We start from the raw sequence: 139,375 nt of genomic DNA, 5'->3' as shown, positions 1-139,375 counted from the left end.
ATAAGGCACCACTTAGGCCTCAGACAGGAGCTGGCTGAGGTTTCCATGTCATTTGCTACGGAATTTCCCTCAGGAAATTACACAAAAACACTCCTGTGAGATAAGAACAGGGTCTTCTCCCCACGCCAGAACTGCCTCGTTCCATTCAATAAAAGGAAAAGAGCAGACTAGGTAAGGACAAACCAGCAGCTGTCAGGTGTTCCTGAGGCCCTGGAATTATGAAAATACTGGTTTGTGTTTTGCAACAGCATTTTCCACGAGAGGGACACTTGCTCAGAGCTTTAAAACTTCACCATGTTACAAGAATTTGTGATCACGATGCACTCCGGGAGTCAGATGAATAAATAAGACACTCCATAACTTCTAAATCTTAAATATCTTTCTCTCTCCTCTCTTACAGCTACGAAACATTAGAGGGGGAGCATCATTACACACAGAAAAGCACCTACACAACGTAGCCATTTGTGCTCTGCCTCTTCCTTGTCATTTCTCTTTTGTGACATCCAGAGATGTGTGTTAGGCACAGAAAACACTTTCCATTACTAATGAAAAGAGTCAGGAAAAGCTTATTTCAGGCAGCTGATGGTCCATTTGTCCTCCTCCAAGCCTGCCAGGTTGCTGGCTGGTGCAGAGAAAGCTGAGAGCAGCCTAATGACACCTGATGTGCACCTCTAACTGTGCGTGCAAAGGGTTTGATGCTCCAAGGGAGAAAACTAAAATACTCCGTGCATCAGCAGCCTCAGCCTCCACCCAACCCAACATCCAGGGAATGCAAGCCCTCCCTGGATGGGGTAGGAACACACAAACCTTGGTCCAAGCAGAGACAATTTCCAGGCCTTGGTGCTCAGCAGGAAAAAGAGCCCCAAAGAGGCTGGGAAGACAACTGGAGCAGAGAGCTCCACCAGCAGCTTCACTTGGGGGCCAGAGAAGCCATAACTTCCACCAAACCCACCCAAGAGGCAGAAGAACCCAACTAGGAGAGAAGGGGAAGACCCTCAGCTCCTGCGAAGCAGGCAAGGCCAGAAAGGGAGAGCGAGGGCAGAAGAAATGGAGATCCTTGGACAAGGGCACACCTGCACAGCCAGGGCCTGATGGTCCATGAGAGGGTGGGATGCAAACAAAAGCAATCCTGGAGACCAGACCTGGGTGGTGCCAAGGGGAATGTGCCTGGAGAAGGGCAGGGAGGTGAGTTTGGGGTCAGCCCCAACTTCTGGCTGAGCACAGGCAGAGTTTTGGGTCTCCCCACGAGGGCTGCACCCGGCACAGAAGTGCCCACACAGAGGGTGGGGAGGCCCTGGCACAGGTTGCCCAGAGAAGCTGTGGCTGCCCCATCCCTGGAAGAGTCCAAGTCAGGTTGGATGGGGCTTGGAGCAACCTGGGCTAGTGGAAAGTGTCCCCTAGAACTGGAATGAGATGAATCTTTAAGGTCCCTTCCAACCCCAACCATTCCATGATGAGGTCACATCACAGGTGCTTCCCAGCCCCACGTCTGCTCCTCCAAAAGCAGATGCAAAACTGATGTGCCACAAAAAAAACCCATCATATCACAGAATTTGTCTCCTGTTGCTTGTGAGATGGTCCCCTAATGATTATGTTGCAAATCAAGAAGGGATGAAGGAGGGGAAAGAGGTACAAGTGAAAAGGACGACTGGAGTCTGAAAATATCTCCCAGAAAAAACATCCTGGTCATCACACTTCACACTCTACCTGGTTTTGGTGGGGTGACCTGACCAGAGGGTCAGCCTTGGTCCCTCCTCTATGGCAAAGGTGCTCCTTGGGACCAGCTGCTTGTCTTGACTGTGACTACACCCCTGGATAAAGTCCATGTGCAGCTTCTTCTCATCAGCTCTATATGTGACAAGAGGCAAAATGGCAAGATAATGAGAGTGACAGAATTAGGACTAATTAGCTGAGTGGGGAATCCATTCCCAGCCAATCAATGCTGAGAGGCAAGGACTGCACGATAACGAGTGAGACCTTATTTAGCTGTTCTCAGCTCCTCCTGGAAAAAAAAAGAAAGCAAAGAAACAAATTGTTTTCTCATTAAAAATAATCAGATGACAAGTGTCGTACCAGCCATGGGAATCTCAGAGGGGAATTGGACTCACAGTCCTCTGGACACCCCCAAAAATGCCCTGAAGTGGCTTTTTCCACTGGACAAGGAAGAGGTGACCAAGTAAGGAACAGGGTTTTGACCCTACTGTGTTGTAAAGCTGTCAAAAGATGGGCAGCCTGGTGGCAAAATACTCCTGTCAGTCACATCCCTAACCACCCAAGGGAAAAATCCCTGAAATACAGATATTTCTTTAGACCTTTTTTATAGGAGTTACATCAAACTGTGCAGAGACTCACACACCTCAGGGGTTTTGAGGCATCAGATCACCACAAACAGACCTGCAGGATCATCGTTTAAAGCACAAAGTGCTGCCTCAGAGAATTGCTTGACATTGGTGTCTTCATGATGTTCACCACCGCAACTGAAGGAGTAAACACCGTCGTCAAAACATCCCGGTGTCTCGCTGGATAATTCCCACGTGGAAAGAGAGACGGAATCCATCACAGAAATCGCCTCCAGGGGACAGTTTCCCCCCTCCCCGGAGCGCTGGGAGAAAAAAAAAAAAGCTGCTGGAAACAGAGAACAAAGTGTCAGCATCTCACTCGGAGAGGTGAAAGCAGAGCTGACAACGGGGTGATTTATGGAGAACCGAGGCCTATTTGGGGAGAGAGCAGTTTGCAGGAGCTGTGCCAGCCGGGGTGAAAACACAGGATTCAGCTCATCAGCCAACTGCAATATTTTACGAGTGTAAGAGATAGGCAATGACCTTCCCCTTCAGAGTCTGAAATTGTTTCTGGGTTGAGCCTTTCAAAAACAAAAAGGCATCTATTTGTCTATTTGTCTGAACACAACGGGCCTGAGATCTTATCTCCAGGCTCATAATTCACCAGGAGAAAAGGGGGGGAGGAGATTTAAGAGCACTGAGCCTGCATTTACAAACCCTCATTTGGGAGTTCAGGGTTCACCTTGACCTGGAATATACGACCAGGAGAAGGAGAGGTTAAACACAAGGCTGCTCCAAAGCATGTTCCCCCACCTTGGATGAGCCTGTTGAATAAAGAGATGTTGAATCATCCCACTTGAATGACGTATTCCTTAAAATTACAGCTGGTTCCCAAATTTACTACTATCTTCTCCAAGTTGTGGCTGTGACATCAACATGGTGCTGGTGAGGTCCAGCTGGAGAAATCAGACTGTTCTGGGGTAATCCTGGGGACAAAACTCCCATCAAGACATTGAAATAGCAATTACTTCATGATTTTTGTGCTGATTTATTGCATTAACCAGCCATTTCCTTTGGTTTATTCCCAGCTGGGGACACAGTGCCTTGACACAGCTGAGGTAAAACAAACCACATCAAGCAGTGATTTTAGCGTGACAGCACTTGGGGTGAAGAAATCACAAATCCCACCAAGAGGCTCCTTCCAGCTATGGAAGTTCAGAGATTCATCTTGGCCGGGGTGGTTTGGGACATGAGGAATGTTTATGGACTTCACTGGAGGAAGCTTATGATCCTGAGTACCTGTGTGGTTGGATTCCATCTGCACAGAACCACAGGCTGCAGTTCTGGCTGGCTCTCGGGAATTGTCCTTGTTGGAAGGAAGGAAAAGGGTTTTTAAACCAACTCCTCAGGGGTGGGACAAAAATATCCTGTGGCTGGCTCTGAATGTTTTGACACGGTTGGAGAACTCAGAGAACTATTTTAAAACCTGAGGTTTTAACAACAACCCACTTGCTGCAGTGGCAGGTTTTGTCCCAACCTCCCTCCTGTCCTGCCTGTCCTGTCCTCTGCAGCTTCAGTTCTTGAGCAAAGCAATCTGCCTGAAAACATCAGGGTAGAAAAGGTGTAAAGCTTGTTCTGGCTCTGCAGAGGGAATTTCTTAGGAATCAAGAGCTGTGTCAAGGTGGATGGCAAGATATCAATGCTGGAGGACTGTTTTGGTGGGAAGAGAGACAGAAGAATTCACAGTCACCTTAAGGGCAGGGCGGGTCAAAACTGTGGGAGAAACCCAAACACCCAGAGATCATGGGAAGTATCTACAAATCAAGGAATCAGAGAATGACCTGAGTTGAAGGGACCCACGAGGATCATCCAGTCCCACTCCTGGACCTGCCCAGGACACCCCAACAATCCCCCCCTGTCCTAAGAGCATTGTCCAAACCCTCCTGGAGCTCTGGCAGCCTTGGGGCCGTGCCCACTGCCCTGGGGAGCCTGGGCAGTGCCAACCACCCTCTGGGGGAAGAACCTTCTCTTGAGATCCAACCTGAACCTCTCCCTGACATAATATCATGGGTGCTCCTGATGGTAGGAGGTTCCCCTGGTGGCCTGTCCATGGGGGATTTTTGGGACATCCATCCACTTGGCAGAGAATTCTCCTTGTCCCGCCCAACACCCCAACACTCCTCCTTTTGACCTCCCCCTGAGGGGAGGATGGAAAATGTGACACCTCCATATTTACAAACCAGCCAGGGAAAAATTATGGCTGTTTCTGGTTCCTTAATCACTTAAGTGGTGACAAGAGTTAACGATCCCTGAAGCTTTTCCCAGCAAATGTTCCTTGACGTGCCATTTTCTGCACATCTCAGCGATGGGTAGGGAGGGAGAAGTCACTTTATGACAAGCCTTCTCAATTATTTAATAAGGCAGATTCTAATAACTTGTGGGAGTCCCCTGGAGAAATGAAAGAATAAATACACTTCCCCTTTCATTCCGTGAATAGCTGGAGATGGAAATGGATTGTCCCCTCTCCTGTTGCCTGTCAGGTTTGTTTCTGGGATGGGGATTTTCTGTGTTTTTATCTCCCTGTTCCTGGCTTTCTGAAGAGCAAATGAAAATAGAAAATTAAAAAGAGGTAGGGAGTATTTTATATAAATACAACCAAGAAATATTTTTGTATCAAAAGGAAGGTGGGCTTAGCAATTCTGATCGACTTTTCCTGGCTTTTGGTGCCTTTCCCTTCAGATTATAACTTTTTTTTTTAGGATCGGGGTCTGTAAGTCTCTGAGCACAGCAGGGCCTGGCAAGTGGCAGCTCTTCTGCTCATTGAATTATGCAGAACTCCAGGACTGGATTAGCACTGCAACACTCACTGCTCTTCCCATGTAAAACCACCAAGTCACGGCATTTAAAAGGGCCCCAGGGGGTTGATTTGCAAGAGCAGTACAGCCTGCTTTCTCCTTCCCATTAGACTGCACTAAAAAATCACACAGGATATGGTAGAAAAAATACTCAGGCACCTCTGTAAGTCCTACAGGTCTTTATGAAGCTACAGAACGAGAGAGCTGCTCATTTAGGATAGAATTGTAAAATGGTTTGGGTTGGAAGGGACATTAAAGATCATCTTGTTCCAACCCCCCTGCCACGGGAAGGCACATCCTCCACTAGCCCAGGTTGCTCCAAGCCCCGTCCAGCCTGACCTTGGACACTTCCAGGGATCCAGGGGCAGCCACAGCTTCTCTGGGCAACCTGTGCCAGGGCCTGCCCACCCTCCCAGCCAGGAATTCCTTCCCAATATCCAACCTAAACCTATTATCTCTCAGTTTGAAGCCATTCCCCTTGTCCTGTCACTACAAGCTGCTGTAAATAGCTTGGGAGTCGGGGGTCAGACTTGGGCCAGGGCAATTCCACTGCTGGGAAAGCACATTTTGGTTATCCTTGACTTCTCTTCTCCTTCACTTTGGAGCGGGATCCAATTTACAGCAGCAGCACGTGCACAGCAAAGTCACCACTTCTGCATTGCCAACACACAGAGGGGGAAAGTGGAGTGTGATATATGCTGGGCTCAGTCCAACATATCTGCAACATCCCTCTATATCTCTGGAAAGAAACACCGAGCCTGGCACGCCAAAAGCAGGGGGACATAAATCTGAATGTAACACAAAGTCACTTGCATTAAGCCAAGGACACCTTCAGCCTGTTCCTGCTGCCAGTCCAAAAAAAAAAAAACCAGTTGCTGCCCAGCCTTTCCCTGCCTGGAGCTGTGAAATGGTTAATCCAGACTGTTTGGGGAAGATACTGTCTCCACAAATGTTGTGCCATCTGGTGCTCCCTGAAAGCTGGAGGAGTGGGTGCTGTATTTTCATAACAATACGCCCTTCTCCTCTCATTGATTAATAACACGAAGCTGTTTTGTCTTTGTTCTTTTGTGGTTTGGGTTTTTTTAAATATTTGTATGAAGGCTTTTCAATGTGAAATCCGGTAATTATCTTAAGAGCTGAGTCAATAGGTTTTTTTTCAGGCAGAGAAATTACCCATTAAACTGAACAGTGAAAAGCCTAATGAAAAACATCTCTGCACCAGGCCCAAGATGACCAAAATCCTTATTATTATCCAGTACAATTATCCCCACGAGCCTTTTACCAGGTGCTGTTGAAAGCAGGAGGGCTGGATGCCAACACTGAGGAGCTGCTGCACGAAACGAGGTGTGTGACAGCTCGTGGCCCCCCAAAATCATGGAAGGTGGGCTCTGACCATCTTAATGTCCACTTGCACTGAGGGCAGGGACACAATGAGGCAGGACAGAATCATGGAATCAAATGCTTGGAAAACAAGGTTGGAAAAGACCTCCAAGATCATGGAGTGCCCCCTGTGCCTGACATCCACCTTGTCCCCCAGCCCAGAGCACTGAGGACACTCCAGTCATTCCTTGGACATCTCCAGGGGTGGGGACTCCATCATCTCCCTGGGCAGCCCCTCCCAATGTCCAATCACCCTTTCTGTGAAGAAATTTTTCCTCCTGGTGTCCCACCTGAGCCTCCCCTGGCACAGCTGGAGGCCGTTCCCTCTCCTCCTGTCCCTTGTTCCCTGGGAGCAGAGCCCGACCCCCTCCCAGCTCCCCCCTCCTGTCAGGGGGTTGCAGAGCCAGAAGGTCCCCCCTGAGCCTCCTTTTCTCCAGGCTAAAGGCAGAGATGTTGCCCTCACACACAATACCTTGAACCTGCTCCAGGAGGGACAGGAGAGACATTACTCCACTTCATCCCAAAAACACCCCCGTTCCCACTCCACCATCTTCCCACAGCAGCTGGAGGAGCTGCTGCAAAGCCACAGGGCAGGGAGGGAGCTGAGAACACCCACCTTCCAACCTTCTCCTTGGGCTGGTGGCTGCAGAATTGCTCTCCCATGAAAATGATATCTTGGGAATGCCAGGGAAGGAAAAGCTGCAGAGGGAACAAGGCACAGATCCCACACCAGGAGATGTGGGTGCTCCACCAATTTCCAGTAGTCCTCAGCTAACAAGGGAATGAAAACTTCTGGATTCAGTCCTGGTGCATAAAAAGCAGAGGGAAAAATGGTTATTCCTAAACTGAGATTAAACCTCAGTAATGCCACGTGTTCCAAGTGTGTCAACACCAACCCCCCCTTTAGCTGTCATGGAATGGTTTGGGTCGGAAGGGACCTTAAAGCTCATCTCGTTCCACCCCCTGCCATGGGCAGGGACACCTTCCACTAGCCCAGGATGCTCCAAGCCCATCCAACCTGGGTTTAAACACTCCCAGGGATCCAGGGGCAGCCACAGCTTCTCTGGGCAACCTGTGCCAGGGCCTCCCCACCCTCACAGGGAGGAATTTCTTCCCAATATTCCATCTAAACCCACCCTCTTTCAGTTTGAAGCCATTCCTCCTTCTCTTATCCATAAGTGTAATGTGAGAGACAGAGATTTAAATGTAACCACAGATATTTCAGTGTCAAAGGTTAAATCCTTCTTTAATTTAACATCTAGAAGACTCAGCTCATCGAGGCAGAGCCTTTTTATTTCCGGAGGATGAACAGGGAGCACAGCTAAAAATGTGCAACTGGAAGATGATTTAAGTAGTGCAGTTTATAGTGGTTACAATTAATAGGCAATTTCTCATAAAGTTCTCCAGAAAACGTAGTTATTTTTCATTGTAGGAAGCTTTAATTCACCAAGTGGTTCCAGTTCCATGCAGGAAAAACGGGAGAAATGCTTTCACCCTTCCAAACTTTTTGAGCAGCCGTAGAAGTTTAATTTCCCCCAGAGCAGAGTTTGCCCCACAGCTGCCCCAGCAGAGCCTGGGAGGAGAAACATCAAATACTGGGGAATCTGTGACCAAATTAAGAGCCACTCCCCATCAGCAGAGTAGGATCATCACTAGAGAGTCAGTCGTGAGGAGCAGCTGAGGGAGCTGGGGGGGCTCAGCCTGGAGAAAAGGAGGCTCAGGGGGGACCTTCTGGCTCTGCAACCCCCTGACAGGAGGGGGGAGCCGGGGGGGGTCGGGCTCTGCTGCCAGGGAACAAGGGACAGGAGGAGAGGGAACAGCCTCCAGCTGTGCCAGGGGAGGCTCAGGTGGGACAGGAGGAGGAATTTCCTCATGGAAAGGGTGGTCAGGCCCTGGAAGGGGCTGCCCAGGGAGGTTTGGAGTGCTCAGCCCTGGAGGTGACCAAGGAATGACTGGAGTGTCCTCAGTGCTCTGGGCTGGGGGACAAGGTGGGCATCGGGCACAGGGGGCACTGGATGGTCCCTAAAGTCTTTCCCAATCTCAATAATTCCAGGATCAGCATAACTCCAAACATGTTTCACCCCTTCACACACGACACCCACCGAACCAGAGGGAGGAATTCGTGGCAGAGCAGCTCCTCCAGAGCAGCTCATCCAGCGTCAGATTTGATGGACACTTTGGGTTCCTGTAACTCCCACCTGCCAATTCCTGGGCAGAACATCCCCTTTTCCCCAGAGCTCCCTCTCCCTCTGCTCCCTAGTCCAGGGTGACCCTTACCAAGCACTAAAACAAACAAATCCCCCAGCAGCCCTTTCCCACCTGGATGCTCCGCCGGCTTTCCCGTTTATCCACAAAACCTTCATCCCCAAACTTGGCAATCAGGTAATTAGAGCCCAGGGCTTATTAAAACCAGGCTCCATCACCACGACGTTGAGGGATGTTGGATAGAGCTGGAACCTGACAGCCAAGTGGGATGAGCAAGTGCATCAGGGTGCTAACGACGTTAGGTTGCAAATGCTGTTTATTTTCCGTCAGCTCCAAACCAGGCAGTAAATAACACATTATAAAAAAAAAATAATAAAAAAAAAAAAGAGTGAGAGAGAGAGAGAGAGATCCAGAAATAACATTAGGTTAAAATAGAACCATCAATTATCCCCCTTTCTTCAGCTTTGGGATGATTTCTCGCTCTTTTTTGTTCATTTTTCTTGGGTGGTTGGTTTTTTTTTTTTTTAAATATTTTTTTTCTTTATTCATTAATTGCTTTTTTTTTCCCTGACTCCTCCGTTCTGCTTCGGTGCCCATAAATCAATGTAAGAAAGATAAAATGCTGCTATTATGGAATGAGTGTAAAACTGTTTTTAAATAAATTCCCTTTTGCACACGTTTTCTCCCATCTCAGCTCCAAAAACATCCACTCACGATGAGGTCGAGGCCAGTTTGTCTTCCCAAAGCAAACCTGGCCTATCCCCTTTTCCAAAGCCTTCCCAGAGCACAGTGCCATAAATAATTGTCCCATAAATTATTTTCTCCAGCACCAATTCCCTCCAAAAATCAAATATTTGGTGCGTGGTGACGCCCCACAGCACTTGCACCTGCAGGCAGAGACAGCCCTAAATATTCCTACCCAAAAAATTCCTTATTTCCAATTCCTTTTTCCTAAATATTCCTACCAAAAAAACTCATTATTTCCAATTCCCCTTTCCTAAGTGTTCTTACCAAAAAAATCAACTATTTCCAATTCGTTTTTCCTAAATATTCCTAAAAAAATAAAATTCATTGTTTCCAATTCCCCTTTCCTAAACATTCCTACCAAAAAATCCATTATTTCCAATTCCTCTTTTCTAAATATTCCTACAAAAAAAATTAATTATTTCCAATTCCCCTTTCCTAAAGATTCCCACCAAAAAAAATCCATTATTTCCAATTCCTTTTCCTGAAATATCGCTACCAAAAAAATTCCTTATTTCCAATTCCTTTTTCCTAAATATTCCTACCAAAAAAAATTTCATAATTTCCAATTCCTCTGTCCTAAACGTTCGTACCAAAAAATTCATTATTTCCAATTCTCCTTTCCTAAATATTCCTACCAAAAAATCCATTATTTCCAATTCCTTTTTCTGAAATATCACTACTGAAAAAATTCCTTATTTCCAATTCCTTTTACCTAAATATTCCTACCAAAAAAAAAAATCAATTATTTCCAATTCTTCTTTTCTAAATATTCCTACCAAAAAAAAATTCATTATTTCCAATTCCTCTTTCCTAAATGTTCGTACCAAAAAAATCAATTATTTCCAATTCCTCCTTCCTAAACAATCCTACAAAAAAAAATGCTCATTATTTCCAATTCCATTTTCCTAAATATTTCTATTTAAAAAATTCATTGTTTCCAATTCCCCTTTTCTAAACATTCCTACCAAAAAATCCATTATTTCCAATTCCTTTTACCTAAATATTCCACCAAAAAAAAAATTCATTATTTCCAATTCATTTCCTAGAAGAACATTTGTTGCTGGAAAGTTTTGTGGGATTTTAAATTCAAGGGTTGGGGGTTTTTTTCCACTTACCCCCGTGGGAGGTGCTGGGGCAGGAGCAGAGAGAACTGAGAAATGTTTCCTCTCCCCAAACATAAAAAGAAAGAGAAAACACAAATTAATTTTAGCTTAAAGAGGGTGGGGGTAGAATTTAGTATTTCTTTGTTCTCAGAGTTTCATAAGAAAAAAAGAATAAATTTGCAAATTAAATTGGAGGGGTGGAGGTGTCACCTTTTTTTGGACAGCAGGACAGAAGTTGCTTTTGGTGAAACGAGACAGAAAGTTTGGATTTTGCAGGATGAGGTGCTTAAAGAAGGAGATTTAAGCCCAAGTGTGACAGATTTTCCAGCTTTGAGAGACATCTGTGGTTTTTGGAGGAAGGAAAAGGGCATTTTCACGGGGCTGTGGCTCTCCAGGACAGGAACCATCCCGGTGCCTGGTGGAGCAGAAAAGGTCTCCTGCTGAGCAGACACACAGAGAGAACTTTTTAAACTAAAAGAGGGAAGATTTAGATGAGAAATTGGGAAGGAATTCCTGGCTGGGAGGGTGGGGAGGCCCTGGAATAGAATTCCCAGAGAAGCTGTGGCTGCCCCCGGATCCCTGGGAGTGTCCAAGGCCAGGTTGGAGCAACCTGGGCCAGTGGAAGGTGTCCCTGCCCAAACCATTCCAGGATTCCATGATTTTAATGCAGACTGAAGCACTTCAGATGCTCCCCTCGACAGCAATGAAAGGGCTGAGACACAAAAACAAATCAGGAAAAAAATGCACTTGTCACTCAAATTATCTCTGCCTGGAAATTTTTCAAAGAGCTGGTGTCGAACAGGGAGCGTTTTCATCCGAGTCTGAACGTTCTCAAGACCTCACTTAATGTCAGTAAGATTTTATTTAGGCAAAAGCACTTCAATAACTTTGATGTGCCCCATTCAGCCATTTCTGAGATGATCTGATTTGTCCCACAAACCATTTTGTTAAAAGCTGAATGCCTTCCCGAGGAAAATAAAAATCGAGTTTGAAATAAAGTGGTTTGGTCCTCCCAAAGCAAAGGGGTTCATGGAGTTTAGAATACTCAGAAAATTATGCTTTCACTCCCTTTTGTTTCAGAAAGGAAATATTTGGAGCAAAACTCCTTGGAAATCAAATTCTCTAATTGCCACATGTCCTTATTATGTCTGATCTCTTCCCTGTGAAGGTTCCTGTTCACAGCTCCATCAGGATTCCCTTCCTGAGTGCAGGAGAGGTCAGGAAGGAAAGTTTTCCTGCTTTCAGAGCTGAATAAAATTCCAGCTTTGATAAGGAAAAGATGAAAACCTTCTTCCCTTGCTAAGTGACCTCCCGGGAATTTACCTTTTTTGGGAGCAAGACCTGCAGAGATTTTGGGGGGCTTGGCCCAGCCCTGGGAGCTTCCCCATCCAGGTTTGCAGGTCCAGGGAATGTCTCTCCTCCTGAAAAGGGGAAAAAAAAACGTGATTAAAAATATATCTCCCCTCGCAGGTGTCAGGAGCACCATCCTTTGCACATCCATGATGGGAAGATTCCAACCCCAGTGGGCTTTTTCCCTGGGAACCCACAGGGCACAGCTCCCCTCTCCTCCAATAGCCAAGTGCAGAAGGCCAAAGATCCGAAATATTCCTCACAAATCGTGTTTGTTTGCACAGAAAATACAGCCCAGAGTGTTCCCAACATCACCTGGCACCTTTCTCTGGAGTTAAATGAGCAGGGAGGAACTTCTTTGCCCTTAATAATAGGGAGCAGAAAGGTCAAAAAAAACCAAATCCAGCTGCAAATTACCCACAAAAAAGATCTTCCCGTCCCTGTTCCTACAAACAGTTCCTCACCCTGCCTCTTGGTTATTTAAGTCATTTAAGAAGGATCCAGGAGGAGTTTAAGTCGAGCTCTCTGACCCTGTGGGGCAGAAGATGGGGAATAGTTAGGCTGGGGTTTGACAAGCAGTCAGCACTAATCAGAATAAATCACCTCCTCTCACCTGAAGGGGCTTTTCTGCAGCTTCCAAGGGTCAGCTGCTATTTTAACTTGGCTTATTCTGCCATAAATTGGGGTGAGAGATGGGCCATTTTACATCTCCAAACTCAGAGGGCTCAACAGCCACCAGGTTTGGTCCCAAGAAGCCTAAAATGGTTTTTCTTGAGCTTCTCTTTTTGGGAAAAAAAAAAATGTTGTTTCTCAGTAGATTTTCAACTTTCAAGAACGCTTCCTGCAACAGAGATTTTGAAGGTGCATTTTCCTGCATTTTGGAAAGGTTTCCAAGCGGTAACTGATGGAAGAAGTTATTTTTTAAATCAATTTTTATCCCATAAAAGTAAATCAAATTAAGACTCGGCAAACAAACACAGCTGCTCCTAAAATGTCGCTGTATTGATTCATAAAATCATGGAATATCCTGAGCTGGAAGGGACCCACAGGGACCACTGAGTCCAACTGCTGGCCCTGCACAGGACACTCCAAGAATCCCACCATGTGCCATTTCCAACATGAAACACTTCAGTACAAAACAGGGAAGATATTCCAGAAGAAATGTTTGTTTTTCCAATGCATCCCAGCCAGGATGCCTGGCTCGAGTTTTCTTTATTCTTAATCATCATTCCCTTTTTCTTCTTTGTAATTTCCTTTTTTCCCCTCTTTTCTTTTTTTTTTCTTTCCTTTTTTCCCCTCTTTTCTTTTTTTTTTTTTCTTCTTTTTTTTTTCCATTTGATTTTGTTGGTTTTTTTGGTTGGTTGATTTTGGGGTTTTTTTGATCTCTCCCAGGCAAAGCTTCATTGGCTCTGGAATCACCATCCCCACACCCTGAGCTGAGATTCATCCCATCATCTCTCCATCCGTTTTACGAGGAGTTGCTTTGACATTTTGCTCATCTTTTCGGGGAGAAATGATGAAGCACCGAGCAATAAAAGCAGCGTGTGAGATTGTGTGATCCATTTTTCACCTTCAGAGACATTTAACTTCCCTGAATTCTTAACCAAGAGCTCACCCTTCATTCATCAAACTCAGCCATCATTTCGGTTGTTGCAAAATACCTTACACAGGCATATTTCCTTCTTTTCTGTGGTTGAATTATTTTTTAAAAAACTCTTTGGAGTGCCTCCTGATGCCTCTCTTTTAAGCCAGAAAATCCCAACACCTGTAAGAAAATTCTCCTTCATGAATTAAATGACACTGTGGGCTGTTTATGGACTTGTGCTGATAAAGGGGGCAGATCCACACTGATGATTACAGAGAGAGATCCTGAGATTTCACCTCCAAAGAGTCTCCAAACACCTGGAACACCCTTTTCCCCAATCCTATTACACACCCTTTAAAAGCTGTTAGGATAACTTCCCATCCTGGGACAAAAAACAAAATCTGTGTGAGCTCTTCTGCAAACAGTTTGTGTCCCCTCCAGACCATTAGTTTCTGTATATTTAACTTGAAAAGCAGCCCCATCATTTGGATCTCGTTCAGTTCATTAAAATCTCGTTTTACCTTCAAAACTGCCAAAAACTTCTCGCAGAGGAGACCTGAGAGTCTCCTCCTGCATCCTCCCCATCACTGAGCAGAACAGCAGAAGGGCTGAAAACCCTCATTTTATTAAAGTTGTAAAGGAGTATTTCAGTATTTTTGCCTGACTTGCATTTAAAAATATGGAAGCAATCGAGAATACTTCCAAATATTTAAAGCAGGGGTTTGAAAACAATATTCATAGATCATCACTCTATTCTGCCATGCAGCTACTTTAGCTCTGTCTGGGGAATATTCTTGATCTATCACATTTTTGATCATGAGCTTTTCTATATAACGATGGCTGCTTGCATTTATTCATCAAAAGAATAGATAAAGAGTTCAGAAAAAGTTTATATTTTCTCCCTGTTGGCTCTGGCCTTAAAGGATCCATTTGAAATTCCTGCATCTGCAGGCCATAACAACACATATTCCACTGCCCCCATCACCTGTCTGCCCCGTGAGGTGATTAGCTCTGTGATCACTCTAAAAATGTTTTATTTAGCGGATAATTGTAAGTACTGGTATCCACCATTTCCAAATCTCTTGCTTTATTATCCTTGTTCAAGAAGGTCTTAATATTTCAGTGATTTAGTGATCACTTAAAATGCCAGCCCGGCCATTAGGAGATGCATTTCACCAGGCATTGCCTAATTTTATAGGACATTATTTCTTTATAAACAGACACATTACTCTGGAGCATTAATTAAACCTCTTTGCCCATTATGAACTCCATTTGGAAGACAACAACATAACCGACCGCTGGCCCCTGATGGATGAGTCTGCAACTCCACTCCAAAGAGCTTCCCAAAGAGTGGGGCTTCCAGGAGCCGGGAACATTATGCCACGGAGAGCAGTGATTTGTTGGAAAGAAAGCGGCTCATGAATAAAACATGGAATTTGCACTTCAGCAACCCAGTTTGCTAAACTGTTTTGCATCAATAACCCGGCACTAAAAAAGCTCTGTTTATTACGGGGAGCCCCTAAGGCTTTTTTGGAATTAGAATCACACCTCAGCCCCCGTTTGTAACGCTCGGGGTTGGAACAAACTGCAGCTGTTACATCACCGGGGCGAGTCCTCACCCAGAAACTTCTCCTGCACACGTGGCTGCAGAGACTTCGGGGCTTTTCACATTTCCACCACAAAGACACGACGTTTGGAGCAGTCACAGGACGTTTAAAGCGATCACAGGATGGTCCATCCCCCACCTCTCCACCCCTCCACTTCCAGGACTGGAAGACCTCAGGGCACAACCACTGGAGATCCAGGCAGATTGCCCCAAAAATGCCCTCAGGAAGCAGAGTTTGTCCTCTCAGCGGGAGATTAATTCAGCCTTCCCAGCCCCTCCCTGCACCAGCACACCATGAATTAGTAAAGGCTGGGATTTCACAGAATCCCACAATCCAAGAATGGTTTGGGTTGGGAGGGACCTTAAGGCCCATCTCGTTCCACTCCCTGCCATGGGCAGGGACACCTTCCACTAGCCCAGGTTGCTCCAAGCCCTTTGCAATTATCCCACAGTCCCTGCACCAGAATCCAACATTTACAGACTCCCAAGGCTGGAGGAATCCCAAGCCTCTGTCCCTGTCTACTCCCAGTGAATGCTCTGGAGCATCCCCCCTTTCACCCCGAGAGAGCCACTTTTACAAAACCTTCTGCAGAGAAATAAAACCCCCAGTTCTCATTACTGGCTTGGCTATTTGAGCCTTTCCATGTTTTGTCCTCAGGTGTGCACAGCCTGAGTTACTGTCCCAGCCAGCTCCCTCCTGCATCGTTTCAGAGGCTGCGACAGCGACTCCACAACCCGAGCATTCAGGGCAGCACCGAGCCCTGCTGTGTCCCAACATGCCCATTAAAAAGTCAATATTTATCAACAGAGCCCTCCAGACGTACACACAGATGTTCCCTATATTTAGGACAGGAAATAACCGTGGTTTCTCAGGTACTGCTGCGTGGAGCCGACTGGAAAATGATTTAGTGGTGCCTGTTACAGCTGAAAAAGCCAAAAAGCTGTTAAAGGCTGCAGGAGAAGGGCTGCCACAGCTGGAGGACTCTTGGCTGAGCTGAAGCAAAGGCCACCTCGTGGGGGTTGGATTTATGAGGAGCACAAAGTGTGCCAGGAAGAGCAGCATTCCCAGCCAGCAAGGAGACAAAGCAAATCTGGATTTCCACTCCTTGGGAACTCCACAGTCACACAGGGCACCCTCATCCCGTGGCCACAGAAAGCAGCCCGGGTGGTTCCCAGTTATCAGAGCTGTGCCACGTCCCAGTGACACCCAGAGCTCCACCCAGGCCTGGAATAAACACAAAAATGCATTAAAAGAGAAAGGCAAGGCACGAGGGCTGCAGCTGATGTGGCTTCCCAGTTATCTGCAGGCACTGGGAGGATGGAGCTGACAGGGAAGGACGTGCTGGATGAAAACCTTAAAGGAGGAAGCTGAACTTTTCCCTCTCACAGGCATCAAAACGTGTCCATGGAGCACACAAAGGCCATCCCACTGCCTTCCTCTCCATCCTTGTTCCCTCAGGTCCAAGTACAAGATCTCTGGCTGAAGGGAATCCACAAAGGAACCCTCCCAGCACAACAATCTCCCCAGACCCAAGGGAGCTCGTTTGGAATCAGCAGGAAAGCTGCAAAAACAGCTGTGGAAAGTGATAGTTCAGGAGGGGCTTGGAGGCTTGGAATAGAGATAATGCCATGGGGACATCCATCTTCAGGCAGAGGGAGGAGAGACACTGCAGAGGTGGATGGAGCTGCTCCAGTGCTCCCAGTCCCTCCTCTGCTCCCCCCAAGTGCTCAGACCCAAACCTTCAACTGATAATCCTACCACCATCCCAAACCTTCAGCTGATAATCCTCCCTGCTTCCCAAATCTTCCTCCAAGCCCCTTATGCACACAATCCACCACACCAAAACAACCAAGGCCAGCTTGGATGGGGCTTGGAGCAACCTGGGCTGGTGGAAGGTGTCCTTGCCCATGGCAGGGGGTGGGAATTGAATAATCTTTAAGGTCCCTTCCAACCCAAACCGTTGAGCAATTCTACAATTCAATGAATTTAAGTGGAATAAAACTACACTTCTTGTCTGGGGAGTTTTTGGAGCTCTGTGCTTACAGTGCAAAAAGCCTCCGAAGCAAAAACCGCAGTCCTGTTTCATCAGTTACATAATTACTCTGCTCCCACTAATTAGCAGCTGCCTGTAAACAGAACTTTCATCCCAGAAGACATTCCCTGTTCGGAGCAGGGCTGAAAATGCAAGTCAGGCACTGCTCTGCTGCTCCATCCAATGTCCTTAATAATCCTCAGCACTCGTCCTCCTGTGCTCAGAACCATCTACAGTGGCAAGCTAAGAAAAACCCTGAGCACTGTTCAGTTTGAAATTAGGAGGAAAAGCAAATGTTTAGGGAAAATATGCTCAGATTGGGGGGGGGAAAAAGATGCTTATCTGGGCCAAATAGTGACAAATTGCTCCCGCTGCTGTCAGACTCAGAGAGACCTTTTTAGCAGAGGAAGGCACAGAAGAAATGGGGTGTTTTACTCAGCAGAAAGAGCTGAGACTGATGCAATTAAATCCCTGAGGGTCTAAGGGTAAATGCAGCCTCAGTAATGAAAGCAAAGAGGGGGATCTGCCTCCGGATAATTCAGTGTTCATTTTGATGCCAACGGGATCAGAGTCCAAACGTGGAAACCTGGATCCTGCAAGCAGAGAGGTGAGGGAGGGACACAAGGCAAGGGTGGGGACAGACTTACTCCCAGTCCTCATCCATGAGGCCCCACGTGGAATAGAGGATGGGATCAGGGAAGGTCTGCAGGGATCCCACACCACGGAGCGAGGCTGGAGCGGCAGCGACGGAGATCTCACAAAACCCAGGAGGTTCCATCCCTCCAGCCAACACCTTTAGAAGAGCTAAACTCTCTAAAACACCACAGTGTTTGACAAGGAGAGGTTATTTCATCCCGAGACAGATGTGAAGTGCCCTCATCAAGGCAAGGCAGCGACCCTACAATCCAGGCTTGTGGCAATGCAGCTTAAAAATGTAACTTAGCAGAGCTGAGGGACAGGACTGCCCTTCTAACCAGCTATTTCATACGTGCATAAGCCCAAAATTTCCTGCTGGAACATTCCCTGTGAAGTTCAACATGACTGCAAAGGGTCCATCTCTTTTGCTGCACGGAAATGAAAATTATATGGTTTTTTAGCACCACTCTCAAGGAAAAAGCAGCACAATTACAGTCCTGGTGGCTGGATGGTGGCATTGCCTGAAGACCCTGAATTCACCATTTCCTCAGGCACAGTCAGGGAAATTACTTGAGCACCTATAAAAAACATAAAGTTAAACTTCTTCAGTAACTTGCTGAACAGCAGCTGCTGTAACTTGAGTCTAAAAACAAGCTCCAGAGCAGAGAAAATCATTTCCATCTCCATCAAAAACTGGGAGGCTTCTTCACTGTGCAAAATACACAGTCTAGGAACAAACTATAATTCAATTTAAGTAAAGAACAGGTTAATCAGCTTGCTGGATTCAGCACAAGATTCCAGAAGGAGTTTCCCAGCCCTTGATACCAACTCATCTCCAAATGGAAAGGTCAACCAGGTTTTAAGGACTGCAGTAACCTGCCTGCTTCTCCCAGAGAGTCCTTGTCCTGGGACTTCACCTCCAAAGTTCATTTCTAGGCTAAATTTCAGGAAGATTTAAAGTAATGCCAATAAAAATTAAGACACTAATAAGAGAGGATTGGCTCCACTGCCAGAGGGCATTTCCATGGAACTAATGAAAGCCAGAGGGAAAATCCTTCCTCTACCTGAGTCCGAGTTTGGAGCCAAACTGCAGGTGGACTGTAAGGAAAGTCACTGAGGATTAGACATGAGTGACCACTCCAAGGAAAGCAGATCACCCCCAGATAATTCAGTCCTGACATTTTGTCATTATTCCATTATTGCATTATTCCATTATCTCCCCAGATAATGCAGTCCTGGGCTCATGGGGTCTTCCATCCTGTCCTGATGGGAACGTGGGGTCAAGGAGCTGAATGTGGCAGGTCTGAACCCCCTGAGAAGACCCCCACCAACCCCAGCCCAGACCTGCCCCTCATCAGGCTCCTCTGAGGGGGCTGCAAACCTGGATTTGCAATTTTTAACAGAGTTTGCTCCCACCCAAAACACCTTCCTGCATCTGGGAGCAGATCCCACATTAGGATTCTCCACCATTCCCTGAGCACGGGGCTCCTGAAGCCACAGCTCCAAGGACAGTCAGGGCCATCAGACGGTGCTTTAAACATCAAAGGACACAGCCCAGAGGGGGTGGACACCTCCAGCTACAGCACTGATCCTGATCTGAGGGTTTTTTTTCTTTTTTTACACAAATTGTGCTGGAGGTGATTAATGAAACAACTCGGGGCCGCCACAGCCTCCTGTCACAAGGTCAGTGAGCACAAGGCAGAGGTCAAAAGCAAACCCTCCTGGAACACCAGTGAAAAGCAGTTTTCTTTCCCCTTCAAGGACTCGACATGCAGAATTCTGCACAGCAAAGGGTTGCCCGTAGCGAGGCTCGCAGGCTAAACTTGGACTAATTATTTGCATCTTCGCCGCTTTGCAAACCTACAGAGGGATCCAAGCTCGCCATTCCTCTCCATCTGAGCCTTTATTTTATTAATGAAAGCGCTAGCAGAAGAATGACAAGTCTATTTTAATGATTCCATTCCCCTAATTTATCCAGCACAGGCGCCGTGTGGATCAGCAGATCAGCAAATGAAGCTTGTTAGTGCGTGTGTGTGTGTGGATGCAACTCGTGCACACAGGCACTAACAAGCTTGATTTGCTGATCAGCCAACTTGTAAGCTTATTTAAATGATCCTACAGCTCTAATTTGCTTTTTTTTTTTTTTTAAAAAAAAAGGAATTAATTTTCCCATCAGCATTTTTACACAACCCCCTCGCTCCCTCACGGAAACAGGTAACTCAATAGAATTAAAACTCTGCCAAGAGGGAGCCGTGGGATAAAGGTTTCAAATTTCAGGGAGGGAGTAATCCCTGAACCACCTGCAGTCAGGCAGAAGCATCACCAGGAAAACAAATCCCCTGCCCTCAGCTCAGCTCCACCATCTGCCAACTTCTGCAGGAGGATCCAGGCCCTCCTTTCAGAGACCTCCCAGCTCATCCACAGCCTTCTATCCTCCTCAATTCCTTGAGCACTGCTCAAACCTCTTCACAGGCTCGTTCTCCTCCATCAAACCTCTAAATTTAGGTGTTTTGAGCGTGCAGCTCCCTTCAAATACACAACTCCAGGGGGGTAATTGAGCCCTCAACTGTTTCCCAGGGGTGTATCAAGTGTTTATCACTTATATTATGTGAGCAATGTCAGGGGGGAGACCCAGAGCCCTGCAGAGAAGAACGTGATGAAAAGGATATAAAAAGCTCCATGAGGGAAAGCTCCAACTTCCCAGAAAAGGCAGACAGCAACTCTGTGAGGAGAGAAGTGGTGCCACTCACAGCACCTGTCAGGAAGGGGCTTTTTCTTCCCCCCAACAAACCAAGCAAACAAACAAAAAAAAGAAATCCAAATTCAGACACCAAAGATAACAGGAACAAATGGGAAGATGTTTTCATGAAACTGTGGTTTAATTTTCTTCTGCTGTGATTTGTGTCACTCATCTCTCCCAGTTTTGTTCCCTCCCTCACAGAAAAAAAGGTCAAAAGTTTTTTTTTATCAAGCAAAAGGTGTTTCTCCCATCCAAAGCTTTCCTCAGAAAACTTGGCTTTTCAGCCAACATGAACTAAAAATAGCAAAGTGATCTCATTCTCTTTTACATCTTCACGTGCTCAGCACAGCAGCACCTTCCAAGGGCTCGTCCCATCAGAGTTCTCCTTGGAAATTCAGTGTTTCAGGTCAAACTGAGGCTATTTTGCTCATTCCACAACCAGGAGCTCACGGGGACTTTTCCAGGAGACTCTGCCCAATGGTCATTCCCACAGGATCCAGCATCTTCCTCTACTTCCAACAGCCACAGTTTCCCCTGGCACAGCTCAGCCTCTGCCTCCATCCCAATAAAAGCTGAGAGCTCTGGTCAGTGCAATTCCCACCTGGATCCCACCCTGAGAGCACCAGTTTGGAAGGACACCATCCCCACATTCTCAGGGCTGGCTCCCAGGCTCACCTGCCCCTTCCAGGCTCCCTCTACCTGTCTGATATTCAATCTCCCCAGGATCATCGTGTCCTCCTGCCTGGGGTAGGGTCAGGTCTCACACTCATGTTGGACACTTCTTCAGGCTCCTCCAGAGCCCTCAGAGAAAGTGAAGCCAATCTCTGACCCTCCCTCCAGCCACTCCCAGCCTGGATCCTCCAAACCCACTCCAGGTGCTCAGCCCCCTCCTTCCCTCCCTCCCTCCCTCCAGCTGAAGCCCATCCCATAGTTTCCCCGCTGTCATCCTCCTCCTCACATCTCCTGCTGCCAGCTGATCTCCACTGGGAAGGACACATCCACTTGTCCCAGTCCAGCTGGGATTTGCAGTTCCTGACCTGTACCCACCCCTGGGCTTCAGCTGTCACCTCCAAACCATCACTCACAGACACAGGTCATGGCTGGGTCTCCCACCGTGGGACTCCCCTCCCTTGTTCCTCAGCCTGGCTCTGAATTTCAGGAGCAGCTCATTTTTTTCCCAGCCTCGAGCATCTCCTGCTGGTTTTTCCTTTGTCACTCCAGAGGAAGCTTCACCTGCTGCTGCACAAGAGAAAGGTGAATTTTGGGCATTCCCAGGAATAACAAACCTGACCTGTGGTCACCAGGGAGGGAGGGAGGGAGGCAGGGCATAGATGGGCATTTGGCCCATCTGAAGGCACTGAAACAACTGCCCAAAATCTTGTATATTTGTGCCAACATGACATGAACCTGGTGCTCAGGTGTAACCCAAGGGTTTGGTGGGTCTCCATGTGCTTTTCCATGGGATCTGGAGCACGTGTGACTAAGCCAGTCAAAGTCATCTGCTTGCAGGGTGTAGCTCTTTATGCAAAGGTGTGTTTTACTGGTATTTTTCCATCTGGTTTTCCATGAGTTGGAAATCAAACCTTGGCCAAACGTTGCCCCTCCGGTGGGGCTCTGCTCCCATGGGAATGGGGGCTTTTCTGCCTCCACATGGTGCTTTGTTTATAGGGCAGATTCCAGTGCTGAGGAGTCCATCCCACAACCATCTTTTCTGGTTGTGGGTTTTCCGGTTTTCTGCATCTCTTCCATCCCATCCCACCTCTCTGGGATCTCTCAGCTCCATGAGTTCAACCCAGTCAGCTTCTGTGGCTGCTGCTCATCCTCATCTTCCACGTGGCCACTTCCCAAATCCATCAGTGCTGGGCACGTGCCTGCCCTCCCTCCCTGCAAATTTAAGGCTGCAGAGTCTCTCCCTTCCCTTTAATTTAGTTTAAAAACCAATTGAATTTATTGGATGACAGCAGTTATCCTCACAGACATTCCCTCTGCAAACCTCACCCAAACAGATGAAAAACTAGGATGGGAAACTATTTGCAGCTCCAAAGAAGGAAAAGAATTCCCAGAGTTGGAAAGGAGCCACAGGGATAACCCAGTCCCACTACTGGTCCTGCACAGACACTCCAACAATCCCACCCCGTCCCTGAGAGCGTTGTCCAAACCCTCCTGGAGCTCTGGTAGCCTTGGGGCCATGCCCACTGCCTTGGAGAGCCTGTTCAGTGCCCAATTACCCTCTAGGGGAAGAAAAATAGGAAGTTTTCCAGGTCCCAGACAAATCAGGGAGAACATTCAGGCACTAAAAACACGCAAAGTGTTCTGCTGACTGCTGAGGGATTCAGCAGCACAGGACACGATGGATCAGCACAGACAGTGATATGGGCACTGCCCAGAGACTCATCTCACAGCTCCCTCTGCCCTCTCTGATTCACTAAAAAAGGGAGCAGGTACCTCACAGAAATTAATTTCTACACTGGATTTAAAAAGAAAAAGGAAAATACTCCCAGGAAGTGACAGAGCAGGAGACTGCCTGTCCAGCCATGGACACTGCAGCAAGAGGGTCACTTGGTTTGCTCAGCCTGGAGAAGAAGATGCCGAGGGGAGACCTCGTGGTGGTCTCCATCTCCCTCAGGAGGGGCAGTGGAGGGCCAGGGGCTCATCTCTGCTCTCTGTCACCAGTGAGAGGACCTGAGAGAACAGCTGGAGCTGTGTCAGGGGAGCGTTAGGTTGGATATTAGGAAAAGCTTCTTCCTCCATGGGGTGGTCAGGCACTGGAACAGTCTCCCCAGGGAAAAGGATCCCCAGGCTTTAGGTCGGACCCAAACCACCTTTGGGCTTAATTTTAAACCCGCGAGTGAGCTGGAAGAACGGAGCTGGCTGTGCCTCACTGATGGGAAAAAACACATTAAGCCATTAGATTTAATAAATGATTCAATCACAGTTCCACATATTGAACACGACCGGCCCGTGTACGGCAAAGCACCGGGAGCGTGTTCCGGGGGAGCTGCTCCGTCCGCTCGGGACGAGCGAACCAGACGCGGCCACAGATGCACCCGAGCTCGGGTGTCCGTCTCCATTAGCTCAGCCCGGGCTTTGATTTCCACCTCCCTGCCAGGAAATGGGATCCCTGCAAGAGGAGGCACAGAGCAGGCTGGCAGACACCATCCTTCCTCCAGACGAGGCACGGGCGCTAATGATGAGCGTGGGAAGTCTCCTGGCATCCCTCCAGCAGCGCTTCACTCAGGGCTTTGTAGGCACTGACATGCAAGAGGTGCCACTTGGGGATGGAGAAATGAAAAGGAAAGGAACTGAAGACACATCCTGCCTTTTCCCCCCCCCGCCCCCCCAAATATCACAGCAGATATGAGCAACTGCAAGCTTTTTTCAAGCGTCTTCGACTTTGCAGGGGCGTTCAGACGGATGTACAGCACAAATCCCGGGAATTCGTGCACCAGCTTCCTGCAGAATAAAAAGAGAGAGAGAGAAAACTTTAGAAATACAGTTATAGTAGTCTTTTTGCTCTGTTTGTGCTGCTGTTGGGTGAGGGAATCTTAGAATGGTTTGGGTTGGAAGGGAACTTGAAGCTCATCTTGTTCTACCCCCCTGTCATGGGCAGGGACACCTCCCACTAGCCCAGGTTGATCCAACCTGGCCTTGGACAATTCCAGGGATCCAGGAGCAGCCACAGCTTCTCTGGGCAACCTGTGCCAGGGCCTTCCCACCCTCACAGCCAAGAATTCCTTCCTAATATCCCATCTAACTCTGCTCTCTGGCAGTGGGAAGCCATTCCCTGTGTCCTGTCCCTCCATCCCTTGTCCCAAGTCCCTCTCCAGCTCTCCTGTAGGCTCCCTGTGTCTGTGTTAACCCAGGAGGGGTTAAATCCCATACAAATTCTTGGGATGCTCATCCCAGCCCCCAGACAGTCCATCCTCTGCTAAAGCTGCACAATTCTTTGCAGACAAGTGCTCTCTGGCACAGCCAGGAGCTGCTCTCAGAACGTGCCCCCTCCTCCTTGTGACCGAGACAACTGCACAGTTCCTCCTAAATTTGCTTTGAAAAACGTTTCTAAGGGTTCATATTCAGCCAAATCAATGACTGATTTTAGCAGAGAAACAAAGTGATGAGTGCTGACTGATCCAGGCATTTTCCTCCTCGGTGGTCCTTGATGAGAACGGATTTTCTTGGCAGTTTCATTGGTTTCAGCCTCACCAACAGATCCTTTTCCTCCATCAGGTCATGACAGTCCAGCCAGGGGTTTCCCAGGACTCTGAGGGCTCTTCAAAACCTCCTTTCAGCATAAAAATGCATATCCCAAATAGCACAACTGTCTCCAAACAAGCCCCTGGCACCATGAGAAGAAAAACACCAGACAAGAGTTTCTCATTTCTTGTGATTTCCTGTGGAAAAGGGTCAGAAACCTGAATGGATTCACTCAGCTGTAGCTGCTCCAATGAATTTTTTTGTCCTTTTCTTCTACTCTGGTGGGACTATTCCTTTTCCTTGATCCAATAATGTCAACATTTCTGACACAGAGGTCTAATAAATGAGGAAATCCCAAATTTCCCCTCTTCCTACAGCACAGGGTACCCCTACTGCAGCCTTCCCTACATCGGTGCATATGGAGACCTCTCCCAAAATCCAGGCAAATAAACTCTTCACGAGCCCATTTGCAAAGTGCAAATGAAACGAGGCAGCTGCTTTCCACCATTTCTGTCCCCCAAAAAGGCCACACAGCATGGATTTGTGGTGGGACAGAGTCAGCCTGAAGCACTGGGCTTCCCACAGATCACCTGCCCTCCTGTTTCTGCCACACAGGGATCTAAACCCAGAAACTCTCCAGAAATCCGTCCTCAGACACTCAGACCTACTCCCACGAGTCCAGGGTAAAATCAAGTGTCAAGATTTAGGTGGGATATTGGGAAAGAATTCTTGGCTGGGAGGGTGGTGAGGCCCTGGCCCAGGTTGCCCAGAGAAGCTGTGGCTGCCCCTGGATCCCTGGAAGTGTCCAAGGCCAGGGTGGATGACACTTGGAGCAACCTGGGATGGTGGAAGGTGTCCCTGCCCATGGCAGGGGGTGGAATGAGCTGAGCTTTATGATCCCTTCCAACCCAAGCCATTCCATGATTCCATGATTCTGTGAGTCGCCATAAGGCTCCAGTGGCACATTTCTGAGCAGCCTGAGCAATAAAGAGCAGCGAAATGCCAGCAGCTTTTGTTGTCCTGTTTGTTCAGGGTTTTGTTCTGCCTCGTGCTCCATCTGTGCCTCTTCCCTCCCGAGCGGCAGCACGGCAGCGTGTTCTATTTGGGGGGAGGGGGGGAAGGGGAAATGAGCAGCCTCTCTGGAATTCTTTCATTTGCCATTTCATCCCCATCAAGAGCACCTCCCTCCAGATGGAAATGCAGATTGGCACGAACGGCGAGCCTCCGCCGCTACCTTCTGTTCGCTCCCGCTTTGCCAGGAAAGATTATGTCCCCAGACAAGCTGGAAGTCCGTGCCAGTGGCACACAGTCCCATTGAATTAGTCCTTCCCGGGTTCATTTTAGCAATTTGCATGAAGATTTGCTGCTTGCTTCCCCAGCCCCTGGTCCAGGGCTGTCAGATCCGTGTAAATCCCGAGTTAGGACACTGTAAGACCATTATTCATATTTTTAATGGTGAAACAGGGTATTAAAGTTCATTTTAAACAAGTGCCTTGATGAAAATACCACCAAACTTATTTTCTGCAAGAGGTTTCATGCCCCTAAATTGGGGGCATGGAACGAGAACGTTCTGCAAAGCAAAGTTTAGTTGAACTCAACTAAACCCATCCCGATTTCAGCCCGAAAGCCCAAATCCCAGTAATTACTGCTGCATATTTCACCGTCCTCCAGCACATTGCACAAATTGAAAGCTACATTTCCATCTCCCGAGCTCAAAGTGCCCTCGCCACGAGCCAACAGGGAAAATAATCATCACAGCAAGGCAGCAAAACCAACCTCAGCGCTGTGGGCAAACGAGCGGAGAGTCCAACTCAATCTTCGAGTGACCGGACTGAGGGACTCCAATCCAAAAAAAAAAAAAAAAAAAGGTAAAATAGACAGGGAAGTACTGCCAGTTGCCATGGAGACAGCGAGACATGAAAGCAAGAACTGATGGAACCTTTACCGTTATTTAAATGCTTATTATAACATTATGCAAAGCGGCGGAGGGAAGAAAGCGGCGAGGTTAACGCGCTCCCGAGGAAAACAGTCGTTGTGGGACGAGCAAGGTAACAATTTGTAAGTCAGAAATAAGGCTTGTTTGAACGGAGCCGTTCGAAATAATGGTATAATTATGCCCTCTTAAATTAACGAGGGAAATTTGTTTGGAAGAGCGGGGGAAGGAGGAGGCTGTGGCTGGGCCCCAGCGTCGGCTGCGAAGTCGTTTCTCGCCGAGAGCATCTCGTCTGCAGCCCACTCAGCCCCAGCTATTCCCAGGCTCCAGGGAAATGGCTCAGGGGTGAGACCTGGTCCATACCAGAGTCTCACTGTGGTCCTTTGGCTTTGCACCGTTGCCCCATTTGGATCCTCCCTTTTCCTCTCAGCAGCTGCGGGATGACATGGGATGAACACATCACAACACAGAGCAGGGATTTGGAGCCAGGGGCTCCTCTGGAATTCAAATTTGGTGCAGAAACTAGATATTAACACCCGGGGATGAAAGCAAATCAAGGCTCATCAGGGAGCAAGTTCAGTAGCCACGAACACCTACCACGTCACCCTGTCCCGAAACGCTCACCCACATCCCTGTTTGGATCCTCCCATTTCTCCCAGTAGCAGCTCTGAGCAGTGGGATGGGATGAACACATCACACGCGAAGGCAAAGCAGGGATCTGGAGCCAGGAGCTCCTCTGAAACCCAAATTCGGTGCAGAAACCAGATATTAACACCCATGGATGAAAGCAAATCGAGGCTCATCAGAGAGCAAGTTCAGCACCCACAAAGACCTTCCACGTCCCAAAACGCTCTCCCACCTCCTGCACAACATGGTGCTCTCTTTCCACCTCTCTTGTAGGGCCACTAGGATTTATTATTCTTCTTCCTGTGAAAAAAAAAAGTGAAAATAATTGAGACTTGCCCTGTAATTCACCCCAAACCTGGAGCAGGGCTGCCTGGCGTGGTCTCTTCTCCGGAGAGTCTTGACGGGAGTCAAGCAGAGTAAATCCCATTACAGTCGTGCTCAGGCCTTTGGGCTCAGCTCCTTCCCATAGTCATTTGTCAAGTGCTTTTCATCTGAAACATGATTCTGGGATTCAATTACTTTACAAAGTCAATATTTTAGGTCACAGCTTATGCATCAACAAAGACATCTCCTGGGATTAGAGTTTAGCCTGGTGGAGCTCTAAGTAATGTTCCCTGCGCTGCTCCAGCCAGAAAAGTCGATAAGATCCGTTTGTTTGCCCCGCATTTCACTCTCAGAGGCTGCAAAATTATTGTTCACTTCTGTAAGTTTAAGCCATTGAGAAGGAGAAAATGTTTCTGGCTTCATTATTTCCAGAGAGGTAAAAACGGGATTGCTCCTCTCTTTGTTCTCGGCAATACTTTGCTCCTGCTGAGCTGACAAACAGGCACAGGTCGAGGAATTCTCTCAGGATGGGGTTTGACCACGGAAAGGGTCATCATGAGGGCTGGAGCATCATTTAACCCCCTTGCAGAGGTGGATTTTTGGGATCTGAGACAAGATTTTGGTGCTGGAGAAGCCTCCAGTCCCTTTTCATTTTCCAAAGCTCCCAACCAGGCAATGTTCAACCTGTGTTGTTGGTACAGGCAATGTACTCCCAAACCAGTGAGAACAAATCCTGAATCCAGTGTCTAAACCCTCTGCAGTTGGATACACCACAGAAAACAGCTCATTTTGGGGGAGATCCTGCAGGTGGCTGAAAGTCTCCCAGGTCCCTCCCAGAGAGGCCAAGGACAATCCAAGGTCAGAGACCATGAAAACCCAAAGAATTTGGCTCAGGGGGGGTTAAAGGAGTCATCCTAAAGACCAAACCTTACAAAACGAACCAGGACACAAGTGGGAGGCAGCTCAGGTTAAAGGTAAATGTTTTCAGAGCTGGAATGGGAGGGAGAATTCCAGCAGCCTTATAAAAAGCCCTGCCCTGGAATGTTGTGCAATCCAGACCACTCATCCAAAACATCCTGGAGCACAAAGGAAGGAGGAGAAACCTCAGAGTTTGGTCCCTTTATCCTTGCAAAGGGCAACCAGCAAAGGAAGAGGGGGGAAAACAACTATTTGGGGTCAAAGACAAGGTTAACCAGGGGAAAATCTCAGGATAAACTGGTCACAAACACATCCAGGCTGCAAACTCAGAGAGTTTCTAATGATCAAAAGGGAAAAGTTTAGAAGAGCTTTCTAGGGAAGAATAGGAGAGAGGGAAAATGTCTGCCTGGTTTTTTTGGAATAGCAGATACCTGGAGCTGGAGCCTCCCACCCTCTGCTCCAATATCTCAGGTTTTTCACTAAGCAGTACAAATATAATTCTTCCGGGTTTTAATTAAAACCTTCAGGCAATCTAAGAGGGGAAAAAAAAAAAAGGTTCATCCCTCATTTGAGATGGGGGGGTTTCTCTCCCTCCTGATCAGGAAACGTGGCTCAATACTAAATTAAATCTTTCAAATTCTGTTTTTTCCCTCGAAATCATCCAAACAGCAAATTTAGTCTTTCTTTAACAGGCTGTCTATTGATCTCTGCCAAGGCCACAGCACTTCATAAATCTCTGCTGAAGACAGAAAAGCATAAAAAAAAAAAAAACAACCCCAAAACAAACAAACAAACAAACAAAAAGAGGATTAAAAGTTTATACAACTCTGATCTCTTCCCATGGAAAAACTTCCAAACCCAGAAATGTGTTTTCAGCGAAGAGAGAGCCTGCAGAAGTCAGTTCTCTCAGCAGGACCACCACGGCTCTCAGGGTGGTCCAGGAGCATCCACTGCAAATCCAGCTGCAAATCCAGGGCTGTCCCACGGAATTGCAGGAGCACTGCAAGCGCTGCAACACCTCTGGCATCAAAACCAGCAGCTCAAACCCCTGCAACACCCACCATGAAAGATCTTTCCAAGCAAACAGAGCCTCGGGACTTGTTTTGAGACCTGATCCCAGGGGACTGAGATCAACCTGCCCCAAGAGCTGCTTTCATCCCATCAAACAGAATCAGGGTCACTAAGGTTGGAAAAGCCCTCTAAGAAGGAGTCCAACCATCCCCCAGCACTGCCAGTTCCACCACTGCCCCATGTCCCCAAGTGCCACATCCACAGGGCTTTGAAATCCCTCCGGGGATGGGGACTCCACCCTGTGCCAGGGCTGGACAGCCCTTTCCATGAGGATATTTTCCCTAATATCCAACTTAAACCTCCCCTGGAGCAACCTGAGGCCGTTCCTGGGAGATGAGACCACCCCTCATCTGTCTACAACCTCCTGCCAGGGAGTTGCAGAGCCAGAAAATCCCCCCCGAGCCTCCTTTTCTTCAGGCTGAGCCTCCTTTTCTTCAGGCTGAGCCCCCCCAGCTCCCTCAGCCGCTCCAGACCCTTCCCCACGTCTACTGGGCCAGCATTCCTGGATTTTGGCTTCCACCAGCAGCCCAGCGAGGAGGAAGAGGAGGGATGAAGGTTCCTTTATGCCTTCAACAACAGGAGGAGAAGCTACACCGGGAGAACCCACCACGTGTGTTGAATTTGGGCTCCTCGGGAAGGGAAAACAAGCCTGGCCGTTTAGCAGCTCCTCGGGATAACCTGGCATTTCCTGGGATTGCCACAGCTAAACCACCTCCTGGAGCTGGGAACAGCATCGCAGACCTATCCAGGCCACCCACCCAAAATCACCCCGGCCCAAAACCAGCCCCCCCTCCAGAAGAGCTGGAAAGGCTGAGCCCCTGCAGGGAGCCTTTGTGTGGGTTTTCAGAGCGGCTTTAGCAGCTCGTTATCACCAAACACTCAGGGAAGACTCTTCAATTAGCACAAGTTTCTAAAATTAAGGGATTTAACAGCAGCAGCAGCAAGGTTTAGCACCAGATAGCAGAAAACACCCCGCTTTGACACTCTTTACCCATTGATAAGGGTTGATAAAGCTCTGAGCTTCACAGGCATTTTCCGGCAAATGAGCCATAAAATAGGATAGTTTTAGTATTATCCCTAAATGGTGAAAACCTTCCAATTATGCTCGAAGAAAAATTAGTATATCCTGCTAATTATAGCATCCGTGTCTTGGATTTGTTTGAGGAGAAGCTCACTTCAGCTAAAATAAATACCAACTTGGAAGGCACGGCAGGGGGTGGAAAAAAAAAGAAAAACGAAGAAGGAAAATGAGAAATATTTGGAAGATCTGGAGCACACGGAGTGACTGAGCAGCCCAGGTGTTGTGGGAAGCTGTGGGAGCCCCATATCTCCAGCAGTTCCTTCCAGCCAGGACCAGCCTGGTCCCAAATTACCTCCAGTGTGCACCCACATCACATCCCAGCTCCATCTGCATCCCAAAACTGGAGCCTTTCTCCAAGCTGGGATGTGCAGCCACCTCCATAGGATGCCCTGCACGTGTCAGGATCTGTCCCAATCCAAGTGACTCTTCTCCTGCTGCCGTGGGAAAGATGAGAAGCCCGGGTGGGAAGCAGAAGGAGGAGCTGGGAGTCCACAGACAGTAAATGGCTCTTGGCAGCACTGCAGGTTTAGGGGCTCCCCAGGACAAGGATGGGCTCGCTCATAAATCATGGAATATACTCATAGAATTCCCTGAGTTGGAAGGGACCCACAAGGATCATCCAGTCCAACCCCTGGACCTGCCCAGGACACCCCAACAATCCCCCCCTGTGCCCCAGAGGATCATCCAAACCCTCCTGGAGCTCTGGCAGCCTTGGGGCCGTGCCCACTGCCCTGGGCAGCCTGGGCAGTGCCAACCACCCTCTGGGGGAAGAACCTTGTCCTGAGATCCAACCTAAACCTCTCCCTGACTCAGTGAGGTGATAAAGGCCTCAGGATTAAATAATAGGGTTAATTCTTATTAAAAGAAGAAACCATTTAATAATAAAATTGTTTTTTCTAAAATGTTCAATTCTGCCTTCAGGAGTTGCTCAGGAGGGAGACCCCACAGCACAGTCAGTGACCAGGACCCAGAACAGAGCCAGGCTCAAAATAGGTGATAAATACCCTCAGTCATCACAGAATGTGTGTTAAAGGCCATTTCCTCCCTGACAGATCAAGGAGAGGTTTGGGAGCCACTGTCAGTTCTATTTGCAGCAATCTGGAATTAACCTCAGGACCTTCTGTGCTCTCCAGGAGGGATCACTGTGTCCAGACAATGGATCAAAACAAGCCCTGAACCAAAATCATGGAATCACAGAATGGTTTGCGTTGAAAGGGACCTTAAAACCCATCTTGTTCCAACCCCCTGCCATGGGAAGAGGCACTTTCCACTATCCCAAGTGTCCAGATACAAGGGAATTGTCCCAACAACACGTTTAGAGTATGGATACAACCTTCAGGCAGCATCTGGACTAATAGGGCCAAAGGCTCAGTATCCACAGCAAATAGTCCCCTACTACGTCAAGGACATTTCCAGGAGCACTGGAATCCCCACTCACCCATCCCCATCCCCATCTCCAGTGGTAACTCTCAGAGCAAATTCCTGGGAATTTTTATGTTGGCTGTGAAAACGACCCCCCTCCCCCCCAAAAAAATCATTTCCTACAAGAATTCTGCAGAGGGCTCTGTTTTGACTGACAACCCCGTCCCCAAATTTAGCTGCCCGAACCCAAAAGGAGCGAGGTGTGTAAGTGGAAGCAGAGAAACTGTTCCAGGGTGGAAAGGGATGAATATTCATGGCAGTGTTTGGGTTGCATCTGATCTATCTTTGTAACAGACGTTTTGCTCCCGCTCGACAGGGCTGGAGCTCTAAAGAGCGACAGCAAGGAGGAGTGTAATTAACATAAATGCCGGTAATTAAGGATGCAAATGCAGTAGGTGTCACTTGGGAATTTCAGCAGGAGGGTGGGAGAGCACGGAGGATCCCCGGGGAGCAGGGAACGTGCCCCCCTCACCCAATTACACGTAAAGATGTAGTAAGTGTTCCACTCCACACAAAGAGAAACGCAGCCCAGGCAACAACATTCCCGGAGATTTCATCCCACAGGGGAGGAGGGAAGCTGCATTTTGTGCTTCCTCTAAATTTCTGTGTCCCAGTGATGAGCAAGAGCAGCACAAACAAAGCCCTGCAAAGGTTCGTGAGACCTCTCCCAGCTCCTTTTCTGCAGAAGCAGCTGCCTGGCTCCAGCCAAAAGTGAGGGTATCCAAGTCCAGGAAAGGGGCTACAGGAGGAAAAAAGCAGGGAATGAACAGCACAGGTCAACAGACTTTGTAAAACAGAAGGCAAAAAACCCAACACAGACTAAAATTCCAAGTGGAATTCCAGGACACTGTAAAACCAGGAGGAACGTGGGAATGGGTTGGGGTTATTGGCTCTTGCAGCAAAAGAGGGAAAAGAGGGAAAGCAGGAGGAAATCACCTCTTTGGAAGGATGTGTTCTGCAGCACATATTAATATCCACGGGAATATCCACGGGAATATCCACAAGAATATCCACAGATCTATCCCAAACACATCCAGGCTAAAACAGTGCCAACGTTCCTAAACTCATTGGGATCTTCCCATGGGGCAAATTATTGGCTGAATAGGACAGGGGAGGTAAATTCTGCTAAAAAAAAAAAAAAGGCTTTAAGATTTTCAGAATGTTTTGGGTTGGAAGGGACCTTTAAAGTCCATTTATTCCAAGCTCCTGCCATGGGCAGGGACACCTTCCACTAGATGAGGTTGTTTTCCTTCTCTTGTGTTTGTTATTAATTTAGGGGCAAAACTTAGACTGTAAGAAACCTTAAAAAAACATTCGTGGCATTGAATCACAGAACACCAGGCTGGAGTTTGACCTTGAGGATCAGTGACAGCCCCCCAGAGTAAATATTTGAGTAAAAATTCAAAAGGCTGAGGTAAATAAACAGGTACAGAACTTGCAAAAGCTGGAGAACTGTGATATTTAACCAAAATATCTCAGTTTCTCCTAAATACACGAAAACTGTGGGACCAAAGGGTTTAATTTTCACCCAATCCTCCCCTATAAATGCTTTTCCCTTGTTGTTAAAGAGCTCCTGCTCTCCCCCAGGATTTTGGGAAGCCTTTTGCAGCACATCCATCGCACTGAGAGTGCCTTGTTTGAAAGCACCAAAGGTGCAGACCACTGACTTTTAATGTGCCTCACGTTTTATGGCTCAGCTCCCAGGTTAATGTGCAGTGTCAAGGATTTCAATGGGACTGTATTTATAGGCGCCATTAATTCCTGTGGGGTTCATAATGATCCCACAATATGGAATTAGCAGCGTTCTGCAAGGTGCTGTTAAGATATAGATCATGCAGATGGGGGAGGCAGCACCACAAAGCAAAAATACAAAGGCAAAACAACTTCAGTGCTGTGCTGTTATTAGATCCTGAGCAGTTAGAGATGAAGAAAAGCTTGTGGAACAGGGGTGGAAGATGAATTTTATGTGTTCTCCTGGAAGCCCACTGCTGCAAGAGGAGGAATAAAAAATCAGCTTCTAAAGTCACAGAATCCCAGAATGGTTTGGGTGGGAAGGGAACTTAAAGATCGTAGAGTCCATCCCCCCCTTCCATGGGCAGGGACACCTTCCACTAGCCCAGGTTGCTCCAACCTGGCCTTGGACACTTCCAGGGATTCAGGGACACCCACAGCTTCTCTGGGCAACCTGTGCCAGGGCCTCCCCAGCCTCCCAGCCAGGAATTCCTTCCCAATATCCCATCTATCCCTGCCCTCTGGCAGTGGGAAGCCATTCCTCCTCGTCCTCCAGGCCGTTGTCCAAAGTCTCTCTCCATCTTTTCTGTCAGCTCCTTCAGGTCCTGGAAGGCCACAATTCAGTCATCCTGGAGCCTTTTCTTTCCCAGGCTGAACAATCCCAGTTCCCAGCCTTTCCTCCCAGCAGAGCTGCTCCTTCCCTCTGATCCTCTTGGTGCCTCCTCTGGACTCGCTCCAACAGCTCCATGTCCTTCCTGTGCTGAGCCCCCAGAGCTGGAGGCAGGAAAATCCAACAGGGAGTCTCCACAGGGAGCCCTTCCATGGGAAGCTCCAACCCCTCTTCTATCAACACCAAACCCTGGTGTTCCTCACCATCCAGCTGCAGCTCCAAACAAGCAACAGGAGGCCTCAGCATCTCCCTAAAAAGTTTGTTCAACCCTGGAAAACAGTTTCCAGCCCTGCTTGGGATCACATTAGTTATGCAACATTATTCAACTGGGAGCAAAAACCCCTCCAGTCTGCATTATTTCTTAACTGCCATTCCACACTCCAAGAGGGAAGCGTTCAGCAGGAATTAGGGGGGGGTAAAAAAAGCAGATAAATGAGCAGGGAATTTAGGACTGGGCTCATGGGACTGGGAAGGGGGAAAGAAAAACAACAGTGTTCATCCTAAAACCTGCCTTTCAGGCTGGAAATGGCAGCAATCAGCTTTGCTTCCCCAGCTCCGTGAAAGGGGTTTCCTTGGAGCATTTTGTGGTTGTTCAGTTCGGGAAAAACCAATGAAAGGCCACTGGGGTCCTACTGACGTGTGGATGTGGCACTTGGGGACATTAGTGGTGGCCTTGGCAGTGCTGGGTTAATGGCTGGACTCGATCTTAGAGGGCTTTTCCAACCTGAGTGATTGATCCAACGATTCCAGGATGCTGCAGAGCATCTCCGAGCTGTTCATCTCCCGGGGCCGTTCCCTGGGTGGATAATTCCCTAAATCAGACATAACTGCTGAGTTGGAGAGCAAATTTACCTCCAGCTTTGCCATAAATTAGCAGCAGGCAGATCAAATCCCTTGCTCCTGCCACCCAGCTTTCAAGAAACAGGATGGAAAAGCCAGCTTTTCCATGGATCAGTGAGCTCAGGGACAGTTTTTCCAAAGCCCTGTGCCACACACTCGCTGTCCCCTCACTCTCCCTGCTGAGCTCCCGAGCCATCTCAGGTACCCACACAACTCTCCCCTCCTAAAAACTTCCTCACCACCTCGATTTTTGCTTTTTTTGTTGGGTTTTCGTGGTTTTTTTTACCTCCAACATGTTGCTACAGCAACCCCAGCATTTCATCAGAGCTCTGAGGAAAACTCATCTCCAATTCAGCTGCTCCATGGAAACCCATCTCCCAGCCCCTCTCCCCACCCCTGCCCAGAGCTGGACCATGGGGTTCTCACCACGTGGGTAAGGACAGGGGGGTTGGAAGTGCTGTGGAGGGACCTTCTTGTGTCCAAAAAACCTTCTGCAATCCCCAGCCCTGCAGTCAAAGCCTCTGCAGTGCAGCTGCGATGCCAAAAATGCTGAGTGTGCAGGAAAGGGGGTTCCACGTTGGCAACCAGTGCCCATTGCAGGAGAGATCCCATCGGGAACAATTCCCTGGTTTGCTGAAGTCTTAACACTTGATCCATAACCTGCTGAGGGCAGCAGGACACTTACAACTGGTTTATGGCAAAACTGTGTCTTCCAACATCTCCCAAAACTTTTGTCCTCCACGTTGCTGCACATCTGCCAGGCATTCCACAGAAATCCCAGACTGGTTTGGGTTGGAAGGGACCTTAAAGATCATCCAATTCCAACCCCTGCCATGGGCAGGGACACCTTCCACTAGCCCAGGTTGCTCCAAGACCCATCCAACCTGGCCTTGGACACTTCCAGGGATGGGGCAGCCACAGCTCCTCTGGGAACTTGTTCCTGTATTTAGAGCAATTCCTTTGGGGTCCAGTCCATCCACAGGGCCATTGGAATGACACAGCCAGCAGGACACGGGCAAAATGGCAAAAATTGCCTTTTCCAAGAAAATAATTGGATCCTTTAGTGGGTATTTTGCAGCACCCAAATCTTTCCGCTGTCACCACGGTCATGATGCTTCCCAGCAAAAGCAAACCCTGTGGCTCCAAAGGGTTCTCCAGAGCTTTGGCTGGGAAAGATAATCCCAAAATAACCCAAAGAAGTGTCTAAACTGGGAAAATCTTTTCTCAAGGTGTTGTTGCCCTTTCTGATGGCAGGACAGGCATGAGGCTGGATCCCACCCCACCAGCACATCCCACCGGAGAACCCTCCACCCCTGACCCACCACAGAGTGAATCAGCCCGAGGATGAAGTGTGAATTAATCATGTAATATAAAATTAATATGCAATTAACTAATACAAAGTTATTAAACCAAAATCTCCTTCTTCAGGCACCAAAAGCCACCTGGCAGCATCCCACAGAGGTCTCTCCGTGGAAGTGCCACTCCCAGCAGTCTCAGGGTCATCCTAAGGATCTGCAGTTTCCATGGCATTTTTTTTTATATATTTAAATTCAGGACACTCTGAAGAGTTCCTTGGCCAGGGCCAAAGTTCATTAATATTCCAAGCAAAACACCAAAGCACTTAAAAATGAGCAGGAATGAAGTGCTGTGCTGGCCTGCAGGTAATAAATATCACACAAAAAGTAAAAGCAGAGTTCTGCCTCTTGGTTTTGCTCATTTTTTTTCTTTGTTTCATCTGAATTTTCCCTCTCAGTTTCTCAGCTTTCTGCTTTTTTTCAAAGAAGAAATTCATTCTCTCCACAGGACCTCAGAGGAGGCAGGAGGACAGGAGAGGTACATCCTTCCCACCACCAAAACATGTTTCCCACTGTTGTTTCCCCATTATCTCTCTCATATCACAACAGCTCTTCTCTGTGTTTACCAATAAATTGCCAATGGATTTTCAGCCTGCTGGAATTTAAGATAAAATGTGTGTTAAGGTGTTTGCATTAAAAATTATTACTTTCAGCAGTTCATGGCTCATTTCTTTAAGATTAAAATGAGTGTTGTGGCAACTGGGGATAATTTCCCTGCAGGGAGGAGAGCACAGACCCGGGGGATGTGAGGAATAAGGCTCTGCTCCCAATGGTTGTGTCCAAACTTGGGGAGTCTCATGTCTGTACAACTGAGGATAACCTTGAATGGGGTCCCCCAACCAGCTGGAGATGAAGCAGAGGTGGGGATGCCCCTCTTGGCTTTTCCTGGTTGTCCATGTTGAGTTCCCATCGGAGCGAGGTGCTGGGAGAGTGTCCTGGTCTGAACTGGTACCACTGGTGTCACATCTTCACTCTCTGCCCTTGGAGCCAAGCAGATCTCTCTCTTTTGCCACTTAAACCTCACCATCCCGTTGGACTCCAGACATGGATTTGACCTCAGAGTTGCACTGGAACACTGGAAAAGTGAGATCCAGAAATTATCTGGATCTTTTCTGGCAGAAAAGGTTATAAAGCACAGGACTGGACACAGCACATGTGTGGAGCATCTCCCACCTCCTGCGCCCATCTCAGGTGTCCCAATGGGGAATCACAGAATAATTAAGGCTGGAAAAGACCTCCAAGATCATCAAGTCCAACCTTGGAATCCCACCACGCCAACCAAACCATGTTGTCTACTTTGAACACTTCCAGGGCTGTGGCTCCACCACTTCCCTGGGCAGCCTGTTCCAATGTTTAGCCACTCTTTCAGCGAAGAAACTTTTCCCAATATCCCACCTGAACGTTCCCTAATATCCAGGGGAAGGTCTTGCTTTTTGTCACCCCCTAACCTTCACCGCAGAGGCGAATAATCTGCTTTCCTGGGAGATTTTTCGGGGAAACGCAGCCCTCACCCTGCGCTCCGACAGCTCCGTGTAACAACGAAACGCGCGCAGGACACGGATCCTTCCCGAGAGCCAGAAATCCCGGCGCGCTGTAAATCACTGGGAAACGTTAATAAACAGCTCCATCTACTGACATCCTCGCCTCCGAAATCCAAACCCCCCGCGGAAACCGGGAAGCAGCACCCGGAGCTGTCCGTGCTGAAGAGCGGGCACCGCTTTTTATCCCAGTCCCACGGGATGGGGGAGAGAGAATCGGGAGGCGGAAAAAGTGGGAGAGCTCGTGGGTTGAGATAAAGACGGCTTAATAGGGAAAGCAAAAGCCAAACAGGGAATTCACTCCCACTTCCCAGGGCAGGAAGGGGCTCAGCCACCCCCAGGACAGCCGGGATCCAGCCCTTGTGGGTGACTTGGGAAGACAAACCCCATCGCTCCAAACATCTCCCAATTCCTCCTTTTTCCCCAGCTCCGTGTACTGAGGATGATGCCACGTGCTCTGGGACATCCCTTGGATCAGCTGGGATCAGCTCTCCTGGATGTGTCCCCCTCCCAGTTCCTTGATCTCCCCCAGCCCCTCTCTGGTGGGATGAGGAGCAGAACAGCCTCTGGCTCTGTGACAGTCCCTGAATTATCAATCCTATTCCCAGCACAAATCCAAGGCACAGCCCCAGACCAGCTACTGGGAAGAAAATTAGCTCTATTCCCAGTCCAAACCTCACATTCTCCACCCCTCATTCCACATTATTTATGTCATGCTTAGATCCCAAACTATCCAACACATCCTCATGAACTCCCACCCCCCTTTCCCATCCTTTGATGTAACACAGACATCATCCCCTTAGTCTATGAACCCTATAAATGTCTTTTAAATGTCCACAAAAATCCACAGAATGCCTTTTCCTGACCCAGCTCTATTGGAATTCCCTTGCAATCTCAATTAATTGACAGTAATTAAATCTGTTTTCATCCCATCAAGTGAAATGGAATATATCTTTAATATTGTATTTCAGCCAAGGAGGTGAATAGACTTGTGATTAAAAAAGTTAACAGGCAATGGAACTGTAGAATCATGGAATGGTTTGGGTTGGAAGGGACTTCAAAGATCATCCAGTTCCACCCCCTGCCATGGGCAGGGACACCTTCCACTACCCCAGGTTGCTCCAAGCCCCATCCAGCTTGGCCTGGAACACTTCCAGGATGTTCTTTTTCAAAATCCCACTAAACTGGGATTCTGAGGCTGTATCAAAGCCATCCAGGTTCCAATCCAGAGGTTCCTATCCAGAGTTTAATCCCACTTTCCCACACATCAGTGACATGCAGTGGGAGCTGTGGGTTCACGTCCCACCAAGGACCACCAGGACACCCTCACTCCAGATGGATTCTCCACCAAAGGGAGATCACAGCAAACACAGAGCAAGAAAATGTTCCTTATGCAATTTTAACTCCATTTCCTAAACTTCCTTTCATTCACTTGTTAAAGTTTAATACATTCCTGGGAGATGGAGGGGGAGGGAACTGTCAGCGCTGCTTTAACTCTCCCCATGGCTCAGCTTTTTTTATTTGTGCTTCCACTCTGCGCAGATAAATCTGCTTTTATCTCCCTCCTAGTTATCCAACAGCCTAAAAAATGCAAAAGCAGAAGGAAGGGGACTGACACGGGGTAGGAAACTCAGTGATGGCACATTTACTGCAAGGAGACAGAAAATCATGGAATCACAGGCTGGTTTGGGTTGGAAGGGATGTTAATGATCATTTCATTCCAACCCCTACCATGGGCAGGGACACCTTCCACTAGCCCAGGATGCTCCAAGCCCCGTCCAACCTGGCCTTGGACACCTCCAGGGATCCAGGGGCAGCCACAGCTCCTCTGGGCAACCTGTGCCAGGGCCTCACCACCCTCACAGTCAGGAATTCCTTCCCCATATCCCATCTATCCCTGCCCTCTGGCACTTTAAAGCCATTAATCCCAGCAGGTGACTTTGCATCTTCCTTAATGATCATTAAAAATATTAATTAAAGGGAACTGAAGTTTAACATTGGGAAACCCTGGAGGGATTTGATCCCTTGTAACACTCCAACCTCAGTTTAGGCCACAGAAAGCTCCCAGCTCCCAGGGTGGCCAGGCAGGAGCTGGGCTCCACCAGCACAGCCCATGCCATAAAATGCAGAAAAACAGGGAAAAGATGTGCAGGGAAGTGGCAATGGATCTTTTCAGCGAGGGCTGTCATGGCCACCTGAAATTCCCTTTGCCATTTCTCTCAATAAATGTCATCCTCAGGTGGATACTTTGCTATAAAGAGATGATTTTTTTTTCCTTCTGTGTTGAGTGGCTGTTTGCTTCAATGTATAAATAGTCCCAGCTTCTTTTAAGGCTCCCAAGGTGGCTCAGCTGCCAAATTCTGCTCCCTCGTGGGTGTTGTGCCCTGATTTTTCTCTGCCACTCGTCCCTTCCCGTCCTCCACATCCTTTTCCTGCCCCAACACAACAAGTTTTGCTGGAAAAGTTTATCTTTCATCAGCAGTTGTTGCTTTTTTGGATCCAAAAAGGGATTTTTAGGGCACCAATCCTCTCCATCAGTGCTTGGCGTGGCCCAGGCTGGGAAAGGCTCAGGATTCAACACCCAGGGTTGGGGATTTTCAGCAGGGAGGATTTGGGAAGCGAGGCCATAAACATCTCCCTAATGGGCACAGGAGACACAACCAGAGGCATTTTCCCTTCCCTGGAGTTTATCCCTTTAGGAGGAGCCCCCTCAGCCCTTAATGAGTGGAGGAGCCACTTGCTACAATCAGATTTTCCCAGGTGAAAATCTCTGCCATCCCTATCCCATTCCATGATCCTATCCCGGTGTACACACACACATCTCCCTCTGCCAGCACCCGGGCAACAGGAATTATTTATCCTCATTAAATCAGCTTGCTTAGCACCAGCTCCATCCCTTGTCCCCTTGGGATGTGGGATGCTGTTTCCTTATCCCCCATCAACATTCCTGCTTGCAGGAATCCCCTTTACCAGGGCAGATTTGGTGACTTTCTCCACACCCCATTTCTGACAGAGCTGTAGGAGCTCCCTGGCAACCCACACTTAGGTTTTCTCCCCCCAAAAAAACCTGCAGGCTGGGCCAGGCAGTTTCCACCTGTCTGTGGGAAGGTGGAGCTGATGGAGTATCAATTTTTTTGATCCTTCCTCTCCAAGCCGCTCTCGGGAAGAAATAAATCGGGATCGCAGCCGCAAAGCCGGTGTTTTATGGATGTCACAGCTTTAATATTCCCTTCAAAACAGGCTGTGGACATAAAAGGCTGGTTTGTCAATCCGTGGATTGCCCGGGGCTAAGCTGATAACGTTGCTGGTTGGTTGTGGTTTGCAGGGAACAGGTTGATTTTCCAAGCTCAAAAAAATATTCCACATCAGAACGGGATGCAGCTGCAGCCCCGCCCGATGCCAGCAAACCTCTCCTTTCCCTGGGAGTGGGAGAAAAGAGGGACAAACTCGAGGATTAATATCCTTAAATACCCTCATTTTCCTTCTTTTTTCTGGAGTTTGTAGTCCCCTTTGCTGGTATCAGGTCACCCCATGTGCCGTTAAAATAATCAGACGTGACCAAACCCTTTCTGCCAAAATCCAGCATAAAATCATCATCAAATCCCAGACTGGTTTGGGTTGGAAGGGACCTTAAACCTCATCCAGTTCCACTCCCTGCCATGGGCAGGGACACCTTCCACTAGCCCAGGTTGCTCCAACCTGGCCTTGGACACTTCCAGGGATCCAGGGGCAGCCACAGCTTCTCTGGGTGACCCATGCCAGGGCCTCCCCACCCTCCCAGGGAGGAATTTCTTCCTCATATCTGACCTAACATACAGAAATCACCATTTTTCTTTCAGATTCCAGTTCTGCTCCTTCTGCCCCGAGGCTGCCTCCAGCAGGATGCTCCTGAGGTGCTCCATTGCCTCACCCTGCTCTCCCACCCTCGTACTTCCCACGAGTTGCTATCCCAGAATAACCATTTCAGGGTGCTCTAAAAACCATCTTTACATTAATTACCTGAAATAGCTGCCCAGACTCCCTTTCAGCAAATTGTGGGCTCCTTCTGGAACCATAACCAGCATTTGTGGGTAAGTCCATGTCTGGGGGAGAGAGGAAATTTAAAAGGAAAGAGAGAAATAAAGAAAGAAACTCTTTCTCTGCTGTGGTGGTTGAGTTAAATCCCTTTCAGTGCTGCCAAAACATGGAAACCAGCACTGAATAACCACAACAATCACAGGGTTGGGTGTTCACCAGGGGGCTGGGGTTGGAATGAGGGGGTTTTTAAGGTCCCTTCCAGCACAGACCATTCCATGGTTCTGTGGAAACTCAGTATCCCAGGCTCTTCTATAATGGACAGCAGGAGATCCGACCAGGGCTTTGCACACACTTCACCCCTTGCTGCAGAGGGATGTTCCTAAAAGGCCTCTGTCCTGTGCTCAGCCAGCTGTCCTCCAAAAATGTGGGAATTTAACACCTGTGCTGAGCTCTGCTCTTCTGTCAAATAGGGTGAGAACTCAGGAAAAACTCAGCAGTTGCATTTGTTTCATTTTCTGAGGAATCCAAGGCAAAAACCACAGTTCAACCCATCAAAAGAGAGAGCAAATGCCTGTTTTCACAGTCAGCTCCTGGGCCTGGAGAACAGGGAGACCCAAGAGGATCGTGAACCTCTGTGTGTGTGTGTGTTTTGAGCTTGAATTTTCATGTCAATAATCCATTTTTATGGAAATCACTGGTCTTCCACAACCAGCATTAAACCCACATGGCTTTAATCCACCAGCCAAAGCTCTGGCATCCACACTTTGACACCACTGGCACTAGAAAATCAAATTATCCCTGTCCTAAACCACAGAAAAGCCAGTTGTGACCACTGGCAAAGCCCCTCCTGGTCTCTGATGGTTGACAGCACAAGCCAAAAGCAAAATCCACATGAAATACACCCCCAAATTCTTAATTGTGAGGGTTCAGACCCAAAGCCAACCCCAAACCACGACGAGTGTAACTCCAGCTCACAACCACGCTTGGAAACGGCCCCGACACGTCAGCTGGGAAGGAAAGGTGTGATGGTGGGGGTTTTTTTCCCCCCTCTGCCAAAAAAACTTTGAACAGAAATAGAGGCAAATGAGTCCTCGGTGAGCACTGCAAACAGCTTTGCTTCCAGAAGCATCCAGCTCGCAGATGGAGCACCTTAAAAAAAAAGAGCAGCACCGCCGAGGCGGGATGAAAAACGGCGCCGTTCCGTTCGGAATATCGTGATCCACATCTCCCTGCTGTTCCTGCCGGAGCTGGAGCGTGGCTGTGCAGGTACAGCTGTATCTGCAGCATCTCCCAACTGCTGCCTCCAGGCCAGCACTTAATCTGCTTCCCCTCTGTCGATAACATTTCTCGCTGCAGGTTCTCTCTGCTCCGACGCGATTTGCGCTCCCCGGAGCGGAGATCGGGCTGCCCGACAAGGAGAAGCCTCTTGCTGACACGCTGATGTGCTTTTCCCATCTCCCAGCCCTGCCAGAACCATCTATTAGGTCTCTAAACACGATAAATTAGATTTCTAGACACGGGCAAGTCTCGCTGCTCGTTAGGACGACTGACACCAGGCGTTGGCAGAGCGATGGAATAATTGGAATAAAAAGCTCAGCATCTTTAGGACGCCTCAACGTGAGGCTTTAAAGTGTTGTTGGGGAATGGACTGAGTGCAGGGATGGGGATTTCAGCCTTGGGAACAGTGTTGTGCTGTAAAGGTTGAAAAGTAAATTAGAGAGATCCCCAGGGCTGAAGGTGATTGAGGAATTACAGAGCTCATCCCCTTCCCCAGCTACAAACAAATTCACTGTGTCATTCCCAGGAGATCCTTGTCTGACATCTTAAAAACTTCCATGATGAAGAGACCATGGAATCCCTGGCCATCTACCCCTGGTGCTTACTCCTTCCTTCCTTCCTCCCTTCCTTCCTTCCTTCCTTCCTTCCTTCCTTCCTTCCTTCCTTCCTTCCTTCCTTCCTTCCTTCCTCCTTTCCTTCCTTCCTTCCTTCCTTCCTTCCTTCCTTCCTTCCTTCTCTCTGCTTCCCTCTTTCCTTCCCTCTTTCCCTCCCTCTCTCCCCTCCTTTTCCTCTCCTTCTTTCTTCCCTCTCTTTCTTCTCCTTCCTCTCCTTCTTCTCCTTTACTCTTCCTTCCTTACTCCCTCTCTCCCTTCCTTCCTTTCCCCCTTCCTCCCTCCCTTCCTTTCTTCCTCCCTCCCTCCTTCCCTCTCTTCCGCCCTCTCTTCCTCCCTCTCTTCTTTCTTCCCTCCTTCCCTCTCTTCTTTCTTCCCTCCTTCCCTCTCTTCTTTCTTCCCTCCTTCCCTCCCTTCTTCCCTCCCTTCCTCTCCTTCTTCTCCCTCACTCTTCCTTCCTTCCTTCCTTTCTCCCTTCCTTCCTTTCTCCCTGGAAGGGTCATTGCATCTTGTGGCCACGAGCTCTTGTTTTGGGATTCTCAGGAGCTGAGTGTCCACCTCAGACCTGCCTGTGCCTCTCACAGCACGGGGTAGAAACACTTGACATCCCTTTTCCAAGAGCTCGTCACCTCAGGGGATGGGAAAAGGAAAAACCAGCCAGCTCAAGGTCCACCAAAATAACCAGCTGGAGAGACAACTAAGTGGGTAAATTTAAGATGTATAAATTATCATCACTTGCCTCAGTATAGTTAAGAAAAAATCAATCTTTATAGTTGGAAAATGACAGTGGCTGATTTAATTTAGGACAAAGGCAAAGAGAAGAGGAGAGCAGAGCTGAGGATTAACTCAGTGCTCTCCTGTAATGTAATGAAATAAGTTAAGAGCAAAGTGAATTAGTGCTACAGACTGACCTCATCCCTCTGATCCTGAGGAGCAATAAGAAATGGAATGTTGCACTTGCCAGCTTGGATTTCAAGGTCAGTGAGGACCAAAGTGGCCGGTCTCCTCTGCCTGTGATTTCAGCATTAGCTGAGCTGTGATCCTCATCACTTATTCCAGCAGGGAGAATTACTCCAGTGCCTTTGGCGTGTGGGGAACTCCTTTGGGAGCGGGGAGAGCACGACAATGAGGGGCTGCAGGTTCCAAGCAGCTCCCATGCCAGGGGGAGCAGCATCTCTGGGGGTTTGGAGCTCTGGTGGCTCACTCGGCACGTCCCGACTGTGCCGCTCTCCAGCTGATCCCGAGGTGCTCCCCATCCATCCCACTCTCTGCTCCTAAACCATTCCTTATCTGCCTCTTGTGCCTCTGCTCAGAAAAGTTATGGATGCTTTTAAATGAGTTTTGTTTCCCAGCTCTATTTCTCCTGCCCTGACAGGAACTTCCCCCTGAGCAAACTGCCCATAAAGTTTTGATGGCGGCTTTTAGTCACCGGCTGAGTTGGATGTTCCTGCAGGGAACATCACTCTCCTCGGGGAGAGAAGGCTCCAGACCCTGGAAAGAGACCCTGAAGTGCTTTATGGATTTATGTACTCTGGCTGCAGCTCCAGCTCTGACTGAATTTCAGGATGTGCAGACAGACACTGATCCACCACCCCCTGTGGGACAAGCAGGTGCTGGTTGGACCTGGAGCTGCTCCTCCCCCAAACAGCATCGTGGGATCATCCCATAACCCAGAGATGGAGGCAGACAGAGAGTGGGAACTGGCAGGAGGGTTTGCTCAGGGAAAGGTGCTGCTGGAGCACAGCTGGTCTCCTGCATTACCCAAGACAGAAGGAGCACGAGGATGGGCACTGCGGTCCTTCGGGAAGCGATGAATCGACTGGATCAGGCTGATGGAGCTTCTGACAGGAAAAGGCTGAACTCTGCAGTGTCTCTGGAATGATGGACACCAGGGCTGGATGCTGAGCTGCAGGAATTCCAGCCAGTGCAGCATTTCTCTGGGTGATGCTCACACAGAGGATCCATCCTTCCCTCATTTCCATCGCCGTCACTATTGATCCCATCGAGCTGGGCCCGAGCTGTGATTGAAGAGGAAAAGGGGGAGATGGTTTCAAAGTCAGTGAGAACACTGCAAAACACCAGACCCAAGGAAGAGAGGCATAGGATGGGCAACAGGATGAGGAACAAAATAGGAAAAAGCAGGATAAGTCATGGACAGACATTGTCCTGTTCACAGCTGACTGGATGACTCCAGGCGATGCTGTGGGAGGGATAAAACCATCCCAAGCAACCAGGGAAGCTGCAAAAGTACCTGCAGGAGCTCAATGCCTGCAAAGCAGGGAATTTTGTCAAGCTGGTGGTTATCCCAGAATCCCAGAATGGTTTGGGTTGGAAGGAACGTTAAAGATCACCCAGTCCCACCCTCTGCCATGGACGGAGACACCTTCCACCAGCCCAGGTTGCTTCAAGTCCCATCCAACCTGGCCTTGGACACTTCCAGGGATCCAGGGGCAGCCACAGCTTCTCTGGGCAACCTGTGCCAGGGCCTCACCACCCTGCCAGCCAGGAATTCCTTCCCACTATCCCATCTATCCCTGCCCTCTGGCAGTGGGAAGCCATTCCCTGTGTCCTGTCACTCCAGGACCTTATAAACAGTCTCTCCATGTTTCTTGCAGGCTCCCTTCCAGCCACAGTTAGGTCACCCCAAACAGGGTCACACCCTTTCCAATGCCTGACAGCCCTTTCCATGAAGAAATTCCTCCTGATCTCCAACCTGAGCCTCCCCTGGCACAGCCTGAGGCCGTTCCCTCTCCTCCTGTCCCTTGTTCCCTGGGAGCAGAGCCCGACCCCCCCCTGGCTCCCCCCTCCTGTCAGGGGGTTGCAGAGCCAGAAGGTCCCCCCTGAGCCTCCTTTTCTCCAGGCTGAGCCCCCCCAGCTCCCTCAGCTGTTCCTCGTGTGAGCTCCTCATGTTTCCCAGCTTAAGGCTGGAAACTTTGGCTTCTGTACGAAAAGATGTGGAGATTTGCAATAAAACCTCCCAGAATTTTTGCACCGCTGCGGGAGTCCAGGCCGTGGAAGGAGGTTGATTTGGCATCACTGCCTTGTGTGTGCACCATCCTGAGCACAGGGAGACATCCAGAGATGAAGACCAAGGGCAATCCAATGTCAAACCCCACCGGGCAAAGCAGGGCGTGTGTCCCAGCTGGAGGAAAGGCAGGGAAGTGCAGGTGCAATTTTCCCCTGAAAGAAAAGGTTTTAAGCTTGGTCTTCACCCTCCAACACAACCACCTTGTGAAGACAAGCAGGAAGCAGGCTCTGGAAAACTCCTGAAGGAACAGGCTGCCCAGGGAGGTGGTGGAGTCTCCATCCCTGGAGGAGTCCAAGGAACGTGGCACTCGGTGCTCTGGTGAGCATCAGGTACAGAGGGGGACTCCACGACCCTGGAGTGTTTTTCCAACCTCAGTGACCCTGTGACCATCATCCAGGTGGGAGGCAGCCCCATCAACACCACCCCACACGGCCATTTTAAGGCATTTTCCGTCAGAATGACAACTAACTCAGGAATTAAGGTGAGGAGGCAGCACCACGCACTCAGCCCCGGTCAGGCTGATCCAGAGGCACAGGGCCAGCCTTGTGCCCCAAAAACATCATTTCCCAGGGCTGGTGTTCACCACCCGAGCACATCTGACCTTTGGCAGCGTGGGATTTGAGGCTGCAGCTCCACAAATGTCACTGCTGCTTCTCATTTCTGTGTTCCTATTAATCATTCCCTCCCTCCACACGCAGCCTAATCAATGGGGACAAGTGCACAGGCCCTGGAACTGATTCCTATTATTCCTCATTACGCCCTTTGTTCCAACCCTCTGCTTCCCCATCTGGCATTAAACTCCAAGACCTTCCATCCAGGCTGTCCTTTGCCTGTCTCCAAAGGGCCAACTCTGCTTTAGTTGTGTAATCAATTAGCCAGGAACCGGATCAGTGGCTTGGATACCATCTTAGAGCGGCCTTAATTTTGATTAATATCTCTTCAGGACTTTAAAACCATATAGGCACGATTCCCTACCCAGCCATGCTTGGTAAAATCATAAATCAATCCATTCCATTCCCTCCAGACACGCTGAGACCTTTCCAGTTGCAGCCATCCAGTTACAGCTGCCTCAGAACTTTATTTACTGGGTTTGCTTCGTCCCTCTGCAGAGAAGAAATCCACTCACTGAAGGAAAAAAAAAAACAAAAAACAAAAAAAAAAAGCGCCAGGATTATGTATTTGGTTTAAAGTAATTAATTAAAGTAATTAATTAAAGTAATTAATTAAAATTCCCTCCCAAAGACAGGATACTTTGAGCAGCTCTTTAAGAGGTTGGGAGCAAACACTTTGGGGTTCACACAGAAGGTCATCCCAGCCACTCTCACCCCGAAACTTTGCCCATCATCACATCCTTGGAACCTGCCTGGGAGGGGAGGGGGAAGAAAAATACACCCATGTGCCTGTGCTCATGTATCTATATTTTAAAAAGATGTCTCAGCTTTAGGCACTGACCAGTTTAGGTCCTCCAAAGCCACATGTCCCATTGCAGGGCCCCAAACCTACCCCTTTTATGCCTTCTTGATGCTCAAAGCCCTTCCCATCCCAAATCTCAGCCTTCTGGGAGAAAAAAAAACACCAAAAAAATAATGGTTCCTTTTCCCTTTTTGGTCTTTTATCCTCTTTTCTCTCACCCAAGGCACAGCTCTGGGGTCTGGTCCTCTCAGTGCAACCCAGGACAACTCTCACTGTTAAAGGGGGAAGGTAAATGGAGAAGTTAAATGGGGAATTTGGCCACACTACAAGTGCCCTGAGAAGTTTTGGACCTGCAGTCCCTGCAGAAGGGGAGAGAACACCCTTTTAAGGCAGAAAACTGCAAGTGGGAGAGTCACACCATCTCTTTGATATACATTTTGAAGCACGGCACTGGCAGGAATAAGATAAAACTGCTGCTCTGCAATAAAAGATTCAAAGGTTATTTGTCAGTTCTTTATTCCTTACCCCAGAAATGGAGTTTTCAGCCAACACTTTGATCAGTTCTCGAGCCAGAAAAGGTGATTTTTTTTTTGTGTGTATGTGTTGCAGCAGGATGGATGTTCACAGCCTAAACCAGCCCCCCAAAACCTGGCCTGGAGCAATTCCAGGGATGGGGCAGCCACAGCTTCTCTGGGCAACCTGTGCCAGGGCCTCCCCACCCATCCCAGCCAACAACTCCTTCCCAATATCCCATCTAAGCCTACTCTCTTTTCAGATTAAATCCATTTCCCCTTGTACTGTCTATCCATGGGTGGATGGGGGACCTCAGCTGAAGACTGAGACGGGCCCTAAAATATCCCAAGGGGGCTGGAGGACAGAGCAAGGTGCTAATTCCAGTTTTTAAGCCCCTATTCACCCAGAAATTTGATTTATAGCCCAGCTGGCAGCAGCTGTGTCTGTGGAAATGCACAGTGTCCCAGAGGGGCCTGAGGGCAAACTGAGACAGGAGGTTTGCCTGGAGCACCTGGACCATGATGCTGGAGCATCCAAAGCATCAGCAAACCCACTGCAGCTTCCAGTTGTCCTCCAGGGAGGGAAAGTCCCTCCAGCACAGGGACAGCAAAAGGCACAGCCAGAGGGAAAGTCTGCTGAGGCTCCTCCAGGCAGGAATATGTTGGTGGAGGAAAGGAGGAACACTGTAAATCCACTTGACAGCCAGATTCCAGTCTGACTTTGGAGAAATCCAAGGGATTCAACCATTATTTGAGGACAAAGCCTGAACCTCTCACCAGGGAGACACGGCACAGCAGAACGTGGCTGATGGTTCCTGTGAGAAACGGTCCAGTTTGCACCATAAACTGGTTTGGGTTGGGAGGAACCTTAAAACCCATCTCATTCCACCCCCTGCCATGGGCAGGGACACCTTCCACTAGCCCAGGTTGCTCCAATCCCCATCCAACCTGGCCTGGAACACTTCCAGGGATCCAGGGGAAGCCACAGCTTCTCTGGGCAACCTGTGCCAGGGCCTCCCCATTCCAACCATTCAAATCCAAGCCAAACAGCCCCCAAAAATATGGAGATGTCTCATATCCCTACAAAATTCCTCGTGAGCTCTGTGAGTGATGCACAGTCAGACCTGAAAAGATTTGCCTGAGAATACCCAGACTGGTGGGATTCACTTTATCCCACAAAGTCTTTAGAAGGATGATCCACAGGAGCCCAAATCCCCTGAGCCCAGGAGAGCCCTGAGCCCTCAGCCACAGTTCCAGGGCTGGGAGAACAGAGCTGGGCATCGATTTTGTGTCACCAGCTGCTGTGACACCTTTTATCAAACACTGGGAAGGAGCAAGGGAAACATAACCAGGTTTTATGGCCCTCGTGAACACATCAGTGCTCCAGACAAGGTGCCATAAACTCGGGGCATAACTCCTGAGGAATTTCTGCTCCTCAAAGCCCACACAGCATTTCCTGGCCAGGGGTTGTGCAGTGCTTACCACTGTCAGTGGTGATGAACAAGCCTGCACACACACACAAAAAAATGGATATATCTGTGTTCCCAGTGCTCCAAGAAAAGCAGCAAATCCTGAGCAAAGCTCAGCCCCCAGGCAGGGCTGGTTCCTGGCTTTCACCTCCTGCATTTCCCCATCTTGCAGGGGAGTTAATGGAGTAGCAAAGAGGAATTAAGCCATCAGAAGGCACTGCAGGCGAGTGAGGATCCCAGGTGTTTGGTTGGGAGGGGATTTCTGCAGCATGAGTGAGATCCTGGATAAAATCCTCAGGTTTTCTGTACAAATCTCAGTCTGCAGAGCTACTGCAGGCACGGGAGGAGGAGGGGGGAGAGGAACAAGGAGACTGTGCTGAGTGAGCAAAGGCCCCTCTGCAAAGCACAAAGCTTTAACCAGAGGCAGGATCCCAGCTATGCTGTTTATGGGATCACATCCAAGAAATCCCTGGCTTTGGCATGGATTTCCCCTTGCAGAGCTCACCTCTGAGCTCCCCCTGTGCTGAAAGCTGGGGGAAGCATCACACCAGTGGGTTTGGAGTTGGTTTATTCACTGTCAGGGCAGCAAAAAGGGCCCCTCACTCCCCAGTGCCTTTGCCCTGATGAAATATTAACTTTAAGGCTCCATCTCCACCCGAAAAGCCTCTTCTGATCTCATGCCAGAAGAAGATGACAAAAATCCACGGCTGTGGGATAAAGCTGGACAGCTGGAGCTGCACAGAGGGAGAGGAGGGGCAGCTTCAGCTTCTCAAGTGATGCAAAATCACAGCAAGATTGTCCTCTCTCCAACTCCCTGACAGGAGGGGGGAGCCAGGTGGGGATCAGACTCTGATCCCAAGGAACAAGTGACAGGACAAGAGGAAACGGCCTCAGGTCGCACCATGGGAGGTTTAGGTTGGATATTGGGAGAATTTCTCCATGGAAAGGGTTGTCCAGCCCTGGCACAGCTGCCCCATCACTGGATGGGGACTGGATGCCCTGGATGGACACCCCCAAGACCATGGAGTGCAACCATCCCCCAGCACTGCCAAGGCCACCACTGCCCCATGTCCCCAAGTGCCACATCCACAGGGCTTGGAAATCCCTGCAGGGATGGGGATTCCTGGGCAGCCTGTTTATCACAGAATGCTTTGGGTTGGAAGGGACCTTAATACCCATCCCATTCCAGCCCCTGCCATGGGCAGGGACATTTTCCACTCTCCCGGCTTGCTCCAACCTGGCCTTGGACACTTCCAGGGATGAGGCAGCCACAGTTTCTCTGGGCAGTCAGAGCCATCAGAAGGTATAAATATCCAGAGGCTATTTGAGCTGGAATGATGATACAACATCATCCATTGCTCAGCAAGCTGATGCCTGGAACACCACAGAAACCCCGCTAATGGGGAAGGCATCAATTTGATTTTTAAGTTTGTTTAAAGCAGTTTGAACACTAAACAAGTAAACATTTATAACTGAATAAATAGTTTTCAGTTTAGTCAAGGAGCATTCAGTGGCTGTTGTGCATAAATATTCAGTTATGGAAATTATTTGATTGAAATAGATTTTTACATGCCATAAATAAACATTGTCTGCGAGGAACACACCCTCCCAACAAGCGACACGAATTAGAGCCACTGATGCCTAATGCCAGCCTTTGGGAATGTTTTATTTAGAAGCACTTCTGCTCACCACACAGCCAGATCCCATCTGCACGGGGTTTCCTGGGTGTTCAGCTCGTTATTGAACACTCGGAGCAGAATCCCAGAATTACTGAGGAAAAGGCCTCCGAGTCCAAAGCTGTGCCCAATCCCCACCTTGTCACCCAGCCCAGAGCACTGAGTGCCACATCCAGCCTTTCCTTGGACACTTCCAAGGATGGGAACTCCAGGCCCTTCCAACGCCTGACCACCCTTCCCATAAAAAAACTTTTCCTGGAAAATTCCCCTGCGTGGTGGGCTCTGCACCTTTTGCTTTTTGGGCTCATCCTGGCACTGGGATGGGGAAGGTTTGGCAAAGGTGTGTTAAGGGAGTAAATAAAATTATAAAGTAGGAGCTCGGGATACCTGAGCACTGGTGCAGTTACAGCCTGCTTGGTGCAGAAATCGGGGGGGGGGGGAGAAATCTGTAGGATTTATCCAAATCCACTGTGGTTTCACGCACACAAAGTGCTGGATCCAGTTCCTGGATGCAGGAGCAACGATTCCCTCAAACAGGGAGCATCATCCTGGTGCTCAGCACAGCTTTTGGCCAAGTGGAGTGACACACAGATGTGAGTTAGGCTCTCCTAAAATATATTTACAAAGAAAAGCCCTCAGTTCAGGAGTGTTTGTGGTGCTGGCACAGGTGGGGAGAGCTCGGCACAGGCTTGGGAAGAAGCAGAGGAGTGAAGCATGGAGAAAGTCAGGGATAACCTGAGCAGGGATGAACAGCTTGGTTTGGGTGTGTTTTTAAGCTTCCTCCCCAAAATTACAGCGTGTGCAGGACCAGAGCACAAGGGAAAGGAAAGGAAAGGAAAGAGGAAAGGAAAGAGGAAAGGAAAGGGAAGGGAAAGGGAAAGGAATTTCACTTCCCACGTCACCCAGGACTGAGGCAGGAGCGAGAGGGGCAGAGCCGTGGGCTGTGTCCCAATCCTGCCATCCTGCAGCAAGGATACAACACCCAGGGATTTCTCCAAAGAAAGCAAGGACAGAGCCCCCACAGGACAAACTCCTGCCCACTCCGGCTCAGGGAGAGGAGCCGTGGATTGCTGGAATGCCGATGGAACTGTAGGCAGAGTGTGCCATCTAGCTCCTGCTCTGGGATGCTGTACTGGGCTCATTTGCCTCCCCCTGCCAGTTTGAAGCCATTCCCTGTGTGCTGTCCCTCCATGCCTTGTCCCCAGTCCCTCTCCAGCTCTCCTGGAGCCCCTTTAGGCCCTGCCAGGGGCTCTCAGGTCTCCCTGGAGCCTTCTCTTCTCCAGGTGAACCCCCCCAGCTCTCCCAGCCTGGCTCCAGAGTAGAGGGGCTCCAGCCCTCTCCTGTTTCCTTCAGGAGAAGGCCCATATTTTCCCTGGTCTTCCTTTTACCACCAAGGCACTTTAAAAAGCCTTTTTTGTTGCCCTTGATGGCCCTGGCCAGATTTAATTCTACCAGGGTTTTAGCCTCCCTTACCTAATTCCTGCCTGCTTGGACAAATTCCCTGTATCCTCTCAGGCTGCCTGTCCCTGCTCCCACCCTCTGGAGGATCCTTTTCCCTTTCCCTCAGCTTGGCACTGGAATGATGAGCAGCTCTGAGTTCAGTTTACTCTGCTCCAAGCAGTGCCTGCAGCTGACACATGTCAGAGCAGCCTCAGGTGGAGTTTGCTCCTTGCAGGAATTCAGGGATGCCAATTCTGGAAATATCCACGTCCCTGGACAAGCTGCTTCAACCCACTTCATGGTGCAGGAAGTGTTATCCTGGTCTCACAGCTGGGGAAGTGAGACCAGATCCTGATCCAGGTGATTGGGATCCACCTGGAACTCACCTTGAAGTGCTGGAAGAAGGAAAAACCTGAGGATCATCCCTGGTCATAAATCCCATCTCAGGGAGTCCAAGGTCTCCTCTGCACCAGGAGGGTCATCACAAGATATTCCCAACACCGGCGCTGTCCCAAATTTCCTGCAGGAATTACCCTGCTTTCCTACCTGAGCACATCAGAGAGGCTCATTTTCCAGCCTAAGGAGAAGTTTAGAAGCCAGTGTTTTACCCAAAGCCTTGCAAATTCCTCCTGGAGCCTCTGGCAACCGTAGATTTCATCTGGTGCATAATCTAATGCACTTCAGTGGGTTTTTTTCAGGGATCCAAATCCCCCATAAACTCAATTTCAGCCACTGGAGGCTCATCCCTCCGAAAGCCAAGGCATCTCTACCTTTTCCTTGTGGGCAACATTATTTCCCTGCAGGAAAACCTGTATTAGTTGTTCACCATTAATGCAAAGTCCTTGAAGAGTATTTTGATTTTAGCTGCTCTTTAGGGGAACCAGCAGCTCTTTATAAATCATTTTGCATCCAAATTGAGTTCAGGCTTCACGTCTGTGAACCTTCAGAGGCTGCAACTGCCAGCTTTAGGGGGAAACAAAATGCAATTTTCATGATGAGCTCAGAAAATTCAAGGTTTTGGCACCTCTTCTTCACTGTATATTAAGCAATAAATATCTGGTTAAGGCAGCAATAAGGTAAAAGGGAATTACAGGTTGTCTTACACCACTTTCTCCCTAGAGTTAAAAAGCAGGATAAATAGAAAAGGGAAAAAGCTTTTACAAAATTGCAGTGTGCCAATTCAGGCATTTGAATGTGTACAAAGTAATTTAAAAATGTGTTTTAGCCTTGCTTTTAGCAGGAAGCTGCTATGGAATTACCATCCCCAGCTATTTGGTAATGTATTTGTGTTATTTTTATTTATTTGTGTTTGGTTTGCATCATGCAGGTGATGAAAAGATGTTCTGGCATGGAGAACATCTGGGGCTCCAGCACCAAAGTGTCTTTCATGAAGTGAAACCCCCCTGCCAAGCTCAAATGGCTCTTGTAGCTCTGAGAATTTAAATCATTCTGATCCTGCTGCCATTTCCAAAGCCTGGGAGCACCCCCTGCCTCCAGCACGTTGGTGGGGACAGGAGCACACGGATTCCCCCTGACATTTTCCATCTTCACTCGCTGATTTTGTGTTTCTCTGCAAATTTTACACCTCAGTTAGAGCCCCTCCAAGCACAAGAAATTCATTAATTGGTTATAAAGGCAATTGGTGCTTTCTGGTTTTTCAGGATCACACCAAAGCCAAACAGAACATACCCTACAGGAGTCACCTCCCTGTGTCCATCCACAGAAACTGGGGAGAAAAAGGCCCAAACCCACCATCAGAGCAACTAAATCTCTTTATTTTTTAGTGTAGAACCTTCTAAATGAATGGTTTTCCAATAAGAACCAGGATTTAACCATTTCTCACCCAAAAAAATGAGAGGCCCTACCATCCCCAGCTGCAGCAAGGTCGACCCTTCCCTAATCCAGCACCAAACCTGGATCAGCAGCAGGCAGAGCTCCCAGTGATGCCAAATCCCTGTGCCACACAGGGCTGGCTTTGGTGGGAAGAGCAGGAAAAGGAAGCTGCTTCCTCACCATAACCTTCCCAGCTGGGCAGCACTGCCCTGAACAGCATTTTGGAACTGGCACCTTGATGGAATGTAGGAACCCTCCCAGGAATTTGTTCGGTCCAACAGCAGTTACCCGAGTAAAAGGGAACGTGGAAATCCTGGGCAAGGCAGATCCATAGTCACCCTTTATTTTATAATCAGGTTTTATCTATGAATTGACCTTATTTTGTGTCTCAGGATTTTGCTGTTCCTCCCCTGTAAACTCGCTGTGCGTTTAATCCCCTGGCAGCAACTCTTGGGATGGTAACACCACCTTTTCCCCAGATCATGGAATGGGTTGGAAGGGACCTTGAAGTCACCCAGTTCCACCCCCTGCCATGGGCAGGGACACCTTCCACTAGCCCAGGTTGCTCCAAGCCCCATCCAACCTGGCCTTGGACACTTCCAGGGATCCAGGGGCAGCCACAGCTTCTCTGGGCAACCTGTGCCAGGGCCTCACCACCCTCACTGTAAAAATATTCCCTGGCTGGATGAGCTCTTGTTCATCTTTGTATCCCTTGCCAAGCTCAGCTCCAAGTGACCCTCAGCCTTCCTGACCCCAGCCATGAACTATCCCCACCCTCTTCCCAGGACATTTGTCCCCACTGCCTTTGCACTGGATGCATTAACCCAGGTAGAGCTGTTTTAACTCACATTGTCACACCTGTGTGTTACTTCCCACATTTTCCCAAGTTTCCTTAGTTTCAGAGTTCCTAAACCAGCTGCTCACAGGAGCACAGAGCTCAGGGGGAATTTATCCAGACAATCAGGGGAAAAGCAGCTCCCTGAGCTCTGTGCTGCTGCTGCCAACACCATGTTACCCATTGCCCAGAGAAGCTGTGGCTGCCCCTGGATCCCTGGAAGTGTCCAAGGCCAGGTTGGACAGGACTTGGAGCAACCTGGGCTAGTGGGAGGTATCCCTGCCCATGGCAGGGGGTAGCACTGGATGGGCTTTAAGGTCCTTTCCAACCCAAACCATCCCTGGGATCATCCCCACGGCCCTCCAGCTTTTGCCAAGGGGGTTTGTTCCCATTCCCTCCTCACCGCCCCACCTCATTAATTTAATAACCAGGGACACAAAATACAGGCAATCAGGGATTCCCAAAGGAAATGCAGAGCACTCAGCTGGGAGGGATCAGCCATGTGCCATCCCAGGTGTGAGCAAAGCATTCCCCTGCTCAGTCACCCCACACAGAGCAGTGGGGCCTCAGCTGAGGTGCTCCCAACCCAGCCTGAACAGCAGGACAGCACCTGGACACTTTTAATCCCCCCCTCCTTTAAGGGAATTTGAAAGCCTAATTTCAGGCCTTTGTACAACCCTTTTCATTCCCATCATATTACAACTGTTATGTGCCTGGAAACCTTGGAAAACGCTGGATGAAGTGGAAGAGGTATGTGGCTACAACCATATTAATTCACTCCCTTCAGAGGAAGTGGGACTACTCTATCCCTGGAAGTGTCCAAAGCCAGGTTGGACGGGGCTTAGAGCAACCTGGGAGAGTGGAAGGTGTCCCTGCCCATGGCAGCAGGTGGGAAGAGATCAGTTTTAAGGTCCCTCCCAACCCAAGTCATTCCACAATTCCAAGACCAGCAGCCACATTCCAGCAGACTGCCTGGTCAGACACTTCCCAACCACTCCAAGCTCACCATCCCTGGCGTTTGCAAACCTGAAGGCTCAGGGGCATCACACGAACACCAAAGACCATCGAGACCACGAGGTTTTGTAGGGAGGGAACGAGGGCACCAGGGCAGCCCCAGCACAGTCCCCCGTGTTCTGAGAACACCATCGCAAGGAGAGGAACCCCTGCAGCCACTCAAGCCTTTACAGAAGGAAACACGCACCGAGCAGTTGGGTTGGGAGAGCATTTATTGAGTGAGGCTGAGCCGGGACGCTGCGGATGTGCCAGGGAGGCCCAGGGACGCCCCGGCAGCTCCTGGCTGTCTCCTCATCCTCCGGGCGCTCAGTCGAGCTGCAAGAGAGGGAGAGAGGGGTCAGCGGGGACCGGCCCCCCCCCAGCCCTCCGCCCCGTCCCGCGGCTCACCTTGATGAACCCGATATCCTTGGCGTACTGGCGGAAGCACTGCCGGCACATGTTCAGCCCGTACTTGCGGATGAGGCCGTGGCGGTTCGAGCACACGCGGCTGTGAGAGGGAGAGGAGAGCGCGGCGCGTCAGGGCGGGTAATGGCGGCTGGGGAGGGCTGTGAGAGGGGGGATACAGGGAGGAGGAATATGGGGAAGAGGGATAAGGGGAAGAGAAGCGAGGCGAATGCCCAAGGAGCGGTACTGACCAGGAACGGGAGCCCTGCCCGAACTTCCTGGGGTGGCTCCAGTAGAGCTGCTGGTGCCCCATGGCTGCGCGGCGGCGAGAGGAAGATGGCGGCGGGTCCCCACCTTTAAAGCCCTCACGGCGGCTCCCGGCGTGCACCGCGGCGCGGGCTCCCGCCGCGCGTGACGTCACCACTCCACACACACTCCCCAGCCCGTGACGTCACCGCTGGGAGGGCTGTGGGGGGCTCCCTCCTCTCCGTGACGTCAGAGCCGCGCGGGCCGTGGGGCGGCTCCCGCGGTCGCCCCGCCCCGTGACGTCACGGCGGTGAGAGCCGTATGGCCGCTGTGCCGGAGGGGGGGAGCGCCGGGCGCGGTGGCGCGCGCCTGTAGTCCCAGCTACCGGGGAGGCTGAGCCCGACGGATCGCTTGAGCCCAGGAGTTCTGGGCTGCAGGGCGCTGTGCCGAGCGGGCGTCCAAGCTAAGGCCGCCATCAATATGGTGACCCGCGGGGAGCTGCGGGACACCAGGTTGACTAAGGAGGGGTGAACCGGCCCAGGTCGGAGACGGAGCAGGTCAAAGCTCCCGTGGCGGTCAGTAGCGGGATCGCGCCTGTGAACAGGCCCTGCAGCGTAGCCTGGGCAACACAGAGACACGCGGGCTCCCTTTTGCCCCACAGCCACCCCCAACACCCCACCCGACCCCGCACGGACCCCATTTTACTCCACACAAACAGCGCCTCCTCATGGGCCCGAGCGCCACCGCAGACACGGCGCTCGGCGAAAAATTGACAGCACGCCGCGAATCTCCAAGCCCAGATCTTGTCGTTAAATAATAAACGTGATGAAACAGCGCTGAAAGGGGCCACTGGTTTATTTTGTTTCCCTCCCCGTCCTGGTTAGCGCGGTGGGAGCCGGCTCTGGGCGGAGTGAGGCGCGGCAGCGATGGCCGCATCCCCCTCGTACCCTCAGGGCGGACACGGCTGCACCGACACCGCTCTCGCCGCTTCCTCCTGTCGTTTAGGAAGCCTGAGCTGTTATCACACTCACCAGCCCTCGGCTCCCGGTGTCCCCTCACACCCCCCATGTCCCTTCACACTCCCTGCCCTTCATACCCCCACGTGCCCCCACATCCCCATGTCCCCTCACACCCTCCATGTCCTCTCACAGTCCCTGCCCATCACACCCCATATCTCCTCACACCCTCTATGTCCCCCATACCCCCATGTTCCCTCACACTCCTCGTGTCCCCTCACACCCTCTATGTCCCCTCACACCGCCCTGCCCTTCATACCCCCCATATGCCCCCACATCCCCATGCCCCCTCACACTCTCCATGTCCCCTCACACTCTCCATGTCCCCTCACATCCCCTGTGTCCCCTCCACACTCTCCATGTCCCCTCACACTCTCCATGTCCCCTCACATCCCCCGTGTCCCCTCACACTCTCCATGTCCCCTCACACCCCCCATGTCCCCTCACACTCTCCATGTCCCCTCACATCCCCCGTGTCCCATCCACACCCTCCATGTCCCGTCCCCTCCCTCTCCCCTCCCTGGCTCGTTCCCGCCAACATGCACCACCTGCCCCCAGCAGGGGGCGCCATCGCCCCGCACTGAGGGCTCCGCGCCGAGGGCCCCGCGGTCTGGCCCCGCGCTGCCGGTGCCGCCGCTGCCGCCGGTGCCGCCGCTCTCCACTCCCGCCCCGCGGTCCCGCCCGCCGGGTGTCCCCGGCCCCTCACCGGGAGCGAGGCCGCGATCCCGGCGGGCACACGCGGCGGCGGGCGGCATCCCCGCGGGCAGGCAGCGCGGCGGGCAGCTGCGCGCGGACACTGCGGGAGGCCCCCGCGGCGCCGCCCGCCCTGCGCGGGCCGGTGGCGGTGCCGGGACCGGGATCAGAGCCGGGAGCGGGACCGGGAGCGGGGCGGGGATGCGGCTGCGGTGCGAGGTGGAGGTGCTGAGCCAGCTCCTGCCCAGCTGCGGGCTGCAGGGCCGCGGCCGCGCGGCGCGGGCGCTGGTGTCGCTGGGGCGGCCGCCGGGCGGTGGCGGTGGCGGTGTTTACCTGATGGTGTGCACGGCGCGGGACCGCACCGGGGCCCGCTACAAGGTGGGCACGGCGGGGCCGGGCGGGGCGCGGGGGGTGCCCGGGGCGGGCGCTGACCGGCTGTGCCCGCAGGTGCAGCAGAACGTGGAGCGGCTCTTCACGAGGTTCGTGGAGCAGGGAAAGGCCACGGTGCGGCTGCGGGAGCCCGCGGTGGATCTGCGCCTCAGCAAGGTGCGTGCGGGACCGACCGGGGCAGCCGGGGGGCTCCGGCACCGCGGGGCGGGAAGGGATATCAAAGTCCATCTCATACCACCCCCTGCCATGGGCAGGGACACCTCCCACCAGCCCAGGTTGCTCCCGGACAACCTGGCCTTGGACACTCCCAGGGATCCAGGGGCAGCCACAACTTCTCTGGGCAACCTGTGCCAGGGCCTCCCCACCCTCCCAGCCAGGAATTCCTTCCCAATGTCCCATCTAACCCTGCTCTGTTTCAGTTTGAAGCCATTCCCCCTTCTCTGGGCTATGTTCTCTCTTCTGCTCCTTCAGGAGCAGAAAAGTCCATTTTTGTGTTGTTCTTCACAGCTTTAGAGAGAAACTTTCTTTTTTTTCATCCCTCTGATACAGTGTTGCTGTTTGGCCTTATATTCCATTAAACAGTTGTTGCTTACCTTCTTTCTAATGGGAAAAAAAAGGAGATTACTCTCATTTCTGTGGACAGTCAGTGCCCATTGTGGCTTTCAGAGCACGCCTGGGTCAGGGCGAAGGCACCATCCCACTTAATGCCAACACAGTGTATTTATTTGCAGTTCACAGCAGAAAGTGGTTTTTAATAACGTTTAAACTCACCCCAAAAATCATGTTTTAACACTAAATTTTCTTGTCGCTTCTTTCTGTGCCCGTAGCAGGAATGTTTTGTGGCCCTGTAGGAGAGGGAAGTGGGACAGGTTTTCCTAAAACTCAGAGTTCTTTTCTGAAACCTCTGAGTCAGGATGTGTAAACAAAGGCAAATAACATTGATTGGTGGTTTAGAAAGCAGTTTGACTTTCTGTTGTTTTTCTGTGGAAAGCAGCCTAAATGTTATGAACCTGTTAAAGGGTTAAATGGAAAAGGAGGAGCCCAAATCCAAGTAATTTTTTCCCCCTCAGAAGCCAATGTGCTCTGTGTCCTGCAAAAATGAAAGCTCTTGCACGTTGCATTCGACCCAGAATATCTTTTTCTGCATCCTTTCATCTGAATTTTGCTGGAGAGTGAGAAGTCAAAAACTTTTATCTCACAATATTCCAGATTCCTCTTGCATGCTCCATACCCAGAACCCAAATTTAAGATGCCTCATCAATGCACATTAAACTCTTTTACTCAACATCCTTTCTGTGACTGAGGCTTTTATTTTGCATATGCAGTCAAATAGGTTTGATCTTTATTGCCTTAATTTATCTCACATGAGCATCTAGAATTATATCCCATATCCTGTGCTGGGTGTTTGTAGTACATTATGTTCACTGTGTACATTATGTACACCCTCTGGGACTTGGTCTAAACACATTTAGGAACAAAACTGTCTTTCAGGTGCAGAAGTGGTGTCACAGGGCTTGGGTGAGTCACAGCAGGGAACAGAGTGACAATCTCTGGGCTCCCAGAATTGTGCCAAAACTCCAAGTTTGTTCTTTTCTTTTATGGATACAACATGCTTTTTATTTTAGAATTCACTTTTTGGCTTAAGAGCCTGTCAGCTGCACATCAGCTCCAATAGAAAGTTGCTGAAAAATGCAGAAGAGAAGTATTTGGTGGCCCTCCTGTTCATAAAAGTGAATTATATCAGTACAACAGATACATCAGAGCTTTCTGGATCTTCATTTAAAACACAGGTCACCTGAACCTCTGTCCTTACTGAGAGTCAGTTGAAGCTTTAATGGCTTCCCACTGCCAGAGGGCAGGCTTAGATGGGATATTGGGAAGGAATTCCTGGCTGGGAGGGTGGGGAGGCCCTGGCACAGGTTGCCCAGGGAAGCTGTGGCTGCCCCATCCCTGGAAGTGTCTAAAACCAGCTTGGATGGGGCTTGGAGCAACCTGGGCTAGTGGGAGGTGCCCCTGGGGGACTGGATGGGCTTTAAGGTCCCTTCCAATCCAAACCATTCTGGGATTCTGCTGCCATTCTGTTATATCCCACCTGAAGTGTGAATTATTTGGTCAGTTATTTGGTCCATTTTCCTGCTGGCACAGCCAGAGCTGTGTGTGGCCAGAAGCACTGACTTAACCTGCCTTGAAGCTTTCCACCTTCCTTTTGTTGAATTTACTCCCAGCTTCCATTTTTTTCCTTCCTAGCAAGTTCCAGAAATTGTCTCAGGTTTTAGGCCTCTGATTTTCCCTGTGTGTTCACAACTGTCCCTTTATCGTGTTGCATTTTAGGGAGATCCCAGGGCATTGGGGTTTTTTTTCAGTACTTTATTTTCAGCTGTGAATTCAGTGCTTTGTTCCTCTCCTGGGTGCTGCAGCACAGTTTGATCTGGATTATTCCAAGAGGTCGTGTTTGTTCTTAAATGCTGTAAACAGAGCTGTTCCCTGTCCCATTCCATCGCCCTGCTGAGTTGGTAGCTCCTGATACACGCAGGGAGGTGTCAGTAACAAACGAGCAGGAGGATAATGGGCTTTTAACTGCACAACTCTGTTTTCCTGCAGGCAAATGCCAGCGATTTAAAGACTTTCCTTTCAGCCCTGAGACTGGCTCACCAAGGCACTGACGCTGGAGTTCTCCCTCTCTCCCCTCTGGTCCCGGCAAAGAACTCGGAAGTGGAAAAACCCAAGACGAAAATGATCATAACTTCCAGGAGGGACTATCCCCTCACCAAGAGCTTCCCTTACTCCCTGGAACACCTGCAGACCTCCTACTGCAAGCTGGCCCGGGTCGACACGCGCGTGCTCTGCCTGAAGAAGCTCCGGAAGCTGGACCTGAGCCACAACCACATCAAGCAGCTGCCGGCGACCCTCGGGGACCTGGTGTGTCTGCAGGAGCTGGACCTGCACGACAACCACCTGGAGTCCTTCAGCGGGGCCCTGTGCTGCTCCAGCCTGCAGAAATCCCTGCAGTTCCTGGACCTGAGCCAGAACCGGCTCCGAGCGCTGCCCCTGGAGTTCTGTGAGCTGCGGGGGCTGGTCACTGTGAAGCTGGATGACAACGAGCTGGTGCGGCTGCCCTGCAGGGTCGGGCAGCTCAGCCGCCTGCGCTTCCTGTCGGCCGCGCGCAACAAACTGCCCTTCCTGCCCAGCGACTTCAGGAGGCTCTCCCTGGAGAACCTGGACCTCTTTGGGAATCCTTTTGAGCAGCCCAACCCGCTGGTGCCCAACATCCAGCTGAAAATCCCATTGACTTTGTTGGAGTGTGCTGCCAGAGCCACCATAAATCACAGGTAAGGGCAGCGGGAGGTGCACACCTGGCACTGCTCCCTTCCCACCCGGCACTGCTCCCTTCCCACCCGGCACTGCTCCTTTCCCACCCGGCACTGCTCCCTTCCCACCCGGCCACTCCCACCTTTCCTCACTTGGCTGTTCCTTTTCCCCTCTGCCTGTTGCTCATCACCTGTTAAATTCACAAGGTTTTAATTCCTTCAAGTTCCACTTGTAAAATCATCAGGAAATGGGTGCCTTGGAAGCATTTAGGCAAAGCTATGGGTTGAAGTGTTTTTATCCACCGGGGGGGAAAATAAACAGAATATTTTTGACCAGCTTTGGGGAAGGGAATCAGTTCTACAACCCTGACCCACTTCTGCTGCAGGCTTCTCCCTGCCACAGGTTTTCCTGAAGCTCCTAATTTACTTTGGGGTTAGAGTGAGGGCGTTCTGGCTTATTCAGAGAATCCCAATTCTCAATAATAATTGTGAAATTATTATTTCACCAAGTAAATATCACCCTGCCAGGCTGCTGTTTGTTGTCAGCTCCCTCCTCTTCCCTCACACCACTTCCATAGTTCCACCCGTGATCCTTGGCGTACCAGGAACCTTCAGGTACCGTCTGCTGCTGCTCCCACTCTGTTCTGGGTGGAAAGGGAGCACAAAGATGGAAATTTGGCACAGAGGAGGGTGAGAGACAGGCTTGAAGTGTCCCTGATCTCCATCCTGTGCCCGCTCCTGCCTTGGGGGTGGGGAGTGCCCCACAAACTCGGGATAATTGCACAGAAATCTGCACCAAAGGCATCCATGGGCACACCCTGAAGGGAGCTGAGCCAGCACATGTTCTGGGCCAAAACACCCACTTCTGACCTTGCTGATTTTATAATTAAACCCCCACGTGTCTCCTTTCCCAAGGTTATATAAATTGCAGTGGGTTTGATGTAAATGTTAAGGCTTTTATAGAGGTTTTCTAGAGAATTCAATCCCTCAGTGCTGGTCAGGTTTTAGTGCTCAGTTCCTGTAAAAACCTTGAGAAAGGGACAAAACAGAAGGAGGGAAGATGCAGAATAAACGTTTGGAAATCAGTCTTCATTCTGGGAAAGTACCAGAGCTCTGATTATGCTTTTCCTGACGGGAAAAAAGGGTGTCCTGAAATTAAGGTGGTTAAAAAAAAAACCCCACAGGAGTTTTCATAATGTGAGTGCTGGTATGTGGAAAGGATTGGGAAACGTGTAGGTGTAGGCAGGATGTGAGTCAGTGGGATCTGAGCCTGGAGTGCCTGCTGGGCACTGGTGATACCCACACTTCAACTGAACTTGACAAAAACACTTCAGGGGAATCATTTCTTTTGTACCCCAGACTTGACCCCGCTCTGCTGTGAATTTAGGAAGAAGCAATTCCTGCTCCTGACTCTGGATGTCATTGGTGCCACGATGGATGGAGAGAGCTGTGTATCAGGAGAACCTTAATTTAAGGCCTGCAGTGTGGTGGCACTGCTGCAAAAAGGCTCATTTTATCTCCTCTTCCCTCTGAGTTGTGTTTTCATGGTGCTCCCACTTTGTGGAAGAGAGGGAGGAGTAAACTGTGGGTGCTGCGTGAGGCCAGGGTGAGACACAGCGATCTCCCTGGGTGACACGAGGGAGGAACAGTATGTGCCCAGTTGTCTCATTATTCTTAATCTTCACTTAATTCCCTAATTCTCATTATTCTTAATCTTCTTTTTAATTGCCTAATTGGCTCTGCCCCAGGCTGTCAGGAGTGCTGTTGTCTCCTTGTTTAGTGTCTCCAGGAGTTCAGGTCCTTGGCACTCGGGTGGGTAAAGGGGGTGCATGTTTTCACTGACTGTCATGGCATTTAATTCCTAACCAGTTGAAAATCCCAGATTTTCCATGTCTGTGCTCTCGGAATGTCGTCTCTCCCAGCTGGTGCCTGTGCCTGTCACTGTTCCTGAGGTTAATTTTGCAGTGAATTCACACTCACTCCTCTCGTTCCACAGAATCCCTTACGGTTGCCATCTCCTTCCTTCCCACCTTTGTGAGGATCTGGGAGTGGCTAAAACCTGCCAGTGTGGAAGTGCCTGCCTGAGCAGCTTCATCCAGATCACGGTGACCATGAACCTGCACCACGTGGCTCACACCGTGGTGCTCGTGGACAACATGGGAGGGACGGACGCTCCCATCCTCTGCTACTTCTGTTCCCTGCACTGCTATTCCCAGTTCCTGGACAGGCACCTCCAGAGCAACGGGTGACCACTGCTGGGTGCCAAAGCTCTGCCCAACAGAGATCAAACATCCCTCTGGCAGTGAGGGGACACATCAGACTGACCTGGTGCCTGACTCTCCCTCCACCACCGGAATGTCCCTGTGGTCGGAATGACGAGCGATGCGGAGCTCCAACAAACCTTCCCTAGAATGTGTTTTGCTTTCCTTTTCCTGTTCTCAGGCTTTGCTCGGAGCGTCACGGCAGCTTTCCGAGTTCTGTGGAGTTGGGGTTCCTCCTTGGGAGTTTATCCCACACTTACTCGCAGGTGATGCCCTGAGCTCTGCCCATGGACAGTGTCTGCGTTGGCTTCCTCGCTGGACTCGGCTCTTTCCAGCTGTTTCACATGGAGGAGAAATAAAGGCCCAAACCGGTTATGTAATTCCAGGTGCTTCTTTTTTTTTTTTAAAGGTTCTCTTACAACATTCCCACTTCCAGCAGGGACCAGCATTGCTGTTTTTTTACCAGAGCAAATGGTTTTTTTGGGGGGGTTTATCTCTTTGTGATACGAGAAATGTCTTTTTTTTTCTCTAAGTATGTGCCGGAAACTTTGTCTCTTAACTCTGGTGTTTTAATGATTCTTGAATTTGTTTCACCATGTCAACTTATTAAATTTTGAAACCCTTCTACTGACATGTGGATTGTGTTTTCTCTGAGGAGTTTTTCCTCCACTGTATTCCAGGGATTTCCCCAGTGAAGCCACTGAAATAGTGGGCGTATCCACAGGCCCTTTTTTCATGTCTTGTCAGCTGGTCCATGGCTCGGGTTGGAACAAAAGTCCCTTGAGAAGCCTTTAGGCATCCCTGGAACATGTGATGGCTTGGAGGGAGCACCGTGCAGTTATTTTTGAAGTGGTATTCAGTGCCTGCCAGGGGAGGTTTAGATTGGATGTTAGGGAAAATTCCTTCAGGGAAAGGGTGGTCAACATTGGATCAGGCTACCTCCATCTGGGAGGTGGTGGAGTCCCCATCCCTGGAGGGATTTCAAAGCCCTGTGGATGTGGCACCTGGGGACATGGGTCAGTGGTGGGCTTGGCAGGGCTGGGGGAATGGTTGGAGTCAATGATCTTAGCAGTGTTTCCCAATTTTAACGATTCCATGATTCCATGAATTACACACTTGCCATCTAACCAGATGCCAACCAGAGCTAACCCCTGATGCTGCTGTGAAAGGAGAGAGTTCTGACTGCAGCAACTTGGGAATTACTCATGTGGAAAAGCACCTTTTAGATGGAGCACGTGATTACGAGGAGGAAGGTGGAGGAGGCACAGAAATTTGGCCTCCTGTGGGACTCCTACAGAATTTCAGATGCAGGTCTGGGAGGGGGCTGTGCAGTGGCCCAGATCCTCCCAGGGAACCGGGTGTGCTGGGAGAGCAGGAACCCACCCGTGGGACCCTCCCAGGGGAGCCAGCTGTGCTGCCCTGAAGGGAGTGTCATCCCCAAACAGACCTGGCTGCCCTCCCTCCTCTGAAGCCACAGCAGCTGGCACAGCGTGGAGGAGGGTGGGAGGTGCTGGAGCCCTCCCTGCACAGGTTCCTCCTCAGCCATCACAGAATCCCAGAACAGTTTGGGTTGGAAGGGACCTTAAATCCCATCTTATTCCAACCCCTGCCATGGGCAGGGACACCTTCCACTGGCCCAGGTTGCTCCAAGCCTTGGACACTTCCAGGAATCCAGGGGCAGCCACAGCTTCTCTGGGAATTCTATTCCAGGGCCTCCCTACCCTCCCAGCCAGGAATTCCTTCCCAATATCCCACCTGACCCTGCCCTCTGGCAGTGGGAAGCCATTCCCTGTGTCCTGTCCCTCGAGGCTCTCAGCTGAGCGATCTGGAATGTGTTTATCCATGTGCTGCCTGTGTGACAGGGAGCTCTGTTATCCCAGCTGGACAGTGTCCCAGCTGCTGGAGTTTTACCCAGGATGTTCAGTTTGGCTCTGTGGAGGTGCCTTTTTGGGGCAAGAAAGGGTGAAAAGGGTGGAAATGAGTGTTGATGTTCCCCCAGCCCCTTCCACGGGTCCCAGGGGGGACAGGGTGGGACCCTCCAGAGCGCCCTGTGCCCGGCACATCCCATGGAATTGGCACCAAATTCCACAGCTGGCCCCTGCCCACCAAGGAGAGGGGCTGGGACATGAAGTAGAGAGTTAGGAGAGGAATTCTTGCCATTATTTATAATTATGGAATTACTTCATTATAATTGTGTAACATGGAACTATTTATTACAGGTTGTCCTTCTAATTCCAGAATGACTCTCACCTAATATTCCTGAAAATCTAGAATGATGATGCATTATCCTTGTAATGATAGAATTATTTTATTATTTATCATTCCTGAAATTCCAGAACTATTTTCTTAATTTATTCTCGCAATTCTGGAGTTATTTTCTTACTTATTCTCACAGCTTCAGAATTATTTCCTTGTATTCTTGCCATTTCAGTGATCTTAAATGCATTATTCTTGCAAGTCTAGATTTTTCTCTTGTATTCTTGGCTTTCTAGAACTGTTTTCCTCATACATTCTTGCAAATAAATTACTCTTGCAACCCTAGAATTTATTTATTGCCATTCTAGAATGAATTTTGTATTCTTACCGTTCTGGAACAATTTTATTATGTTTCATTCTTGCAATCCCAGCATAGTTTTATGTTATATATTATTCTTGCCAACCCAGGATGATTTTCTCACCTTGTTCTTACAATTCTAGAATTATTTTATTTTACTCTGTATTATTCTTGCCAATCCAGGATGATTTTCTTACCTTGTTCTTGCAATTCTGGAATTATTTTACTCCTGTGAATTACTCTTGAAAGCTCTGGAATCGTTTTATACTTGCGATTCTAGAATTAATTAATCTTAATCTTGCAACCCTGGAGTGAATGTCTTAATTCTTGCCATGCTACACCGTTTTTATTCTCTTAATCTTCTGAACCTACAGTTATCCTAATCTTTCAAACCTACAATTATTTTACCTTATTCTTTCAATCCCACAGGGATTTTATCTTATTCTTCGAACCCCGGAATGATTTTATCTCATTCCTGCCATTTTCTCACCTTATCCTTGCCGCTCCAGCATGATTTTTACTGTGTTATTCTTCAAACACAGAATTAATTGCTCTTATGTATCACTGTCTCGAATGCAGGCTGTTTGTCGGCGCATTCCCGGAGTTATTTCCCGCTGTCCGCCCCGATCCCTCAGGATTTCCCCGCCCGCCCCCGCCCTGCCCTCACGGCCCGGCCCCGCCCCCTTCCCGGCGCCGCCCAATCAGAGCGCGGCGCGGCGGAAGCTCGCGCCCGGTTGAGTGACGGCCCCGGCGGCCAATGGCGGCGCGGCGGCGGGCGCGGCGGCGGCCAACGGGGCGCGGGAACGTGTGCGCGCGGGGCGGCGGCGGCGCGCGCGCGCTGGGAGCGGGAGCGGCGGCGGCGGCGGCGGCGGCGGCGGCGGGAGTGGCGGAGCGGGGCCGCCGCCGCCGGGAACATGCGGCTGCGCGTCTACAAGCGCAAGGTGCTGCTGCTGGCGGCGGCGCTGGCGCTCTGCGCCCTGGCGCTCTGGGGCACCGGCGGCGGCGGCGGCCGGCGGCGGCAGCAGCAGCAGCAGCAGCGAGGCGGTCCCGGTAGCACCGGGGAGCCGCCGCGGGTCAGCGAGCCCGCCCCCCCCGCGCCGCCGGTGCCGCCGCGCCGCCCCGCCGCCAACGCCTCCGCTGCCGCCGCGGTGGTACCGGCGGTGCTGTCCGAGAACGCGACGCTGAGTTACCGCTCGCTCGTGTACCGGCTGAACTTCGACCAGCCGGTGCGGAACGCCGGGCGCTTCCCGGCGCGGCCCGACCTGGTGCTCGTGGTGCAGGTGCACGACCGCGCCGAGCACCTGCGGCTGCTGCTCGAGTCGCTGCGGCGGGCGGCGGGCGTGGAGAACGTGCTGCTGGTGCTGAGCCACGACCTGTGGGCCGAGGAGCTGAACCGGCTGGCGGCCCGCGTGGACTTCTGCGCCGTGCTCCAGGTGTTCTTCCCGTTCAGCATCCAGCTGTACCCGCGCGAGTTCCCGGGCCACGACCCCCGCGACTGCCCCCGCGACGTGGGCAAGGCGGCGGCGCTGCGCCTGGGCTGCATCAACGCCGAGTTCCCGGACTCGTTCGGGCACTACCGCGAGGCGCGGTTCGCCCAGACCAAGCACCACTGGTGGTGGAAGCTGCACTTCGTGTGGGAGCGCGTGCGGGCGCTGCGGGAGCACGCGGGGCCCGTGCTCTTCCTGGAGGAGGATCATTACCTGGCCCCCGACTTCTACCACGTCCTCAAGCAGCTCTGGGCCCTGCGCCAGCGCGAGTGCCCCGAGTGCCAGGTGGTGTCCCTGGGCACCTACAGCCCCGTGCGGGGCGGCTTCGCCGGCCGCGCCGACAAGGTGGAGATGAAGACGTGGAAGTCCACGGAGCACAACATGGGCATGGCCTTCGGCAGAGACACCTACCAGAAGCTCATCGAGTGCACGGACGCCTTCTGCACCTACGATGACTACAACTGGGACTGGACTCTGCAGCACTTGACTGTCTCTTGTCTTCCAAAGTTCTGGAAAGTGCTGGTTCCCGAGATCCCCAGGATTTTTCACACGGGGGACTGTGGCATGCACCACAAGAAATCCTGCAGACCGTCCACCCAGAGTGCCAAAATCGACTCTCTCTTGAACAGCAACCAACAGTACCTGTTTCCCAAGACGATGAGTGTCAGTAAAAGGTACTCCATGGCTCCCCTGTCCCCTCACGTCAAAAACGGAGGGTGGGGAGACATCAGGGACCACGAACTCTGTAAGAGTTACCGCAGACTCCAGTGAGGATCCTTCTCTTGCAGCCTTCTTTTCTTCTTGAGTTGTCCCATTTTGTCTTTTACAGGCACACACGTGTATAAACAGCATTTATGAGTTGGTTTCTGCTTTAATATGAATAAACATTCTTGTTTAAAGGTGTCCCAAAATAGTAATCTCTCATGTTCGGCAACCACGTTTTGGAAATGGGTGATGTGCTGCAGCCCCTACGCAAAAAGTGACCTGCTGCTGAGTTTGCTGGGAGGAGGAGGAGGAGGAGGAGGAGGAGAAGGAGGAGAACACTTTTAAGTGCATCTTTTTTGGTGCTGAAGCTCTGGCGGTGCCCGTGACACCGCGCCGGGGGGGCCCTCGTGTGCTGTCCCACCCGGGGTCACCTCATGCCTGATCCCTGTGTCCCGGCTCGGTTGCGATGTGTCGATGAAATATATGAAGGATGGAAAAATAAATTCATTGTTTTTACTACGATGTAGATAAATATATGATTTTTTTAGTTCTGCCGAAATAAAAAGTCAGTTGTTTTGTAATTGCAGAGAAGTCCTTGATTGTCACCAAAAGGATGATGTCATCTCGTGTTCCTAAAAAGTCAGGACGGGGTGGGAGGGGAGTTTCTCTTCTCTAATCCCGAGGGCTGGGCACGTGCCATCACCCCTTCTAGCAGTGTGCATTTAACTTCATTAAATTTTTAATGATACTCATTAATTGAGGTAGAAAAAAATAGCAAATTGGTGGCACAACACTTCTTCTGTTTGAATTAAATAAAAAAAAAAAAATTGGTTTTGGATTAGCCATGTAAAACCACCAGTAAAAAGTGCTGCTGTGATCTGGGCTGATCTGGAGTTGGGAGCCACAGAGCTGTTTGTTGTCACTACAGCTGCTTTCGTGGCACTGCTCTCTGAAGCACAGCTGGTAACAGCAGCATCTCAGCAGCTTTTTGTAGAACAGAGAAGTATGTCAGAGAAACAAAATGTCTTTTTTTTTTTTTTTCCCAGGGTTATTTAACCACTGCAATTTTGCAACACAATTGCTCTGTGTTGTTTCACGGGGTCAGGGGTGATGATGAAGCTGTGCTGGTGCCTCAGCCCTCAGAGACCTCCCCCAAAAAGCTGAGGGGGGTTAAACTTAACCCAGCAAAGCCCTCGCCCTCCTGCAGCGGATGTGCTGCCCTGGAGGGCAGGGCAGGTGTTTTGGCAACTGTGGCTTCACTGAACTCATAAAGTAACACACCACACACCCCACTGCACACACTCATGTTTCACACAGAAATTGGACAGTAATTCCAGAGCAGCCCTGAAACAAGGCAAATTTAACTTCCCTCTAAAGCACCTCCGTGTCTTGTAGAGCTCAAACGAAAACAGAAGTTGGTTCAGCACCAGTGAGAAAGGGAACTGGAAGTTTATTATTAGATATGTTCTTTTGGTTATGGCACTTTAGAGAGGTGAACCAGCAACGAGCACGGGAAAACTCAAGGGAAACTGTGAAAATAAATCTGGATAAAGTGAATCCGTCTCCCAAATTGTAAATACTTCACAGCACACGTGCACCCAGAGGATGTTGTTAATGTGCAATGGAATTTGTTCAGCTGGGGGATGTCTGGGTGCTGCAAAGCACTGCACTAGGATGGAATACAGGGTGTAGATGTTGATTATTTCTAGGAGACTAATTAGAACTTCTCCGGGTAATTAGAAATTTCATTTGATTGCTAAAAATCACTGCGAGTCTAATCCTGCAGTTATCACAAAATGAAAGGTTTGAAAAATGATGAATACTGCTCAATTCCCAAGGGAGCCATTAGACCAAGGATATAAACAAATAATCCCTGAAATCTGGTAAGAGAATAAAAAAGTTATGTAAACAATGAAGATGCATTTTCTTCCAGGAGCTCAGATTCACTTCCAACTGCATCCTTCTTGTAATAAAACTACTTCAGCCCATACATGTGATTAGAAAACAGATCTATTAACTGCAAAAATTGTAACAACGTAAGGTTTTGATGCTGAAACAGTTCCAGTGGGGACCTCTGAGGCCTGAAGTCACCCACCAGCACGTGGAAGTCACAAAAGGCATCAAACAACAGAAGGAAATCCTAAACCCATTAAACTAATCCAACTCATACAGCAAGGAATTCTGAAACACGACGGGGCAGCGTGTTACGTGATCCCTGAGGACCCGCACGCTCCCGTCCTCAAGGTTCACTTCTCGTAGGAGAGGGGAGGCTGCCCTGCTGTCCAGCCCTGGGGGTTCAGCCTCTTCGTGCCCTTCCACTGCCTCCTGCCCCCCTGGCAGAAGCTCTCCTTGTTTTGCAGAGCCCGGGGCCGTGGCCGTGTCGCCTGCTGCGGCAGCACTTTCTAAATCTGGTTCCTTTCTCCCAGATTCACCAGCACTCGCTGAACTGGTGTCAGGAGGTTCATGCTCCAAACAATGGTGTGAACTACAACCTACTTTTCCTATTGTTTCAGCTGTGGGAGCCGTGTTGGTTCCTGCAGCACGTTCTCCATCAGCTGCAGGGCAGTTTGTTTCTGCCTTTGTTTCGGGGTAGTCACCGTTGGTCTTTCCAGCAAGGTCTCCCCCTGAGCTGCCAAGTGTTCCTTCTCCATCACGTTCCTGTGGCTGTCAAGGAAATAAATGAGTTATTTTGCAGCTGAAACAAACCGTGCCCACAAAACTGCTGCAAAGACAGCAGAGACACTTGTTCCTCCAACAGCTGAGTGACTTGGACTGGTGGAATGTCCATGGCAGGGGGTCACAACTGGATGATCTCTAAGGTCCCTTCCAACCCAAACCATCCTATGACTCTGTGATTCTATTCCACAAAGCCAAGTGAGCCCGGTGCTGGGGTTTTCCTGCTCTTGTCTGGCGCGTGGGAATGAGTGGCAGGGAGGTTGCTCACTTCCCGAGGGTTTCCTCTGCTCTAGGAAAAGCTGCTGGGCAGCGGCCAAGCGCCACAGCCGCCATGGCTGCAGGATTAGGAAAGGCCTTTCACCACACCCAGCCTGTTTTCCAGATCTCAGGGGCCACAAAATCAGCCAAGGGATCTGAACTCTCATTGCAGGAGCGTGTTTGAACCTTGCAATTAGGGAAATTACCGGCCTGTGGAGCTAATCCAGGAATTGCCATGGTTTGCCTCAGGAGAGGAGGAACTGTGAGAGGTGTTGTCTAAATGGCAGTTCCCCAGTTTCAACATTATTGAGTGTTTTTGCAAAAGGCTGCTCTTAGCTCAGTGGGCAGTCAGGATCAGGCAGGGATCTGTCCAGGAGCAGCTGGATTCATGGATTTAGACAGAGCTGCTCTCTCACACACCCAGCCCTCTCTGACCCCAAACCTCTGCTCACTCCAGCAAGAGACAAAAGCACCAGCAGTAAGTCCTTCTTCAAACTGGATGATTCTCCCACATAGACCCAGAATCATGGAACAAACAACCTGAGCTGGAAGGGACCCACAAGGATCATTGACTCCAACTGCTGTCCCGGCACAGCACCAGGAGTGTGATGATTTAAGATATCTCAGCTGCCTTTTCTTAGGCCCCAAAACACACAGATCTGCTTTCCAACACTTTGAATTTTAGATTTTTATGTACAATCTGCACTAACTACACATATTAAGCCTGCCAAGTAAAGCCACTACCTTTGAAAAACTCCCGGGGCCTCCAGCCTGGTTCCAAAGGTCATGTTCTTTGTCTGAATTTGCCTCCAAACAAGCCACCTACACATTAACTCTGTCTGCAGACCCCAGTTCACGGCCACAGCAGTGACCTGACTGTCCCTGCATTTTATGTTTCCTTTCAGAAAAGTCTAATCTGAATTTCTGATGCAGTACCTGCCAAGAAATCCCAGTTAATGTGGGGGGCTTTACATTTCCCTCTTTGCAAAACTAACATTTTGGTTTCTTCTTCTGTCCATCTGTTTTGCAACGGGAGCACATCTGAATCCCGTGACAGATCCCAGAAACAGCCTGTCTTGCATCCTCTATGTAGACAGGGTGACTGAGGAAGAAGAGTGGCCTGACTGAGGCCTGAAACATTACAAATGTGAATTTGAGACCAGTGTTTAAGATTAATAGCCTCATGTTTAATTATCTACACAACAGGAACCCCTCAAGTATTCAAATGCTTGGACTGAATAAAGATAAGGAGACATGATTCTTCCCAGACAAAATCCTCTAGGATTTCTCTGCCTGTAAAAGGCTGAGAGAGTGAAGTATTCCTACAAGGAGAAAGCACTGTCTTTAAAGACTGGATCACAGTTCTCCTTTTTCAAGTGAAATATAGGAGGTTTCAATCCCTTGGTCACGTTAAATGGCACAAACACAACCTGGGCTTCTGAAAATTGACAGTTCTACTTTTAAATAACCCCACTCCTGGTTCTTCCCCACTCTGTGAAGACAAAACAGGAACAGAGACGTATCAGTGGGATTTGATAGGATCTTGCTGAAGAACATAAATCAGCCAGAGCGTGTGCTGCTCCCAGAGATCCTCACCTCCACCCTGATTTGAATTCTGTCCTCAGAAACCTCCAGCACTTCAATTAATGGCTGGCTTTCCAGTGCTGATTGGGAGCAAGAAGAAGGGCATAAAGCAGTGCCTAGAAATCCATCAACGTTCTCTTCAGTGACAAACAATCTTTCCTAAAGGAAAAAAAAAGAGAAAGAGCAGGTTATGTTCTTTTTGTGCTAAACTTTAGTGATATTTGGGCTAAAAACTCACTGCAAAGAAAGCCAGGACACTTCACAAGTTTCACAGCTCATTCATGCCTTGATAGAGAAATTCTGAGCCAGACATTCAGAGTAACGAGGTGAAATGGATGAAGAGCAGTGCTTAGCTCATGTGGATTGAAATCACAGATCAGCATCACACCAAATATAAAAGAAAAGTGCTTTCTCTCTATGGACACGTGATTAATATACAGATTTAGACTCTCTCTGAGGAATGATTTGCACCAACATTGTTCCACTGTCCTCACCTGGCTTAACACCAGGAAGGTGTGTCACTGTTATGGGTTTGTTTCATGTGCTTGGGAAAACACAAACACCTCCTTGGAGTGTCCCCACGGGACCTGTGAACCCTCAGCTCCAAGATGAGATATGGAACACGCAGGGCTGTATCCATTTCACACCCAGCCAGGGAGGCTGCTCAGATCTCCATGCAGACAAGCCAGTTGGAAAACAAGGAGAGTTATCCAGAGGCAGAGGGACAGCCTGGGGTGTGTTTCCAGGCCCTTCATATGCAGTTCATAAACAATGTGAAACATGTTGCTACAGGTTTAAAGATTTAAATCAGTTACAGGTAATTAAAGGTCCTAAAACACATCCTGGAGGGGCTGTTTCATAAGAACTGCAGAGCTTTCCCCGTGCTTGTGTTATTCCTAAATCATCTGTGTAGGCTGAGGGTGAGGACAGACTTTGGCACAATAAAAATGTTCTGACCTAGAGGAGTGTTTTGTGCTCTGGGAATTACCTTTCCTGTTTAATTGGAAGTAACAGGGAGAAGTTGCAAACCTTCCACTTTAAGTCACACTTTAAAATTTCTCGGTCCAGTTCAACCCTCTTGTCAATCCAAAGGAAGTTAAATTCAATTATCACTGACATCTTGCAGACTGAGAAGCAAAAAAGGCAATTCTGCACATTTTTGGCCCCCTGTGGACGTAGCCTTATGCACAGCCAGATGTCACATTGTGTCTGAGGTACAAAATTTAACTGTCATCTTGAAAAAAAAAAACCCAAACAGTATGGGAAAAATAACCCAGCGTCCTACTTTTTCCACTATTAAAATTAGAAATCACAATATGGAAAGTCATAACATAGATATTGTTGGTTTTCCAAGCCAGAGGATTGAATTCATTTTCTATCCAGAAAGATTACAATCCAGGCAAAGAGCCAGCTTTGGAGGCTGAAACTGTTTGGGGGAAGATTAAAGTACAGCAGGGCTGCCCTGACAGAAAACCCTCCCATAACATACCTACTCCTTGCATTTCTGTCTGCAAAGCCTAAAATAGTTATTCCCTAATGTTATATCCTTTTCCTGCCTGCCAGAGAGGGACCTGCCAGTGCCCCAGGATTGTGGGAATACTCTGCAGATTCCAAGAGAAGGTGTCAGAGTATGGAAACAGGGACACCCTTCCACTAGACCAGGTTGTTCCAAGCCCCATCCTACATTTCCTACACAAAATGGGGAAAACAGTCTATTTTCCCTCTGAACCTGCATCTGGCACACGTGGTTGCCTGAGGGAGGGACAGTCCTTGATGCAATCAGGACTCTGCATTTTGGCAACAAACCCAAGAAATCTTTCTGGAGATTTTCTTCCCGATTAAAAGTAAAAGAATTTGTTTTCTTCCCAGTAAATACTATTAAAAACAAAAACTGAATGGAAGGTCTGTTGTCAGGAAAAGGTTCTTCCCCCAGAGGGTGGTTGGCACTGCCCAGGCTCCCCAGGGCAGTGGGCACGGCCCCAAGGCTGCCAGAGCTCCAGGAGGGTTTGGACAACTCTCTCAGGGACAAGGTGGGATTGTTGGGGTGTCTGTGCAGGACCAGGGGTTGCACTGGATGATCCTTGTGGGTCCCTTCCAGCTCAGGACATTCCATGATTAATCAGTACTTAACACGAGGATAAAAAGTAACCACTTGTGATGTTCTGTTAATTTTGACCGATTGCTATAAAGTTTCATTCCAGCCCAACACCTCACTCCCATAAGTATTTAACATTTTATCCCAGTCCTACCCCATGGCCTGCCATAAATCACAGCACCTTGGATGTGTTTGTTGTCACTAAGGTGATTATCATTAGCCTGAGACTGTAACTCAGACTTTGAATTCACGGGGAGCACACGCCGAGGCATTTATATTACTGCAGATGTTATCAAAGCCTAGACCTTGGAAAAAAATGACTCAGGCATTTATTCTAAAGCCTGCTCTGCCTTCCAAGCCAGAGCAAACAGAGGACAACCATCTGCAGATGATTTCAATGACCCTGTAAAATAATTCGTCGGCTTAAACCGTTTATTTTCTGGTATTTATGATCCTCTCTTAGCAACTTCCAATTTAATTTGTTTCTCCCTGCACATACTGTCATCTGCTGTTTGGTACACATTCATTTTTCCCTGTGACTAAACTGAGACCAAATTAACATAAACGTTAGCAGGAAGGACTTTGGTTTCTAGAGCACTTCATCACTCAAAGCCACCCTTGTCTCTCACAGCACGGACGGTGCAAAGCTGGGCCCCTCACGGCTGCCCTCGGCAATCAAACGGGTTTATTCTGCCTCACTTTATCCAAATTCGTAGCCAATTTCCATCCAGAGTTACCTCCCACGCAGGCTGCAACAGTTTTAAAAGCAGCCCAGATTTCGGGTTTAAATTATTTGTGTGCCTCCTGCAATGAGAAGCTCAGAGAACCCCAGAATCATGGAATGGTTTGGGTGGGAAGGGATCTTAAAAACCATCTCGTTCCCACCCCCTGCCATGGGCAGGGACACCTTCCACTGGACCAGGTTGCTCCAAGCTGGCCTTGAACACTTTCAGGGATGGGGCAGACGTATCCTCTCCAGGAACAACCACCAACTCAATATGGAAAGGGACCTGGATCTGTGGATCTCCTGGCCTCTGGCTTTGTAGGGTCCCAGCACAAACCAGCTCGACAGGAGAATTTGAAGCTCAAAATTTTACTACCTGTAGTGGGGTGAAAACTTTTCCAAGGAGCTCATGACTGCAAAGATTAAACAGCTCAAAAGGAGCTTTGATGAGCTTAATCAGTAGGTTAATAATGTTTCCTGACATAAATGTTTTGTGTAGACATGTTATTCCCAAAATGCAGCTACCAATTAAAGGCTATGCAGAAATTAGTTTGTTTTATAGCAGAAGCAAACTAATTATGGTTCTTAATGCAGCTTGGGAAGGAGATTACTCAGAAAAATATGAAATAATAAGTTTGTTCTGTTCTCCTTCTCTGTCCTTCCTTGACCTCCCCAAAAACTTGCCAAGAGTCTTGAAATGATGAGCACAGAATTAACTGAACCAAAAATAAACTGTTGTAGGATTACACACAACAGCCCCAGCTTCCAGCAGCATGTTCTTAGAAGTGACCCCTGACTATTGTATTAAGTCTTTATAGTAGCTTGGAAATTGAAAATTATAACCTTGACTTTCAAAGAAAGCATGTAACAACTCCAAACAGCTTGGAAATGAGGGCAGAAGAGCTCTCCAGGATGGATTTCTCCCTGAAAAGTGGCAGAGCCGTAAAACATCCGTGTCTTACACTTCCCAACATGGCTCTCTGGGTTTCATGCTTGGTTGACTCTCAAACCAAGAAAAACATTTATCCACAAGGGCCCTAATTCCAAGATCACTGAGCACAAGGACAGCTCCAGCACGGCCCAGCAGTGAGCCCACAGGAGCACATCCAGCCCACAGCCTTTTCCACATGTTCCCTGTGCTGGGAGCAACACAGCTCTGCCACCTGCAGCCACACACAGGTGACTTACATTTAGATGGGATATTGGGAAGAAATTCTCCCCTGTGCAGGTGGTGAAGCCCTGGCCAACCTGGCCTTGGACACTTCCAGGGATTCAGGGGCAGCCACAGCTTCTCTGGGCAACCTGGGCCAGGGCCTGCCCACCCTCCCAGCCAGGAATTCCTTCCCAATATCCCATCAATCCCTGCCCTCTGGCAATGGGAAGCCATTCCCCTTGTCCTGTCCCTCCATCCCTTGTCCCAGGTTCCTCTCCAGCTCTCCTGGAGCCCCTTTAGGCCCTGCAAGGAGCTCTAAGGTCTCTCCAGAGCCTTCTCTTCTCCAAGTGAACCCCCCAGCTCTCCCAGCCTGTCCCCAGAGCAGAGGGGCTCCAGCCTCTTGACCAGTCTAGTGTCCTCTTCTGGACTCACTCCAACGGGTCCACATCTTATTTTACCAGCACCAAGAGCTTCCAAAACATCTCCTTCACAAGACACTGGTGGCTGTGGCAAGCAGAAAAATCACACCCACCCAAAACATCCTCTATGGAGGCATCAACGCTCACAGAGAAGTTAAACAAAGCTTCCATGTTGCTGTGCAATTCCTGTTTGGATACCTCACAAACAGTGTAACTCACGCTTAGCTCCAACCATGAACTCCTCAGGAATGTTCAGTATAATATTTTTCAGACTGTAAATGTTAAAAAAACGTAATGCATAGGAAAGCAGAGGAAATATTTCTGTTTTCCTCTGCTCCCCTGCTGTTCCCTGGAGCCCCGGGGGGTTTATGTGAGTTAAATCTTAACATTCTCCCTAAGAGGAGATGGGGGTTTATGAGGAAAGGGATGGTCTGGCTGTGATTCCTCCTGCAGTGAGGGGTTCCCAGGGAGAAGCACTGACCAGGGAATGAGCACACATCCTGTGAACTAACTCACTCCAGGCCGCTGAGAGGGGCAGGAAGGGTGTGGATCAGCATGAAAGGGAATTCCTACGTGACCCAATCTTTTTCTAATCCCATGAAAATGAGCACACACGACCCCAAAACTGCCGGCAGAATTAATTAGCCACCACACGTGTTTCACATGCTCTGATAACTGAGCCTCCAAGTCTCAGGAGTTCAATACACCCACTAGAAAACTGCTTTTTATTTCTGTTAAGAATTGAGCATTTAACCCCAGGAGGCCAAACATTCCAAGACAGTGCTTTCCAAAGGCACGATTTCCGTCACTGCCCAACTCCTGCTCTACCATAAACCAGGACACACTGGGACATGCTGTTCTCACAAACCTTGCCTGGCAGGCTTACAAATTTTATTAATGGTTATTTAACTCTCAACCATTCTTTCTTCATCATTTACTCTCCAGGCTGTGTTGTCTCAAAATGAAGGGCAACTCTCTGATGCAGGAGTTTCCCAGGCCTGAATTTAAGGATTTAAGGAAAAGATGCAGCAGGTATTAGTGGATGAACTGCAATGGAGGGAGCACAGCCCATGGCTGGTCCTTCAAGGCAAAGAGCAGACAGTGATTTTTGGCAATGGGGAAGCCAGGAAGCTTCCTCAGGATATTCCCTGGAAAAACAGGGCCTGGAGCGAGCCCTGCAGAAGGATCAGTGCTGTGTGGTCTCTGGTGCAGTGATGGAGCACCAGGGCAGTGACAAAAGGTCACCTTTAAACCCCTGAAATATGTGACCCTGGTCCATGATGCCCCAAGCTATGGAATCTTTATTTTTATAGGATTTCTGGTCAACAAGTCATAGAATCATTTAGGATGGGAAAGACTTCCAAGATCATCAAGTCCAACTGCTATGTGGACATTATAGTTTAGCCAAGGAGTGAAACTATTCACAGTTAAAGTCCAGGGGGGACTGTGGCACTGTAAAGATTTCCTGAAAAGAGGTAAGGGTGGGAAATTCCAACTTCTCAGCATCTGTGGAAACTGAGCTCTAAACAGGTCATCTTCCAGCACAGGGATTAGCCATAGATGACTACAAAGGGAAAAGCAGTCCTTGAAATTCTGTTTCAAGCACAGTGTCCCAAGGACAAGCTCAGTTCATTCTCCTACCAGTATCTGGATCAGACCAATTTCCAAGAAGAAACTGGCAGTTAATGGGAGAGAACTGGGCAGCAGCCCAGGGTGGTGGAAGAGCCACTGTGGCACAGGTTTCCAGTGAGGGGCAGATTCTGAACTAACCCAGAGGAATTTGCTCCATGAAACAACACAACAACCCTCAGTCTCCAGTAGGAAGCAACTTCCCAGACAATAGCAGAGCAGGAATTCTATATCTGTTAAGAAAAACACTGGCCAAACTGGATGGAGCTCTGAGCAACCTGGATTAGTGGAAGGTGTTCCTGCCCACGGCAGGGGGTGGAATGAGATGAGCTTTAAGGTCCCTTCCAACTCAAACCATTCTGGGATTCTCTGATTCCATGATTCACTTTTGCCATGCACTGTCCTCTGGCAACACTGCTGTGGGAGAAGAGACAATGAACAAGCACACTGGGAAGTGCAGGATAAAATTCCTGCTCCCCTCAGCCACCAAAAGCTCCTTGAAGGGATCAAACAGGGCCCTGCTTTGTGCACTCTGCAATGACTGATGCAACTCGTTACAGGTCTCAGTGCAAGAACAACAGCTCTGATTTATAGAATGAGAGCCAAAGCAGAAAAACATCCAAAATTACATCAGACAAATTGAAGAAATCAACAGAAGTAGAAGAAAAGCAACCAGGAGCAAATAGTTAATGGCCAGAAGGCAGCATATAATAGTAGCTGTAATTAAATATTAATTTTTCTCCCTTCACTCTGAGTGAGTGCAGCTCTCAGTGCTGGCACAGGCACTTCGGGGGAATATCAGTTTAAAGAAAGCAAACAGAACAAATGACTTCAGTTTATTTCTCCTGCTTCAGTTTGCAGGCCCAGTGTCCAAAGGACTCCACGCCAGGAGAATCTTTTGGAGTCTGCTACGTGAATGAATGGCTGGGAAGCCTATGACTAATGCCCAATCTCTTCCTCCTACTCCACCCAAAACGTTTTGCAATATATATACTAAAACCAGCACATTCAAGGGTTTTTCTTAACTCACAAAACCAAAATCTCATTACTGAGTGGCCTTTTAGCAACTTCCAATCACAAGATATTCCCCCAGTTGTAATAAGAAATGCACACAAACCATTAGTGCAGCCACCAACCCTGCACCACCACCATGCTCATCACTAAATCATGTCCTCAAGTGCCACACCCACACGTTTTTTGAACACTTCCAGGGATGGAGACTCCACCACTGCCCTGGGCAGGCTCTGTCCCTGTGCAGAAAACAGGCAGTAGTTTACACAGTGGCTTATTTGACGTGGCAGCAGCACCCAGTGCCCGATTCCAGCCACTAAGAGCAGTGCTGAGGGCTCTGTGGCCCCACTTGCACAGACTTGCAAGGCTTCTGCTCCACTAAAAGCAGAGGAAATGCTCTGCAAACAGCTCAGCGTGGGTGGTTCTCCATAAATTCATCATCTTTGATACTTCCCCGAAATGATCAGCTCCCCCTTCACAGGAATTGCTGTTATAAAAGGTGTGCAGCTGCTAAACGGAACATTAAATGTGATGCTTCAGCTGCACAAACACTAATTGGATAAATATCTTTCAAAATCATGCACAAGTAACTTCTAGTGGTAGGGAAGGAGCAATTAAGCTGCTCCAAGGCAAGTCCATCCCAGTGGATATACTTGAAGCCTGCCAGCTTTCTGGACTTGCACTCCCACAGCACATGATCCAAAATGCAAAGGATTTTATTGCTCTAAAATCAAGCCAAACTTCAAATCCCATGACTGGAAGGTTACACAAGAGCCGTGCAGCCTTAATCCCTGCTCATGAGAAGCTGTTTGAAGCTCTGAGCTTACAGAATAACATGGTTTTCCACAAAACTTGTGTGAGTGCTTCTGGACAGCGAGAGTGCCACGAGGTGGGCATCCCTTTGGGGACACTGGCAGCTCCCAGGTGGCACTGTCACCTGGATGCAGCCACCCCACCTTCTCCCACCATGAGAGCATCACTGCCAAACGACCCATAAAATCATAAACCACTAAACTGGAATCATATCCAGACAGGGAGGAAGGGAAGGTGAAGATTTATCCCAGCAAAATGGACAGTTCACAGCTGCTGTTTGCTGTTCTGCTCTGGTTGAACTAATGGGTATTCCCATTGCTGTAAGAGGGGATTCTGTCCCAAAATACAGACACAGGGACCCTCCATCCACACTTCATGACAGTGTATGCACGAGTGTACGTCTGGTATACCATAAACATCTCCTTTCTTTGTGTGAACAAGCTGCACAAGCAATTTACTTGAGTTAAAAGTGAACACTAAGGACTTAAAGGTCAGGGCAGGCTTTGTTTTCACTTATCACCACAATTTCCCTTAGAAAAAAGTCAGTGTGGGAGGCAGAAGTCATTGCAAACCCAAGGATGAAGGCGTCAGCTCCGTGATGTGACCTTGGACAAGATTTGTTCAAATCAGGCCACTCCATTCACATGCAGGAGCAGCTCTCAGAGGAAGCAACTTCTGTCTCTACCAGCTTTGAACTCAACCTCACACCTCCCCAAGACGTCGCTCACCAACGAAGCCAAACATGAGCCACACCCAGCAGCGGAGCAGTGGCTCTGCGGGGAGGGGACACCCCAAACCTGCCCCTTTGAAGCCATTACCTGCAGAGCGGAGGGGTCGAGGCCGAAGCTGAACTTCTCCCAGGGCCCGGTGCTGTCGGGGGCCTTGGCCAGCTCCACAACCACGTTGTGGGCAGAGACGCTGACTCCGGTCTCGGGGGAGAGCAGTCTGTTTGCGGGAGGGAACTGCAGGAACAGGGCAAAGGCACCGCTGTCAGCGGAGAAGCGCAGGCTGTAGTGGTGGGTGCCCACGTCCCCGCAGAGGCTCTGGGGATGGATGCCGGGCACTCTCAGGAGCAGGGTGAGGGACGCCTCGTCCTGCCGGGCCTGGAAAGGAGGGCACGTGGCGCCCATCCCGGCGGGGCTGTGCTCTGCGGCCGGCGGAGGGCTCGGAGGGGCGTCCTCGGCGGGCACGGCCGGCTCGGGGCTGGCGATGGGGGGAGAGGCGCCGGAGCGTGGTGGTGGGGTGGGGGGCTCAGTGGGTGGGTCAGCGGGTGGGTCAGGGGGTGGTCCAGAGGGCGGTTCAGCGGGTGGTTCGGCGAGGGGCTCGGCAGGTGGTTTTTGGGGTTCAGCGAGTGGATCGGTGGGGGATTCTGCAGGTGGTTCAGTGAGGGGTTCTGCGGGTGGTTCAGCAGGTTCAGCGAGGAGTTCAGCGGGGGGATCAGCGGGTTGTTCTGCGGGGGGTTCAGAGCGGAGTTCAGCGGGGGGCTCGGTGGGTGGTTCAACGAGGGGCTCAGCGGGTGGACCACAAAGTGCTCCAGCGGGGCGTTCGGCGAGGGGCTCGGTAAGGGGTTCAGCAGGTTGTTCTGCGGGTGATTCAGAGGGGGGTTCCGAGAGGGGTTCGGCGGGTGGTTCAGGGGAAGGTTCAGCGGGGGGCTCGGTGGGCGGATCCCCGGGTGGATCCCCGGTCTCCCCGCCGCCCCACGTGCTCCGGGCCGCGCCGCCGGGGCCCGGGGGAGGAGCGGCCCCGCCGCCCGGCCCAGCCTCCGGCGGCTCGCCCAGCGGTTCGCCCGGCCCCTGCGCCGCGGGCTCGGCCCCTTCCCGCCGCTGCCCGGCGGAGGCCGGCGGCACTACGGGCAGCGTGACCTGCAGCTGCCGCTGGGCCCGGTGGAAGGCGGCCCGGCCGCCGCTCTCGTCCACGGCGTAGGGCAGGCGCAGGCGCAGGCGGTAGGCGGGACGGACCGAGTCCAGCCTGAGCTCCCGCCCGCGGATCTCCAGCTCCGCCTGCGCCGCCGAGCGCAGCAGCGGCAGCTCCACCGTCACCACCAGCTCCCGCGGCACCGGGCTGGGCGCCGAGTCGCGGCTGTGCCGGTAGTCCTGCAGGTCCACGTAGGAGCGGTGGCGGATGCTCCAGCGCGGCGTGGTGGGGCCGGCGGGCGGGGCGGCTCCGGCGGCGGGCGGGGCGGGGAAGGGAGGCGGTGGCGGCGAGTCCCCGTTGTCGGCCGGCGGCGGGGCGGGGTAGGGGAAGGGCGGCAGCGGGGACTCCTCGCCGTCGGGCGGCTTCGTGGCGCCGCCGGGCAGCGGGGAGCGGATGACGGGCGCCTGCGGGACGCCCTTGTAGCGGGTCCCCCGCAGCACGGCGGCGTTGGCGCGGTCCAGCCGCACCCCGCAGTGCCGCTCCACGGCGTCCAGGGCCGTGTCGCAGAGCAGGCGGCGGAACGGGGCGCTGCGGGCGGCCAGGCGCAGCGCGGCCGGGTGGAACACCACGTCGTAGAGCAGGCGGCGGCGGCCGGCGCGGCGCAGCTCCTCTCGGCCCGGCGCCAGGCTGTAGGGCAGGGCCCAGCGCTGCCCGCCGCGCTCGGCGTGGGCCCGCGGCTCCTTCAGCATCGCGTTGCTGCACACGTTGATGTAGCAGCGGCGGGAGCCCTCCTGGCTGGTCCGCAGCACGAAGCCCGGCGAGGGGTGCACGAAGCGCACCTCCACGCCGCGCTCCCGTTCCAGCGCCGCCACCTCCTCCTCGTACAGCCGGCGCTGCTCCGGGTCGGTGAGCTCCGCCGCGTACTCGGCGAGCAGCGCGCGGAACTTCTCGTCGCGGAAGGCGCGTCGGAGGCGCTCAGCTTCCTCGGCGCTGAGGTCCAGGTCGTGCAGCCGCCCCGCGCCCGCCATGGCCCCGCACGGCCCGGGCGAGCTGGTGGTGGAGACACCGAGCAAGATGGCGGGCGTTGCTGTGGTAACGGTAAACAAGATGGCGGGTGTTGCTGTGGTAACGGTAAACAAGATGGCGGCGCCGGGGCACTTCCGTCCAGTTGCTATGGAGACGGCAAACAACATGGCGGGCTCGCCCTCAGGGTCGAGGCCTCTCCATCCCTGAGCTCTCCATCTGACCTTGCTGAACGTTTCTCCGCCTCTCAGTGGCTTCCTGGTGGCTCTTGGCCCTCGTGCTTGTCTTCAAGCGAGGTGCTTTTCCACCATCATCTCATCTGTCTGAAAAGCACATGCTCCTCACTTGTCCTGCATCCCTGAGCTAGCACTGCCATCCCCTCAGGGAGCCTTTTCAGAAGTGCCAGCGCAGCCAGTCCTGCGGTTTGGGTTTTAAATCCTTGGCAGTCCAGTTCATGCCTCTTGTACCCACCTCCCATCCCCTACCTGATGGCCCCTCAGAGCCCAGATCCTGCTCTCCCTCTGTTCCTGCCTCTGAGCTGTTCTCAGGCCATGCCAGCACATTGGGAAGGGTCTGTGAAACACAATTCCTGGTTACAAGGGTCCCCTCTCTGTTCTACACCTGGTCTGGGCACTTTGGGGTAGTCCCAGGCTGCTTCTCTGGTCTCAATGCTCACGAGCGTGTGGAGGAGGTTCTTGCTTGCTTTCATCAAAAACCAGTCCCTGACTCTTTCCCACCTTCCTGACTGCTCCTTCTGCAAGATTTCGTCCTCCCAGCCTTCTCCAGAAGTTCAAAGGACCATGTCCTTGCTCATCTTACCTCTCCTATCCCTATCTGCATAACACAATCTGCAAACAGATTATGTACTGCCATCAAACAACACCTCACAAATCTTTTGTGGCCCTTTCCCATCCAAAGACGAATCCTATTCCACATTCCCAGTATCCTGCAGATAACCAGCTCTCAGTTCAATGAGACAGAGTTCTCCCTATCCTTAATTTCTTTTTTTAAAGACAGATCTTTCCTGGTTTATACACAGTTGCCTTTTTCTATGCTTTGCCAATTCTCGACTCTGACTCTACACTTTACACTAAACTGACACCAGTGGTTTTTCCTGTAAAAGTTTATTTGTAAACAAAATTTGACATTTATTATAAAAAGTCCATAATACATCATAAAACAAAGACATCTGAAAAATAAGAGCTGGAGTTGGCTTCATATGGGCTCACTCCCTTTTTGCCATCTTGCAGAAATTCAGAGCCCCTGAAGCTTGCTGAAAATACCAAAGAAAAACAATATTTAGGGTTTTTTCCCCAAAGATAGTTCACAATACTATTCTATGTCTTGCTCTATTAAAGACTTGATAATGTTTTAAACTATTTAAAGACCTAAAGTATGGTATTTTTTATATTCAAATAAAGGTTACATGGGCTGATTCATTATTAATTCCCTTGGAAGGCTTCTGTAACAAGGCAAGAAACCATAAGACAAGATAAATCTATGCTTTTCCTATGGGGTTATATCATCATTATTTCAAACAGGCAAATTTTCATCCATTGTAAGGCCTTTGATACTTTTAATACTTTTTGGTGTTGCAGCTGGTCTTTTTCCAGTCAGTGGAAGGCCACAGTTAGAATGAATAAGTACAGATTTAAAAATATGTGAAATCAGAGCATGAAAGTGGCTTCTGGGCTTGAAGATGATCACAAAATGAACCAAGAATTGTTCCTAAATTTAATTAAGTTATGTAACAAGCATCATCCCCAGAAACAAATCTGTTTCCCAATCAGGTTTCAATTGTTGAAAATCATACAGTACAGTCATCTTTCCTTTTACTTCTGCTTTCTGCTTCCCATCATTGATATTTGACTGCAATTTCTAAATTTATTGCTTCTGGACATTTGGATTTCTTACCCTGCCTAAGTATGAAGCGTAAGTCAGTTAAATTGATAAAACATTTGCTTCTCTTTATGTTATCCATTTTCTGTGTTCCTCCTGATAATCAGGAAGTCAGAACATAAGAAAGTACTTCATTTTATATGAGCAAGTGAATAGATTTACCTGTCTTCGACTGTCTTGTTGGAGGGGTAGAACACCTTGAACGAAAATCCGCTTCTTGGAAACGAACCCTGTGAAGGAAAACGTACAAACCACAATCATGTAAGTAAAACACCAACCAGATGGTGAGAGACACGTTGGGAGGCAACTGTGGCCGCTTTTTATTTCGGGAAGGCCCCGGGGAACCTTACGGGGTTGATGCAGAGGCAGTCGGTGTGGGTGACAGTGAAGGGGTCGTGTTTATCCGCCACGACGAGCACGTCTGGCACGGGATAAACCCTCAGGGAGTAGTCGTAGGCCCAGTACACGGGGCTGACGTACAGCGGGAGCGGGGTCAGGTGGCCCTGGGACAAAATGGTCTTCACAAACTGCAAGGGAAGCAGAAATCGTGGGTTTGAAGGCTTTTTTTTTTTTCCCCAAGTCGAATTCATTCCTACAGATGCCAATGCTTGTTAATAAAGAAGCTTTGAACTTGAAGGTGTTTTCTTTTTTTTTTTTTGTATCTGACTCCCTCTGATCGTTAATAATTTCTGGAGTGAAGAAGCAGCTCCCCTACAGCACTCAGCTGCTCTTTTCATTTTTGTGTTGTGGGGTTTTTCGATACACAAAGTCCTTTCTAAAGCATATCAGGCAATATTTGAAGATATCAAAACTACTCTCCAAGAAAATCTTCCTACCTGTTCCTCCAGCCCAGGAAGTACCAACAATGCCATAAACTTCATTTTATAGATTGGTTTTTTTCCCCTCATGGCTTTCCTTACAGTATCAGTTAACAACAAAATCCACACTTTAACAGTCTTTCCCCTGAACTGAGGAAATAATTTGATTCCCAAATGATTTCGATTCCTTTCTTAGCAACAAAATTTCCCACATTTTTTTTTTGAATTAAAAAAAAAAATAGTGTGAGGGCCAAAAAAGGCAGAGATAAAGTGGAGTATGCAAAAGCATCTGCAGAAAGGGTTGCAGTACATAATTCTATATTTCTTTCGTGATTCCTTCCTGGAAAGGAAGCCCTCTGTGAGCACAGGGAAGTGACAGGAATGCAAATGTGCACACCAAAATCAAGGTACATCGCTGTCCACTGTGGGTTCACAAAGACACTGAGCACTGTTGTGATGAAGGAAGAAAGAGCTAAAACAAGTTTCTGAGTCAAGCAAACAAAAAAAACAAAACCTATAAAATAAATAAAACCATGTTCCATCCATCACTGCAGTGAGCCAGTACTACCTGCTTCATTCTCATCCAATTATATCAGTAAATCCCATCAGCTCCTGCTGAGGGTTCATTAACTAGAGCCATAATTTGATGTATAAAAAGCAGGATTAAGACTTCAAGACAAAACAAGCAGGTGAATTTTTTGAAAAGTGACATGCTGCTTTACTGCAAATGGCACTGGATAACCAATCAAATCTTCAAAAAAATAATTTGTATTCAATTCTGCCTTTAGAAATCAATGTTTCTTGGTAGACATTCATGGTTGGTGCACAGAAAATTGGCTGCTAGGAAGTTTTGTGTTCAAGGGCACCTGCAGTGTGACAGAATGGCTCAATACCACCTGAAAGTATCATGGTTTGAGGTATTTTACCGTCAAAATGAAAAGAAAGGTAAAAATACTAAATGTATAGATCCTCCTTCCAGTCCCTCTGGGTTCCTCTTGCAATGTGTTGTGAGAATGAGGATCAGAGCACCCGAAATCCAGACCTGCTGATCAATAAAGAGGTCAAAAATCCTGGCAAAAGGTGCTCAACATGACTCACTCACGTGGTTGGGAATGTCCATGTTGCTGCTGGGGAACCTGACACAGTTTCTGCACATTTTGTTGACCAAATCTTCACGAAAGATAATAATTTCTTGGGTGCAGTATTGAATCCTAAGTGGAAAACAGTAATGAAATTAAATAAGATAAACCTAAAAACTAGGGAGCTGCATTATTAAGTTGATCTCCCTCTAATACAGCCAAATAAAAAAGCACATTTGAATTAAAATAATATTTACCCATCTTCCCTTCATTTCCTCCAGATTCAGAAAGACATGATGCTTTTGAGCAGGATTTTTATAGCACTGTCAAACTTCTAGCTCTATTGCCTTTCATCACTGATTTATTTATGTCTTAATGCATTTAGAACTAGTTACAATTCATGCATGTGAAGAATTCTATTGGTTTGACAAATTTAAGACCAATTTTTCCAAAATTTGTAGGTTTTGAAAATTACATAGATCAGTCATTTAGTAAAACAAACAAATAAATAAAAATAGCACTTGCACCCTTACCTGCAAGGATTTGTGGTGAAAACTGAAAATGGCACCAGCTGTCTGAATTCCTGAGTAATATTTTCAGCCAGGGGAGGTCTAAAATAAATAGCAGCAGGTGGATCAACAAAAATTCTTCCCTTCTTTAACTATTTAACTCCAAATTCTTGAGCAAACTGACCTTGGTAAAATAGAACCAGGACCAGGGTCTTCAGGGCCAGGGACAAACACAAATCGACTACTGCAAAAAAGTGAAAAGGTATCACTTTTACACAGACACTCTGGAAAGTAGGTCTAATGATAGGAATTCAAAGACCAGGAGCCAGAAAAAAATATTCCAGGGAGAGACCTGGGCTCCCTCATTAGCAGTTTCCATGCCCCAGCTATTTCAGATAAAATCAAAGCCTCACACTGCTCCCAAAACAAACTTGCAGGCCTGTTACAAAACCAGCTCGTTATCTGATCACAGCTGGTTCACAGCAAAGAGAAAATACGGTTATCTCTTACTACCTTGAAGTAATTAAAAGGTTTCACAAAATAAACATAATTCCCTTTGCCCTGTACCTTTTATGAATGCTGGGGTGTTCACATATAATATCTGCAAGGGCCTTCAGAGAACCTGGAGCCAGGAAAAAATAGAACACCCGGTTAGATAATAAACACACGTTGCATGAATCACCCCTCCAAGTGCATTAAAAATGTGTCACTTAGAAAATAAGGGTTTATTTTCTGCTCTCTTCCTTTGTTTGCCATCATTATTTTAATTTAGTGCACATGCCTGACTGTTTACAGAGACTTCCCTACCTTTCAGTGACTGAATCTGATTTTTTCCATATGGCGCTGATGAAAAATTTCCACAGAAGAAAAAGCAGGTGGGAGGTGCAGAGGAATAACCTGGGAAAACAAGAGGATCTGTGACTATATTCCATTCACTTTGGTATCTTCCAGCACTCAGCTTCCAGCCCCTTCCATGAAAGGCAGAAACTGAAACGGCACTTCAAGCTCTGCTGCTATAAATACACATGAACTGTTTTCTTGATACAGGCTGGTTTTAGCTTAAAAAGGGTGTGACAATGTACAAATGGCACTTCAAGGGAGCCCAGTCTCAACACTGTTTTTTGTGTATCCAACTGCTGACCCAGCCCAGAGAATAATACAACGTGCAATATGATAAATAATACAATTTTAAAATGTACTAGCTCCTTAAAGAGAGAAACAGCAAGTAGGCAGCAATGGATTGCTATTAACCTCCATGATCACTCTAATTCAAGGCTCTACTAATATTTAATTCATTATTTGGCATTATAAAGCAACAGTAACTGGAATTGCCTGAGCAGTTTAAGGATTTGATGAATCCTGACAATCTCCCTAATCACCCAGAAACACAAGGCTTCATAGCAATGGGTGAAAGAAGAAACCTGATTCCCATCCCTAAAATAAAAATAGAAACATCTACTCAGGCATTCATCTCACATCCCAGTTACTCTCCATTTTCCTCACATGCAGGACCAGACTTGGATTTACTTCAGTGGTTTTCAGTCGGGTTGGTAAACGGAACAGGATTGCTTATGCCAGAGAAACGGCTCATCAATATTTTCCTTGCTATTCCACTCAGCTATTCCTCTCAGGTTATAATTATGAAGGTAATCACTTGCCTATTAAAATCCTGAAATAGGAAATGCAGCGTCTGCATCTTTGCCGGGTGAGTTCAGCACACGGATCTCCCCGACAAGAGTCCCTTTTATCACCTCGGCACCTGAAACCTTGGATCAGGTCCAATCCTCTGCTTCAAGGATTTGCCAGCTCTGATCCAGATACTGGTTTTGTAACTCCTGGATGAGTGTGTTAATTTGTGTCCAGTTCTCTTTAGGCAAGGAGCAGTTTTCTCACCCTGAATTTCGCGTTGTTTATTTTTAAAGCAGCCACCCTCTCACACTTCCATTCTATCTAAGGCTGACAGGACAAGCTGTTCCTAAACTGCTCTGGAATACAGAGAAGCAATTCACAGATGCTTTGTTATCCCAGTGTTGTCAACATTTCTACTCACAGAATCATGGAATGGTTTAGGTGGGAAGGGATCTTAAAGCTCATCCAGTTCCAACCCCCTGCCATGGGCAGGGACACCTCCCACCAGCCCAGGTTGCTCCAAGCCCCATCCAACCTGGCCTTGGACACTTCCAGGGATCCAGGGGCAGCCACAGCTTCTCTGGGCAACCTGGGCCAGCCCCTCCCCACCCTCCCAGCCAACAATTCCTTCCCAATATCCCACCTAACCCTGCCCTCTGGCAGTGGGAAGCAGTGCTCATCTCTCTGAAATAAGAGTTTTCTTAAAACTAAGCCTAGGAACAACTTTCAGGAGCAAGAGAAACGTTCTTGTCACAGCACATAAAATGGCTACTGGCCAAAGCAATGTTAGTACTACAAATTTATGAAAACAAAGGATGAAAACAAGGTTTAGAGTCAAAGCAATTCTCACCCACCTGAAAACATCATGTGAAGCTTTTCCAGCACTTCTGCTTGGTCCAGCCACACATCAGAAAGAAACACAAACATGGCATCTTCGTTTTCTTCCTCCAGCTGCTTTAGTTTGGCAGAAGCCTTTACTGACGATGAAGAAGGGCCTCCAAAGAAGTTTATGTTCCCATAGAAGGCTCTACATCATTCAGATATTCAAATTAGGATCACAGAATCCCAGAATGGTTTGGGTTGGAAGGGATCTTAAAGCTCATCTCATTCCAACCCCTGCCATGGGCAGGGACACCTTCCACTAGACCATTCTGGGATTCTGGGATTCTATGATCCACTCTTCAAGCAACAAGGAATTTGTTATTCCCATGTAACAATTCCCTAGTTTTGCAACTGAGAAGGGCTTAGATCCCAATTTCAATTAATATGCAGAGCCCAAAGGCCTTTGAAAGGGTTTTTCTGCCAACACTCCAAGCTTTAGTGCTGGTCCAAGCAGAGTAGAAAGTCCCAGAATTGCTTCCTTAAACCTGTATTTATTTTGAAGCATTTGGGGAGGAGGACAAATAACATACTTGAATGTCACAGAAATTTTAAAATAATAATGATCTTACTCAGAAACCCTGAAGAAAATAAGGAGTGAGGCTGCCAAAAGTCAGTTTTGTACCTCGTGGTAGCAGAAGGCTCAGTGGGCGGAAATCCAAAAGCGTTCACATGAAAAACTTCATCCTCGTACCAACCTAAGAGATTTTGGAACAGCAAAATAACCTTTAGTCTTTCTAACAGCAGCATGCCCTAGACATTAGTCAGAGGGTTGGCAGCTGTGCTGCACAGCTATTCCCAGCCTCCATCAATCCCTCCTCTGATAGCACCAGTCCCAGAACCAGGCCACGGAAGGATCTGGCTGGAAAACAGGCTGAGCAAGAAACCAAGTGTTCTGTTAACCCCACACACTTCTCTGGATGGATTTAACTGCACAGCCACAAAAACAACCCCCTCAACCCAAGGGAGAACATAGGGGAACAGGCATCATTTCTGCTGGCCCTGCCCTGAAAGAGTCCCCATCAAATGCACTTTGTCTCGAGGACTGTCCCATCTTTTAGAAGGAACAGGGTGACACTTGTCCCCACTTTCATTTGTGCTCCCAACTTCTATTCACTCTCTGAATTTTAAACACAGAACACACTAGAAAACAGACTGAGTTGTGCATATTGCACAGAGGAATATTCCACAAACAGGAATAGCCATTTTTGTGCCAAAACAAGGCTCCCAAACTGCAAAGCCCGACATCATCTTAAGGAGAAGACTCTTTAAAGCCTTTGAAGGACCAAGCTGTGCCAACACAAAGCAGCATTTTCAGACTGTTAAATCACACTGTTTGGATATCCTAGTTTATCTTCCCAATCCAGTCATAACTCCTCCAATGCTGGAGCCAGGCTGAGGCCAACCCTCAAAGCTGCTACAGGCACTCACATCCCCCCCAACACCCTGAAACCCTCAAATTCCTGCTCTCTGCCTCCAGACCCCACAAAGTAACAGGTTTATGGCCAAAAATCTCAGCCACAGACTCACTTATGGTCAAGCCTTGTCAACATGAGACTTGTCCGTTCAGCCACATCTGGCAGTGACAGCCTGAACAGAATAATTTATCACAAGCTAAAAACAATCCCCTCTGCTTTACCTTCTGCCAGAACAAAGCAGGATTCAGTATATAACCCACTGTGGAACTGGTGCAGGAAGGTCAAGGAATGTATTTTTCTTAGATCAGGACTCTTAAAGTAGGTTCCTTAGCCAAAAATCTTCCTTCCAGCTGGTGTAATATATTTGGATGCTACTGAAAGTTCACAGGCTGCCTGAAGAGCCTGGAAATTCCCTGGTATTTGAGCAGGTAAGTCCATAAGGAGCCCAAAACCAGAAACAGGCTCTGCTTCCACTAGGAGGAATGCTGACCTTGTCCTAGGAGAAAGGGCAGGGAGCTGCAGCAGCCAAGGAATTTGAAACAAAGGAGAGAAAGAGAGCGCTGCAATTCTCAATATATAATTTTTAATGGTCAGTATTGATTTACTATTCAATTTAAAATTCTGCAGGTCTACAGGAAATTCCTTCAGCTCTTCCATCACAGAAAAAGGATATTGCTTTACTGAGGTCCAGCTGGACGACTCCTGTGGGGTCTTCTAGGAAATATTTCCCCTAAAAAGCAGATTTAATAAAGCAAAATATACCCAAACACATAAATGCTTCCATGAGAGGCATCTATCATTCAGTATTTACAAATAATATGGCTGGGTTTAATATTGTAAGCTTAGAACACACTGGCAGAACTGAAAATAATGTAGTTTATAGTAAGTGTATCTCAGCAGGTTCCCTTTGAGCTGTGGCACTTGGGACTGCTGGTGCCTCCCTCCCCTAAAATCACAGTCCAAGGAAATGCCAAGTCCAAACACAGTCACTGGAAGCTCCAGCCCTTCAGGAAGGGACAAGCCTAAAAGTTCTGACTGGTTCTGGTTGCTGACATAAAGCATTACAAAATTCTGCAGTGAGAAGACAAAGACATTTTCCCCTCTCACACTGGCACCAACTGCTCATGGAAAAGCCCATTGGAATGGATCCAGTGGTGAGATATTTAGGTGCTCTCATTTGCTGACATATTGTAACTCACAAATAAAAGGAGGAAGGAGCTCACCTCCTTAAGCTGAGTGATCATCCCAAGCACAATCACTTCTCCCACTCTGGCTGTATTGCCCAGGAGAGTTTCTACGGTCTTTAGCTGGAACCAAAGGCAAACAATCAAATCAGAACTAAATCAAACCCTCCAGGTGCCCGTTCTTAAGCAAGACAAGGCACCACTCAGCACATGTTTTGCATAAATACACAAATGAGCTATGAGAGGATACAGGCTCATTAGAAAAATCAGGGGCACGTGTCTGAACGTAGCACAGTTTAGGAAAAGACTTCCAGTAAAGGCTGCCGGGATTATTTTGCTTAAAACTGGATTAAAACTGAAAAGAACACGATTTTTTTACCTGGAATTTGCTCTTGCTGTCATCAGGGTGAGCCACAATTGGTGAGGGAGTGAACAACTCGTGTCTGTGAGTCCTCTGCAGACACCAAAATTGAAGCAAGTCGGTTTAAAAACAAATGAGCAGTGTCAAAAAGCCAGTTCACTACAACCACAGTGCAAACTACTTCATAAAGCTCTTACTCTATTTTATCCAGCAATTTTTAATTAATCAGCCCTTCTGACAAGAATTTGCTTCCAAGAAATAGATGATCAGTAACACTGGATAATAAGACTATAAGCCTAAAAAATGTATTCTGTGACGGTCTCTGAAATAAGTTATTTCTGACTACCAGGAGGGAAGGGAGTTTATGTGAAACCACGAGGCAGAGAGGTGCAATAGCACAGTGTATTTTTGGAAGAGGAGGATTTAGGATCTATCCCCGAGGACACCTCTGCTGCTCACAGAAAGGCAGTGTTCCCTGACCTGCTGCAGGATGGAGTAGCGCTCACGGAACAGCTCTGCTTTATCTCTGGCAGTCCCAAACAAACTCGGGGCAGGGAGGTTGGTCATCGACAGACTGCAAGGAGTTCAACACAGTCAAGGTTTTAAACAAAAAGGCACATTCCACACACGAAAATTACTTATTGATCTAAAAGTTCTGGGAGGCTGAGAAGGCTCCAAACGCTGCTGCGTGATTTAGTTACTCCACGAGGAACATTCCTGCTCTGGATCCTGTGTTCCTGCATTTTGAAGGCTACATCCATTTCCCTTCCTGCTAACTCCCAGGCCTTCAGATTTATCCTTCCACCCAAATGGGCCTCTGCAGAAATCCATTTTTTTTTATAAAAAACAGTTAGGCCTTTTAAGTGGCCATGAACAAGAGTATTATTCCTCCAGTTTCTCCAGCCTCCAGAATCACCAGCTGCTCCTAATTCTTCTTTTTGTTTTAGCATTTGGAGTTCTCCTTAGAAATCCCCTAGGGCTTCAGGGAGCTGCAAGGTACAGGCTAAGAAATAAATACACCAAACAGACAGACCAAATTTATTTAAAAAAAAAAATTTGAACAGCCAAATGCCAGAAAAAAAACAAGCCCAAGCTACATTTAGTGATGTATGTCCTCAGCCTGACTGTCTTTTTTATTCATTAGATGGCATAAACATGGTTTATGGTTTGAAACATTTACTACCTTTCTCACTCAGGCCTGAGGTGAACAGACCCAAGAGGGAAAGATTAAAAACAGACTTCAAACATTATAGAAATAGAGGGTTTTTTTTCTTAAACCAAGAAGTAATTGAAACTTAAAATATGGAAGACTTACGGTAGAAACTTCTTCCTTTCTGCATTATAAATATAACGTGGAATGTCAAAGGCTCCAATAATGTTGAAAACATTTTCTCTGAAACAAGAATTCATTTACAGCATTACTTGAACATTATTTTCCAAGCCAAACCATTCTGTGATTCGATGAAGTGGATGAAACAAACAGTAACAAATATGTTGATAAAAACTACATTTGCTTTGTTCGCTGTCACCCTGTGTTATCACCACTTCTCCTGCATCCTTCTACTTTATACTCTGTTTTGTCCTGCATCCACTGGATACAACTGCATCTTCTAATTAAATAATTAAAGAGAGTTGTCCTTGTGATCTGTAGAGCTTTTCCCTTCAGGACACTGAGGATCTGTGCACGCAGATTCCTCTCAAGTATAAAAAGCACCACAAAGAAAAGTCACGCTCAAACCACCCGCATCATAAAGGTTCCAACGACAAGGAGAGAAGTTAAACCCAAATTTCCTCCATCTTGAGAGGCTGTGGGATGACAGTATCCAATTGACATGCCCAGCCAACCAGTTCCTTTCATGCTTTGCATTGCAATGTCAATACAACATAAACACTAAAGGAAACACATTCATCACCATCACAAAGTTCTCAGGAACTGCAGTAGTTGCTCCACAGCTCGTTATCAGAGAGGGAAAATCAATCAGGGGGTTCAGAAAACTATACAAAAAAAGCAGGAACAAGCACCACGGAGGAAAACTTTTCAAAGTGCTCTCAGACAAGAAAGGCCCAAAGATAACCTGAGATTATTTTCATCAAGAGAAAAGCATGAACAGAAGTGTTGGTTAATATTCAACCTGTCCCACACGGAACACACAACCACAGCATTTGAATCCCAGAACGCCAGATTATATTTAGAACTCCCCGGAGGCCAATCCACGAGAACAAACCCTCTGAGGAGGAACATTACAAACCTGCACCGGGGAGACAAAAGCACAGAAGCAATTACTGCATGTGCAGCACCGCAGAAAATGCCTGACATTCATTTCCTGAGGAGAAATAAGGAGATGCACACCCATAAACCTCGGATAAAACAACCCAAGTGTCACCGTACGTGGTTTCATCCGGTGCCCGGCTGCATTCCTGCACTGCTGTTTCCACCGTGGATTGTTCAATCATGTTGGATGACACTGGAAAGAAGAATTTCCAAGGATTACAACAACTGCAGCCTGTGGAATGCACTGAGGAAGTGGGTCTCAAATATTTTACAACGAATGGCTGAGTCTTGTCAGAGGAATCTATTACACAAATAAGCACATTTTCTGTAAGCTGAGGACACACGGTGTTTACAAATGGATCACTTCATATTGTCACCAAAAGGACACACTTGTAGCAAAAAACACACTGTGCCCACCATTGATTCCCTAAACATGGAGAACAAGACAATTATAGCTTATGCAAAGCTGCCAAATACACTACAAATGTGTTAAGAGCGGAGCTTTCACATTCTGGAGGTTAATTCTGTTCCAGAACATTATCACATGGATTGCTGTCATAAGGAAGTATTCCAACACAATTTTGGAGATGGGCACATTGTTGTCTTCGTGGATTTAAACTGACAATTGAAATTAAAAATATTTCTGAACACTAATAGAACAAGCATGTGCCCCTCTGGATTTAATTAGGTATAAATAGGAAAGGCTGGGAAGGTTTCCTGAACTCACCTAAGGCCTGGGTTTTATTTTAGATCATATTTATATGGATTTGAATCTCCATGGCCAAAAACTGGAAGTGAGCCCATGTTTCCTAGTTCTCATAAGCTCTGATCAGCAAACACACGTGTCAGGCATCCTCTGTCAGTCACATCCTTTAATTAAAGCTGCTACAACTCCTGTTTCGTGCTGCCAGACCCCTCAGATCACACCTCTCAGCAACCCTTTTCTGGGCCCAGATTACTGAATAAGAAGTGAATTAGCTTCTCATTATTTCTTTGGGTTATTTTCTCATAAAATGCCAAAATGGTTTGGGTTGGAAAGGACCTTAAAGCCCATCCAGTGCCACCCCCTGCCATGGGCAGGGACACCTTCCACTAGCCCAGGTTGCTCCAAGCCCCGTTCCACCTGCCCCTGGACACTTCCAGGGATCCAGGGGCAGTCACAGCTTCTCTGGGCAACCTGTGCCAGGGTCGCCCCACCCTCCCAGCCAAGAATTTCTTCCCAATATCCAATCCAAACCTACTCTCTTTCAATTTAGAGCCATTCTCTCTTGTCCTGTCACTCCATGCTCTTGTGAATAGTCTCTCTCCATTTTAATATTTAAAACAATAGTTTCAAGTACAAAGATGTCCATACAAACTTTTAGTACCTGGCATTGAAAAATTTTACCACTTTTGGAAAAGTCAGGCTGCCAACTTTTTAAATGGCATAAATGTCTTCTGCTGACACTGCAAACTTCAGTGTTGTTTTAACAAAATTTAACAAAACAAATTGTCAACAAACACATTTATCTCAGTCAATCCGTTATACTACAATGACACCTGAGTGCCTCTGCTGCCAGGAACTCTGTCTTTGTCTAAATAACATCCTGAGTGCCAGATAAACTTGCCTAAGAAAAAGAAATTGTTTACTCACATGGCTGTTTTTCAACGGCATCGATGACATTTTCAATTGCATCGTCAAGTTCTACTTCAGTGATGGACTGAAAAGCTTCAGTGAGATACTTCAGAGCATCCCTAATTCCAGTGGAGAAAGAACAAAAAGCAATAATTATTCCAGAGTTTATACAAGCTGTGCTGATTTTGGCATCTGTGCACATCATCACTACACAGCTTGTGGTTTAAAAAAGTAGAAACAATTAGAACTGGTAATAGTGCACTACTTTAAGTCAAAGAAAAAACTCATTGGGATTGAAAACATCGAGGACAAGAAGGGGATATGGAGAATCTCAGCTCCATACATTTAAGTCCATGTTGGAAGTGACCTCTGGAGACCATCTGGTCCAACCTCCTACTCAAAGCAGGGCCCCATCGAGCCAAGCTTTGAATATCTCCAGTGAGCCATTCCCCTTTGTCCTGCCCCTCCATCCCTTGTCCAAAGTCCCTCTCCAGCTCCCCTGGAGCCCCTTTAGGCACTGGAAGGGGTTCTCAGGCCTCCCTGGAGCCTTCCCTTCTTCAGGTGAACCCCCCCAGCTTTCCCAGCCTGGCTCCAGAGCAGAGGGCAGCAGCCCTTGGAGCATCTCCATGGCCTCCTCTGGACTTGCTCCAGCAGCTCCACATCCTTCTGATGTTGGAAGCCCCACAGCTGGATGCACCACAGCTCTTCCTACAAGACACCACAGCTTCCAACCCATGACCACCTTCACAGACCTTGCAGGACCCTCTCCAGTTTATCTGTATCTTTGGGATTGGAATTATTTTAATTCTAAATAACACAGGAATTAGAAATCTGTTTCTTCCCTTGTCCTTAGACTACAGTCTTGCAGTTAAAGATGACAATTTTCTTATCAATGTCATCTGCTGGCCAACCAATGTGGTGTTTTGGTTATCAGCCTGATCTTCAAAATGTCTCAGTTCATGGAACCCTGGAGTCAGGAGTTCTGGACTTGGACTCCTTGCTAATGAAAGTGCCAGGACACTGTCCAAAATAATCACATCCCACCCACAACAGAAACAAAATGGAACTAATATTAACACATGAAACAGAAAGGGAAAACAGGAGCAATGGAGCCCCTGGCTGTCCTATAAATCATGACACCTTCCACTGCAAGCAGGAACCACTTTTAATTGACTTGCCATCTCTAAAAAATACACATTATAATATCTGGAAATATAGCATTCCTGCCTTTGGAAATGCCATTTTCTCCTTTGGAAATACCATTTCTGTCTTTAGGAATGCCATTTCCTCTTTTGGAAGTACTATTTCTTTTTCTATCAGGGGATGCTGAACACAGGACTGGCAAGTGCAACTTGGGAAAGAGATGCCGGAGTTGTCAGGCAGAGTATCAGACAACAGAACCCAACCAAACACCCAGCACCGGCATCAGGGAGGGCTCCAAGGGGGAACACGGGCAGGACTCTGGTGGTACCCACGGCGGGCGCCGCAGTGGGTCGGGTCATGGGTGGGAGGCAGGGATAGAGGCACGGAAGAGGCCCACAGCAGCAGGAAAGGCAAAACGACAGGGCTTTGGAGGAGATTCCAGAGGGGAGATGAAGAGGGGGGAAAGGCATCATCACGCCCCGAGGAGGGGATGCGGGGGGTGCGGAGCCGCCCCGACCCCATCCCACAGCCCCGGCCCCCGGGCCCGAGCCCCGCCGGGGGATGATGCCGGCGGGCGGAGCGGTCCCGGAGCGGTCCCCGGGGCTGCCCCGCTGCCCGCGGGTACTCACGGCCTTAGCAGGAGCCCCCGCAGGCGGAACGCGGAGCTGAGGCGGCGCCGCAGCCGCTCCGGCTCCATGGCGGACTTGGCGCCAACCGCGCCGGGGCCGCCCCCGCCGCCCTGGCCCGGCCCCGCCGGGAGGAGCCCCGGGACGGCCCCGCTGGGCCGCGGGGACAGCGACCCCCGGGGGTGTCAGCGGCGGTGTGGGCACAGCACCGAGGGACCGAGCCCTGTGCCGGGCAAGGCTGAGGCACCTCCAGTGCCGTGTCCGGTTCTGGGCCCCTCAGGATGAGAGAGACACGGAGGGGCTGGAGCGTGTGCAGGGAAGGGAAGGGAGCTGGGGAGGGTCTGGAGCAGCAGGAGGGGGCTGAGGGAGCTGGGGGGGCTCAGCCTGGAGAAAAGGAGGCTCAGGGGGGACCTTCTGGCTCTGCAACCCCCTGACAGGAGGGGGGAGCCGGGGGGGTGGGTCGGGCTCTGCTCCCAGGGAACAAGGGACAGGAGGAGAGGGAACGGCCTCAACTTGTGCCGGTAGATTGGATACTGGGGAAAATTTCCTCACGGAAAGGGTTGTCCAGCCCTGGCACAGCTGCCCAGGGCAGTGCTGGAGTCCCCATCCCTGGAGGGATTTAAAAGCCACGTGGATGTGACACTTGGGGACATGGGGCAGTGGTGGCCTTGACAGTGCTGGAGGAACGACTTGATGATCTTAGGCAGTTTTTTCAACCTAAAGCGTTCCATTTTTCCGTGAAACACACTTGCTGCAGCTGACACAAGTTACTCAATGCAATTACCCTCGGTATTATTTGTTGCCTTACAGCTCACACCACTGCTGCCCCCACCTCTTTCCCTGTAGGCCCAGCACAGGTTGCACTGCACCTCCAGTAGTCCAGATTCACCTGTCCAGTCTCTCCAGCCCCAGATTTACCTGCCACAAAACATTCATCAAATACATCCAGCTGTGAATTGTACTCCTGGGATGGTGCCTTGTTTTCTCCTGTTCTCACCTTTAATCAGACATTGGCCAGAGACCCCTTCCACTGGGTCTGTCTTGGCTGACAAGCACAGGATGGTCTCCAGGGCTGTTTTTACATGTAATCATGGATTAGAATGGTCTGGGTTGGAAGGGACCTTAAAGCCCATCCCATTCCACCCCCTGCCAGGGGCAGGGACACTTTCCACTAGCCCAGGTTGCTCCAAGCCCTGTCCAGCCTGGCCTTGGACACTTCCAGGGATCCAGGGGCAGCCACAGTTCCAGTCTTGTAGGGCAGCTGCTTTTTCCCCAGATGAAAAACACGTTTCAGTCAAACACTCATCCCTATATCTCAAAGTAAGTACAGTTTGATCTCACAGAAGGCTCACAAAGTAACTCTGAAAGAAAGTTCTTTGTTCAAAAGTCTGCAGGGATTTAAAGACAGCTATTTTCTGTAGTCCATTCTCAACTGCATAATTTATAACCACTCTTCCTCATCGGGGAGCGAGCTCACAGGTGAAAATGCAGCTACTCTCTTCAGACAAAAAGCTGCCATCTGACAGGTCTCAGCTATTTTGGTAGGAAATATGATCTATTTTTCATCGCAGGCACACAGATGGGTGCAAATTACGAACCCAATCCTTACATAAGTACTTCCATTTGCTAAAATTACTGCTTATTCTCCTTCTAAGAAAACCTGATTGTGCCGTTCAGCTCATGTCTCGCCTCAAGAAGGAAGGTGCACCTGGAGAAGGGATGTGCCTCTCACCCAGGAATAGTTTTCTTTAAAGCTCTTACCAAGGAGGGAATATAAAGCACACTCCTACAGCATCCTGCTGTATTTGGGATTCTCTTGGGTTGCCTAGAGCCTCCCACCAGAGATGTAAAAGTATTCCAGCGTAAGCTGCAGGCTTATGTTTCACTGAGCCATCTGTCTGGAGGTCTGAAGTCATTCCCAGCTCCTTGTCTCTGTCACCTGCCATGGCTTTGTTGGACATCACAGGTCCTGGAGAGCAGCAACCCAGTGGAGAGATCCCAATGGTCCACAATCAGTCAGCACATCTGCCTGGATCCATAGAATTATTCTGTAACACCAAACAAGACAAACAGCTCATTTTCATGTCTGTCACTGCTTGCAAAACCTCTGTGCACATCTCCTGAGACAGCACATTGTAGCTCTACCTGACCTATTGATCTGTGGATAAGTTTCCCTGTTACCCACGTTTTTCTTAACCCCAAATGCTGACTCCTGCGTTTTAACCACCATCCCAATGCACTATCAGTACATGGCTTCATCTTAAAAGTTTGGGACAGGCACTGATCTCTCTATCACCAGTGACAGGACCTGAGGGAAGGGCTGGAACTGTGTCAGGGGAGTTTTAGGTTGGATCTCAGGAAAAGGTTTTTCCCCCAGGGCAGTGGGCACGGCCCCAAGGCTGCCAGAGCTCCAAGAGGGTTTGGATGATCCTCTGGGGCACAGGGGGGGACTCTTGGGGATGGGCCTGTGTAGGGCTGAGGGTTGGATTCAATGATCTTTGTGGGTCCCTTCCAACTCAGGACGTTTTATGATCAGTTTAGTCTTCCCTCCTAGATCCAACTGAGGAAGTATATACCCCACTTCCACAAGAAAATCTTTACAATAACGTTTTGGTGCCCTTCTACAAGATGCTAAAGAAGTAATTTCTCGCAAGCTCGACTCTACTCCTCTTTCTGAAGCACTGTACCTGTTTTATTTTGGATTCCATTAATTCCACAGTTCAGCAGGAATTCACTGGGTTGTGGATGTAACAGCGTTAAGAACTGGATGGGCAGCGTCTGAAATACTGTACAACTGTTTCATTAATAACAGCTACTATTTCATAGGTGCTATTTCCAGCAAGAGTGTCACACCTTCAGAGAGACTGGGAGTTCTGCTGTGGTTGTCTTATTACAGAATCATGGAATGGTTTGGGTTGGAAGGGATGTAAAAACTCATCCCATTCCACCCTCTCCCACTATCCCAAGTTGCTCCAAGCCCCGTTCCACCTGCCCTTGGACACTTCCAGGGATCCAGGGGCAGCCACAGCTTCTCTGGGCAACCTGTGCCAGGGCCTCCCCACCCTTACAGCCAAAAACTCCTTCCCAGTGTTCCATCTAACCCTATTCTCTGTCGGTGCGAAGCCATCCCCCCCTTGTCCTGACTCACGCTGAGATCCAGCTCTTCTAGGTTCCCTTCTTACTCCGGGTTTATGTTTAGCCCTCCTATTCTCGCTGCCTTTTTCCTCCTCTCGTGGTCTTTACTCACATCCTCCCGGAGGCTTTATTAAGCCCTAGCCCTCACACGGTCCCCGATGCCCAGGGCAGGGGCAGCGCCGCGCTCGCCGCCCGCCCCGCTCCGGACCCGCGGCGGGGCCGAGCGGCGGGTGCCGCCCCACACTTTGGACCCTCCTCGCTTCCCGTCCGCCTGAGGGGAGCGACCGGCGCCGGAGCCGCAGCCTCTCCCGGAGGAGGCGGTGGCGGGACGCGAGCCGTGAGGCAGCCGAGCCGTGAGGCAGCCGGGCCGCTTCCTCCCCTTCCTTCTCCTCCTCCTCGTCCTCCTCCTCCTCCTCCTCGCCCTCCTCCCCTAAGATGGCGGCGGACCCCGCGGAGCAGTTCTGCGTGGCCGAGGAGCGCAGCGGCCACTGCGCCGTGGTGGACGGGAACTTTCTCTACGTGTGGGGGGGATACGTGGTAAGGCGTGCGGGGGGCGCGGGCCGGGCGGGGGCAGCGGGAGCGGGGCAGCGGCGCCGGGAGCGGGGCAGCGGCTCCGGGAGCCCCGGGCGGGGCAGGGGATAAGGGGGGGTCCCCCCGCCGCCCCTCAGCGCTCGGCGGGCGCTGATTGGCCGCGGCGGCCGCGCGGCGTTCGAGTGGCGGCGGGAGGCGCGGAGGGGACGGGCGGGAGGGAGGGAGGCTGTGAGGGGACGGGCGGGAGGCTCTGAGGGGACAGGCTCTGAGGGGACGGGCGGGCGGCGCGGGGGCTGCTCGGGGCGTCCCGTCGCTCTGCTCTGCGCGTCCCCTCCTCCCCGCGCCCGCTGTCCACGGGCAGCGTCCTCCTTCCCCCGCCTGCAGCCGCCCCCGTCACCCGCCACGTGCGGGGAAGGGCCGGTGGAGCCGGTTTGCCTCCCCTGCCCTCCCCTCCCGGCGCTCTGAGGGTGACTCCCGTGTCCCTCAGGGGGGTGACGGCTGCAATTTGTGGCGGGTTTTTTTTTTTTTTTCCGGTGTGTAATTCGCGTTCTTGTTCCCGAGTCCCCGCAATGTGTTTGTTTATTCGTAGTTGTGTTATGTACACAGCGTGGTTTCCTCCCTCGGAAAGCACCGCTGGTCACCTCGAGCTGTTGTCCGGCAAAAAAACCCCACACCTTTTATTTATTTTTCGTCGGAAGATCAGTTCTGGTTCTGACATAAGTAAATCCTTATCTTTTAGCTCCATGAATTCACCCTAACGAGAGCTGTGAATTAAATACATTAAATACAGCCCCCTCATTTTACCTACAGTGTCTGTGCACGTTGGCCATAAAATGTGATAATACCTGTGCTTTGTGTTATTGTCTTGCTCAGGTGGAAACTGTATTTCTATTAACATATTTAATATTCTACGTGTATTTTTCGTGGGCTACTTTCAAAGGTGCAAAGCTTGTCCTGCCATACTCGAGCAAAGAATTCTAGTTGGGAGCTCCTGGATTTAAACTCTGTAATACTCTGAATAACTATATATTACTTAAATCACTGGTAATCCTTGTTAGTTTTCTGTGCTCTGGTCTTTAAAACTGAGGGTGGACTGGTGAGCACAATGTTTTCAAAGGTTTTCTTGTAAAAAATTGTGGGTTTGTGGCACATTGGAAACAGACAATGTGTGTTAAGTTTAGCAGATAAAATTTGCAAATGTTTTTAGTAATATTACATGTATTTTGTTGAGAATATTATGAAAATCCTTGCTCTTTAAGCAGCACTTTACACAGCTAAATCATTTTTAACGTGTTGTTGGTGCACTGCTGCCCAGCAAACTTATTTTTGGCATCAGTGCATTTGCTCAGAGCTGGTTCTGGAGCAAATGCTCGACCTCTGACATACCCAGATTAAATTGAGTCAACTTCTGCACGCTGCAGAAGCTGCCAGGAGTGTGGAACAGCAGAGCCTTCCCAAGGAAAGGGAACTGGCAGGGTAAACATGCCAAAAATAGGATGTACCTGCCTGGTTGGCACCTTTCAAACTCAGAAAGTCATAGTAAAGTGTCATTTGAAGGCAAGTGATCGATATCAGTAACCAAATGGTTGAGAATTAAATTTCAGTTTTGTATGTAACTTCTTGACATTCCTTTAATTTTGATCCAATTTTGATTTATTTGTTTATTTACTGGCTCTGGCTGCTTATTCCCTCCCAGTCTTTAATTTCTTTCTGATGTCAAGGCAATAATTAATGGTGTAGTTGTTACTCAGCATGAGCACTGAGTGCTTTTGGGCTTCCTTCTCCTGTTTGTTGTTCTTCCTCATCGTTCTTTCCTAAGTTGTTTTTTCTTTGTTAATGACCTCTGCTGAAGAGTCGTTTTTGTACACAGAGAAATTAATTTTCTCCTTTATATTTGAGATTTTGTCCTTTCAAGTTCCTTCTTTCAGCCACTGCAAGTAACTTTTGGTGCCTTTCAGTTCCACTTTTTATATTCTATTTTTTATTCTGCACTTTTCTGTTATGCCAAGAATTGCCTCCTAATTAAAAGTATCTCCCAAAACAAAAGATAATGAGTTTTAATTCAGGACCTCCAAATCTGGTTTATGTTATCACACATCTTTTCTGGCAAAACACTAAGCTGGTCAATCTGTGCCTTTAATAAGTGGTCGTGAGGAATTAATTTCGTTATTTTTAAAATAAATTAGTTTTAAAATTGGGATGATCAGAGCATTAATGACTTATACTCTGGTAGATTATTTCCTTAAGATTACTCTGTGTTGCTAAGTAACGTGATTTGGCATTTCATCTTAAAATGTATGGTGTGTAAGGCATTATTGATTTAACATTTGCCCATTTTCTCTTCCATTTTAGTCAATTGAAGAGAATGAAGTTTATCTGCCCAATGATGAGCTCTGGATCTATGAAATGGACAGTGGGTTATGGCAAGTTCCATAATTTATATTTAATTAATATATGAAGTTGATCTTTGCATAGATGACAATTAGCTGCAGTGAAAAGGCTTCGGTGACATGAGTTATTGGCCACGTTCCCTGAGTGTACATAGCAGATGTTTAATGTGAAGACTGAAGAACAGGCCTATATGCTTGCAAATTAACTCCAGGAAACACATTCATTCCTAAAGTCTAATTATTGTGTTCAAGGGAATGTTTGGAATGGTTGGCTGAAGGCTCTGTTGAAACAGGTGCATTTGTTTGGGAGTTTATTTTGGCTCAGTTCTTCATACACAAACTTCTGTGTTGGAATGAACAGTTGAACACTGGATACTTGGGTTCTTAATCTATTTACAGTTATATATATTTTTTGTCATTACTTCATTGCACAATACGATGCAACTCAGAAATAACTCAGAACTTCCCCTTTTTTCTCTTCTCCCCTTTTTTCTCTTCTCCCCTTTTTTCTTTTGCCCCCTTCTTGCTCCTTTTCCTCCTTCTCTCTTTTTTTTCCCCTTCCTCCCTTTTTTTTCCCTTCCCCCCCCTTTTTTGCTTCATTTTTCCCCTTTTTCCCTGAAATCCATGGCTCCCTGTTCCCTGTGCTAAAGCCCCCTGACACTGCCTTGTTTTCCCTGTGATGTCCCAGTACAGCTGTTTGTGCTCACATGGGAACTTGGATCAGGGAAACCATCTGGGTTAAATATAACTTTTCTTTTTTCAGGGTTATATTTGTAACCAGGATCTCCCTGAGTTCCCAGCACACACCGTTGTCCATGTGCAGCTGAGAGTGCAGGGCACAGGAGCAGCAGGGATGAGGGAGCAGGAATGGAGAAGTATTTCTGCTTCTGCCTCAGTTTTCAGTTTGTAAAATAACAGCAGTGCCATGGGCTCATTTCAGGAGGTTTTGGACTTAACAGTACTTCCCTAATTTGATTAATCAATGTTGCAGCTCTGCTAAAGCTCTTTGAATATGAATTTCACCTTCCTAAAAATGAACACACACAGTATTCACCTGGAAGTTCTCTTGCACCACAGGAGCCTGACTTCATCAGCAGTTCCTAGTGCTGGCCATGACCCAAGCTGTATTTTTAGCTTGAAGTCTAAATATTATTAATAAATCTGGTTTGGGAATTGTTAAATTTTAGTGGCTTTGCAAGGTCTTAATGTGTTTTTTTTTTTTAATTGCAGGACAATGCACCTGATGGAAGGGGAGCTGCCCACTTCCATGTCAGGGAGCTGTGGGGCCAGCATCAATGGGAAGCTGTACATTTTTGGGGGATTTGATGATAAAGGATACAGTAATCGGGTATTGTATTCATTTTTTCCTGTAACACTGTATTTGAGTGAGTAATAATGCTGACCTTGCTGCTTCTGTGGTGTACTTTGCATTTGAATCAAGGAGAAATTTGAGGGAAAACTTCATTTTTGCAAAACTTTCTGTACTCATTTCTGAGAACTGCCTGTGCTTTCCCAATTGCTTTTTTTTTTTAAATATTTTGACAACCATAAAAGAGACTAATCTCAGAATATCACTCTTATTTTTGCTCTCTGATAGCGATTACCTTATATAATCAGGTAATAATTAAAGTTAAAACAGAGCTACCAGTTGTCCTTGTAACTGAAGACTGAATTAGCAGAGTAGATGAAATTGGTTGTTTTATCATTTAATGAGAATGAAGTCAGAGTTCACTCCTGACTAGAAAAGAAGTAAAATGGAGCCTCTCATCAGGCAGGAAAACTTGTTGCCAATTCTTACATTTTAGCTGTGTTTTTGTGATGTATTTGCCTCTTCCTGAGTGTTGCTACATATTGTAAACTCCACTGCCAGTTCCTTTTTTTTTTTTTTTTTAATCCAAACTAATGTATTTTGGGGGAGGTGGGTTGTTCTTTCTGTTGATATCCTTTATACTGAAAACATTGTACTTTTTTTTTTTCTTTTAAGCTCTATTATGTTAATTTGAGAACAAAAACCGGAACCTACAGGTGGAAAAAAATCACAAATTTTAAAGGTCAACCTCCTACCCCACGTGACAAACTTTCCTGCTGGGTCTATAAGGACAGGTAACACGTTAAGAATATTTAATGTGTGTTAATTGCAGAGAGGAAGGGCTATAAAGTGAAGAGCACACAGGTTTGGGATTCAGGAAACTCTCATTCTTAGCTTGACTTGCTGTGGGATTTTGTGTAACCACTTGCTACCAGAGTTTTCTCACATATGAGGATTAATGGTAAGTAAAACCCCACTTTAGGAGAGGGGTGGGAAGTTTAGGGGAAGTTTGTGGAATGCTTTGAGAGTTCAGGTAAAAAATCATTGTGCCTCTGTTATTTATGGTTATAACACATTAACATTTAACACGTTAAAAATCAGTATAAAATTACTTCTTTGTTATATCCATCCATGTAATTATTACCTGCAATAAAATATATTTCATGTGTTTTCAAGGGGTTTAATAGCTGACAATTGCAAAGGCATTTCAGGGATCAACTTCATTTTTGTAAGAACTGAGTCAGCCCAGATATTTGTGTGTGTTAAGGAAAAAAATAATTGGCAAGAAATAAATACTCCAGATTTGTGTTTATTATGGAACATACCTGGATATTGTGGCATAAGTGGTCACAAGACAGTACCTTGTCAGCAATTTGTTACTGAAGTTGTTATAAACAAGTAGGAATATGACTTACAGTGAACATTTTCAAATGTAAGTGATTTTTCTGTTTGTGGACTCCCCATCTAAAGATGTTGTCCATGATGCCTCTGGGTACTGTCTCTTGGTTTTACAATTCTAATTGGGGAAATTACAGGGATTTGAACAACTCCTCAGCTGTTAATACAAGATTATTGAAAACTAAATGAAGTTATCCAGAGCATCGTGAAATCTGCCTAGGGAGAAAATCACTTGTTTTAGGTGGCAGAGGGGAACCTTTTCACTTAAAGAAAATATTTGGGGAGAGCTAACCATTAAAATTTCCTGAGCTGTGAGTTTGCAGGTGGGGATGTCATGGGGTGTTGCACAATGCTGTCAGTAACTCTGTTTCCCTAGGAATGTCAGTCTGGAATGAGCTTCAGCATCCCATCATTTCCTAAATTGCCTTCTCCTAAGATCACTGACAACTAGAGCAAATGGCCTCAAAAGGTTGAAGTTCAGCCAAACTTTAGGAAGCTTTACTTATGGATGGCCAGTTCATGGGTGGAATGTTGGGCTGGGAGGTGTGTAACGATCCTTGCAATGTGATTTGTTCCGTAGTGCTCAGTCGGAAAATCTCATTTTAAACCAGAGAAAGGCTTTTTGTCCCCCAGGCAAGGTCAGTGGGGTGAACCTTGGGAACAGTTCTTGCCAAAAGATGTACACAGGAGGCCAACAAACACAGCAGGAGCATGGGAATCTCCCTGGAGAAGGGCAGGAATTTGAGCAGAACGAGGAGTTTCCCTGTCTTATGTGTTGTTTGTCATTTTGAGACTCGTGCCTGAAAATATCACTGATAAATAAGCTTTTGGAGAGAGGAACAGAGACTTGAACCTCTTGAACCTTGTCTTGAACCTGTTTCCTTGTGTGGAATTCTGTCAGGCTTGTTGAGGGTTAAGGTTTGCATAATCAGGTGCAATAGGAAATATTTTCAGTTGCTTATATTATTATTATAATAACTGCAGTAGGTAACCCAAAATTTGAAACTAATTATCACAGCTTACCCATTTGAAAGCTATTTGCTAAATGCACTTATTTTGTTGTTCTTTTAGGCTAATATACTTTGGTGGCTATGGCTGTAGGAAGCACAATGAACTGAGTGACTGTTTCGATGTCCACGATGCATTTTGGGTAAGGGATTTGTCACAATTCCAAGTGATTTGTCCCTTTCTGATTGTTGGGAAAAAAAAACTCCTTTGTACTGTACTCAGTGGGTATGAAAATGTGTCTGATTTTCTGTTCTATTTATGGCATCAGCAGGAATGCAAACTGGAACCTTCCAAGGTCTGAAATTCCAGATATTGCATGTTGGGAGCAGTGGATGCTTCACATATTCCGAGTCCTCAGTGCTGGGCTTTGAGTGCAATGAAACAAAATACTGGAACAAAGCCCTATTTTAATCTGAAGACATATTTTAAAGCTGAAACCCCTAGAAAATTTTAGAATTTATTTCTTGGAAGTGACATTAGGGAATTTATAGCTTCCCAAGTCTAACTGACAAATAATCTTAGTTAATTTATTTAATTTGTTATCCAGAAAGATGCCTGGATTAGGCATTATGTCATTTTTTGTAATAGGTACAAATATATTACAAAACTTTCCCATAATAATTTGTTGCAGTTAATAGAAAGAAGGAGACTGATCAGAGTATTTAATGACAGAAATTAATAAGAAATAACTGTGCATTGAAGAGAATGTAGATCCTGACATCAAATGTTAAAAACTGAATTACAGAAATTACTTTGTACAATTAGTTATTTCTCAGTGTGTTACAATAAAAATCAGAAGGTAAGATTTGTCCTGTGCAGTGAGTGATGCTGGAGCATAAAACCCATTTTCAGGTGTCATCAACCTTTACATCCCTGGGTGCTGATGACCTTCAACTAGACCTGAGCAACTGCATTAAAAATATTAATGTATTTTTTAAAGAAAATTCTGTATTTGAGTTTATTTTCTGGTTTGACAGATCACTTCTGGGTTTGTGTCCTTCAATAAGCCCAAAGGTTTTAAAATAAAATATACTTATTTTTGGTTTTTAAACTTATTTTGATTTTTTTTTTTTTTAGGAAGGACAGATATTCTGGGGATGGCACAATGATGTTCATGTGTTTGATACAACCACACAGACTTGGTCTCAACCAGCAATCAGGGTGAGTTGTTTTTCAGTCTCATCTCTTGACACAGCTGTGATTTCAGTGTGTTTTCAGTAGTCACTGTGCTCTAGAAATTGAGGTTGGGAAAAGTAATTTGAAGATGCTTAATATTGCTCAGGCTTATCACATTAAACTGGACACTCAGTGCCTCTGGAATGTGGGACATTCACAACTGACATGAATTTTTTTTCCCCATGGGGTGTTTTTAGGCTGGTGTTTGTTCCACAGTCTGGTTCTGATGCAAAAATTCCCCTAAATTTCAGAGAGGTGTTAGAAATCTGGGTACATTAGAAGGTGATGGAGCATTGTGTATCTGGGGGATAGGTCTGAGATAAAGCTTTGTGTCCAAGCTTTAATACAACTGTTGGGAATGTAAAATTACTGTTGGTGAGCCATAACTGGAAAGGCACTGGGATATTCCAGAACTATTGACATTGTATTAAAATATTCCATAAAGGTTCCTAAAATCCAGATAAATTTACATCAGAACTCAGTAGTAAGTTGTATATTGTAAAGAGTGTCTGACAGTATTTTATGCTCTTTATAAGGTGTGCTAAAATTCCTATAAACTAAATGCAAAACAAGAAAAAGGAAATCACCATTGCAAAGTAAAAGCCACTTTTGCTCTTTATTTCTGATTTACCCAGGGCACGTGGCTATAACATCAAATTCTAAGGTGTGATTTCCAGGGCTTTTAGTGCCAGTTCCTGGTGGTTTTCACCTTGGAAAAATAAAGCTGTCCAGGAGGTTTGATGATGTTCTGAAGGACCTTGTTTTGGCTCTTGCAGGGTGGAGATCCACCTCAGCCTCGAGCAGCTCACACGTGTGCTGTGCTGGGAAACAAAGGTTACATCTTTGGAGGGCGAGTGCTGGTAATTGAACATTTTCTTGGCAGTAATATTGTTTTCTTTGCTGTTTTTTTTTATCAAAAATCACTTTATAGCAGGAAAAAAAAATCCAAAATGTCTTGGCCTAACCTGGATGTTAAGGGCTCTGAATTCAGGATGCTGCTTGCCATCACCCTCTGCAAAAAGAAGAGTCTTTCTGCCTGTAATATTAATGATGAAGCACACATAGTCCCCAAAAGGGAAAACACAGCTGACTGTCTGGTAAATAAGAGATGAGTTGGCTTTATAATTTAACCTTTTGTCATTTTTTGCACATAAGTGACAGAAATACAGGTGTCTGGAAGAGGTAACAGTCAAAGAGGGTGCAGTCAGTGCATATTTAAATTAGGGCTGGATTGTGGCTGACTCTTTTCAACTTGAAGTTATAGGAATCATCTCCCTGGTTATCTGTACCTAAAAAAACATGAAGCCAACATGGTAAGCAAGGAGATATTAAACCTCTCACAACACATTTAATTTCCCTAGTACTGGTCAGAGGAGATTTTTCTCTTCAGTTCTTCTCTGCTGAAGCTTTAATGTAAGAAACAGATTCTGTAAGGCAAGTAAAAAGCCTCCCAGTTTAAGCTACTGTGTACTCTTGTGGTTTTTAATGTTTTAGCTCTCTTAACTACAGCTAATTTGGAGCCTTTAATCCTGCTCAGCTGGAGGATGAGACTGGATGTTTTCTGTCTCTACTCCTCTGAAAAGTAACAGTGAAGAAGCTTTTGAAAGCCCCCAGTGCTGTGGCTTTGGTAGAAGAGAAGGAATTAGCTGTTTGAGAATGCCCTGCAGTGAGCATATGCCAACTTCATCTTGGAAAGCTGCCATAAACTAACCCCTGTATCCCAAGAACTGGCAAACAGAGCACTGTAAAATTGCCCTTTGTTCCCTATTCCCTGTTTTTCCTGCCACAGTGTTGTTCCCAGGGCATGTCTGCAGTTCTGTTACCAATGGTTTCTACTCCTGTAGAAATGTAGAAATGTCACACATGTCCAGCCAGTTTCCAGTTTGAATTTCCTCCTACAGGCTGCAGAAAAGATTTTTTTCCAAGCACCTTTTCAGATCAATCAGGAAAGAAAGTAACCAAAATGGATCCTGTTTGTTCTTTGCCATTATGTGGCCTTTGACACAGGCTCAGGATTTTTGGGATCAAGCCCCACCTCTGCCTAAGAGAGCTGCACACAGCAGCTTCCAGAGCTGTGGGTTTGGTCAAACTTGGTTTGCAAATAACTTAAGGAAATAAAGAAATACTGGAAGAGACTGAAAAATGACCAAACCTTGTGTGTCAGGGTTGTCCATGCCGGGCTGAGGGAGAGCCCTGTGCCTCTGCCATGGAATTGCTCTTCCCTGTCTGCTGGGAACTGAACCACAGCCAAATCCTGCTCCTCATTTAAGGAGCCCACAGGCCTGGGAGGGAAAGAAACCCAGATGTGAAGAACTAAATGTGCAGCTCAGGACCTTCTGCCCTCCCATTTATTCCTGGTCACTTCCTTGGCCTCCAGAGCCTCGTTCCCTCAGCGAGGGCTGAGCTCTTCACCCCAGAGCCAGGACAGCACTGAGGGCTCTGTGCTCGGCTCAGGGTTGCTGCACTGGGCCTGCTGAGACTGAACTGCTCTGGAACTCCAGCTGGGATTTCATGCAGCCTCTGCAAGGGGAATTATTGTTATTTAGCTGGAGCTCACCTGTCATTTCTCCACTGTGCTGGTGCATGATTAGATCTGCCCTCAGAGGATTTGCCCTTCTGTTTAACTCTGTCTGACCACAGGATTCAGAAGGCTCTGATGTGAAAAGGTTTTTCTCTTCCTCATGTAGCATCAGCTTCCTTAAAAACAGGCTGAATTTCAGTGAAACCACTTGGGAACCCTGTCAGAGTGGAATTGTGGAAAGCTGTATTTAATTCTGTAGGAGAGCAGTCAGTGTAATTTTCACCTCAGTAATTGTTATTGATTCACTTTCTGTCCTAGAAATAAATGGAAGGAAACGTAGAAAGGTTTGGGAACATCCAGTGGGGCTTGAGGAATTAATGTAAGTCATGAAACAAGAAAGCTTAAGACATCAAAACCCCACTACATTTCCTGACAACAGGAGTAACTCCTCCCCAAAGGATGAAGTCTTGCTTTTCTCCATAAATTAAGGAGCAAATACGGGGTTGCTCTGCTCCTCCTTCTCCCTCTAGTTCACCATAATACAAATCTTCCCAGGGAAAAGGCTCTACAAGGAACCAGAAAGGGCCAGGAAGTGTCATGAGGCTTCTCCTATTCATCTTTCTGGGAGGAAAGGGCACCTTTTTCCAAAGTTGGAGCTAGAACTGGTAAAAGAAGATGATGATGATGATGATGATCAAAATCAATTGTACCAGGAATCATTTGAAAGCAGGCTCAGAAGTGTTATGTGGACTCTGTTCCTTCAGGTAAGCCCCTGGAAAAACAGAAATGGGAGAAAGTGGGAAGGAAGGAGAGTTAGTCCAAAAGTTGATGCAAGTCTTGTGTTTGATTTAAGTGGAAAATTTTCATGTAAAGAACGAGGTAACAAACCTAAGTCTTTCCAGCAGCTCCTCACACATCTGATGCCTTAATGTAAGCATGTTTATATTTCCTGTCCCTGAAGATCCATCGAGCTGCAGTCCTTCTCTTGGCAAAGATTGGAGCTGGAGTAGCTGTTTGGTTGTAATTCCAGAATGGAGAGGTGCAGAATTTACTGTAAGAGCAGTGAGCTGAGAATAATGTCACCCTTAATGCCTTTCATCGTGCTGGAAAGTTAATCCTGAGACAAAGCAGATCCTGGTTAATGTTTACTGGGCTGCAGATAAATGAACACACCAGAGATAAGCAGAATGTCTCAGGAGTCCTTGTAGCTCCAAGGGAAATGCAAACCCTCTTAGGAGGCTTGGTGCTTTAAAGCCAGTTAAGAATCATTTTAGGATTGTCAGAATGATTAAATATTGTTAGAAATACATGAGAAACTGCAAGAAAACTGTGTTTGGCAAGTGGTGATGCTATAAACCTGTGTGCTTTCCAGTCTCCCAAATAAGGGTTGGGTAGAAAGGCTTTGTTAAAGGACTGAATCTTGGGCAGAACTGTCCAGCTGATGGTGGTTTGAATTCCAGAGGAGGTTGATGTGATTGTGGATCTGTCGAGCTGTTGAATCATGAGAATGTAAAGATTATAATACATTGATTTCCCAGGGACCAGGAAACTGGAAACTTCTCCATCTTCTGCCTAATGCCTAGGAAAGGAAAGTCAGCGAGGAGGTCTTGAACAGGATCTTCTTGAAACCTAAATTTCCAACATAACAGCAACTTTCTTCCCTTTCTCTGATAGATGCCCTTCATATCAAATTGTGTTGTTCCAAGATGATTAAATATTTTCAGTTGTAGAGGCCAGAACGTTGGGGTTTTGCCCACCCTGCCCCAAGTTGTGCACAGAAGATACCAACTGCATTTTGCTTTCTGCTTGGATAATTTGTTCCTCATCTCCTTCATAGCCACCAGAAGGAGCAGGAAACTGGATAGACTTGTCATGGAAGACAGATCTGTTCCACTGGCTGTCAGCTGGACCACACTTGGTTGTTAACATTCAACCCTTTTGAGGGATAAAGTTTCTCAGGCAATGCCCCAAACCCTCACGTTCTGCTTTTCTGTAGCCTGGTGCCCTCCCTGAAGGCATCCCAGGATTGTGGTTGACATTCCCTTCTCCAGGACAGCAAAGTACTTGGTCAGAGGAGGCCATAGCTATCCTGAAAACCTTGCTGTTTCCTGAAAGCCCCTGAGAGACTTCCCATAGCTCTGATGGACAGCTTTGGAAGTCTCTCACACTCATTCCCTGGCTGAGTTCTCAGGGGTAAAACTACTCCTGTTCTGACTTACATGACCAGCCTAGTTTCTACCTCAAAGGATCTGCCAGCTGGAGAAAGGCTTATTCTAATAGATCTATGGACTACCCTAGGAGAAAAGGAGTTGGAAGGTAAGGCAAGATACATTTCCCTACTTCCCAGATCTTTTTTGTAGCACCCAGGGGAATTGCAGGTGTCAGTGGAGTGTGTTGTGAGTCGCTGAAAATAATCTAAAGCAGAGAAATTCTTTTTATCTTCTCCCCCAGCCCTAAGGCAGTCAGTCACTTCTCCATCTCACATCACAGGCAGACAGGAAAGTGCACTGATTTCCCATTTTATTATGTTTGTGGCAAGTGCTAAAGGGTCCTAAAACCTTGTCATTGCTGGTAGTAACTTTGTGAAAGGGCAAGAGAGAGAACCACAGATGTGATGGACTTTTTGTGGGATGCACTGAGCACTACCAGGATACTCCAAGGAGTGAGGCAGGAGGATACAGAGTTCTGATCAGAACATAAAGAAAAAATAACATGAGGCAACTCTGTGAGAGTAAAATACCTTGTGCATTTACCTCCCATGAATTCTGTGGATGAAAGTTAAATACATTTGCAGGAACTGAGTAAATATCACACAGTTCTTCACTGTGAAAAGCTAAAATTGGCCCCATAGTGCCATTGCATGACTGGAAATATTCCTGACAGGCAGTTCCCTGAGAGTTGCATGTTCAGGGGTTTTTTTGGTTTTTTTAGGTTTTTTGGTTTTTTTGAGAAGAAATGCTTTTCATCTGCCACAGAAAACAGATTTATATTAAGGCACACGGGTACAGATTTCTTCAGAATATTGTCACTTGTAATATTCTGTCCCAGGAAGGCCTCACTGAAATGCTTTGCTTCTTGTTTGCTTAATGTAACACAAGTGGGATTTTATTTCTTTGTTTCAGCAAACCAGAATGAATGATTTGCACTGCCTGAATTTAGACACTTGGACTTGGTCTGGAAGGTGAGCTTCCCCCCCTCTAACACTTAAAACTGAATGTAGCAGTTTGAACCATATTGTTAAATAGATCCAGAGCTAATCCTGTAGCTTTTCCAAGAGGAGAATGAGAGTTTGGGGACTATTTTAACAGCTGCTATATTGTGGTTTCCATTTAATTTAATTTGATAGTGGTTACTAAGCTTTTTCTGTTCTGCACCAAAGCATTGATGGTGCTGTTTCAAGCACAGCATGTAGTGATTTAACATCCTAATTTTCAAGATGGGTGCATTTATCCATATGGAATTTCGGGTCTGATGTCTTCTCTAATGCTGTTTTTAGTATCTGTAGTTGGCTAATTACAGCACAGATTGGGGAAGGGTCTCTGTCATAAAAGACCATGAAATCCTAAAAACTGAACATTTTTCCAAAACTCAGTTATTTCTTTATTGTGATCCAAGGTTTACCCATGATTTAGTGTTGGATCATTGTAAATTTAGGAGCCTCCTATCCAGCCATTCCAGCACCTCAGCAAAAAGCCTTTGAGAGACTGAAAAAAAAAGAGATTTAAGATATTATGGGCAAAAAAGAGCCTTTTCACAGTGTCTGCTGCTGTGGTGGCACCTCACAGGAGGTATAAAGGGTCCATATTTATTCATTATTTATTTCTTCTCCTGATCACAAAAGGAGAAAAAAAATTCAGTGTATCTTTCAGGACAATGTCAAATCAGTATTTACATTTTTGACTCCAGTTTGCAGTCGGTCTCTGCACAAATTGTTTGAAAAGTTATTTCTGGTTACACACTAAAATCAGCAATGGTGTTAAAAAACAGGCATTTGTAAGGGATGATCACAATATAAAGAATTTTACTCCAGAGGTGCCACGATTCCCCACAGAAACACTGTAAAATAAGAACAGAAAAGCTCCAAATGCAATAATGATTTTATTTAAAGCCCCACTAACCAGCCAAGTGCCTTTCTTATTCAACTCTACACAGGTTTCTTAAGGAATTGCATAATATAAACCTAGTAAATCAGGAATATCATCCAGCAGGGGATTGCAGTTGTTATTTTAGCTACCACTACCCAGAAGTCCCTTTGCTCCACTGATTGTTGCTCAGAATGTTTAATATTATGTTATTTCTGGTACCATGATCAGTTTTTTTGCAGCATGAAAATCGAAATTTTGTCACCCCTCAGTACCTGGTTTATATTTTTTGGTTTTAACCCTCAAAGCACAGGCTGCCCCTTGGCCAAGTTTAGCAGCCTCTTACACAAGAGTTGTGCAAAGCAGGCCCTCAAACGTTGCAGCTTGGCTTGGGTGCCAAATTTAGCAGGACAGTTTTTGCAATCCCTGTTTAATTCCCTCCAGTTCTTCAGGCTTTGCTTCCAGATGGAGAATCCAGCAGTGAGATTCCTCTGGCTGTGCCACAGGTGCCTCCACTCCTCACCCAGGGCTTCCTCCGTGCCCAGGGAAGGGAAACAGGCACTTCCTGGGGGTGAGAAGCAGAAAATAAATCCCCAGGTTGTGCTTTCCAGGCACCTGTTTCTCTTCACTGACTACAAAGGAAATACAGACACCAAAACTGGTTTTTTTGGGATATCCCATAGGCTCAGGTTCTTTGCTGTTCACATTCTCACCTCAAGCAAACCCAACTAAAACCCAATTTCGAATCTATGTTTTTGTAACATGAGCAGATTTTGACAATAATAAACCTGCACCTGTTTTGTACTTAACAAATCACCTTCTTACTAACATTTATCTCAAAATTTGGGTGACCACAGCAGTTGAAGAGGTGGTGGCTTTTGGATCAAAGGTAAAGCCACAATCCTCAGATCATTTAAAACCCTTTTCCTAGGACTGGAGAGGATTCATTAAATTTAATCACAGTTAACTCTTTAGCTACATGTAGGTGCAGCTGATTTGATTATTTACTCTTTGCTGTCTTTGCTTTTTCACTGGGAAAACATCCAAGCTTACTCTGGGACAAACTAAGAAATTTTCTGCCAAGTTAATTTTCAGCATTCTTTGCAAATTTGGTCTTTTTTTGTTTCTTTGTTTCACCAAGAATTAATATCAGTGGAGAGAAACCAAAGGATCGCTCCTGGCACACGTTGACTCCGATAGGAGATGACAGACTTTTTCTTTTTGGTGGACTAAGTTCTGATAATGTTCCTTTAAGTAAGTAATTTAGAGGTTATAATTCTGTTCTGTTCAAATCAGAGTGAAAAATGTGAAATAGGAAGTGGGATAGTCTTCTGTGAGTTCCTTTTTTTTTTTTTAGAAAAGGCAACTTGTTTTCATGAAAAGCCCATGAAATCATTGAAAATAATTTTAAGTTTCATAGATAAATCCACTGGGAGGGGGTGATTTTCTCAGTTTCTCCAAAAGAAAAGAAATCAAGTGTATTTTAATTCCAGGTTTCAATGCAGTGTGTGTTCAGTTAAATTACAGGGAGCAAAAAGATGCAGGTTAATGTATTGATGATGTTACTGTTACATGAATATAACGTGGTCTTAGAACACAGAGCTGCTTGTATAAATAAAAAAAAAGGTAATTTTTGGCCCAAAAAAAGGCACTAATGCATGTTCTTACCTTGCAGGTGATGGCTGGATCCACAGCATTACAACAAATGGATGGAAACAGCTCACCCACTTGCCTAAGAGTAGACCTAGGTATAAAAACACAGACCATGTGTGCTGAAATTAAATCATTTAAAAAAATTAACTGATTTTTAAATTACTGAACAGTATTTTTGAACGACATTATATGAATGTTTTAGAAAATTAATGCAGTATGATTGAATAGTTTGCTTTAATGCCTTATTTTCCTGCAGGCCTGATACAGCATTTTGAGTTTGTGTATTTGTTGTGGTTGATGTTCATTTGCCTTGAAAGATGTTTTTGTGGTGAAGGAGCTGGGTGTCCAACCAGCCTGGTTTTCTACAGCCAAATTATTGTTACATAAGGAAATACCTCAAAACCTTTGAGGAATTGATAACCAAGGAAATTAATAAAAGTTGATTAATGTTGATGCATTATTAGAAATAGAGAACCATGAAAAAGTGGATGCATCTTTCGGGGTTCAAAAGTAAAATATCTTGTTTATTAATGCAGTGTTTGAAGCAATATGTGTTTTTATAAGAGAATTACTATTGAATTGGTTTGCTGTAGGTAGTAAATATTCAGATTTTCATGGAATTAATTCTCTGCATCCACCCAGGAACTTTCAGCACCATTTTCTATTATTCTTTTACGATATAAATATATACAATTCTGGTCTGGCATTTGCATGATTCCTCCTTGTCTTCTGCTACGGAAATATCTTTACCTCATTTAACTTTCTTCCTGTTTTATCCTATTCTAGGGTGTCTTTTAAACATAACAACCACAGTTAGACCAAGTTTTCTGCTTTTTTTGTGCTTCAGGCTCAAATAAACTACCTTAATTCACAGAATATTTTCCTTTTATTAGTGAGCTGATAGATGAAGGGACTGATGGCTGCCTTAAATAAAGCACAGCAGTAGCAGCCAAGGACCTGTGTTCAGTTCTTTACACGTGGCTGGTTTCAAGCCTTCCCTGTGTCATTATTTTCACTGGGGATCATGGAAAAGGACCAGGAAGGGACAGAATGTGCTGTTTGTACAGGCAGCAGCCCCAGGAGCTGCAGCTCAGCCTTTCCTGTGCAGTAAAGCTGGAATAACATCTGTGCCTGGCTTGGCAGAGGGGCTGGATGGTAGGAACCAGTGACTCCTGAGCCCCAAGTGGTTTCCAGGCAATTCCAGGGCAGATCCCATCGTGGGATACAAGTGGAGCTGTTGTGCAAACACAGCCCAGCCTGTCCTGGGAGAGCAGAGCCTTTGGACCCCCTCCTGACAGGACTCTCAGAGCTCCCTCAGTTCCAAACATGTCCTGTGGTTCTCCACCACCTGAGCATTGTGGTATTTGGGTTGGAGGCTGAGGACCTTTCCCTAATTCTTTTTTAGGTCCCTGAGGACCTAATTCTTTATTGAAGGAAAGGACCTCCCATCCTTAAACAACCAAACAACCCCCAAAAACTTCATTAACCTTTCTCAGGAAGTCACAGAATCACAGAATAGCTGGGCTGGGAAGGGCCCTCTGGAGATCCTCCAGTCCAACCCCCCTGCCAAGGCAGGGTCACCTGGAGCAGGTGACACAGGGACACATCCAGGGGGATTTGGAATGGCTCCAGGAAACAGGGATAAAAGGGGCCACACCAAAAGCCTGTCTGTGTATTGAACTACTTTGAGTGTGAAGTATTTCCTTGTACCATGATTGTCTCCAGGATTACTGCAGGATCTCTGCAGCTGGAAAAGGTTTAGGTCAGTTCAGTTGCTCCTCTGACTTAAAATACAGGGGCAATAATCCTTATACGTGTACTTCTTTTATGTATATTTCTGTTATTTTATAATAATACCCAGAATATCACACATTCATTAGTGTCTTTTCCAGGTGCTTCTGCAAGTTTGATTCCCTCCCAAAATTCTGTAAAGAATAATTTCCTTCAACCTTCATTTTTAGTATTTTCTAAAAAAAAAATTGTCTTCCCAAGTGAATTCTGTATTGGTAGAAAATACTGTTCTTCTTTTCTGTCCATCAGCTGCACTTCAGCCAACGTTTTGCACGCTGGGTTAAAACAGAGAACTGTCTAACTCCTGGATTCCCAGTGTTTTCCTGCTGTTACTGTAGCTGGAAGAGCTGTGTCTGAAGGATGTGTGTGATCTCAATAACGTGCTCTGTCAGAATGTTTAGGTGATAAGTTAGAGCAGCCGTGGGAGGACAGAAACTCTTGTCAGGCTGTAGGAAAAGCCTCAGGTTGCGAGATAGGATGTCACCAGAGTCCAGGCAGGAAAGGCTTCCCACTGCTCTTCGTGACCAAGTCCAGGCCAGAGTTTTCCTAATGCAGATCAGGCAGAGACAGATCTATCCACAGGTAGGAGGAAGGGAAAAAGTGGGATACAGTTTAGCCTAAGGATGTGAATGGAGTAAGAAAGTGGGAACGTTTACTTTTGCATGAAAATTTAGTGGGGCATTTTATTTTGGTTCTGTAGCTCTAAAGGGCCAGATTTCTGTGGGGATCATCTTGTGACATTCACTGGTGATAGACCAGCAGAGAAATTAGAGGGTTTGATCTGCAACTAATAAAAAATAAATCTAGCCAGGTGTGGCTGCAGAACCTTTGATTATAAAATCAGGTTGTGGTTTTGTGGGGTCTCTTTTATGTCATGTATTTTTATATGCACAACACAAAACCTGATGTGGTGTGACTGACCCACAGGAACTGATCCCCAGGAATCTTTGGGGCAAGTGTAAGACTGAAACAGGATAACTGGTGTTCCTAGTGCTCAGGGATCCAAGTCAGCACTGAGAACCCCACGGACTGAAAGCCACTAGAATTGTACTTCCAAAGCAAAGAAATAGTGGAAAATTCAAAAAGGAAAAGAAAAGCTGCCTTTGGCCAAAGCTTTGTTTGCAGAGTTATGTTTTTGTCTAAAAGTTTTCCAGTGTAGTGATAAATAAGACAAAGTTTATATAACCAGAGTACAGAAGAGTCAAATAATGACAAAATATATTAGTCTGTATGCAAATAATTCTCATGAGATGGATAGTCACATTGCTCTCTCCTTTTATAATTGTTAAACTAACGAGTAATATATTTTAAGCTACTATTTTTTACCTCTGGACAGTTCTGAAATAATGTCTTTGTCTTGCTGATAACACACAACTGATGTTGTTCCTTGGGCACTAATTGCATTTACGGTTTTATTTCTAGACTCTGGCACACAGCCTGCCTTGGAAAAGAAGGAGAAGTGATGGTGTTTGGTGGGAGCAAAGATGACCTGCTTTTCATGGACACAGTCAGTAAACTGGATAATAAATCCTATCACTAGGATAATTATAATTGATATAAAATGATGGAATCATGGAATGGGTTGGGTTGGGAGGGACCTTAAAGCTCACCCAATTCCACCCCCTGCCATGGGCAGGGACACCTTCCACTAGCCCAGGTTGCTCCAAGCCCTGTCCAACCTGGTCTTAGACACTTCCAGGGATCCAGGGGAGTCCACAACCTCTCTGAACAAATCAATTAATGTATTTATAGATGGGATTTAAATTAAAAAAAAAAAAAACAAACAACAAACAGATTAAGATGTTGGCTCAAATTTGTAACTGAAAACCACCACTGAGGAATCCCCACCTGAAGCTTTCTTGACTGATGGAATAAAAAGGGATTTGTAGTTCAGATGCTTCATAAATAGTTATTTAGGTATTATCAGTTTTAAATCATGCACGTGGTAATTAATGTGACATTAATCTAGAAGGCAGCACTATTGCTGAGATAAACTGTTTGCCATTTTAATGGTTCCTTTTTTTTCCTCTTGATCAGGGTCACTGCAGTGACTTGTTGATATTTCAGACTCAACCTTATTCCCTCCTCAGGTGAGTTGTGGTTACAGAATCTCTGAATCCCAGACTGGTTTGGGTTGGGAGGGACTTTAAGGACGATCCAGTTCCACCCCCTGCCGTGGGCAGGGACACCTTCCACCAGACCCGGTTGCTCCAAGGGTGATTTTAGCCACGTGCTCCTGCACAGGCAGGTAAAATACCAAATTACCTCCTCAGTAAATATTTGAACCATGCCATGTGTGATGATCCACAGCAGTTTAATCCCCGGTGGTGTGTAATTCTCCTGCACGTGCACCCACAACATCTGTAATTAATGCACAACACCAACTTTAATAAGTTGTCACTTGGTCTTCAGATTACAGACCATTTACTTAAAGGGGTTTTTTTTTCTGTTTTCCTTCTTCAGGCTGTGTCTTGACTGCATTGGGAAGAACGCAGCTCTCTTGAGGAACCAGATTCCCTGCCTGCCATCCAAACTTTTGCAGGAAGTGCTGAAAAAAATCACCTTCTGGGCTGCAGTGACCCACCGGCAGGAGAGGAAAGCCGAGACCGAAAGACAAAGTCAACTCAACACCACATGAACAAAGGGCAGGGAAACCCTGGGACACCTCCAAGTGTTTTGTTACTGCTGTTCCAGAACAACTGTGTGTTAAGCTGAGTTTCTAAGTGAAGTTTGAGAACGAAAGAAATCCTTTTTATGGGAAGTCTCTCTTGTTTTCTGCCTAGGAAACGAATGTGACTTCTTTTGTATATATTGTTCATTTCTGTTGTGGTCTTAAGGAGACAGTCCATCCACCTTGTTCTTTTGGAAGGGGATACAAAATGTTTTCAGTTGGATAAAAATATGGCTTAGGTCTAAAAATCTTCCTGCAGCCTTATCACATCAGCCTAAATTAGTTCAACGCAGCGGCCTGGGGAGATCCACACTCGTCAGTCTTAAAAGGTAACAAATTTGGGAGCACCACCAAATCTCATTGTTGGATCCCACCAGACTCTCCTCTCATCATCCACTCAAACAATGGAGCCCCACCTCATGCTCCAAGTAGGAAAATCCATAAGGGAACCGTGGAACTTGAAGAAAAACCTGTGACGAGCAGCGTGACCTGTTGTCTGTAGGAAAACTTCTGCTCATCACCTCGTTTTGCTGTTTCTGTCATCACTAAGTCCTTTTGGAAATAAGTTGTATATTGTATTTTGGATGTGTAAAGTTTATATTTCATTCTTGTTTAAAAAAAAAAACCAAACACAAAAAGTTTGCTTATTTATTGTTTAAAAAGAGCAAATGTAGTACGGGCTATTTTTCTGTTTCGAATATTTAGTTAACAGGAGCACAGTCATTAAAATTTTATAGAGAGTTGAATTGAGATCCATTTTGACAAGTTTGTGATGTTTTTACAGTCTGTAAAACTTCATTATTTGGGGAAAGGATATTTGGAAGCAAATTTGTGTCAAAGAGGGAAGTTTTGTGACTGGGTTTTGTAACAGAGCTGTAGTATTATGTGCTAAACTCCCCTCCTCCCTCCTTCCTTTTTTTGGGGGGGAATGATCAAGTAATCCCCACCCCCAAGGTTTGATTTGGGGGTTTCAGGTGCCCTGTAAGCTTTGATTTTGGGGTTTCAGGTGCCCCCCCCTCAGTTAATTTGGGGTGTTCATGTGCTCCCAAGTTTAATTTTGGGGGGTTCAGGTGCTCATCAAGGTTAATTTGGGGGGGTTCACGTGACCATCCAGGTTAATTTTGGAAGGCTCAGGTACCCATCCAGATTAATTTTGGAAGGCTCAGGTGCCCATCCCGTTTAATTTTGGAAGGCTCAGGTACCCATCCAGGTTAATTTTGGAAGGCTCAGGTGCCCATCCCGTTTAATTTTGGAAGGCTCAGGTGCCCATCTAGGTTAATTTTGGAAGGTTCAGGTGCCCATCCAGGTTAATTTTGGAAGGCCCGGGTGCCCATCCAGGTTAATTTTGGAAGGTTCAGGTATGCTCCATGTTAATTTTGGAAGGCCCGGGTGCCCATCCAGGTTAATTTTGGAAGGTTCAGGTGCCCTCCATGTTAATTTTGGAAGGCCCGGGTGCCCCGGGGGTGATTTTCGGGTCCCTGCGCCTGCGCGGCGCCGCCGGAAGGTCCGTCCCGCCCGGCGGATGTTGCGGGGCGGGCGCTGAGGGAGGAGGGGCCGGCGGAGGGGCAGCCCCGGAGCGTCGGCGGGGCCGGGGGGCTCAGGGGAGCCCCGACAGCGCGGTAGGAGCGGGCCGAGGGCGCTGAGGGAGCCGGGGCGCGGGGCGGGCTCGGGCCGGGCCGGTAACGGCGGCGGGCAGCGCTGGGGCCGGTGCCGGGCATGTCGCGACAGCGGGACGTGTCGGGAGCAGCCCCCGCCGGGCCCGTCCCGTTCTGAGGTATGTCGCGACAGGGGGAGGTGTCGGCAGGAGACCCCGCCGTCCCGCCGGGGTGTGGGGCTGCAGCGACCTGAGGGGGGCTCGGAAATGGCTGTAGGGGACGTTGGCCCAGCGTGTCTGAGGGGTAACATCAACAATACACCTCGTATTAAATATATCTGTATGTTATATGTATTATCACAGAAAACCCCGCTAGCCCGAAGCAGGCAGGTTTCACGGAGCTGCGGGGCAAGGCTTTCTGATGTGGAGCGTAATTAAAGCTCGGAGATAACCCCCCCGAAGGTGGTGGGTTAATCACAGGAGTAATTAAAATTAAACGGGAGTCCCTCAGGAGCGGCGTAGGGGAATATCAAACCCGGGGTATCCAACCCGGGATATCTGACCTGGAATGTCAAACCCGGCAGTGCAGGGTGAGGTGGTGCCACTGCAGGACCTTTTCCCTGGCTTTGGTTGCACAAACTCGGGCTGTCCGGCTCCCCTGAGCTTTGGATCAGTGTCTTCCAGGGACACTGGGGTCTGGGAATTCTGCGTGCTGGTGGGACTGGGAGCAGGGGGGTTGGTTTTGTGGAATTTTATGTGGGATAGGTGGCACGGTCCTGTGCTGAACAACTGCGGGAAGGTTTGCATGTGGGAGACACGACTTGGGACTTTGGGCCCAAAGGGGCTTTAGTGGAAAAGGTCCGTGAGTTTCCACTTTTGTGAAAACCGTGTTGGAGACAAAGCTGTCAAATTTATTCGGGTTTTGACATCCCAGAACGGTTTGGGTTGGAAGGGACTTTAAAGCTCAGCCAGTCCCACCCCCTGCCACGGGCAGGGACACCTTCCACTATCCCAGGTTGCTCCAAGCCCCATCCAACCTGGCCTTGGACACTTCCAGGGATCCAGGGGCAGCCACAGCTTCCCTGTGCAAATCAATTAACGTATTTATAGGTAAGATTTTAATTCTTTTAGAAATTTTTAATTCTTGCTTTGCAAGATTTTCATGGGTAAGGTTTTAATTTCTCTTTAAGAAAACACAGACCTTGGCTCAAACCCGGCGGCTGGAGCCGGGCCCGTTCACTTTAAGAGCCGGACCGGACGATTCCGTGTGGGTTCCCTCCCAGGATATTCCATAATCCCGCGGTTCTGTGTGCCCGTAGCACGTCCCGAGATGGCGGATGAGAACGAGGAGCTGCAGGCGGACGAGGAGCTCCCGGCTCCGCCCGAGGACGGCTTCGAGCAGCTGGAGAACGACAGCCCCGCTGAGCGCAGCGGGCACGTGGCCGTCACCGACGGGCGCTGCATGTACGTCTGGGGAGGATACAAGGTACAGCTCCTCCTGGAATAGCCCTCCTGCCATCCCACTGCTCTGGGAGCGACTCTGAGAAGTCACCCCTCCGAGCTGACAGATTGGAACACGGCACTGAGGTGTTTTGCAACGCTTGAAATAAATCACGAGTGTCGAACCTTGGCACGGAGATGACTTTTTTGGGGGGGTGAGGGGGGCGGGGTGTTGCTTGGCAGCTCGTGTAGGGAATATTGTCTGATTGGAATTGTGCACCGTGGGAGGGGTGACTGTTCCAGCATTGCCAGCACAGCTGTATTTTGGGTGTGACAGATCCCAGGTTGGTCGGTGCCACGCTGTGGGGGGGAGTGCGTGTGCTGCAGCACAAAATGATTTTGCAGTTCTGACAGCAAGGTGAGTTGTCAGTGAGCTCAGTCAGAAATTGGTGTCGTGCAGGAGGTGGGGGAATTAAGAAGGAAATTTTGGCTCGTTTCTGCTCCCTGGCTTGGGCTGTAAAACAGAGGTTTAACTTCCATTTACCCGCCTGGGAGCTCGTGTGGTCTCAGCAGACAATAAATTAGGCTGATTCCTGCTCTCTGTGCGGGTGGGAGGCACAGGAGTGCAACAGGCACTGCTCCTGCTGTGTTCTGTCCTGTGATTAGATCTCTGAGGGGGTGTGAACATTCCCAGGAGTCTGTAATTCCACGTGTCAGACATCCTTCTAACATTGCTTTTTCTCCTCTGTCCTGTCCTGCAGAATGCCCAAGTTCGGGGATTTTATGACTTCTACCTGCCTAGGGATGAGATATGGATCTACAACATGGAAACTGGAAGATGGTACAGTAAATAATTAACTTAATTTGGGAAAAAAAAATCAGATAAATCCTTAAATTGATATAGAAACCATTCTGAGGGGCTGAGCAGGGAAAGAATTCCCTGAACATTCCGTTCCCACCTATCAGACTGTTGCAAAAATGTGTAGAATATTTCAGATTTGGGTGGGTTTTTTCTGTAAAAACATCAGATATGTTTTCCCAAAGTGAAGTAGGACAGGCAGCTTGGACAGACAGCCTGGACAGGAGTGTGTGATCACCAGTGTGAAGTGTTTTGGGATGCCTGGGATAGGACACAGCACATGGGAATTGTATTTGTACCACTTTTGATGGCAGTGGTTCTCAGGGAAACCCTGTTGAATTTTCTCATTTGTTGTTCTCTCAAGGAGTTGTTTTTAAACATTGATGCAGCCAGAGGAACTCCTCAGTGCTTTGCAGAAAGGGGGATTTCAGCCGTGCTTCCAGCCCTCCCTGAGGTTAGGGACAGCCTTGAACACGGGCTGGAAGCTCCTCTTTGTGATTGTGATGTTTACAAACAGGAAAAATCCAGTAGCAAAACAGAAACCTGCAGTTTAGACAGGTGCTTCCTCTTTGCCTGAGGATTTGGAACATTCCAAACTCCTGACCTGGGCAGACAGGATTCCCACTCCCCCCCAAAAAAACCCCATGTGTTAATTAAATTACATTTTCCCCACCCCCTCCATCCTCCCAGCTTAATTTTTTAAATGGTTTCACCTGCAAAGGTGTGAAGAATTCATGACTGAGTGTCCACAGTTGGAACTCAAACCACACTGGCATTGTTATAAAATTCTGCTCCAGATGAAACCATTCATGTCTGTTCTGATCAGGTGAAATATTTCACACCCTCCTTTTAGGAAGAAGAGCAAAACAGAGGGAGATGTTCCCCCCTCCATGTCTGGGAGCTGTGCCGTGTGTGTGGACAGAGTGGTGTATCTCTTTGGAGGGCACCACGCACGGGGCAACACAAACAAGGTCAGCAATCCGTTTATTCCATCATTTCCCAGGAGGATTATGCCCTGGAAGCTTTACAGGAACACCCTGACCTGGCATTTGTTCTGTTCTTGTGCAATTCACCCCATAAACTCACCCCGTGCCTCTGAGTTTGCTGCTTTGGAAAGATGGGAATTGCCAGAGTTGCCTGAAATAATATCAGGAGGGGATCTGGAACTGCTCTGTGGTGGTTTAAATGTTTCTCTTCTCTGGAGTCTCTGATAATCCCAGAATCATTAAGGTTGGAAAAGACCTCCAAGATCCAACCTGTGACCAATTCCCCACCCTGCCAACTACAATTAATTAATAATATTTTCTGATGTTGTGGCAATGTGGTTTAAATTAAATAGTTTAGGCCTGTATAAATATATAGTTTATATATTTAAATATATAGCTTATATATAGACATATATTTAAATATAGACTTATACATTTAAATGTATAACTATAAACTGGAAGGAACTTGATGCAATTTTTGCAGGCAGTTTTAAACAAACTACCTGTATAAAGTGTGACTTCCTTCCTGCTCTGGCATTCTTACATTTCAGTTCTTTTGTACATGTGTAGCAGCTATTTCTCTCCCTGTGAAAGGATGCAACGTGCAGAGAAGGGACAGTTCTATAACAAACCCCACTTTTTTTGATTTTTTTTAATCATTTTTTGAATTATGAGACAATTGTTATTCTGTGCACACCTTCAGTGTAGCCCACATCAGCTTTTGGATGGTAAAACTCAATGTCCATAACCTATTACTTGTGTAAAAAGTGTTTGAGTCTGCAAAGGATAAAGGATTTGTGAATCCATATTTTGTTGCAAATGTTTTCAGCACTCCAGTTTTCCACCAAGAAAAGGACTTTTCATTATTTCTCTTCCTTTGCTGATGCACGTTAATTAAAAGTTACTATTTTAACACCAGTCAGACTGAAGCTTTGAACAAATTCAGATTGAAAAAAAAAGTGAAAAGATTAAACAAATCTTTTTATTTCTTCCAGTTCTACATGTTGAATTCCAGATCCACGGACAAGGTGCTGCAGTGGGTGCGAGTGGAGTGTGAGGGGGTGCCCCCCTCGTCCAAGGACAAGCTCGGGGTGTGGGTCTACAGGAACAAGTAAGGACCCCACAGGGACTCCCTTTTCATCCCTCCAGGTCATGTCTTTGCTCTGCTTTTTTGTCTGAACAAGAGCTGCTTGTTCAAACTCAAGGAGGGCTTGAGGTTGCCCAGAACAAGGGATGTGTTGGATGAACTGCTGGTGGTGTTTTTACCGAGTTGGGAGCGTGTCCCAGAGATGCCAGAAGGCCTCTTGGCATTGCAAACCTTGGGAAAAATGAGGGAGACAAGGTGTTGAAGGCAAAAATGTTGTTGACTTGCACCCTCCTCTCATTATTCATTCACTGTGGTGCTGGTTGGGGTGTTTGCCTGGAGAAGAGAAGGCTCCAGGGAGACCTGAGAGCCCCTTCCAGGGCCTAAAGGGGCTCCAGGAGAGCTGGAGAGGGACTGGGGACAAGGGATGGAGGGATAGCACAAGGGCCAATGGCTTCCCAGTGCCAGAGGGCAGGGTTAGATGGGATATTGGGAAGAAATTCTCCCTTGTGAGGGTGGTGAAGCCCTGGCACAGGTTGCCCAGAGAAGCTGTGGCTGCCCCATCCCTGGAAGTGTCCAAGGCCAGGTTGGACAGGGCTTGGAGCAATCTGGGATAGTGGAAGGTGTCCCTGCCCATGGCAGGGAGTGGAATTGGCTGAGCTTTAAAGTCCCTTCCAACCCAAACCATTTTGTGATTTTTGTGGTGATTCTGGAGTAAACTTTGGAGCAGCTTGTGCTGCTTTTCCCATTCCATGGAGAGAGAGAGCTCACAGTTAGGATAATTACTGTGGAATTTGCTGCAGAGACCCAGGAAAGACAGAAAAATCCTTGTGTGTCCCTTCCAACTCAGGCTATCCTGTGATTCCATAAAATTGCCCATGGTGCTGGTTTTCAGGTTCTTGGTGTGGAGAGAGAGCTCATCATTACCATACCTGATGTGATCAGTTCAGATGTAAATCTGAGTTGTGGGTGTTTAATTATAGGTGGTGCAGATTGTTTGCCATCACTCCATAATCCAGTAGGAATTCCTGGCAAGGCCATGCCATTGGTTTCTTACAGAGGCTAAAACCCAAAGATAAAACTTGAAGGTAAATCCCATTTAAACCCCAGGAGAGCCTTGTGGGAGTCCTGGTGGTGAAGGCTGAAGTACAGAGACCAGGCAGCACACCCTGGTGGCTTCATATATTTGGAATTGGAGCAAAGCTTGGAAGCCTGAGGCCTGGGAAGCAGCTCCAGAGGGATTTAGTGTGGGTGGTAGGATCGATTAGGAAAGAAGTGGGGCCCCACACCTGGAAAACTTGCACTGTAGATGCACCGAAAGTAGCGAAGCCAAAGGAGCTTCTCTGATTTTCCAGTTTGAGCACAGCCTTTACAGAACTTTAATTTACACCAACAGCTGTGACAGGATTTCTCACAGATCTTGGTCCGTGTTTCCTTTCAGGCTGATATTTTTTGGAGGTTATGGCTATTTTCCTGAAGGGAAACAACGGGGAACGTTTGAATTCGATGAGACCTCTTTTTGGGTAAGTAACCCTGAAAGTAATTTCTATTTCAACTTCAATATTTAATCAGTGCTTATTAAAACTTGCTGCTTATTTATGATTCTCAAAGAATTCAGGTCTTCCTAGAGGGTGGAACGACCACGTGCATGTTCTGGACCTTGAAACTTTCACTTGGAGCCAGCCCATAACTACGGTAATTATTGGTCTTGTGTCAATTAATTAAGTTACAGCTCAGTAATGTTACACAGTAGTGCTCTTGGAGCCGTTTAAACCATTCATCTACACAGATCCACTCTTCAAAACCAGGAAATTTGCCTTTTATTTTGATCTGTCATCATCTTTTTTTTTTCTTTTCCCTGTGACTTGCTTCCTTTCACACTTCAGTGGCCTTGTGCTCACGGGGAGCTCCAGAGAATGAAATGTGTGGTTTGCTGTCACCCTCCCTGCAATGTGAGCCTTTGGGACGTGTCACTTGGGTGCTGAAGTGTGGCCAAGATAGAATTAAACACTCCCAGTTGCAAATGCACACATTTGAAGTGTCCCTGAAGCATTCAGGAACAGGGAAAAGGGGTACTATTGCCATGGAGCTGGAGGAAACGAAATTTGAGACAAGTAACCCCAGATTGCCAAAGAATTGCTTTGTCTTACTGCACACAGGCCTCAAGGATTTCAGAAACTCAAGAAAAATAACATCTAATACAACCATAGAATCTCAGCATGGTTTGGGCTGGAAGGAACCTTAAAGCCCATCCAGTTCTAACCCCCTGCCATGGGCCAGGACACCTTCCACTAGACCAGGTGGCTCCAAACCCCATCCACATTGGCCTTGGACACTTAATGATTTATGCACATAATGATTTATTATGCCACTGTCTCATTTACAGTCTGTCTTTTGTGGCTAAAAGCAAAATTTATACACTTCAAGAGGGAAAAAAATCCCATTTTTAATGAGTTTGCTGATCCTCCATCTATCAAAAAGCAAGTCTGCACACAGAATGACTTACTGGCTGGGGTTTTTTTTCACTCTGTTCCTTGTTGGCCTTTAATCTGAGTTTCTCTGAGCCTTTTTTCTCTTTGGTTTGTGGTGTCACTGTTTCCTTTCCCAGGGTAAAACCCCGTCCCCTCGAGCCGCTCACGCCTGTGCCACGGTTGGGAACAGGGGTTACGTGTTCGGAGGCAGATACAGGGTAAGCCCAGCCCAGTTTAACCCTGGGATGCTCAAACCTAAGCTGGGTATCTGAACCACCATCTGCTTTGTTGTAGGAGTCCAGGATGAACGACTTTTACTACCTGGACCTGGACACTTGGGAGTGGAACGAAATGTGGGTACTAAAACTTGATCCGCTGAAATTCTTTGCTGTGTCTAAAGAAATCAAACTTGTTGGGTCAGCTGCACAGGGCGAAGCTGAATCCTGCAGATCCCTGAAAAATAACCAGAGCAGAAAAGAGCAGTGGGATTTTATTGTCCCTCCTGTGTAATTTGGGGTGTTTTCATTGCAATCCAGACTCACACAAGGCATCTGCCCAGTCGGCCGGTCGTGGCATTCCTTAACACCGATTTCCTCGGATCACCTCTTCCTCTTTGGAGGATTCACCACAGACAAGCAGCCTCTGAGTAAGTCATTCCAAAGGGATTTGGTGTTGCCTTTGTGCTCTTGAACAGCTGTGCACAGAAGCTTGAATTATTGCTTGAATTCCTTCTAAATTCCTCCTGTGCACTTGTGCTCCAGCTCCTCACGGCCAACAGCTAATTCCACAGAGCAGGATGTGGAGTGTTTGGAGACACTATTATTTATAGCAAATCATCTGCTCTACAAGTGTATCTAATGCAAATTGCAGTTAGTAAGAGCTTTACAGTTCTCCATCTTCACTCCCATAAACCTCTGTTACATTAAACACCTGTTGTCAAACAGGAGCCAATGTTTTATAAGGTTTTTCCTAAAATATTCGATTTGTTTAGGAACAGAAATGGGCTGTGCTCTGCTGGAGTACCTGTTTATTGCAGGAAATGTGACAGAACCAGTGGAATCCTGTTTATATTTGGGACTTTTGCTTGTTTGCAGGTGATGCTTGGATTTATTGTATCAGCAAGAACGAGTGGATACAGTTTGAGCATAACTATTCCGAAAAACCAAGGTATGGCAGGCAATTTCCTGGAAACTTGTTATAAAAGGAGTGTGGAAGCACTTAGTGGTGGCTGTGAGAGACAGGACGCACGTTCCTCTTCACAGCTCTTGTTTTCCATGTGTCCCAGAGATGCAGGTGTGTTGTGCTCCCAGAATTCCAGGTGAGCACCACACAGGGCAGGTGCTGGAGGCAGCCTTTGGCTCGGTGTCTGTGAAATGGCAGGAAACATGGAATTTGGGGGTTGATCTCGGGATTTAGGGTTTGATTTGGCTGCAGAGGCCTGCAGCAGAGCTAACTGGAACCAGTGTGTCCCTGCTGTCCCAGCAAACTGGGCACAGGCCGGTGTCACCGAGCCGATGGCTCAGCCCATGCACACCCAGGATGGTTTTGGCTTCCTGCTGAGTAAATAAGAGTTGATGACCTGCAATTTAAAGCATCAAAAACCTCTGTGGTGCACATGGGTGGCATGGGAAACACATCTTGGAGTTCCTGGGATCCCTCTTGTTTGGGAAGTGCTCTGATCCAGGTTAAATGAGTTAAAGCAGCGATGTTTCCTGGCCTGGCTTTCAGTGCTCCCAGGGATGAGGAGGGATCTTCCCGGGGCAGTGAGAAGGCTGAGCTGGGTTTTTTGGGTTAATGCAGTGCTGCCTTCTGTTTGTAGGCTGTGGCACACGGCCTGTGCCAGCGAGGAGGGAGAGGTGATTGTGTTTGGGGGCTGTGCCAACAACCTGCTCGCCCACTCCAAAGCTGTAAGTTGACTTGGAGCGTTCCCTTCCCGGTGCCAGCTCACTCCAGCCAGTTGAGTTGGTTTTAGGTGGCATTGGGATCTTGTGGGGATCACAGAGGTGCATAAACAAAGCCTGAGGAGGACATGGTTTGCTTGTGTCCCAAGCCCCTCAGTGCAGATGCCTGAAGGCTTGGAAACCTGAAGGCTTCCTCTAGTGGAAGTGTCCCTGCCCATGGCAGGGGATTGGAAGGACATGGGCTTTAAGATCCCTTCCAACCCAAACCATTCTGTGATTCCATGATCTGGGTGGGTGAGCCTGGGCTCCTGCTGTAACAGTGTGAACTCATATAACCCATTTTCTTCTCTCTCTCTCTCTCTCCCCACCCCCAGGCTCACAGTAACGAAATTCTTGTGTTCTCCCTACAACCAAGATCTCTTGTAAGGTAAGAAAGCAAGACTTCAACATTAAACTCTCGTGTCCCCAGCTTAGATATCAGGAAGAAATTCCTTACTGTGAGCAGGGCGAGGCCCTGGCACAGGTTGCCCAGAGAAGCCATGGCTGTCCCATCCCTGGAAGTGTCCCAAGGCCAGGTGGGAGCAACCTGGGCTAGTGGGAGGTGTCCCTGCCCGTGGCAGGAGGTGGAACTGGGTGAGCTTTAAGGTCCCTCCCAACCCAAATCATTCTGTGATTTTAGGATAAGTGGTGTAGGGTTACCACCAGACCTGTTTATGTTCCTAAAATATTAGAAAACACTTCTTCCTCTAAGGAATGCTGGCAGAGCAGCAGCCAGTTGTGAGGATGGAGCAGGATTCCTCTCAGCACGTGTTTGGCACTGCTGATGAGAACCATCTCCAAGGAAGGAGCTTTCCTTGCAACCTTCCCCCTGCTGACAGCATCCATGTCTCCCCTCTCCCAGGCTGTGCCTCGAAGCAGTGATTTGCTTCAAGGAGATGCTGGCCAGTTCCTGGAATTGCCTCCCCAAGCACTTGCTGCACAGTGTCAACCAGCGCTTCGGAAGCAACAACACCTCTGGCTCCTGAGCCCTGGGGCAGCCCCGGGGGGAACGGTCTGAACATTAAAGGTGTGTAGGTTAAACCTCTGTGTCGTACTAGGTAGTCGCTTCTCGCCTTTACGTTGCATGTGAATGGCCTAGAGAGAACCTATTTTTGTGTCAAGATGTTTGCAATAAATGTATTTAATGCAAGTGGAGATGTAGCCTGAGCCTAAGCTGAAACTGGTTCTGGGGTTGTGCACCTTGAGGTGGGTGTGAGGCCGCCCCGAGCCCGTGGAGACACGTGTTGGAGAGTCCTCAGTCCAGGAGCTGGGGACTCTGGAGGCTGCACAAGGAATGCTGAGCACACCACAACCATGGAGTGTTGCTTTAGGCCAGGCTGCAGGTCCTGTTGTAATCCACAGCTTAACATTTTGCCACAAATGCTTAAGGTCAGAGAAGCAGGATTGGGAAATTGTCCGTTGTCAGTCGATAAACTGTCGTAAACCTCGAGATGTCAAAGCACCACTCCTTCTCTGCTTGGCTGTAGTTTGGTTTTTTGGAACTCTTTTATGTTGTGGAACTTCAATTGTGAACCTTAGGTAGCAGATATTCTGCCCTGAGAGTGTAACTGAAAGTACTTGAGCCTGTTCCCAGCCGTGTCCATACCTGTGGAACTCCCCTGGAGCAGCCCCAAGGGTGGAGGGACATGGAGAAGGGCAGGGTTGCCTTGGCTGCCCCAGCTCCAAGGGGACATGGGGGACAGGAACTGCTGTGGAGAAGCGGGAGAATCATGTTTTAAGCTGTCTTCAAAAAAACAATTAAAAACTTGGACTTCTAGAACAATTCCTGTGCTGTAATTCCTGATAGATCCCACGGGTTTATCCTGACTCCCAGCCCCTGCCCTTCCTCCTCTCCACAGGGTAACAGTTCTGCTCAACTGGGCTGGGGGGTGGGAGAAGAGGGTGGGGTCAAATTGGATGGATCTTAGTTTTGGGACCCCCAAATGTTGTTACATCTTCACAGGGTCACCATCAGCTCCCCCCCTGACAGACACTGTTATCCTCCTTCATGAAAGAATTTAAAGGAATTCACTTATTCCCAGCCTTGGGCAACACCCACAGCCTGTCATTACAGAAAAGTTGGAAGCAATTTTATAGGTAAAGAAACTTCTAAACTAAAGAACAACCTGCCCTGCACACTGTGTCATCCTCCAGCCCAGAGCCACCTCTCCTGGGAGTGCCAGCACCTCCAGAGGCAAAAACAAGGGACAAACAGCCATGGAGCCAGCTCTGGTTTAATGGAGGCTGTGGAGATGAACAGGGCAGGAAGAAAAGGAGGTTACTTTTAAAAAATACAATTAAGCTGGGTTCAAACAGCCCAGGGGGGGCTCCTGGAGGGCTCCCATGGGAATACAGCCCTGGCCTCCACACTTATGGAGCTGCAGACAAACATTTACCTCCACTCCCGGCTGATCCTGGTCCTGCTCCTCCTGCACACAAACAAAGGACAGTCAGAGCTGGAGGGAGCACACAGCTGCTCCTCCCTCCCCTGCCCCGGGGACAATCAATGCTTTATCAGCAGTACCCAGAAAGCCACATTCTCCCTGCCAGCAGAGCTGGACTCCTTGCAAAGCAAAGGTAAGACCATTTTGACGTGGGTGGGGGGTGGAGTGTTTCTTCCCACCCTCCAGTTTTGCCTGGCACACGCCAGGCTGGGAGGGAGAGATGAGCCCAGAGATACCAACTCCCCCCAGCAGAGCTGGGAGCTCAGGTACAGCTCAGCTGAGTGGGAGTGTTGACTGCCCTGGATCCTGGGACTCCTCCGAGCCCCAGTTGTGGCTGTGTAGGGAACAGGACGTGCACAGGGATTGCTGCAGGGCTTTGGGAAACCAATGGGCTCCCTGAGCTGTGCCATTTGGCACAGAGCTCTCCAGAGTTCCCAAAACCCACAAGGAGCAGCTCAGCTCCCTCACAGTGCCAGGAGAGCACTCCTCTCTGGGGAGGCTTTTCTGCAGGGATCTGTGGGCAGATGGGAATGGAGCATCAACACATGTGGAGCAGCTCAGCCATGGACACACCAACTATGGACAACTGGGTTGTAGCACTTTCAGCTTTCCAGTTCTTGAAAATCCCAGCTTTGGTGAATGGGAAAGGCAGGTACTGTGGGGGTGTCCATCCCTGTTCCATCCCTGCGGGTGCAGGGAGAGCTCCGGGATCCCAGCAGGGACCCCGCTGCTCAGAGGTCCCGGCTCAGGACGGACACCCTGGATACCAGGAGGTGTCCCCGGCTCAGGGATCCCAGCGCCGGGCTGGCACAGACCCACCAGCGATGGGTTTGGCATCCCCAGGTTTTCCAGCCCTGCAGCCAAGCCACCGACCACAGGGAGAGCTCGACCCGGGGCGCTTTCCTGGCAGCCGTGGTGGAGGGATGAGCGTGTCACCTGGATGCTCAGGACACCAGGTAGGTGACATCCCTTGAGCTGTCTCAGGGGCGGCTCCGTGATGTGTGTCCAGTGCCAGCTGCCTTCCAGGGACTTGGAGGGACTGGTCCCCAAGGACAGAGTAAATGGGGCAGTGGGGCAGCAGCAGTGGGTGATGCTGATTCCACCGGGGAAGGGGTGGAAATGCAGCAGATGGTGATTCCAGCAGGTGGTGATTGTGTCAGGGAAGTGGTGGACTCATCATCCCTGGAAGTGTTCAAGAAACGTGTGGATGTGGCATATGGGGCCAGAGCTGAGTGATGGGCTTGGCAGTGCTGGGGGAATGGTTGAACTCGATGGTATCCAAGGCCTTTCCCAGTGTTAATGATTCCATGATTCCATGCTGTGGGCTGTCTGCTGTTGGCGGGAATGGGAGCACTCCTGGGCAGAGGGAAAGGCTGCAGCGTGTTCCTCCTGCAGCCTTGGCTGAAAAGAGCCAGTGGGGCTCCTGGGTGCTGGGAAGTGGGACCTGGAAGTGAAAATGAAAGGAAAACTCTGGGAAGTGGCAGGAGAAGGGGCAGCGGGAGAGCATCACTGCAAAACCCAGCGAGGCAAAGCACAGCAGGCAACAGGCTGGGATGTGCTTGGATGTTCCTCAGAGAAGGATCCTTGTGCTGCAAGATGTTCCCACAGCCACCCCTGTAGGCACCCTGATCCCTGATTCCAGCATGTCTCTTGGATCTGCACTGGAAGTCAGTGGGTCAGAGGCTGGCAGAGGAGCTCTGTTCTCAGGGCACACGCAGTGCCAGCTGTGCTTGCAGTCTCCAGAGCTGCCCCAGCGTGGCTTTGCCCCACAGGCTGATGAGTGCCCCTTGCCCTGTCCCTCTCCAAAGTGCAACAGGACACAAGGAGG

General features: G+C 48.1%; 7 protein-coding genes across 11 annotated transcripts; 4 read left to right on the top strand and 3 right to left on the bottom strand.

Moving 5' to 3' along the window:
- Positions 1–57,543: 57,543 nt before the first annotated feature.
- Positions 57,544–58,152, bottom strand: RPS29 (ribosomal protein S29). The gene is made up of 3 exons (XM_051772213.1): positions 57,985–58,152; positions 57,737–57,836; positions 57,544–57,664 (listed from the first exon to the last, which is right to left on the bottom strand). Exons 1-3 carry the CDS (start codon positions 58,044–58,046, stop codon positions 57,656–57,658), a joined length of 171 nt encoding a protein of 56 aa, XP_051628173.1. The 5' UTR covers positions 58,047–58,152; the 3' UTR covers positions 57,544–57,655.
- A 1,640-nt stretch (positions 58,153–59,792) lies between these two features.
- On the top strand, positions 59,793–66,274 carry LRR1 (leucine rich repeat protein 1). Its single transcript, XM_051772183.1, has 4 exons — positions 59,793–60,066; positions 60,136–60,234; positions 62,680–63,407; positions 65,383–66,274. Exons 1-4 carry the CDS (start codon positions 59,890–59,892, stop codon positions 65,633–65,635), a joined length of 1,257 nt encoding a protein of 418 aa, XP_051628143.1. The 5' UTR covers positions 59,793–59,889; the 3' UTR covers positions 65,636–66,274.
- A 2,781-nt stretch (positions 66,275–69,055) lies between these two features.
- Positions 69,056–70,599, top strand: MGAT2 (alpha-1,6-mannosyl-glycoprotein 2-beta-N-acetylglucosaminyltransferase). The gene has a single exon (XM_051772181.1). It carries the CDS (start codon positions 69,116–69,118, stop codon positions 70,457–70,459), a length of 1,344 nt encoding a protein of 447 aa, XP_051628141.1. The 5' UTR covers positions 69,056–69,115; the 3' UTR covers positions 70,460–70,599.
- Positions 70,600–70,855: 256 nt separating this feature from the next.
- DNAAF2 (dynein axonemal assembly factor 2) lies at positions 70,856–85,776 on the bottom strand. Its single transcript, XM_051772105.1, has 3 exons — positions 83,574–85,776; positions 74,924–75,070; positions 70,856–73,057 (listed from the first exon to the last, which is right to left on the bottom strand). The coding sequence occupies exons 1-3, from the start codon at positions 85,635–85,637 to the stop codon at positions 72,548–72,550; spliced, it is 2,721 nt and encodes a 906-aa protein (XP_051628065.1). The 5' UTR covers positions 85,638–85,776; the 3' UTR covers positions 70,856–72,547.
- Positions 85,777–86,740: 964 nt separating this feature from the next.
- Positions 86,741–104,349, bottom strand: POLE2 (DNA polymerase epsilon 2, accessory subunit). Of its 4 annotated transcripts, none has more exons than XM_051772172.1 (19): positions 104,213–104,349; positions 99,314–99,414; positions 97,798–97,873; positions 96,724–96,801; positions 95,889–95,982; positions 95,427–95,501; positions 95,087–95,170; positions 94,537–94,593; positions 94,085–94,133; positions 93,071–93,143; positions 92,421–92,593; positions 90,745–90,834; positions 90,505–90,559; positions 90,122–90,181; positions 89,962–90,039; positions 89,452–89,560; positions 87,882–88,058; positions 87,694–87,761; positions 86,741–86,905 (listed from the first exon to the last, which is right to left on the bottom strand). In XM_051772172.1, exons 3-19 carry the CDS (start codon positions 97,860–97,862, stop codon positions 86,887–86,889), a joined length of 1,404 nt encoding a protein of 467 aa, XP_051628132.1. In that variant the 5' UTR covers positions 97,863–97,873; positions 99,314–99,414; positions 104,213–104,349; the 3' UTR covers positions 86,741–86,886. The 4 variants fall into 4 exon arrangements, with proteins under 4 accessions (XP_051628132.1, XP_051628131.1, XP_051628130.1 ...); XM_051772171.1 differs by lacking the exon at positions 104,213–104,349 and adding an exon at positions 102,062–102,912; XM_051772170.1 differs by lacking the exon at positions 104,213–104,349 and adding an exon at positions 101,068–101,168.
- A 255-nt stretch (positions 104,350–104,604) lies between these two features.
- KLHDC1 (kelch domain containing 1) lies at positions 104,605–125,494 on the top strand. The gene is made up of 13 exons (XM_051772186.1): positions 104,605–104,736; positions 107,083–107,153; positions 108,351–108,468; positions 109,105–109,223; positions 110,899–110,977; positions 111,913–111,996; positions 112,788–112,871; positions 117,655–117,713; positions 119,756–119,868; positions 120,290–120,362; positions 123,481–123,565; positions 124,096–124,148; positions 124,522–125,494. The coding sequence occupies exons 1-13, from the start codon at positions 104,635–104,637 to the stop codon at positions 124,694–124,696; spliced, it is 1,215 nt and encodes a 404-aa protein (XP_051628146.1). The 5' UTR covers positions 104,605–104,634; the 3' UTR covers positions 124,697–125,494.
- Positions 125,495–126,214: 720 nt separating this feature from the next.
- Positions 126,215–136,886, top strand: KLHDC2 (kelch domain containing 2). 2 transcript variants are annotated; one of them, XM_051772185.1, is made up of 14 exons: positions 126,215–126,348; positions 127,643–127,809; positions 128,525–128,604; positions 129,476–129,593; positions 130,604–130,719; positions 132,134–132,215; positions 132,304–132,387; positions 133,301–133,381; positions 133,458–133,516; positions 133,700–133,809; positions 134,258–134,330; positions 134,983–135,070; positions 135,439–135,491; positions 135,966–136,886. In XM_051772185.1, exons 2-14 carry the CDS (start codon positions 127,654–127,656, stop codon positions 136,087–136,089), a joined length of 1,224 nt encoding a protein of 407 aa, XP_051628145.1. In that variant the 5' UTR covers positions 126,215–126,348; positions 127,643–127,653; the 3' UTR covers positions 136,090–136,886. The 2 variants fall into 2 exon arrangements, with proteins under 2 accessions (XP_051628145.1, XP_051628144.1); XM_051772184.1 differs by lacking the exon at positions 126,215–126,348 and adding an exon at positions 126,369–126,503.
- The last annotated feature ends 2,489 nt before the right edge of the window (positions 136,887–139,375 follow it).

Source organism: Manacus candei, unplaced genomic scaffold (genome assembly GCF_025592945.1).
Source record: "Manacus candei isolate 608988 ecotype Guabito, Panama unplaced genomic scaffold, ASM2559294v1 h1tg000150l, whole genome shotgun sequence".
NCBI classification, from domain to species: domain Eukaryota; kingdom Metazoa; phylum Chordata; class Aves; order Passeriformes; family Pipridae; genus Manacus; species Manacus candei.
This window is presented reverse-complemented; position numbering and strand designations above follow the sequence as displayed.

What these genes read in the sequence shown, in the direction of transcription:
- RPS29 (XM_051772213.1), bottom strand. Translation starts at nt 58,046, where the DNA reads ATGGGGCACCAGCAGCTCTACTGGAGCCACCCCAGGAAGTTCGGGCAG. An exon ending in GGGCAGGGCTCCCGTTCCTG is followed by an intron (nt 57,837 to 57,984) that starts GTCAGTACCGCT and finishes TCCCTCTCACAG; the next exon opens with CCGCGTGTGCTCGAACCGCC.
- LRR1 (XM_051772183.1), top strand. Translation starts at nt 59,890, where the DNA reads ATGCGGCTGCGGTGCGAGGTGGAGGTGCTGAGCCAGCTCCTGCCCAGC. An exon ending in GCACCGGGGCCCGCTACAAG is followed by an intron (nt 60,067 to 60,135) that starts GTGGGCACGGCG and finishes CTGTGCCCGCAG; the next exon opens with GTGCAGCAGAACGTGGAGCG. An exon ending in AGAGCCACCATAAATCACAG is followed by an intron (nt 63,408 to 65,382) that starts GTAAGGGCAGCG and finishes CTCGTTCCACAG; the next exon opens with AATCCCTTACGGTTGCCATC.
- MGAT2 (XM_051772181.1), top strand. Translation starts at nt 69,116, where the DNA reads ATGCGGCTGCGCGTCTACAAGCGCAAGGTGCTGCTGCTGGCGGCGGCG.
- DNAAF2 (XM_051772105.1), bottom strand. Translation starts at nt 85,637, where the DNA reads ATGGCGGGCGCGGGGCGGCTGCACGACCTGGACCTCAGCGCCGAGGAA. An exon ending in TCGACCCCTCCGCTCTGCAG is followed by an intron (nt 75,071 to 83,573) that starts GTAATGGCTTCA and finishes TTTTTCCTTTAG; the next exon opens with GAAAGATTGTTTGTCACTGA. An exon ending in GAATTCAAATCAGGGTGGAG is followed by an intron (nt 73,058 to 74,923) that starts GTGAGGATCTCT and finishes TTTCCTTGACAG; the next exon opens with CCACAGGAACGTGATGGAGA.
- POLE2 (XM_051772173.1), bottom strand. Translation starts at nt 101,135, where the DNA reads ATGGAGCCGGAGCGGCTGCGGCGCCGCCTCAGCTCCGCGTTCCGCCTG. An exon ending in TGCCGTTGAAAAACAGCCAT is followed by an intron (nt 97,874 to 99,313) that starts GTGAGTAAACAA and finishes TCTTCTTTCCAG; the next exon opens with TGTCATCCAACATGATTGAA. An exon ending in TTCCCCGGGGCCTTCCCGAA is followed by an intron (nt 87,825 to 87,855) that starts ATAAAAAGCGGC and finishes GCCTCCCAACGT; the next exon opens with GTCTCTCACCATCTGGTTGG.
- KLHDC1 (XM_051772186.1), top strand. Translation starts at nt 104,635, where the DNA reads ATGGCGGCGGACCCCGCGGAGCAGTTCTGCGTGGCCGAGGAGCGCAGC. An exon ending in ACGTGTGGGGGGGATACGTG is followed by an intron (nt 104,737 to 107,082) that starts GTAAGGCGTGCG and finishes CTTCCATTTTAG; the next exon opens with TCAATTGAAGAGAATGAAGT. An exon ending in ATAAAGGATACAGTAATCGG is followed by an intron (nt 108,469 to 109,104) that starts GTATTGTATTCA and finishes TTTTCTTTTAAG; the next exon opens with CTCTATTATGTTAATTTGAG.
- KLHDC2 (XM_051772185.1), top strand. Translation starts at nt 127,654, where the DNA reads ATGGCGGATGAGAACGAGGAGCTGCAGGCGGACGAGGAGCTCCCGGCT. An exon ending in GGAGCCAGCCCATAACTACG is followed by an intron (nt 132,388 to 133,300) that starts GTAATTATTGGT and finishes TTCCTTTCCCAG; the next exon opens with GGTAAAACCCCGTCCCCTCG. An exon ending in ACTTGGGAGTGGAACGAAAT is followed by an intron (nt 133,517 to 133,699) that starts GTGGGTACTAAA and finishes ATTGCAATCCAG; the next exon opens with ACTCACACAAGGCATCTGCC.